The sequence below is a fragment of the Melospiza melodia genome, chromosome 16, assembly GCF_035770615.1.
Source record: "Melospiza melodia melodia isolate bMelMel2 chromosome 16, bMelMel2.pri, whole genome shotgun sequence".
NCBI lineage: Eukaryota > Metazoa > Chordata > Aves > Passeriformes > Passerellidae > Melospiza > Melospiza melodia.
Window position 1 is genome coordinate 8,631,560 of NC_086209.1, and position 121,896 is coordinate 8,753,455.

Below are 121,896 nucleotides of genomic sequence, written 5' to 3' on the forward strand. Positions count from 1 at the left end.
GTCACAGGCATGGCTGTTTTACAAAGTCAGGGTTTTTTCCTGGAAGGTGGAAGGTAGGCATTGCTGCCCCTAGCACATTATAGGGATACTTCTGCAGCCTGGCTTTGTCCTGCTCACTTACCTGTGAGCTCTCACTGGGCTCTACCAGAGGGCATTTCTGCAGTTCTGACCATCTGACATCCTCCATGTCAGGCTAAAGCTATTACGTTTATTTGTGGGGGTTTTGTTTGGTTGGTTTTGGGGAGGAGATCTGGGGTGGGTTTGATCTTTTTGAGCTGGACACTGGGGTTTAAGGCTTCTTCTTAAAGGTGCTAACCAAGGGAACTGAGCCATGTTAGAAATAACACAGGTACCATTTGCGGTCTTGCTTCTGGTGAGGGATGAATACTGGAACACAAAACCTGTGATTGAATTTTTCAGTTGTGCAGCAGCACTTTGTTGAAGAGGGATGAACCTAAGCATGAATTTAGTTTCAGCACTTGCTGAATAAGGGTCCAAGCTAATAAAATCAAGTAATAGCTGGTGCCAGAACTGCCTTCAGCTATGTAGGAAGTCCAAGGCTATATTTCTCAAAGACACAAGCCCAGTGCACTGCAATGCCAAGAGGAAAAACCAAAGCTGAAATCTGGTGGTTGTGATGGATCTGCTTTGCAGTAACAATGCACTGGGTGGCAGTGCTGTTGGAACAGAAGCTACCATTGGTGTTTGGAAACAGCTCTTGTATGGAAGGAAAAAATATGCTATTAAGATATTCTTCTGTGAAATAGCTTTAGACAAAGCACTGAGCACACAGCAGTGTGTAGGAGAAGAAAAATGTGCATTAAGTCTTCTTTATCTGTTGCATGAGTAATCAAAACTTATGTAAATATGCCTTCTTATGAATTTATTCTTATAGAGGAAGCAATGGTAATGCCTCTGTCTTTCAGATGTAGGTATGGAGTGTAGATAAGTAGCATTACATGTCCATTATCCCTGTGGATATGGAAGAAAAGAAACCAACTAAAAGCAATTCCCCATGACCGTTCCCTGGAAACTTGAACAGAGTCCCAGACCCTCTAATCCAGGATGGTAATGCTATCAAATCTGTATTTGAAAGACAGCTATGAGAGTGTGAATAACCTGTCAGTTAAAGATGATCTTCCTTTTTTTCTTTTTTTTTTTTTTTTTACTGGTACATTCTGCATGTGCTTCAGCAGGGAGACAATGTGAAGGTTAAGAGGCTTTGCTAGTATAGCTGCAATTTTCTTGAAATGTATCTGAACTGGCCAGTGAGAAAAGGATTTCAGATTATGTTGATTCAAACTCAGAAAAGTGCTGTGACAGCCTGCCAGCATGAGTCATGTCTTTTGGGAGTGTTTGTACTTCATAGGCTGCTCCCCAGCAGAAGACACTTCTCTTTTGGACAATTTTCAGCCTTGTGCAATCAGTCCATCTGCTCTAAAGATAAATATATATTAATAATGAGAAGGGTCCTAACAGATCGACATTTCATGGGATTTTAGGGATGAACCTCTGTCTGCTAAAGTCAGAGGCAGCTTTGCCATTAACAAGTGTTTGGTCACTGTCTAGTCTAACAGTGCAGTTGCCTTTATAGACTGGAGTTATCCAAAGGCATTCTGTAAATGTCATACAGCGTTTGACTGGGAGTTCCTTGTGCTTTATTTTGTGAGTTATTAGGGTTTGGAAACTAGATTTTAGAAATCTATCCATGTGTGGAATACTTTAGAAATTCACCTAAAGATAAATGAGTAACAGACCTGATATTCCTTGGTTTCTGGTGCCTGGATTTTGACAGCTGCAGTCTGTTAAAGGGCTGGCATCTCCAAATAAAAGAGGATTTTTTGCTCTGATGTACATTGAGTTTTGGAGATGGTTTTGTGTTTGAACCATCCTTTCAACCACTGACATAGCCCTGTTCTATAACCCATAAATCACCCAGCGAAAAGCATGAGGTGTTTGATGTTGTACCAAAGTTCTCTGGTGCTGCAGAGCTGCCCTCAGACCTGTGGGTTTTATCCCAGCTCTTTCCTTCCTGGTGCGTTTGCCTGGTGTTTGAACTCTGTGTAAGTTGACTCGGAGGGTCCTGGAGTTTCAGCTCTGGAGTCCAGGAGGGCAGAAAGGATGCTCCTGGCTCTGGTGCCCTAACTGGCTTGTCCTTTGTCTAGGATAGTGCAAATTATTCTTTCCAAGCAAATATTTACTGAGTAAACAGCGGGGGAGAGTTCCTATACAATTTGTTGCCATTACGTCAATAAAAATTTGTTCTGTTGTGTGTTTTAGAGGTTTAATTAACGTGAGCTTTGCAATATGTGCTGGAAAGTAAATAACAGACACATTTACTTGGCAGATGAGTACTGCTTCTTGAGAGAAATTTATGAAAGCTTTTCCTAGTGCCTGCAACTCTGTTCACTGGTGCCATGCAGGCCATTCCTCAGGGCACACGCTTGTTAAATCCCGTGTACCAGATCTAGGGGGGACTAAAGTGCTGCACACATCTCACAGTGAGCCTTTGCACAGGGGATGAGTTTTATCCCACTATCTGGACACCATGCAAACAAGCAGTGAGACCTGAGACTGAAGATGATCAACTTCATCAGTTTGGCTGTTTTGCAGAGCTGTTCATAAAAAACATATCAGATGCACAGGCTGATGCTACTTTGTGGATTTTATCATGTTAGTGATCAAAAATATCCAACATGAGCAGAGTCCCCACAACTGAGCTGTTTTCATTGGGAAGGATTCTTGGCTGTCCACTGAATTATAAATCCCAGCCAGCAACATTTTACAATAGAGTCCTGATGTAACCTTTAGCAGAGAACCACAGATGGCAACCATGCGAGGAGGTTACTGTGTCCAAGCCCATAAGTGATACATCATTCTCTGATGTTTTCTCATCCATTGCCTGTTCTGGGGCCTTGCAGATTATTTAAATGTGAGGTTTCCATTGGGGATTCCAAGGCTGATCAGTGGTGAGAAGTCACTGCCAGCAATGGGAGCTCTAGTTAGAGGTAAGGAATCACACCTCACTGTGGCTGTCAGCCCTGTGAACCCTGCTCTGTGAACTTTTGGCTGTCTGACCCAGGAACCCTCATTGGATTCCCTGGAATTGCCTGCGTGCTCAGGGCCAGTTATAGGTGTACATGACTTCAGCACTTGTACAGGGCTCATCTGGAAAGGAGAAAAGTCCTGTCCTGGAGAGCTGTCTCCAGCATGATCATATCCTGGGCTCACAGGCAAGCTCTCTTCTTACCAGACTGCATCCCCCAGTCCACTGGAAATGCTCTCATGCTTCTTCTGGTCCTTTTGATGTGACATCTCACATCTGGGATAGTGATGTCTTTGAGCTCCCGTTTTTCCAAGACAGCTTTCGTCATTTCCTAAGCAGCTAAAATGTGCATGGGCACTAACTTCACCATTAACACAACCTTTACAACAGGCCTGACAAGGAACAGATTTCTTGTTCATGGTCAGCCCTGTTTGGCTGAACTGAACACAGCAGTCAAACTTCTCTTACTTTTCTCAATACTTCTATTAGTGTGTAACTGACCTTTCCCCCTGCTTCATTTCTATTCCTCTTCCTGTTTTGTTCTTCAAATATCATTTAAATGATGTTTGATGCAAGTTAAATTCTACAGAAATGCTGTTGACTGCTCTTCTGTTCAGATTTGTCCACCCTGTTATTCTAAGGCATCAGATTGATAAACAGCTTTACAATACCCTGAGGCAATGGTTATTTTTCCAGGTTGACACTGTAGAAGAGTAGAGTAGAAATATATTTTTTCCAAGGTTGTGCAAGAATGTGTTTGTTAATTGTCTTTCACCTCCCCATACATCTTCATTGCTCTGCTGCTGTGACTGGGCTGTTACTGCTTGGTTTGTTTGTAAGCCCCCCCTGCACTTTGACAGAGAAATTGCACTGGGTGATAGTTTTTTCTCTGGACCTCTTTAAAACTCTTCTTTCATCTGCCTCCTGATTTTGCTCTGCCTATTGAAATTTCATGTATTCTGGGAGGCTGGCAGTCCAGATGTTTTCATGACAATGGTGTCTTTATCATCAGGATTTCATAATTAAGCAATTATTTTTTTTACAATACAGTCATTCTGAGGTTTTTGTGTAATAAGCAGTTAGATACTATAATTTGCTAGAAATGCCTTTTTTGTGTAAGTATGGGTTAGAATAGATTTTAATTTTACAATTTCAGAGATCTAAATTAGACATTGTAGTAAAGAAAAATTACTTCTTATGTCTATTAGAACATTTACGTTTGTGTTGTGCTTATGCCAGCCAGAGTAAAATAGTTCCGTGTTTTTAATCTTAGTTTAAGATAAAACTGCTGGTAGAAGAGATGGTTGGAAAATGGATTGTGATGATGCAAGGAAATGTAGCTAGAATCTAGAATTTTTAAGATACTGCAGTGCCCTGTCCCCTCTGGCTCTGCAATGGGAAGTCCAAGTGTCAATAGAAATGAAATCATGGTCTTTTTGAACCAGCTGGAAGGAGGAATAACTTCAAGGCACTTTGTTCTGTTTACTTCATCCACTTCTTTTTGCATGCAGCTGAATATCCAACCAAAAGTAATTTCATTTCTACCTCTTCCTATTTTTTGTGTGTGTGTTTCAGCTGAGATGCAGTGGAAGCACTTGCCTGCAAAAATGGGTGTATTTTGGTACAGAATAATTTCCCATCATTTCCCTAAAGAGCTCCCTTTATAATGTCTCTCATTCTGTTTTACCACACTTATTTCTTTTCCCTGATGTGCAGTAAAGTATTAATCCTTCCAAGTGTTAAGCCTGAGTTTAGTCTTAGTTTATATTTTACTTCCTAATGGCAAGTGTTAAATCCTGATTTCTAAGGACGTTCACAGTGGCAGATGGAGTTGCAAGGAACACTGGATGAGTGTGATTTCAGGTTTTTTTTGTAGTAGAAAACTGCCTGAAAACTTTATACCTAGTCTGTCTCCATTTGTGTTTTGATGGGAAGACTCCTGATGGCTTTAGGCAAACGAAATGCTTTGAAGATGTAGATCTTTTGCTGAACTTAAGAGTTAAGCTTAACTGTTGCTTAAGCTTAACCATTTCTTAAGTAGGGACTGTCTGAGGAAGACAAGTACCACAGGTTTCTTCTCTGCAGGCTGGAAATGCTGTCTAGGTGAATGTCAATCAGTGATGCCACTCCTGTCACTAAAAAAGAAAGAAGGTAAACTATGTATAAACTGCTTTATACATAGTTTATACATAGAAAATCCCTAGTAGCCCATGAATTGTCTTGGAGAAAAGGGATGCTGCACATCCTTAAGAACATATTTTTTCCTGCCATATTTAGCATTCCCCAAAATCCTTTACTAACCTCATCAGAGGTGAAAAAGTATGTGAGGATGGGGTCAGCTTTGCTAATTGAAGGAAGGACTGTGGTGGGGGAGAATTCTGGGAAGGAGAAGACAGAGGCCATCCCAGAGGTGGTGGGTTTTGATTGCTGTTGTTGTTGCCCTGTTGAAGGCAGAGCAGGGATAGAAAGCAGTTTTGGCTATTATATCTTTGGCTATATCTTAAGTCTTTTCTGCCTTTAGAAACTAAGCTGTGTGCTCTCTGTGCTCTCAACAGCCAAACTGAGGGAGTTGGAATGAAAACAGCTAGAGCAGCACTGCAGAGGTAAAACAGGGGTCCTTGAGGAAGGGTTCCCTGGGGCAGTTTCTTTGCCTGTGAAGCTGATGGTGGCACTAGTGCTGTAGACAGAATTTCAGGTTGCTCCGTGTGTCAGCACGATGGACTCCAGTGTCCAAACTGTGCATGGAACTTGTGTGCTCAGGTGGTGGCTGTGAATCACTTGAGGTTGGAAACCCCTCACTCTGTGCCTTCCTGTCTAAACTAAGCAGATCCTTGTGGTCAGCATGAAGTAAATGGTGACCACGTCCTGTCTCACTCTTTCCAACCAGCCCCACTGTTTGCCTCTGAGAAGTTAAGTAAGAGGTGACGTCGCAGTCTGAGCCAGAGATGGCTTTCGTGTTACGTGGTGCTCTAAAGTAGGTTACTGGGTCAGGAACAGCAAGTTCTGACTGTTTGCCAGCTCGGCCCTTTTTTTTTTTTTTCCTGTGATGTTTATACTGCTGTGACCTGCCACGCTGAAATGAGTCTAAAATGAGCAGGAGCAGAGCTCCAGAGCAGCGAGATGGGCTTGATTGAACTTGTGCCTCTGTACCTGCATCCCATTATCAGCCTGCAGGATGCTTGCTGTACGGGGCTCCCTTTTTGAAGAGAAAAGTAAAGCTAATTGGAATCCAGTGGCTAGGAAAAAAGACATTTTTAAATTATTAGCTTGAAGCCAAAAATCTTTCAAAACTCATTGAAGAGTGAAGAGATGCAGGCTCATAAATTCAGTACTTGAGAATTTACTCCCAAATCCAGGATTATGTTAGAGAAGATCCCTTGGGACATCTGGAAAATTTCAATCTAGCTCACAAAAGTGAATCTTGGGATAACTGAGTTTTGATTCCAGCTGTGATCAGTTTGAAATACCTCTGGCTGTTTGCTCTGCTTTGTCCAAATTTGGTCACTCCCTCCCTCACCCTCCCCTCCCTACCTCCACCCCCTCTCCGTGTTCTGTCCCTTTGAGCCTCCACAAAGGCAGAGCTCAACATTTGCTGCAGGGCACGGGGACAGAGGGCAGCTGCTGCCAGGAGTCCCTGCAAGGGAGGGGAGTGCCAGGCTGAGGGTGGGACACCTGACAGAGAATTCAGCCTCCTGACCAGACAGAGGCAGGAGATCATGGTGGGACTCAGATCTTAGAGGTCTGCAGCAGCATCCTAAGCACTGCTGTGATTGTGTATTTCTGTGATTGCCAAGGGGAAGCTGCCTCAGGCTGCATGGGGGTGTGTACCTGTCCCAAGCATGGGACCCCAGAGCCCATCCTGTGCTGGGTGCTGGGAACCTGGAGCAGATCTCTCATCCACTGCTGCCATGAGCTCCATCACCCCATGAGTGCAGCATGAAGGCAGCAGCAGTGGTTCCTTCCTTGGCAGGGCTGGCAGGAGCCCTTTCTGGTCCCGGTGACACCCAGCTGCCCTTCACACCAGCTGCACACAGCTGCACTCCCCCAGCCTTGCAGCTGGACATACAGTGTTGTATCCAAAGGGAAATTCCTTTGGGTTGGAGGCAAGCTTTCCTCTTGCTCAATGCCTTTGTGCCCAGATTTCTAGAGCATGATACTCCAGCTCTCCTCCCCCCGGTTAAGTGCAAAGAGTGGGGTACACAAGCAATGGGTGGCCTGGCTTCAAATATTTGAATAATCTCACCAATTAAAATATTCCTCCAAGCAAAGCCTCAAGATGTGTTTAGTGGCTCATTACCAAAGCTGACTTAAGAGCAAACTATGTGGGCCATTCAGTCAAGTGATTTGTCAAGCTTTCAGTGCTTCTGAAAACTCTTCTAGAAGGAATTAAAGTTAAGGGAAAAAAAAAAAAAAGCAGGATTCAGAGAGATTGCACCTCACAAAATCTCTGTCTTGAATCACAGAGAGCTTTCTGCTGCTAGAGCAGATGTAGCAGGGCAGAGAAAGAACAGCATCGATTAATGCTCATTGCTGAGTTAAAATGGCACCTAATCACTCTGCATCAGCAGCATTCCCAGAAAATGGTCCATGCAGCCTGCACTTGTTTGCAGAGGTTTGCACATACCTCTTCGTGTTCCTTGTCCATGACTTGAAAATGTCTGCAACTGGAGGAAAACTTGCTCTAAGACAGGCACGGTGGGCAATGCAGCCAATAAACACACAAATCTCCATATTTTAAAGCAAGGATCAGCTCATCTCCTTCCTTTTTAATGAAATGCACTGAGAGTGCAGTATCTCATGGAAGACCTGTTATTTATGAGACTATCAACCTCTCAGAGCTGCAGAGGTTCCCCACTGGTGATGGCTCAGCAGGGCCCTGGTTATCACTGCTGGCTTACAGTTCCCTCTCTGCTGGCAACCAGTGCAGCCACTGCCAGGGAATAGATGTTCAGCTCACCCCAAAGACCCCAGTCCTGCACGGGGCCAAGTGTTTGGTGTGGGGGGCAGCATTAAAGAGGCAGGAAAGCTCACCCCCTGTGTGTCCCCTCTTCTGAGAAGGCTGGATCAGATTCTTAGCTGATAAAAATAAATGTGGTTTTGTTGCCTAGAAGCTACAGGTTTAAGGAGAGGTGTGCAGTTAAAACACAGATTAAGCCCTTGCTGGCCTTGTTTCTTAGGGGATTGTGTTGATATTAAATTGTCCTGGAAGTTGACCTGTATAAAAATCCACATCTTTGTGTGGTGTGCCATCCTTGGTGGGTTTGCAGGCCCTGCACAGCTCCATCCTGCCTTTCCCTCCCTGGTTAGCAGAGGAGGTGATGGTGTTTTGGTTAGAGAGAGCTGCACATCACATGTGCTCACTTCTGCTTCTGCCCTTGCACTGCTTTGGGGTGTGATCTGGTGCAAAGCCTGTAGCTGTGCCTGGCCTTGATTTCTCTCTCTGAAAAACAATGACAACAGCACTATCTGAATGCTTTTACCTATGGTTTTTTTTTTTATTTTTTGGGGGTGTAATGTGACACAAAAGACCAGAAATCTGTGTCTGCTCTTCATTCCCTGCTGCACAAATGGCTTTTCAGCCCAGCTTTGTCACCTCAACAGCTGAAGCATTAAAGCAAAAATAAAGCCTGATATTGGGATTCTGCTTTGGAACTCACAAACCATTATTGCAGCAATGGAATGCCCTGGTAATAGTCTGCTTCCAGTCAAAGATCTGATGGAACTAGATGATCTTTAAGGTTCCTTCCAACCCAAATTATTCTATGGTACCACGATACTCTCCATGTATGGGATTCTGATCCGTGAATATATAGTTACACTTAATGAGATGTAGCAGTTGCTCAGGAGACTGATAATAGGATACAGAGTCCTTTATCTCTGATTCATGTGTTGAAATCCAGACCAGGCCATTAGCAATTAAAAGGTCTTACCATCTGATATCTGTCCAGTGACCTGTGCAAGAGGAGCCTCAGCTCAGCAGTCAGTGCATAAACTCTTCAGGTTTTAGATTGCTGGAGTTTCTTATCTCTTTTCTTTTTTTCTTTTGAAGGAGGAAAGTGTCTTTTTCAGTCCCATCCCTGCCTTCTTTAGCACCATGACCAGCTGTTTGTAGGCAGGCAAGCAGCCAGGCAGACATGGGGCTGTGGTGTTTCCCCTCCCTAAAGATGGTTTTCCAAACCAAAGCTGAAGTGTCTTAGACCAAGACCCTTGGGAAAGCAGCCAGCACTGGCTCTGCTCATACTGAGTTTGTTTTGGGACTGAATACACAGTTGCTTTTTTTTTTACATCTTAATGCAGCAGCTATTTAGACATATAAAAATAATAGCTCATAAAGTAAGATTAATGGGTTTCCTCTCTTTCTGTCTATATGAAAAATACACCAAATATTTATTTTCAAGAGTATTTGAAAAATGGAAAAGAAAGATGAAAACATTTACTTATTGCTGCATTTTCATTCAGACACAGACATGCTTGTATTCCATTAATTTATGGTGAGACTTTATATTACATATTTATATCTTTCCCATTTATTTATACCTGCTAAGATTTATTTTTCCATCTGAAAACCGACAACAAGTGTGAAAGATTCCATAGTTACCATTCATTGTAACAAGTGTTGTGGGAAAGGAGGTATTTTCTTATTTTGTCCTCCAAACAAGGCCGTGCTAATGTTAACACACTGGTGTTTGTGTTTGAGAGAGTTTCATAGCAGGAAAGACCATTGTTACAATGGCTGGCCAAGCACAGAATTCAAATTCTCTGTGATTTCCAGCTGGGGTTTGAGCAGTCCCCTCTAGGGGATGGGAGCTGGGGCTCAGGGGCTGGGCAGCCCCATCGTGGTGCCCCTGTGGGACCAGTGAGAGTGGCTGGTTCCTCTGCCACCCTCCTTCACCCTGCTGGGAGCACCAGGGAGGATCCTTCTGCCCTTCCCTGCAGGACTCAGACCTGGCTCTGACCTCCCCAGCCACAGCCAGCCTCTGCCGTGGTCCCCACCAGCTCCAGAGGAAGGTTCCCACCAATCCCCCACCTTCAGGCTCTTGTGGAACATCACCACTTTTGGAGGAGAATGGAAAGCAGAGGAGAGGACACAACTGAACCCTGATTGCCTGGAATATTTTAGCAAAGACTGCCACTCCAAGCTGCTCTTGAGCCATGTCTTGATGGAGATCTAAGTCCTGGAAGATTCCCTCCAATGGGAAATACTGCAGTGACAGGACATTGCTCCTCTTTCCTCTGATCTGAAAAGTGCCCCTACTCCCAAACAGGTCCTAAGGAACACTTGCCAAATGGCCTGCCAGAACAGCAGGGGCAGGAATCTCCCACTTCCCTTTTCTCAGTATCTCTGAGAGCTTTGAATTCTTTCCTCAGAGTTTGCCCTTCTTGGACAGCCACTGCCATATCCATCAGCACATCCTTTATTTCGTGGGAGGGAAATGCACACTCAGTGAGCTGGTGTGCATTGCTGTTGGTCTGCTGCTGGTGCTTCACACTAATCATGGCACAGCAGGCCCTGCAGCAGTCCAGAAAGCTCCACAATTATTTAGGTGTTACCTTTTAGTCATCATTTAGGATGACAAAAATCTAAAATTTTGGCCCAGAACCTTTAGTTTCATGAAAACCAAGCAGGAGAACTGGGGATTTCTCCCATTCCCATGCATTTATAACACAACGTGATGTTCCAAAAATAGGCAAGTGTTTTCTGTTTTAGCAAGGAGGACCCCTGTTATACCAGGAGAAGGCTGGCAGTACAATCTCACTAAGCTTGTAGAAGGCAGTTTGTTACAAATTCCTTCAGGTCATCTCTTTATGTAAGTTCTGACCTGGTGCACCTGCCTGATCCAGGTGGAAAGATTAGCTCATGTGCAGAGCACAGTGGCACTGGAGTTATGTGAGCTGTTCTCATGTGAAGAAGCCCTGCCCTACATTAGAATCCCAGAAGGAATCCTGGGCTCACTTGGAAACTTTTGCAGAAATCAAGGTTGGATCCAGCCTTGCTTATCAAGCTCAGTGGTGGCCACACAAAATCTGTGCTGTTTCTATGCCCAGTACCTCCCTTACCTCTGCACTGCCCCCACTCACTGGTCCTGTTCCACCTCTCCAGGACTCGGCATTTGGTGTAGATAAACTCTTTAAAGAAGCTAAGTTGAACCTGATCCAGATTCCCCAGGCAGACCCCAGTTATGTTGCCTCCATCACCATGGCACGGCTAATGGCAGACCTGGGGTGATGCTGAGTGGAGCTCCTGGAGACAGGGATGGTGCTGAGCGATGCCCCTGGAGACAGGGATGGTGCTGATGGAGCTCCTGGAGACAGGGATGGTGCTGATGGAGCTCCTGGAGACAGGGATGGTGCTGATGGAGCTCCTGGAGACAGGGATGGTGCTGATGGAGCTCCTGGAGACAGGGATGGTGCTGATGGAGCTCCTGGAGACAGGGATGGTGCTGATGGAGCTCCTGGAGACAGGGCTGGTGCTGAGTGATGCTCCTGGAGACAGGGCTGGTGCTGAGTGATGCTCCTGGAGACAGGGCTGGTGCTGAGTGATGCTCCTGGAGACAGGGCTGGTGCTGAGTGATGCTCCTGGAGACAGGGCTGGTGCTGAGTGATGCTCCTGGAGACAGGGATGGTGCTGATGGAGCTCCTGGAGACAGGGATGGTGCTCAGTGATGCTCCTGGAGACAGGGCTGGTGCTCAGTGATGCTCCTGGAGACAGGGATGGTGCTGATGGAGCTCCTTACTCAGAGCCCAGGGCTGTCAGTAGTCCCACTATGTCCATTCCCTCTCTGGTGTCTGAAATGAAGTCAGCTAACACCTGGAATACCTGTCTGTGGTATGGGAGGTGGTTTGCAGAGTTTACATCAGGATATGATCAGTGTATCTTCAGGGAGAATTCCTCACTGAATATTTTTGTTTCAGATTTTGCAACTTGCCAAAGGTGAGGAAAAGGAGAATCTCCACTTGAACGAACTAGAGATTTGAATTTTCTTCCTTTGTGGGTTTGCTATCCACCCATCTATACAGATGGATCCATACTCTTCTTAGCCTGTTCTTGTGTTTTTCCCTTTTTGTGTTGAGCAGCCTGAGCTGCTGCTGGACAGAGATGCCATTAAGATAAGCACATGTACTGCACACAGCAGGATCACAAGCATCCTCTTGAACGCCCCTAATGAAATGTTCAGCTCTTCTGAAGGTCAGAGAAGGCTGTGATACAGATCAAATCCTCAGATCAGCTCTTGACATGCTCTCTTCTCAGCAGCTTCCCACATGCTCAGTGCTGCTACTCCAGGTGAATTAAGTGGGCAAAATCAAGCTTGAGCATTAGCCACGTTTTCTTAATTGCAGCAAAATATGGTGGGGTTGTGGTTTTGGTTTTTGTTATGAATAGGAGCTGATCAAGGCAAATTAATGCTAGAGTAGGCCTTTTTTTTTTTTTTCCATTTTTTTGGCCACCACAGGGAGTAATTAACCTTGTAAATACTAGACTCATAGAAAATCTTAAGAGCTCACAGCAGGCTGTCTTCATGCCTGTTGCTTCTGGCTATTTAATTGTCCCCCATGAAGCACCATGATAGGCAGGTCATCTGGAAATTGGGAAAACCAACCATTTTCAGGGAGAGTTTGAGCATGGTTGCAGCATTTAGTCACCTATCCCCAAGATTTGCCAAAGACCACAGTGAAGGAGTAGTGGACAAGTGAACATAGTGAGCCGTGAGCAGCCTCTTCCCTGGGCTGTGTGGCAAGAAAAATTGGTTTTATCTGTATTTCACCTGAGATTACAGAAATTATTTTTATTTCTACTCCTTGTTCTCATGCCTTTCAACTTTTTGTTACCTGACAGCAAGGTCTGAGATGGGGCTTGGCATTGCAGGGGCTGTGTCCAAGGGGGCTGCCCAGCTCAGGGCTCTCTGCCTGCCTGTGGGGTTTGATGCCTGAGGGAGGGGCACTCATTCCAGCTCCACGGCTGAATCCCAGTAGGAATAACTGCACAATACCCACCTGTAGAGCCCCCTGTGGTTTTGGTGGGCTCTCCTGCACCTCCTGCCCTGGGTCAGTCTGTCCTGCTACTTCCCTGCTGCCTTTTCCCCCCGGACTGGCTGGGCTTGCCCTAGGGATGTGTGGTTCTCTATCCATCTGGATTTGTCATTGCCCTCTGGGTCTCCCTTAGACGAAAGGCTCTGCTTCACTCCTTTAGGACTTTATTTCATTCCCTCTGTGGCTTGGGGCTTTTTGCAGGCAGGGCACTTGCCACTTGTGCTCTGACACAAGCAGGCAGGGGTTACTTAACTACCCACATCCTCTCAAAATAGCGATTCTCAGCCCTGCAGTACTTAGGCACATTTTCATTAGTGTATACAGAGAGCTTTCTTCCAGCTATCCCAGTCTATTAATAACAGCTCCAAAGCTTTGGTTTGCCCAGGCATTTAGGAAATTTCACTTTTTCCAGACAGGGTATTTCTGTACCCTGAGATCAGAGGAGCCATCCTGTTCAAATGCTTGGTGATGGAGAGAGGGTACATGGCTCACTCACCCAGCTCTTTCTTTCCTCTGATCTGCTCTTTCCCAAGGAGTATAAAAATACATGTCTTGTACTTATCCTGTAACTAAAAGCTGACCACAGAGAAGGGGACAGAGAGGAAAATTTGGATATACATTAAAGTGTAGGAAATGGCAGGGAGATAGACAAAATAGCAGAGAGACTAAAAAGTGGAAAGGAGGTGCCTTTTTGTTGTGAAGGGATTAGCTGAGAGTCAGCTTTTCAGATGCTTTTTGAATAAGGCATTCTCCTGGAAAATACAGATCCTGATCGATTCCAAAAGCCTCAGGGATTTTTGAGGTCAGAGCTCCCCTGGGAAAGGGGACAAATTAAACTGAGCAGCAGTGCCTTTTGCAAATGAACTTGTTACTTTTCAGTGAGAAATGCAACCTAAAGGTTTCATAGAGTTCAATCTGAAGTTTCAAGTAAAATGTTCTTTTGTTACTTGCCCCACGAATAAGGAGAGGTTCTTCAAGGGTGGATAAAGAGGCTTGCCTTGAGTGGTTCATACAGGGAGAAATGCATGGATGGTGCAGGGGGAACCAGCTCTGCAGGGGTGAGATCCACATGGACCCTTCTGCTCCACTGGTGAGGGCTGTTCTGAGCATCCTGCAGCCCCACAGTGCCACTGTGCCCCTGCTTCCAAATACAGCTGCTAAGGTGTGCCCTTGGTTGTGCTGACGAAGGGATGGAGCTCCTTCTCTGTTGTGGAAATCACCTCAGGCTGCTGGGCTGATCTCAGCTGGTTCCCATGAGGATTATTTCAGGAGATCCTCAGAAAGTCCTTTGTCCTTGGCACTTGTTTAAACAGCCTTCATGCCACCAGAGATGAACTTCAGCACCTGCCACAGATGTTGTGTTTCAGTCTTTTAGTGTCCAGTCAGTGGAGACACTTTGGGTACCCGTGATCTGTAAGTGAACACTTAAATTAGCATATAGACCATGTGCTTTGGGGGGATTTCATGTCTTTGTTGCTGAGCAGGGAGGTAAGGGGATGCAGCCCTGGGCTGATGATCCCCTCAGGCTTGGCACAGCAGATGCCCAAAGCCTCTCCTCTCTCTGGGTCTGGGCCAGTGCCCAGGGAGGGTCCCTTTGCAGGCTCCCCTGCCAGCTGACCACGGACAAAGGAGGAGACAACCCAGGCACTCAAACCTTCCCACTGAGGGATGGATTGTCTCCCCTATTTCAAACACAAGACATGCCCTGGCCACATGCTGCTCACCAGCTGGGGCAGCCTCAGAGGCAGACCCAGGTTTGGGAATGCTCTGGAACTCCTTGTGACAACTTACAGAACAGGGCTTTAATTTCCTCAGGCACTTTGTCACTGCAGGTTCCACCCTGTGGTGGGTGAGGCAGTGCTGTGGCAGTGATGTTCTTGCAGGGGGCAGCTGCTCAGGGCTGTTCTTGGCAGTGCTCTGGTGTGGCACTCCCAGCCCTGCTCACTGAGCTGCCACTGGCAATTGGGACTGCTGCATTACATTTTAAAAAGCTGGTTAGAGGCCTGATTTATAAAACACAAATCTGTCACACTGGCAATGTCGATTTTTAATATGCCCAAGCTTTGAAATCGTCTGTTATGAGTTTTTCCAAAGTTTTCTTTTTGGCAGCTTAATTGCAGTGCTCCCTACTGGGGCTGACTTATGGGGAAGTAAGGACATAATGTACTCACAAGTGTAAATGGTGTATGTTTATACCCCTGAATAGAATAAGTGGCAAACCCAGAGGTTGAATAAGATAAGTTCATCAGCTATGTACTTGTAGCTTTCTTTACACCAATTATGAGCAAGTTTTGTACTTTTGTATCAGTTTTGACATATAATAATAGTGGGTAGTCATGTAGCTTTTATACTAACTGCAGAGAGTGAGGGCACTTATCCCAGCTCTGAAATACAGAGCTCATTTAAATGGAATTGAAGGTATTTAATATCAGTTGTTGTATTTTCTATTTGTATTCAAAATGGCCAGCTTCATTATATGGGGAAAATTCAAAATAGCTCTGCTGAAGTCACAAAGCCCAAATTTACACCCTCAGAAACACAAAATCAGTCTCTCCTAAGTGTTCTCGGAAAACTTGAGTTTCTTGTTTCTAGATGAGGTTATTTACATTATTTCAGAAGAATTTTTTTACAAATACAGAAAAAGAGAGGGAAGGAGAGTTCCTCTTTCCTACCTCATAACCCCGAGAGACTGAGCAAGTAAGGGCCCAGGGTCGGACACAGCCCACAGTGCATGGGATGGGTCAGGATGCACAGAGATTTGGGGACTGGACTCTAGCATGGCCCAAGGTGCCAGTGCTGCTTTGATCAGTCCCTCAGTGCTGCTCATCCATCCACCTAAGCCAGCACAGTGTCCTGCCCACTGCTGCCATCTCCAGCTCTGCAGGGAGCTCTCATGACCAACCAGCTGTGGTTTGGCCACTGCAGGGCAGCTCTGCCTCCATCCCATCTTCCATTCATCCTGCTGCTCATCTCTGCTGTTGTGGCATCATTTCTGTCAGCTTGAACTCTGCTTGTACCCTTTCCCTTCAGAGCTTAGAGATGCATCTTTTGGCACATCCTCTTGAACAGCTTTGCCCAAGCATGAAGGGAGGCATGGTGCTGCTCTGCAGGGCTGCTGTGCCAAGGGATTGGTGGCAGCAGCTCTGACCCTGCAGCTTCCCACACAGCTGGTTTGCATCAGCTGCTCAAGACCCCTTTTGCTCAGCACTGGAGTCCATCTGCTGGGGGATGCTGACTGTGTGTAGTACAGGCTGGCCTGGGGCATGATTAACTTCTGTCCTTCTCAGTTGGTTTGTAACTGGTCACCGAGATCTGCACTCCCTTCTGGCAGTTTGCAGGAGGTTGTTTTTTCACTTAGTGACCAGCTTGTTGTTTGGTTTTGGTTTCAGTGCTGAAGGTTTCACATTGGTCCCTGGTTATAAGGTTAATGTCATCAGGCTCAGGGCTGTATTTTCACCACACAGAAAATGTGCTGCTGTAGCACAGAGAACACTGAATGCACAAAGTGCATCCTCCTCCCATTCCCTGACCTGTCCCAGCTACTCTGTGCAAGAGCAGAACAGGATTTGCTGGGTGCAAGTGGCTGACAGAAGGAACTGGATCCATGAGGCACAGGGGAATATTCCTCTGAATTTCCCAGCATGAGATTTAACCCTAAGCCCAGCAGTGCTATAACTCCAGTCCTTACAGCTCTCCCACTGCCAGAAGAAGTCAGAGTTATGGTTATAATTGAAAGGCTCCTGACCTTGGAGTCAATGCTGGCAGAGTTTGGGTGTCCCTCCAAAGGCTGCTCTCGGGGCTGCCACTCCTCCAGCCCTCACACAGATTAATCACCAAAAATAATAATAGAAAAGGCTTCTAGAGCCTTCACAGGTGCAGTCCCAAGGGTGCTGCAGGTGGCACAGGGATGCTCAGGAATGGCTTCTGCTCCCATTTCCAACTCCACGGGACATTTGTGTTGGTTGTTACTATCAGCAGCTGAGAAAAATCTGCTGAATCTCACTTGAGACTTCTTTCATCTTCATAGTCGCAGCTCATATGCACTTTTGTCCCTGTATAACTCACTGAGAATTTGATTAAGGGAAGACATATTTTGCTGCCAGACCATTAGAGGGAAATAAGAATTAAAATGCTACCAGTGTACTCATTTCTTGTCTCTATGACAGTGAGTACTGGGCTACGCTGAAGCCCACACACTGCTTAATTCTTTTACCTACCTGCCTGAAGACCTGTTTCCACTCTGAAAAGACAGCTCAGAAGAGGGACACAAATTGTCCTTCTGCAACTGAAGCCCAGCAACAGTCTTGCCCTCTTTGTACCTTTGAGAAGTACAAAGGTCTGCATGCAAACTCCTTTGAAATTACTGGGCTTAAAAGTTCATGAAAAGGAATTCAGTTCTTTCCTCACTTTGTTATTTATGTTATATTTTCCTCGCTTCATAATTTATGTGAACATAGAGAATTGTGGTTAAGAACATATCTTAAACAGCAAAAATCAAATAAATGTAACCCAAGAAGGAAAGATCACAGCTTTCAGCTGGGGCTCAATCGTGTCCCCTTTCCCAGTTGCATTTTTAAGTCACCAACAAATTACTAGGCTATTCATTAGTCAGATGCCTTCTCTTTTTCTAGGAAGGCAATGCAGGAAAATAAGATGTTTCTTCCTTTTCCAAATTACAGAAGAAAAAAATGCTGTCTTTATACAAGCTGACTAGTAAAGTTTTGCAAGGCTGCTACTGCTCAAAAAGGATACTCCCACCTTTGGGAGTACCCTTTTTATATACATATGATATATATGTAGATGTATAATATATATATATGTGTGTGTATCTATATATACACACATATGTATTATATATATGTTTTAAGTTCCTTACCATTTAAACTCACAAGTGCAATACGCATTTCAAAACAAATTCCACTGTCAAAGAACAATTTCCTGCCCATTGTGGAGGGTCTGTGAAGATAATGAAATAAACCCAGTTGCAATTGTTGTTTTGCAGCAAGTGCTGGTACATTTTTTAAGCTACTGACAAGCCTGTTAAATAACTGGCCATCTTTTAAGCTCAGGCACCCTGGAGTGTAGGAGGCAAATAATTCTCAGGGGGGATTTAACACAGTTATGTAAAATAATCTGAAGCAACCTGGTTGCTCCAGAAAGATTATAATTAAGCATGGGGTTGTTTTTTAAATGCCTGCTATCGTCAGTTGATTTTCCTTTGCAGCAAAGCAAAACAAAGCAAAAGTCCTTTTCTCATTTGTTTGAGAAGCGGTTTCTGTTCCTCTCCTGAAGAGGAAAATGATTCGGACATGTTGCTGAGTGCTCTGCTGTCAGTCTGGGTATTTATGTCACAGAATATCTTTTGAATAGTAATTTTTAACATCTGATTAATTTTCCATTCTGTTTGAGCAGAGAAGCACCGTCATGCTGGGCTAGATGCAGAAGGGTTTCAGCTCTCACCAACCAGTGCTGTCCTCTGTAAGGGGTTGCAAGCAAAATCCCAGGGCTTGTGTTCAGCCTTGCCAGTCAGGAGCCTGGCAGCTGCTTAGCTCAAAGTTGGGAAAACAGATGTTTTTTTTCCCATAGGAGCCTATGGCAAGTAGATTTTACAGCAATCCTCTGGTATCCTAACACATACCTGGGATACACATAGAGAGCAATCCATGTGCCCTCACGTGCTGTGTCCCTGTGTGGGGTGAGGAGGGGACCCCTGGACCAAGCTGTGCCTTGTGCATTTTGTTACCTTCTGGTTTAACCCATTTCTCTCCTGTGTCCTGTCACTATGTGTCTTCTGCTTCCTTCCCTTCCACATTACAAGTTTTTTTACATCCTGGATAAAATAGCTTTTGAATTAACCTGGGCATATAATGATTTAAAGAGAAAATCCATCTCCGCGCCAGCTGGTTGGGCTGGGAGTTTGACTATCTATGCCATTGCATCAGCTGCCACCTGTGCCACACATCTGAGAAGGAAACCCTCAGCCTGTGTTTGATAAGCTCCCAGCCAAGGCAGATAAGCCACTGTGCTGCTGACAGTCTCCCACAGCTGCATGGTTTAACCACAGTGGCCAGAGTGCAGGGAAAATCGTGGAAGTTATTAGCTGGTCCCCAGTTTTTTTTTAATGATGCTGTCATTTTTTTATTTCACTATAACTAAAGCAGAACTTCCCATAGATGACTGTATTTAGGGTCATTTGGGTGCCCTGCAATATGTTCACATATTTTCCATTGCTGAATGAAAAGGAGAAAACGAATGTGATACTTGTTGTGGGTGTCTGTCTTGCTTGCAGATTTCTGCACAGCTCCTTTTCTGTTACATGGGGCTTTCAGATTGCACTATTGATTAGAGTGGTTGCTTTCCTAATTAAAAGAATTCCCAAGTCTAACTATCGACTCGGACAGTAAATGTGGTGGGTTATTAAAGATAAGAGGCTTTAGTCAGAAAATATCGTACCCTCCCTCACAAAAGAGGTCAGTGTAACTCAAGCAAAAGAGTGTCCTAAAAATCAGAGAACAAGCAAAGGAAACGGGAAAGTAGGAGCCAGGCAAATGCTGCTTATGTAATGAGAGCAAAGCAAGTAGGACAGAGGAGAGAGCGGGGAGCCAAGCTCAGCCTCCTCCTGCCTGCTGCTCAGCGCAAGGCAGCCCTGCCTGTGTGGCTGCTGCTCCTGCTGCAGGGCTCCTTCTCTCTTCCCCAGACACAGAGTGCATGGACCTGCCCCGGATGAAGGGACAGGGATAGCAAAGTGTCTCTTTTTGGGATGAACTTTCACAGCTGCTCCTGGTAGTAGGTTCAAGGGGGTTTGAAGGTACATTTCAACCCCTTCTGTAAAATATTCCTTCTCAGCTCTTGACACACCTCCCCAAAATATTACAACAGCACAACCATTTCCAGAAAACAGAATTTCCTGCAATGGGGTTGAAGTCAGTGGGCAGCCTCCCATGCCTTGCCCAACAAGCTGCTATGGCAAGAGAAGTTGCGAGCAATGCTCGTGCCTCTGAGTCAAAGCCTTTGAAAGGAACCTTTCTCTCTCCACTGTTTCTAGAAACAAGTCAGCACAATTAACTGGGAGGAAGCATTGAGTTCTTAAATAATTCAGTTTGGTTGAGATGAATCCTGCCCTGGGGAGCCTGAATTCCTTGAGGTAATGCATGATTACCCTTGCTGGAAGTTATTCACACCTCTGGGCACAGGTCCTGTATGAGGTTCTCAGTGCGTTGTGACAGTTACAGGACTTGCAACATTTTATTTGTATACTCACATCCATCACCTGGGGACCTGAAATTCCTGCTTATAAGGGCCAATAGACAGGTATTTGCTGCTGGGCAAACAGAAATGTGTGCAGTCAGCAGTGATGGTTCTAAGACCCATCCTTGGCACTGGGGGTGTGATTTGTAGCTTTGCTTGGTCTCAGGCTCATGGAGGCACTGGGTCCTTTTGGTGCTGAGCACACAGAGGTCTCAGGCTCATGGAGGCACTGGATCCTTTGGATGGTGAGCACACAGAGGTCTCAGGCTCATGGAGGCACTGGATCCTTTGGATGCTGAGCGCACAGAGATCTCAGGCTCATGGAGACACTGGATCCTTTGGATGGTGAGCACACAGAGATCTCAGGCTCATGGAGACACTGGGCTCTGTTTGTGCTGAGCACACAGAGATCTCAGGCTCATGGAGACACTGGATCCTTTGGATGGTGAGCACACAGAGATCTCAGGCTCATGGAGGCACTGGATCCTTTGGATGCTGAGCACACAGATATCTCAGGCTCATGGAGACACTGGGCTCTGTTTGTGCTGAGCACACAGAGATCTCAGGCTCGTGGAGGCACTGGATCCTTTGGATGCTGAGCACACAGAGATCTCAGGCTCATGGAGGCACTGGGCTCTGTTGCTGCTGAGCACAGAGGGCAGCAGGCAGGACCCTCAGCAGGGGAGTGCAGGATGGTGCTGGGGCAGGGGTGCAGCCAGCAGTGGGAGTGAGCAGGATGACCAGGAGGTGTTGCCAGGGTGGCTCTGAAGGGTGTCTGTGATTTTGTGATGCACTCTTTCACAGGGACAGCAGGGTTGTGAACGGTAAGGTTTTAGTGAACACACACCCATATATGTAAGAATCAAACGTGGTTTTGGTCCTGCTCTCTTCACATCATTAACTGGTCTTTCTTTCCATTTGCCACCTCAAATTTTTCAGTTTCCCTGTGCTTTTCAAGAGCTTTACCTTACATCAGATGATTTTTTCCACTTTCTTGTATAAATTTTACCCTTGTCTCCAGTCCTGAAGTATTTATAGCTCAATGGCACACATAACCATTTGGTATACAGTAATTTCTCTTTGAATACTTTCCATATTTCTCCTGTGTGCTTTTCCACCCACACATGTTCCATTGCCTTATCCCAAAGGATGTCTTTATTCCTCCTTTATGCTTCTGGTATCTATTGTTTTTTTCATGTCTTTCTTCTTGATGGGTTGAGTGTTTTTGCACATCATACAGCTTGAAAAAAATTTTCCCTTCAGACACTTTCATTGAACCAAATCTTACTCATCTGATATGCACACAGACTGAAATTCAATCCTGAGTAAAAGAGCAGCCTAGCTGCTGCTGAGAAGCTGTTTTTGAAGAATTTTTGTGACAAAGGCTTCAGATTGGCCTCTGCACAGAGAGTAACTTCACCCACAAGAGTCCCACTGGCCATAGTACTGTTGTGACCTTGAGGGTTGTAATTGTACCTCAATTTTCTTGTTGGCATTTTCTTTCCCTTGGTATTTTTGCACCAAAGCAGAAATTTTTTTTTTTTTTTCAATGTTGACAATTTTTTTTCTGGTGGGAAAGCAAGTGTAATGGTGATTCAAATTGTGCAGTTATTTTTTTCCAGTTTTTATTTAGCCCTGCAAGGTAATACATAGGGAATAGCTGCCTGTGAGTGAGGGCTGATAGAGAATCAGGCATCAAAATACACAGATGGGAAGGGAAACTCACAGGATTGAAAGTAATGGCTCTGGATGAGACTTTAGGAGTCACAGTTAAATAGTCACAGTGCATTAGTTAGAAGGACTACAGTCAGGGATATTAGGTGATATTACTTCTGCTCATACAAGCCTTTAGTTCAAGAAGGATGATGAAAGTCTGAAGAGGAGGAGCAAGAGTGACAGAAGGATTGGAAAATGCATGGGTTGGTAAAGTGTCCACAACTTCCACCAGCTGTGCTTGCCAAAGAAGAGGCTTAGGGCTGATTTGACTGCAGAAAGGGCTGATAGTCCCTACAAGGAACATTTCTGAGCAGGGAATCCTCCTGTTTAGCACATAAAGGCATTATGAGAGTCAGTGTCCAGAAGCTGAAGTTCTCAATTCAATTTGCACAGATCCTTGTGGCTCATCAGAGATCAGACCCTCCTGTGCAGGGCAGTTCCAAGTTTCAGACTTTATCGTGGTGGTGGCCAGCCCAGATGTGCCCCAGGCAGTGGCACTGGCAGCCCCTCCTTGGGTACCCACACAGGGACAATGGGGTGGCAGCAGTGACAGGACACACAGGCACATCTCATGCTCTGTATGCTCCAGCCCCAGCTCAGGGGCAGTCACTGCAGACACTGTATGGGCTGCATCACTGCCCAGAGCCCTGATGAGATGGCCAAGGTACATTTAGCTTGTAAGGGCAATAGTCTCTTTTTATAAAGAACTGCTGCAAAAAATATAACACTCTTTGGCCTTACTTTTGAAAGATAAAGAGTGCCAAGAATGAGTTGAAATTTCTGGAAATCAAGCCATAACTAATTAACCCCTGCATTATTTTTTTCCACTTGATTTAGAAGAGGAAAAGAGAAACTTTGGACTTCCCAAAACTTTGCAGCAAGTTTGTGGTAAGAACTTGATAGATTCTGAATTAGCACCCCATCACTACTTTTTCCCCCCTTTCTAATTGAATTAGCTTTTACCATGACCAGTGCAACCTATTGTATAGCATAGACCATGCAAGCTACAGGACAAACTGCAGGAATACCCTTGACTGCATTCCCATTCAGGGCTGGGATATGCCAGCCAGGAGCACATCCTGCCTTTAATTACACTGAAGAGGTCTTGGTGATTTGGTGTCCTACATCAGTATTAGGAAGCTTGGGCATTGAATTGCTATAAATCAGGAGCTTTGCTGCTCTCACAACAAGCCCAGTGGGAGCCTGACTTTCTCAAAGAGCTTAATTAAAGAGTGCTTATTGTCAGCTCACCCCTGCAGCCCATTAGAGCTCCACAGAGATTTCTGGTCTCCAACATCACTGTGAAAAGTGGGACAGTCCTTGCTTCTGAGGAAGCTCTGTGTTCATAATCACTTCCTAGCATGTCAATACAGTCCTGGTGATCTGATAGTCATGTTGCAATTAGTTGGTGATAGTTGTGAACAGGGCATATCTGAATAACTCTTTATGGAGATCTTATTGGCCAGACAGTTATCCAACAGAGCCATAATTTTCCTTGTAGCTAGTACTTTCTCTGGCTGTATCTCAGTGTGCTTGAAAAGGTGAAAGTAATGTGTGACATTTCCAAAAGACAACAATTTTCTTTCTTCAGAAGCACGTACAACCCTGCCCTCTGAAGGATGCAGCCCCTTGTGATTTACAGACAGAACCCAAGCTCCCCTGTCATTAAGGCCCTTCAAAACATTACTTACTTTTGGCTTGAAATCCATGTCAAGGTAGAGTTGCGCTGTAGTTACATGAATTATTCAGTCTGTGACCTCTGCTGCTTGGCAGAACCAGCTTCAGTTTTTTCTGTGCATAGGGCTCGTGTACTTGGGCCCCTGTTACTCCCATCCACCTTCAGCAGGCTACTGTGTGCACTTTATTACTGAAGCAAGAGCTGCTCTCAGGCACCAGGAGCACAGCTGCACAGTCAGGGGGTGGGTGAGAGCAGAGGGGTTGTTTTACCCCAGCCATGCTGCAGGGCCTCCTGTGGGCCAGCTCCTTCCTGGGCTCGTCCCCCCCAGGCTGAAGCCAGCAGGCACAGTCATCACCATGTGTGCCCCAGGAGTGCTGAGAAAGAGCTTTTAGATTTGATTCAGACTGGGCACTGCCCCCATTGCACAGGCACAAACAGGCACCTCCAGGCGTGCTGGATGGGGCAGTGCTGCAGCCAGGCAAGCAGGGATTGTGCAACTCCTGCCTCGGCTGGCTCGCCCATCCCAAAGGAGCTGAGAGGACACATTGATTCAGGCTTGTCCACTGCTCAGTATGATTTCCCAATGCGTTTAGGGAGCCATCCTACCTCCAAGCTTCAGCCTGGAGAGGTCAGAGATGTTTGAAGGCTCCAAAAGAAATTTTGGACAGCAAAAAATGAGAGGAAATCTTATGGATCTAGACTTTGCAAGTCATTCTTAGAACTTTCACATCCTTCATGATTGCAGCTATAAATAGATCTAGTATTAATCAAAACCATGCCAACTAAATGTGTCAGTAAAATTAAGGAGCAAAGCGTAGGCTGTCGTCCTGCCAGTGGCTATTCCTAGTGCAAAACTGACTTCAACAGAGCCATCTGAGAGATGGGAAGCTTTTATGCAGTAATACCACAAGGGAAAAGCTCCTCTGACTTGTGTTCTTTGTTTTTGCAGTAGTGTTTAAAACTTGCTGAGCTCTTGTGTTCTTCTCTCTGTGCTAAGCAATCCCTGAATTGTTTTCATTATATTGTGTCATCATTGTCCTCCTGATGGCTGCTTCCCCACCCAGGAAGTGTTTACAGAATCCTCATGGAGGGCAGTAGTTTATCCTAGAGAATAAACAAGTGGCCCTGAGAGGGAAGTTTTGCCTGTCAGTAAGTGATATATTGTGATGTGTAAAGCTGGCAGCCATTTGCTGATGGCTCATGGCGCGTGTGCTGGTTTGTCCACAGTCCCTCACCCTGCTGTTTCATCATGATGTCTTCTGTGCAGATATAGATCTGTCCAAACACAAACTCTCTAAATGCCTTGTGGCACAGGTGAAGCACTGCAAACCCCGCCTGCACACCATGCCTCAACTGCCTGCAAAAACAAGTGGTTTTCTGGCAGGAAGCAAACCCTTTCCTCCTTGGCTCTCTGCACACAGCAGATCCTGTGCCACAGGCTCAGGGGGCAGCTCAGAGAGCCAGGTTTGGGAACCAGCCCAGGGTATGGAGCAAGGGAAGTGCCACCCCTATGGCAGGGACAGAGCCTGAGCAGGGATACCAGGGAAGAAGGATTTCCCCATGCTGCACATCACTTTGCTCAGTGGAACTGGGGAGCAAGTTTGACTCATCAGGCACACGGGGAGAGCCCAGAGCCCCAGGAAGGAGAAAGGAACTCAGCTCCACTCCCCCTGGCATGAAAGTGGTCTGGGTTTGCAGGTGGGCTCCTGGCTTTGGAGAAGGCATGTTTAGCAGCAGAAGTTCCCCAGCCCTCTGAAGCCCTCTGAAGTTTTGTGTATCACCTTCCACTGAACATTAGCACCTGATAATTTTCACTGAAAATTCTATCTGATTAATTAACTGAAGAAGTTTCAAACTCCTGGAGTTTAGTTGTTCCTTTCCCTCAAAAAAGATTAACACTGAAAGCTCTGCTCAATTGATTAACCATAGAACCAGGAATTAAGATCTAAAAGTTAGGCTACACTACATGTCACAGTACTTCCTATGAATGCACACTCACAGCTACACCTTCATCCCCACTTTAACCAGATTATCTATGACAGTAAGTAGGATAATATTTTCTTCCTTATTTACTAAAATAATACTGGCAAGGAAAATGTATTTTGCATGATCACTTCTCAGTCTGAAACACTTCTAGGCGTAATATATTCATCTATGATATGTGCTTTGGGCATCTGTTTTCAGGCTGCATTCTCCCTGCAAGCAGCACAGAAGATGCTGTTCTTTGCCATCCCTGTGTGCAGCATGGGTAGATGTAAGAAGAGAATTCTGCCTGAAGGTTTCTGTTCTCTTTTTGTTCAGTCAGAGGATATAGCTCTACTTACTCCCATTTTAAATTGCGCATAAGATGCAGTCATACACTTACCTGGCTGAAAACCTTGGTTGTACCTTCCAAGTTAATCTTAAAATACAGCTCAGGCCCTGCAGTCCCAAAAAGTAAAATCCAGTGCTCCAACATGCAGGGGAGCATAAGAGAGAGACTGTCCTTCACAGCACACAGTTATCTCTCCCAGAAGAGAATTGATAGTCACAAATGCTTATTTCCCTTTAAAATTTTGCCCATCATATGTTTTATGAGGATACAGAAGCAAAGGTCCCTCCTATTACCATTCTGAGAGGATTTTAAGAAAATGTGATTAAGTTTTCTCCCCACCAAATTTCATGAATGAAGAGACACCTCACCCTCTGGGAAGTGTAAGCAATACAATTTTTGCAGTAAAAATACTGCCTGCTTGTTCAGCTTTATCTTTACCAGTGTCAGACTTATGCAAAGTTCATCTTTACTGGGCCACAGTGCATATCACTCCAAAACACTCTCCAAGGCAGCTCTTTTCAGCTTTAGAGGTTGTGTTGAAATGAGCTGCCATGAAGAGGCTGCGTCCCACCCTGGCAGTTTTGTTCTGTGAAAAATTCCACATTTGTTTCTAGCATTTGTGTCTGGGCTGTTGTTTGTTAGGTTGAGCAAAATGCTCGTTTGCTTACACTCATCTGAGTGAGGAAAGCTCATGATACAGTCGTTAAGTCACAGGATCATTGAATCATGGAATAGTTTGGGTTGGAGAAGACTTTTAAATGTCATCTGGCCCAACTCCCCTGTACTGAGCAGGGACATCTCCAAGTAGATCAGTTTGGTCAGAGCCCAACTTAACCTTGAATGCTCCTGGGGGCCGGGCATCTACCACCTCTCTGGGAAACCTGGCAGTGCTTCACCATCCTTTTGGTAAAAAATTGTAGTCTAAATGAACATTTTTTTCATTTAAAGCCTTGTTCCATCACAAGAGGCCCTGCTAAAAGGGCCATCCCTTTGTAGCTTTGTAGAACAGCAGAAAAGCTACACAAAGGAGGAAATTATTCTTCCAAGGATGACAAATAGGCACTATCTGGGATGCCTTGGCTCTGCCAACCAGTCTTAGGATGAGGAATCTGTCCTGTGGGTACCCACATTTCCAGCACTCCAATACCCACTTTACATCTTCTTTCTGTGACTGTGCAGGGTGTCAATGCCCAGCCACTGTGGGCAGGGGAAGCTGCACACCAAACCCAGCTTTGGCCTGGCCAGGGGAAAACTTCATTGCTCCTGGTAAAGCTTCTGAAATCCAGTCTCTGGATGACTTGGAAAGACCCATGTTCAAAAGAATGGGCTCCACCTTCTGGTCCAGAAAAGCAGCCCAACAAAAAGCAAACAGACCATCTTTCATTCTTCTTATAATTAATTGATGGGCAGAAGTCGTGGGTGTGGAAATCTGAACAGGAAAAAGCAAGCTATTGTCACAGAGAGCAGAAGTTCTCCCAGCTCCCCCTCTTCCCCAGGCTGTCAGCACAACCTCAGGCTTATCTGGGCTGGGTCACAGCCAGCTTGCCCTCATTCAGGCCCTGATCCTGGCAAGACAGCAGGTAAGCTGATCAACTGCTCCAGCCAGCTCCAGCAGCTGAGACCCAAAATAGAAACACTCAGCTGAATGTTGGCCATGCACAGGGACATCTCCAGGCCTTCATGGAGGGAGGAGGAGGAGATGTTCCTCAGAGATCACTGCACTGCTCCCTGGCCCCTGTGTGTTTTGATTAGGGATAGGAAAGCACCTGATTTTCATGTGGGCAATGGGTTTTGCCTGTGCCTAGCAGAAAATTGGTTCAGCACCTCAATGTAAGTGCTTCTTTTAGAGGAAACCTGTTGAAAAGTTGAGGTTTGCCCATCTTCACCAGCAGTTGTAGCCCTAACCAGTACTGACTATGAAGATTTAAAAACCCTATCCAGAGCTGTAGTCTCACAGTGACTAATCTGTGATGAAAGCTGCTTTTCAGAAAGGACTGATCTGACTTCTGTGAAATGAAGAAATGCTCTCCCAGCTCTTGGGGGTTGTGATGAAACCCTGAGCCATGTGCTGAGAGGTTCAGGAGCTGCATGAGACCATGTGCTGCATCCTCCCACCAGGAGGGCAGGAGCTGCAGGCCTGGGTGAATCGGGAGAGATTTTGCTCCCATCCAGGCAGCAGCACTGAGTCCCAGGCATACACAGGCAGGAACTAAAAATCTTAGGCTGTGATAAACTCCTTGTTCCCTCCTAGCATAAAGGTCATGTTTTTATTCTCTCTTCTCCTTTAGTCCCATCACTGAGGCCCCTGAGCTCTCAGCACTATCAATGCATTGAGCAGTGCCTCTGCAGCACCCACCTGGAGCAGCCAGGATCTGCAGGGTGGTGAGACACAGAGTGTGCTTGTTAAGGTTTTATGAAAGGCACATGCAACAGGAACAGCCTGTTCCTTTCTCACCTTTATAGATGAAAGTGTAATCTGGCCCCCCTAGAATGAAATACTGATTTTTAGTGAAAAAAATCTTTGGGGCTCCTTAGCACTTTTAAGTATTTCAGCTTGTCTGCAGCTTTTTTTGTACTAGTTCTCATACCTCAACCATTCTTAAGAGGCTTCTTCAATCTGATAAGACTTTGTTCACAAGAAGCTACATATTTATTTACTGAGGAGAAGACAGCCAGAAGGGTTTCTGAGCAGATACAAATAGGCAGAGACTCTGAGAACAGCTTGTGTGACAGCATGACTGATGGACAGGTAACATTGGCAGCCACTGCACGGGGAGCTGGGATGGAGAACACTTCACTCAGCACTTCTGAGGCATGGAAATCACACAGGCTGCTCCTGCCAGGGTTTGTGGGTGCCCAAAAGTACTTCTCCTGTCATCTTTCCTCTTTAGTGCAAAGCTGTTTTGTCCAGCGATTACAAATTGCAGAAAATACACAGAGCTAGTGGCAGCCATTCTGTAAAATGGAAAAAACCCAACCCTTCAATCTGAGTAAGGGCCTGAATTCACTGTTAATTCTTTGCAAAATCTACCTCTCATGTGAGCAGGGAGGGTTAAAGACACCAATCAGGCAAAACTTTCCTGGCCATCAAGGCCACCATAACCAGCTGAAATACCCAGGTGATTTATATGGTGCTGCCACTCATTCAGGGCTGCACATGAGCAGTGGTGCCTGAGATGCCATTAAAGGATATGCTGGCTCCTTGCAGTACGTATTGGAGTCCATATCTTAAGAAACAATTTTAAGTAAAATTAAAAAAAAAAATTTTGGAAAGGAAGCTATTGCCTCCATATGCGAATGGAAATTAATTTAATTATGAAACATAACTTCTATGCAGCACTGCCAAAAGGGCACACAACTGAGAACTTAACTAAAAGGAGAAAATTGACAGTCTTTCAGCACATAACCATTTTGATCTGAACAGCAATAATTATGAAAATGGGCAGAAGACTGTTTGATGATAAATCTGCAACATGCCAAGCAATATTTGAAGATTCATATTTAATTACTGTGACTACACAAATTAAACGGTGGAAAAAAGTTGTCAGGGCTGTTTTTGAAAGCAGGCAAATGGATCCAAAGCGAAAAGCAACATCATTAACGTCAGGAACTCAAAGAGAGAGTTTCCCTCTAGGCTAAATCTTGTGATAAAGGAGAGATGTCACTTATTATGCACTTTTGAACGTGTCTGGCAAGGTTAAGAGGTAAATAGCCAGAATAATTATGGTCTGGGTTGGTAATAGTTTTCTCAGTCACATACTTACTCCAAGCACATCCTTGGTGTTCCAGGTTACTCATAACTCTTGATCACAATTTGTTTTCTCTTTCTTCTTTTTCCTATCCAGAAATTACTTTAGGGTAAATACTTTTAGAAAGCTCCATGCTCCACTAGAGGACCAGGCATGGCAGGGCCTCAGTGAGCTCTCAGGATGCAGCGAGTGCAGCCTGGCCACCCAGGCTGGCGGTGTTTGCTCGCCCTGTGTCACCGGCTGTGCCTGTTGGGGAGCAGCACCAGCTCTGGCATGGGGAAACCCAGCTGCCAAAGGGCACTGCAGGTTTGCAGGGTGACCAGGGTGGACTCAGCAAAGACACTGTGTGCTTTGTTTTAGTGTGTGCTTTGTTTTAGTGTGCAACACCTTTCCCCATTCACAGCTCTGATCAGCAGCAGCAGCATGCACAGCTCCACTGTGTGGATGGGGAAAGATGTTTTCAGGAGCATCTTGTGGGACAAAATGCTGCAGGGAGCACAGTCCTTTCTCTGCAGTGCTCTGGCTGGCACAGGGAGTGCCCTCCATGCCCAAACTGCCCACAGTGTCCAGCAGTCATGCAGCCCAAACCAGGGCTCAGGGAGATCACTGTGGCATGTAGTTCCTGTCTGATCAGAGGCACAGATGCCCTGGGCTCACTGAATTTTCCCCCAGCAGCTGTTCTGTCCTGATGGTGCAGATTTTGGCTGCAGAGTTCATCCCAGCTTCTTGCGATGTTCCTGTCCCTGGCCTAAGTGATGTGGGTACAAACACCAGTCCTGATCCCGCTCTTCTCTGGGGACTCATGTGATTTTTATTTTATTTTTTTGCCTGGATTGCTCTGTAAGATAAACAGAGAAGTTTTTGTAGAGATTACCTTTGCAAAGAGCTTTCAGATGTATTACTGAAAGGGATAGGTAAGAACCAAGTATTAAATAGTATTAGACACAAAGAAATATGCCACAGTAAAGTGCAGATTAACTAACCACTGTGCCTGAAAAACACACACTGAATTGCTCTCAAGGACACAGAATTTTGTAGGATGTATGAATGGGAGCGGTTGCTTTGGAAGATGCTCTGTGTGAAGTGGATTATGTGCCACATTCTGCTGCAGTTGTCATGGCAAGTATTCCTATTTCCCATGGCAACAGAACCTTCAACTTTTTATGCAGTAAATAACTGCATAAACAGCTACATTTAGTGACCAGGGCACAAGTTCATTCTCTCACCAGCTTCCTTAACGTCAGCCCTTGTGTGGAGATGAAACACTCCACTGAAATCAAGTGTTTCCTTGGGCTTGTGACAGGTTTCCTCTTCATGGTTTCATTATGATTCAGCCACCAGTTGCTGTGCTAGTGACACTATCTGTGCTGGGTATGTGGTGCTGCATGGTGTCTGAATTCACTGAAGGAGATGATGACAAGGCAGCAAACCCACAGGGAGTGCTGCTTTTGTAGTGCTCTGTGCCAGTGCTGGCTAATGCAGGTCACCCAAAGTGCTGCCACTGAAAGGACTGAAGCTCCAGAGAAACAATGCACTTTTAAACATTTATTTTTGGGTTCTCTTGATTGTGTTTTTCCTTAGCTGAAATTATTTATTCTGCAAACTAGCACCACCACCAGGGTTAAGGGCAGGCATATGTGTTAAATGGACATGGGAAGGATGAAAATTCAGGGAAACTAGATGTTACAATGACACAATGATGGTCCGAAGAAAGACAGCATTTTGCTTTATTGAAATGAAGTTTGTTGTAAGCTAGAATTTTCCTAAAAATGGTTTCCAGTGCTCTGAGAGCCCTCAGGCTGTGTTCTGCAGAACTATATGTTTTGCATTCTGTGCTGAAATTTAAAAAAGCCAAACCCACCAAAAAAAAAAAAAAAACCAAAACCAACCAAGAAACAAACAAAAAACGACCAAAACCAAAAAAAAAAAAGAAAAAAAAAAAAAAACCAACAAACAAACAAAAAGAAAAACCACCACTAAAACGAACAAAATCTGAAAAAAACAGATCCACACCACAAACCTCATCAGACTCATCTGGCTGCCTGCAATGTGCTGAGAAGGTGCTGCTTGCTTGCCAGACAAGGAGCACCAGGAGATGCTCTCCTGGAATAAGAAGTGAGAGAGGGTTTCTTAATGAAGAGAGAACCTGAAGCTGTTTCTAAGAGAGTCAGGGGAGCAGTGGAGGTTTGGGGTCAGGGTGAGAAGTGTGGCAGTCCATAACTGCCCTCATGATCACCTCCAGATCTGGGCCAAGTAAGGAGCCAAGTCCTAAGACCAGAAATGCAATCCGTTTTTCACGGGTCTTACTTCTGCAAAACACTTCCTGACTTTCATGAAAACATGCTCACTAGATAGCTCCTCTCTTCATTCACAAGCCCTTACCAAAACTGATCTTGATATTCCCATTTAGATGAGGAAATTCCAACTGTCTCCTATACTCATTTTCTATAGACACACAAAAATGTCATTGCTTAGAGCTGCATAATAAACATGATTTCCCCAGGGAAAATCAGAGCCAGAGGTTCATTTCCTGTTATTAGGGATGACTTTTTGCAACACTGCTTGTAGACAAAATCTGTCACATAATACTAGTTTCCAGTACCATGATAATTCACTGATGGTGCTCAGCACCTCCCCTGTGCCCAGAAAAACCATGTGCTTTTCTGTGAGTAGAGAGTGCAGTAACATCCCACGCAGCTCTGAATATCTTTTGGCACATTTCAGTATCATTTTGTGGTAAAACAGTGATAAAATCTCATAGACTTGCAATTTAACTTGCTTTTGTTTAGGTATGAGCAGAGTGGCACAGCCTCAGCAACACACGAGGCTTTCAGCTCACCCTGCTCCCTGGGCAAAATCTCTGTTGGATATCAGTCCACCTGTTTTATGCATTCAGGAAATTATTTAGAACATTTCAGTGTTTTTAAAGAAAGGCAGAAGGAAAACAGTGGAAATTACCCAAGAACCCTGTTGACTTTGGTGCAGGGATGAAGGACACGGTTTTTGTTTTTCTGTGTATCCTAACAGACCATTAAGGAAGGTGTTTGGGGAGCTCTGTCCTGAGGCTTGTTCTTCAGGCTTCTGTCCTTCCCAGTGTCTGGGCTGTGTTGTCAGTGGTCCCTTGAGACCCTCAGGCTGCTTAGTTCTTCTAAAGAACCACTGGCACAACTTATGCCTAAAAATCCACTGCTTGGCATGTATAATCTGAGTGTCAAACTATGCCTGGCCTTTCCACAGTGGTTGTTTGAGGTGGGTATCAGCTACGTACACAGATATATTTGTATAGTTTTTTCAGTGTTTTCCAATCAGGGTGTAGTAGAATTGTCAACCCTACTGTCTTCTCCACACAAATGCCCTGTCTGCTTTCTGCTGCATCCTTATCCATCTTAAATAATCTTGATTTAAGTGTCTTCTTGTACAGAGCTGGGAAAGGGCCAGTCAGGTCTCTTGGTCATGAAAAGGAAGATTTTGCTTTCCTTACCAAGTGAAATCAGCAGTAGCTTCTCTCAGCACCCCATTGCAGGTGGGTCTGCAGGGGGAAGGCTGCAAAGGGGCCTCTGGAGCTGCCTGCAGGGCACAGCCCACCCTAATGCCACTTTCTGACCCAGTTACCCAGTTTGGGGAGGAGATTAGGATATATCTGAGATCCCTCTGGCCATAGCCCAGTCCAGACACAACAGAGGAGGAGAATGACAGCGAGAAAGATGGGGAGGTATGGACGGAGCAGCTCCTGTGCAGCAGAGCCTTCCCAACAAGGGTGTCCTCTGTCACCCACAGGCACAACCTGGGTGTCTGCTCAGACCCTGGGCTGGAGTAGGAAGTCCAGGTGACCAGGGGGAACTTTCCATCTGGCATTTTTGGCCAGAAGCCCATTGGGTTTTATCTTGGAGTCAGCAGCTGCTGCTCTAATCCAATATGTTGAAAACTCTAAGATTATAATGTTACCTTTGCATGTGCCCTGAGTAAAGGCCCAAGAGGGAAAGGGGAAACCTTCAGTGCAAGGAACATTTGACCTACACAATTCCAACTGCTGTGAATGGGATCAAGTAACTAAGAATGGACAAGTACCAGAGAGAAGCTTTAAAGTGTTACCACCTCGTATGAATAAATTTCAGCGAAGTATTAATAGGAAATATCAATGTTTATCAATGTGGATTATTTCATGTGCTAGCTAGTAACCACTGATTTATTAGGAAGGATGCACTTGCAGATGATGGACAGTAATTCTGCACTGACTTGTCTGTTCTTCCTCTGTGCTCCATCCAAGGGCAGTACTGCAGCTGCTGCTGCTGCCTGCTGCTCCCTCTGCTCATTTGTCCTCTGCCTGCTGAATTCAGTGGGATTTGTGCCTTTCACATAATTATTATTAAGTTTCTATTTTATGTCCCTGTTCAAGAGACTCTTTGGTAGCTGATTATACTAATCAGAGGTGACTTAACCCATATTTGAATGCAGCAGTCTGAATTTGTCTTGAGCGCAGTCTCCAGAAGATTTGAACCAAGCATCAAAGAAAATTAATTCATAGGTACATTATCCTGTGGGATCAAGCTAAAATGTGGTCAAAGAGCTTTAGCTTGTGTGCTCTCATGTAAGGATATGGGCAGGAGAAGGCAGACAGGCTCTTGTTTGTGCAAGTTTCCCCCCTCCCTTCTTTGAGTTAGGCAGAATAACAGATCACAAGAATACTTATCAGAGAATATTTTACTGCAGTTAAGTCAGAACACTTTATTCCTTTACAAAAATAATAATTATTTTTGGAAGTACGATCAGCCACATGAAAAGTATTCTTTAATCTTTTTCTGGGCCAAAATTATGACTTGGGCACTTCTCAGCTTTTCAAATAAATACATTAATTTATCTGGCCAAGGTATTACTCCAGCACAAGGCAATACCGGACCTTAAATACACACAAAATTTGGGTACTTCTGTTACTTCTAGAAGAACCATCTTAAACCATTTTCTACAAAAGAAGGTCCTGCATGATGGAAATGAAAAAATTCCAGTTGGTTCTCAGAAGCTTAGGCGGAAGTTTGTCCTAAATGGTGATTAACTCATTCATGTATGTTCATAATCCTTTAAAGCAGTTGCATAATATTCCAAGTGGCCCTCAAAGATGCTGTGTAGGACAGTGAGTAGCTCATTTCAGCCCACAGGAACGCAAGATCTTATGCTAGGGGGATACTGTTCACACTGGAGTAAATGTGTTTTTTGTTCTGCCTTTAATAGTGTTTCTGTTCCTTACTCTAAACTTAATTGAGAATGGGATTTTACCCATCTCCTCACATGATTCTGGCTCAAACCTGAATTCTAGCTTTGAGCATTTTTAAATGGGGAAAATTAAAGTGAAACTAAATAAACGCAGTGAATAGATCCATCTCCAGGAGCAGAAGGACTCTGACAACCTTCCTGCAGCAGAGATGTGCTCTGAGCAAACAGTCCCTCAGTGCTGCAGGTCCTGGGGAGCAGCTGTGCCACCTGCCCTGCTCCTGCAGGTGGGCAAAGGGCCCTTCCTCCTCCCACAGCAAACACAAAAGGGGATCTCTGAGGTGAGGAGAAGGTCAGAATGCCACAGAAGGGAAAATGCTGTATTTCCAGGAACTTTCAGTGAAACTTCAGACTTGACAAAGATAAGGCTAGATAAGGAATTTCAGGGACAGAGTTCACACGGGTAAACTCTCAGGCAGTATATTTTTATGTTGCAAGTGAGACTAAAATATTCCATAAACTTTCATTGTATTCTTTGCATCAAATCCAATAATTAGTTATTCATCTCCCTGCTTTGATTTTGTTAAGTAACCAATACCCTAATTCAGAGGGAAGAATTTAATCCATAGAAAATTCTGTCCTGGGAGAAGATCAAAGTGAGTCCCGTGGTGTTAAGCACACACCTACAGGACTTGATCCTGAAAAAAAATTAGGTGCATGTTTCAATCAGCCTATCCCTTCTTACTGGCTCCCATGCATTAACCTAAGCCTCTGCGGGAGCATTTTTGGGGTCAGGATCAAGAACCTGTGGAGAAGCCCACAATGAGAGAGCAGGGCTCTGAAAAGGTAGCAAGCAAACAGGTGAGAACCCAGTGGGCTGAGATGGCAATGCCTCCTCATTCCTCTGCACCTACCAACGCTACAGGAAGAGATTGAAAGTCTCTTGGGCGACATAAATACGCGCGATAAGCTCGAACAGAAAACACAAAGGTGAAATGGCCCTGCTTATCAGGCACAATTAAAATGAATAGAGGATGACTAATAAAGAGGCAGTTTAAACTCTTTACATGACACAGTGTCAAGGCAACAGCGTTGTGCAATAGCACTGACACAATTAGCGCTGTGTCCCTGCCTTGGCTCCCGCCCGCAGCCTCCGATGGCGAGCGCGGGGTGCGCGCTGCCGCTCTGCGCTCCGGGGCCGCCGCGGGACCGCGCACCAGCCGCGCTCCGGACCCAGGCAAGGCTGCTCTTCCCTTCTGCCGTCTCTATCCCCTCTTTGCTTCTCGCTTGCGCGATCCCAACCCCCGCGGTTACTGCTGTGTGAAAAGGGGAAAACATCTCGTTGGATTTCTGGGCGCACTCCGCAGGGAGACAAGGCTGAGGTGCCCGATCCTGACCCGGGGCTGGCTGTTGACTTAGCGCCGAGGAATGCAAGCGTTTCCTGCATAGGAATTTTTGCAGTGTGTAATTTACTAGTTTGGACAGCCCTTTGCTCGGGATGATGGATGGTGAATGGGAGTGTGATCTTCCAAAATACAGCTCAAGGTATCCTTCTAGTTCTTCATTTAATTATGTCGCTCCTTAGTGGTGCCTGTCAGGCTGCAGGATCTCCCAGTCCACCGAGTGAGTGCAGCAGGCTGGGTTTTATATACATATATGTAACATGAATATACATGTATGTACATACTTATATATATACATAGATTATATATATATATTAAACACTGTTCTAATATATCTATTATACACTGTTCTATTCACACACAAGAACATCTATAAAACCGTACGCAATAATATTTATAAGAACAACAAAGATAATTTTTTTTCTTTGATGTTCTTATTTTCTGGCCAAAACCAGCTCTCTCTTGGTTTTATTGCTGCTGGCATGTCTTTGCAATGCAGCACTGTCAAAAATTAACAACATAAATAAATTTGAGGCAATGCAAACCATCGCTGAGCACAGCCAAAGCTGCCCAATGCCACAACTTGCTGAACAATGTGTGAATTTTGCAGTGGCAGAAATGTCTGTTTCCCTGTTCTTTCTTAACTTTTGGAAAGATCCTGGTGAAAAGTGTGTTATTCTAAATGAGATAATTAAAGTAATTGATATGAAAACTCCTTCACCATTGTTGCAGGAGGAGGGGCCCCTGTACTTGCCCAGCCTGCTAGCTCTACCTGCCAGGGGCTGCAGGGGAGTTGATTGGAACACTTCAAATAAGACATGATTTCTGGTCAGCAAAGAATGGTTTTTTATGAGGTAAAGTGGTACTTCTGAACAGTTTGCTTTATTAGAAGGCAGTGTTGATGCTGTTTCCTGTGCCTGTCAGTCTTGTGGGATGGGGGCTGGCCAAGGAAGTGTCCCAGCAGTGCCAGCACCCCTGGCCAGCTGCTAGCACAGCTCAGGGCAATGGCTGCAGCACTTGTACCTTGAGGGGAAACCTACCACAGCCTCTTCAGGGCCACATCCTGCCTGCCTGTGCTTCCCACCCATCCGTCTGGGGGTGCTGAATCTTCGAGTGCCTCAGACACAGAGTTTGATGTTCTCATCATTCCCCATATACTTCCCCAAATGTGTATCTGCATGTCCATGTAGGGAGGCAGTGACTTCCATCCGTCCCATTGGTGATGGTCCCACCTGAACTCAGGTAAAAGTGGAGAGAAATGCTGCATTTGACATCTGTTGTGTCTTGTCTGAAAGCGAGCAGGAAGGATTTTTACCACATGAATGAGGGAAGGGTTGCCGTGTTTCACACGACGAGGCCGCGTGCCTCAAAAACCCACTGTAAGTGAGAAAAAGAGATTTGCCACTTGTGGCAGGCAGCACAACCAAGCTATTTTCTTTGCCTTATTTACTTTGATAGCAAAGTAAATAAGAAATATTAACTGTGTGCAAAGGTGCCCTTTTACTTGTGCTCATCAATAACAGCTGATGTTCCTCAGGGTTATTGCTGTAACGTCACTTTCCTCACTGGCATCAGGTTCATATTAGAAACCTCATGGCCTCATAGGAAAGTCTCTTGTCCCCTGCCCTGTTTGTGGGTTCTGCTTTTGTCCCCCGTGCTGTGCTTTGGGGCACTGGCACGTGGGGACGGGGCTGTGCAGGCTGCCTGGGCGCCTGCCCCTTTCCTCCTGCAGAATGAGGGCTGGGAGAGGAACAGGAATTATGGCTGAGCAAAGAAAGCCAGCAGTGAGAATGCCAGCTGTGGGAAAGGGCTGCTAGGCTGTAACATACTCCCAGAGGGAGCAGATCCCCCAGCATTGCATAGGTGAAGGAACAGTTTCCAAGAGGAAGCTGCTTGGAGTGGAGAGGGGGCGAAAAGGACCCTAAAAAATTAACTTGCTGGTAAGGGAGTGCACTCAGTTTTGGAAGCTGCTTGGGGTAGCCCGGGGCCGGAGTCAGGGACCCAGCGATATTCTCCCAAGCCGTCCCAGCTGTGGCGTCAACCAGTGGTGTCCCAGCGCAGCGCTGGTCCCCAGCCGGCGGTGCCTTGAGAAGAGAGAGGAAGAGACTCCAGAACAGCCTTAGCCTCAGCTTTGGTACCTGCGGCTTCCAGATACAAGAGGAGCATAAAGCAAACTCTGGCGATGGGCAGGACCGCATGGCACCACTGAGCAGCGGCCCCGGCCCGACTGTCCGGCCGCACCGTGGCAGCGCAGGCGGGACCCCGGGGCTCCTGCACCGGCTGCGGCTCCGCAGGCACGGGCAGGGAAAGGAGCTGCCCGCTGTCCTTGGAGAGGAGGGTAAACAGTTACACTGGAGAAAGGGAATTCAAAAACCCCCGAAAAACCTATGAGGAAGGAAGCGGCAAATGTTAAATGGGTGACTCACGATGCGGGATGACTAATCCCGTCAGGGCACAGCTCGTGCTGCGCAGGGAGCCGGTGCCGCGCTCCGGGCGGGGAGCGCAGAGCGGCTGCGGCTCCGTCGGGGCAGCCGGGCCGGGCCTCGCTCCGCACGGACGGAGAACGGGCCGGTTCCGGCGGGACTCCGCGGCCGGTACCCGCGCATCGGCGGCGTGACCCACTTTCCACTTTCCGCCGCTTCCTCCCGGCGCCCGACACCGCCGCTGCCGCGCCACCTGCCCGGCCCCGTCCGGGCCCCGCGCCCGCCGAGGTGCGCGGCTCCTCCCGTGCGCGGCTCCTCCCGCGTGGGGCTCCTCCCGTGCGGGGCGCTCCGCTCCGCTCCGCCCCGCGCTCTGCCCGCGGCTGCCGGTGGCGGTGCCGGTGGCGGCGGGGCGGGGAAGCAGCGCGCCTGTGCAGTGCCGGGGGCCGGGCCCAGCCCGCCGCGTTACACAACCGGCCGCCGCCACAGCCGAGTTTCACAAGTCCCGCAGCCCGCGCCCCCCGTGCGCCCACCGCCGCACCGCGCACCGCCGGCACTGCCCCCGGCCCGCCGCGCTCATGCCATGTCCCCGCCGGGCAGCGGGACCCCGCGGGCAGCGGTAACCCCTGCGGCCGGGGGGGCACCGCGCCGGGGCTGGGCATGGCACTGAGAGCGGCTCCGGGACGCGCATCTTCCTAGGCGGTACGTACGGCCGGGACCGCCAACCCTGCCGGCTCGGGAGGGAAGGAGGGGACCCGCACCTGCAGCCCCTGGGAAAAGCCCCCGCTGCAGGGCTGGGACGCGGCACTCGCCGCTCCGCCCGACCTTCTTCGGACACTGCCAGGACGGTCCCAGGTAAGTTCTGAAAAGGAAAAACTGACAGCTGCAAGTCCTCTGTTTTTTTTCCTTTAAAAATCTGTGTATCGTCAAGACGGGCAGAGGACGCAGCGCACGGTGTCCGGAGAGCTCTGGCTGTAGAGGGCAGGCGGGAAGGGGACCCCGGGACCGGGATGCAGGAGCGCATCCCGAAGCCGGCACCGGCATCCCCGTCCCGCAGCGCCCGCGGACCGCGGCGCTCGGAGCCGCCACGGGCTGAGCGCGGCTGAGAGTGCGGTGATTTGGGATTGAGGGAAGCTGATTTTCAGGAGACTGAAATGGGTCTGATCGCAGGCTTCTCGTTCTGTCTTAAAGTTCGTCGTTCGTGGAATGTATTTGACTGAAACAGGTTGGAGAAAAACCTCTGAAATGAGTCTTGCACCTAAAAAGATAGCATCTAAAATCCAGGTTGAAAAGTCATTCTTCCCACCAGGGTTGTTGTGTCGTTTGATTTTACAGAATGTTTACATTATGAGTGGGGAAATAAGAAGGCTTTGAAAGTCCCTCACATGTTTCAGCCACGGATTTGTGAATGGTAACTCCACGCCTTGGTCCTTAGTGGCAGAAATTGTGAAGTGATTGCTCTGGGTAGCTCGCACTGGAAGCGCAGGTCGGAGCTGAGCCCTGTGTGATTCATCAGTGAGGTGTCGCACGCGGTTTGCTGTAGTCCTTTGTGAAGTGCCACAGTCCCCGGGGGCAGGAGGCCGGTCCCTGCTCAGTGGATTTTGGAGAAGTCCAGCACAGCAGTCCCTTTGCGGAGACAGAACTGGCACCCGAGTGCCAAGCCGGGGCACTTGATCCTGATCCGTGGATGAAGTTGTCCCCTTCAGCAGGGGGGTGGCTCCGGAAATAATGCCCCGAAATCAAAGCTGTTGAGCTGCCCCACGCCTTACCTGCCTGGGGAGGGTAGGGTGATTTATTAGCTGAAGTTTATTTTGCTGCGTGCAGTGAAAGCTGTGGTGCTGATTTCACTAGAGGGGTTAGACTTTCTGGTGTATACCTGAGAAAATCTTAGGAGTCACTGCCTTCATTTTTGAGCAGAATGCCAGTGCTCCCTCTCCTTATTTTGCTGGATCACTGCTGGCTAATCCCTAGCTCTGGAAATGTGAATTTGGCTTAAAGAGACAGCTAGCTCTTCATGGGTTTGATGTGTAGGCTTCACAGTCCTCCGAGATGTAAGGGATGTTGAAGCTGCAGACACTTTCAAGAGTGCGCAGTGTGCAGCCCTGGTACTGAGTGTCTGACAATGTGGTGTTTTGGTTGGGAATTTGTCATTTTTATAAATTTCCTAGGCTGTAGTCCCTCGCCATAGTTATTCAGTCAGAATAATACATTCTGACTGAATTTCATGTATTTCAGAAAAATACATTGGATTTTGGGTTTTTAGAAACTGTATTTAAAAAAAAAAAAGTAGATCATTCTCCTGAAATATGCTAATCAGAGTAAGCCAGCATGTCAGTGTTGCACCAGGGAGGACCAGAACAAGTGCACTTGGGACTCTGTGGCTGATGGAGCCCTGACAAACACAGTAGGCACTAATGAGGACAGGAAGCTCCAGGAGAAGCCAAAAGTTGAAATTTGTGTGGAAAGGAGGAGTTCTTATCTCTTGGGTCAAACATGTGTAGTACCAAATCTTTAGAATTTTTCTGGAGGAGGTAATAGGAAAAATGAACATGGCTTTAGGAGTGGTTGCTTGCTGCTCACTTATCCTGATTGTTCCATGTTGTGGATTACAATTAATTGATTTAAAGGAAAAAGTTAAATTGGCTTGAAATGTGTTTATAAACGGCAGACTTCAGTAGGATATGTGATGGTTCTTGGGTTTTAGCCACTGAGACTATATCTGTATTAAATTATTTTTCTGGTTTAAGACATACATCAAGTACACAAAAATAGCTCAGAGTTAAAGATTAAAATTAGCAAATGAGTAGTTCATAATTAAAGTCTCATGATAGAGGAAGTGGCATTACATTGCAGAGATACTGATGTCAAATCCAACTTCTGCTCATTAGTAGTATCAAAATATTGGTAGGATGTCTTTACAGTTTGGAGCCAGGGCTTGTCTGTGAACAGAAGTTGCTTTGTTTTGTCCTAAATTACTCAACCTCCCAAGATTCACATGTAATGGTACGAAGGTTTTAGTGCCAACATAGATCATTCTTTCAAGACTGAAATAAGCTGTGTGCCTACATCAGAGCGACTGAATTCAGGCTTGTACTGGAACACTTAGAGATCCTAGTGAAATAATATGGCATTAAACAGAGCAGTAAAAACTTACAAACACCAAAATATATGAACCAATGCTTTCTGGTATTATTGAAATGATAGACCTCTTTACCGCTTCAGTTACAAATCTCTGTCAGGGAAGTCAAACAGCTGTATTTATTTGTTGGTACCTGGATGACCCCCTTCTTTGAGTGAGTCCTGGCTCAGCTGGGGCCGTGCTCTGCTGCAGCAGCAGCTCTGTGCCCACCACAATGGCCCTGGGGATCTGCTTTCCTACCTGTAGCACCACCAGCTCTGTCCCATCCTCTGCCCAGGCTGAGGCCATTCTGGTTTTTTTGCCTTGTTTCACTGCTACTTTGGTGTGACCAAAAGTATATGGCCAATATGCCCTGTGACCATAAGCTGAAGGAGCAATGTCCCTGTAGAAAAGTCCTGCAAGACCCGACTTGTTGTTACTCCAGTCTCCCTTAAACCCAGATTTAAGGGGGCTGAGGTGGTGGGAGACACCAACAAGAGCTCTGTGCACAGCTGGGCGTGCTGGCTGCACATCTGGCCAGCCTCAGAACCACCAGATTCAGTCAAACCACAAAGGTGTGTGCGATTAATGAGAGACTTTGACCTATTTCATATTCCTTTATTGTCTTTGGCCTTGTCTACATGGGGAAATTACACCAATTTAGTTTAAGTCTGTTTTTAAAGTGATTTGATTAACCTGATGTGACCTTGTGTACGGACATTCTTATTTAGGTTCAAATGAGCTTATTTGGGTTCAACCAAAACCTGCACTTAGTCAATTTGCACAGAACTGAAATTAGACATGCCTAAACTGGAAGGGGAACTGATGTCTCTAAATAATGACACAACTTTCTCATGAAAGCAGAACCTTCTGTAGAATCTGGAACAGAGTGTAATTACTGACAAATCTGCAGGCAAGTGAAAGCTATTCATAGCAAAGGTTTCAAAAAAACCCAGGGAAAACAGGCAAAACTTAAATATCTTGGTGAGACAAATGAAGAAGTGCCAATAATCCCAGTCCTGGAATACTGAAAGCAGAGCCACAAGGCTTGCATAGCTGGCAGCAAGGCTCTCCCATGGCTCTTCAGATGCAGAAGAGGGCAAGCATTTGTGTCCTTTACATGGAGTCCCTAGAGACTCAGAAAATAAAAAAGCAATGCAGGAAATGTTAGGCCAGCTGGTTTGAACACAACAGTACCCAGCGTCTCATGACGTATTTTGTAAGAAAGAATAATTAGGAGTGGGAATAATGAGGAAGCAGGGTAAATTACAACGAGATTTTATCAAAGATGGATTGTGCTAGACTAATCTAACATCTTTTTCATATAACAGATTATTTAGATGGGGTAGGGTAGGAATGCCATTTATCTAAAGCCAAGTATTTGATACCATGCCCCACAGGATGTTACAGCTTAAAATGAGGATGGTGGTTCAAGACAAGAACTGAAGGGTAGAAAATAATCTGGCCAAAGAGAAGATACAACCATTGCATGCAAATAAAGTTCTCTGAATGGAAAGAGGTACTGAGAGAAAGTCACCAGGATGGAGGGAGGTTGGTGGTGCTGCTCCCTTGGGACCAGACTTGGGCCTGTTGGATGGATCCACTCTGACCTGTGTGCAGGGTGTGGGTATGTGCCCAGGAGCTGTGTGGGATGACAAAAACTTGGGAGGAATTGTCAGTGCAGAGGAGGGTCACATTATCACATGAAAGGTATTTAGATGACTTTGTTGATTGGGAGTGATAGACATAAAATGGCATTTAATAGTGCTGAGTGCAAGGTCGAGTAAAGTCGTAAGCATGGAGAGCAGTAACAAGAATTTCCAGTGTGAAATAGGAGCTCATCGGTTGTCCATGACACAAGGGAGAAATGTGGATGCACTGGCTGTTCAGAAGATACCTGGGAGCAAGCACTGAGATGCATCTGGGAAGGAGACCACTGATGTCTTGGATACCAAAGGAAAATAATGTGAGAAATTCAAGGAAATGTGATAACAATCATTGTACAGATCATTGTACAGGGTGTCAATACAAGAGCTCCAGGATGTTTTTGGAGTGGTTTACTGATATTTTGCATAGTTCCAGACACCCCTGCCAAGAAAATGTTGAATTCCAGCAGTAGGAGGGTGAGAGATGTGGTTACACAAACACATCTGTTGTGCAGTGTGACGTTAAAGAGCATCATCTCTTTAGCTCTGGCCAGGTGAACCAGTGAAGGAACAGGCTACATTGGGGTACTTGACACACAATTGGCACTATATAGCGAGAGGGCAGGAAAAAAATAAGCTAATAGATAGCATCTGCACTAGGTCAAATTTTCTAAATTGGTCATGAATAAATTTGGGTGGAGAATTAGAAGAAAGCTTGTATCTACCCAAGGATTGAAGTTGCATAAGAGTCTTTCAATTAGGGTAGTTTTGAGATAGATCTTGATAATCTTATGAAAGAGGTTATACAATTAAATTAGAGAGTTCCTGGAGATAGGAAATTACATTTGCAGAATTAGTTCTTTGCTCTGCAGTGTAGCCATATTTTTAATGTATGCTTGAAGGAGAATGGATCTTGTTTGTTTACACTTTTAACCCCATGTCTCAAGTCTTCTTCTGTTTTCTTGGGAGACAAGGCAAAAAATATTATTCTCTGTTGCTGCAGGTTTGAATCTTTTTTCTCCCACATCTGAGTTCCTCTCAACACTAGACATTGAAAATGTACAGTGCAGGTTCCTTGTAGCATTAGACAGGCACAATTGCCTTCAGATTTTTCTGGCGTGCTCCCTGGTTCAACCTGTTCATCTGATTTTGAGCCAGAGATGTTTTTCCTTCAGCCTGTGTTGCCAGTGACCGTATTACACTCCATGGTGTATTTTCTGGGATCTGTTGTTGGCATAAATGAACTCTGTGTGGCTCCATGGGCTGCAATACTGGCAGGGATCTTCACTTGCCCTTTGCTGTGTCACAGAACAGTTTAATCTTACCTGCTTCTTATGTGAATCATAAGTTTACTGCATGACATGAGGATGTGTTCTTGGGCTTTTGGTGCCCCTTGGCAGGTTGAAGAGTTGTTGTTTTCCAGCATTGGCTTCCAAGACAATGAGTGCTGGGTTGGGGTTCCCTTTTAACCTGATATTCCTAAAGTAACCTGGACTTAGTATCAGCTCTGCTCTGGTGCTGATCAGAGCAAAATTCTCTAAATCATGCAAGATAAAATCTAGAAGAAAGAAGTGACTGCTGACCACTAGTGATGAATTAGTCACTTTAAAAACACAGTGTGGTTAGTGTGAAGTTGAATGTATGATGTCTATCTTATTGCAAGAAGGAGAGAAGGAAGTAGATAAAACAAGACAGAAATGAAGCAGGCAAGGAAGAAGGAAAACAGCTCAACTTAGCCTGCAGCAGAGATCACCTACCTGCCAATGTGTCTGTAAAGGGAAATTGAAATATTGAAAAATGTCAGCACCAATGAGGGTAACACCGAGGTGGTAGAAGAGGAAGTACATAAACCAAACTCCATGGAGCTGTTGAAATGCATTGAATCATCTGACTGACTTGTATTCTTAGGCAAACACAATCATACAATTGATTAATTTGTCGACATTCCTTTAGTGCATAACGCCATGGTAACCGGGAGGCTCGCTAAACATTGCTGTGGAGAGAGCTGCAAAACATCTTTGTTTGGGGGAGAGGGAGGGGGCAGAGCCAGGCCTTGGAGCCCGGGCTGTGGAGGACTGCTGCAGACACACAGACACACACAAACACACACACAAGCACACACACAAGCACACACAGCTGTGCCCTGGAGCTGGGCTCCTGTTGCAGGTGGTGGAAGGTGACCATCAGGTGACTTGTAGGTCACACACGTGTTCTGGGATGATCAGAGAGGTGGCCCTGGCTAACAACTGCCTTCGACACATTTGCTACCTGATGTTTGCAGAGCTGACAGGCTGTACCACCCTCCTGCCGGGTCCCTGTGACAGCAGGCAGGGACAGCAAAGGGTTTGGTGTTTCCTGCACCACTGTCCCATGGCACGCAGGGCTCTGCCACCCTGCACATCGCCTTCCAGCAGTTCCTGGCACCTCAGTTCTTCAGGGCTGCTCTGCAGGGGCCTGTTGTGTGAAATAGAAATGTGTTTTCAGTTTTACACCGAGTTCCCAGGTTTTGGCTGGCTGCTGTGTGGTACCTGCTTGTACCTGCCTGTTCTCTGTGTCCTGGCTCTGGGCAGAGGCTTCACCCCTCTTTATCCATTATGGCTCAGCAGAGACCTGCACTGGGCCTCTGCCTTCCCACGATTGTGGAATATTCTGAGTTGGAAGGATCATCCAGGTGTTCCCCCTCACCTATAAGTAAATGTGAGGTGGTTTGCTGAGTGTCAGTTATAAGGAGATTGGCTGATGGACTAATAGATAAATGCAAAGATATTTGTAGATGTGTTTATTCTTGTTTACAAAGTGCCAAAGCCTAGGCAAGATTTTCAAGTATGTAGCAATGGCAGGAATCATATCTATAAAAATGCTAATCTCCTCTCTTGCTTCATCTGTTCAGCCCACAAACACATGCATACACACATGCTTAAAGGAAACTAATAAAAGGTTTGTTGGTTCTTTTCTGGGCTCAGCCTACTTTAATCTTGGTTTAATGCAGAGCACAATGCAGTGCATTGCTTCCGCACAATAAAGTTTTGATCATAAACAACCAACTAAGTAAACCATTTTTTGGGGTAATTAATGAGCAATGGATGAGCTGATAAGGGCTCCCATTGCTGATAGGTATTTTGCATAGATATGGCAGCATTATAGGAAGATTTTCAAGCCACTGCAGAGACTTTATCTGAAAGGGATGAGATAAACCCTGGCCCTGATGAAGACAAAGGTTGAACTTCCACCAGCTTCTTTGTGGGGACCTCTCCCAAAGTATCAGCTGAAGAGAAAAATAGGAGTTGGTCCTTGTTTTTAGGCTGTTCAAAGCTCTGCTGCACAAACTGCACATAGATGTTTGTGTATAGAGGAGGATGCTGTGTGTTTGGTCCACTGTTGGCTGTCACAGCCAAGGCAGCAATTAGGGAGGCTCTAATGGCTGGGGAGGGTTACACCCCTTGCTGAGGAAGTTTGACCATAAACCTGTTTGTCCTGTCTCTGAGTGCAATGTACACTGGCTCAATTTACAGTAACTTAAAAACATTCACTCTGATCAAACTGCTTCCAATCAAATTTTATTAAGTGATGTGTTAAGTGTGTGTGTTAAATGACTCACACGAGACAAAAAGGTGGGACTTGGGTTGACTCTGCTACTGATATATATATTAAAGATGAGTATTAATAGTGTGCTTTTACTCTTGAATAATTCTAATGGCTTCCTTTTGGGCAGGCTTTTTGTCCAAAGGGCACAGCAGGAAGTATTAATAAAACAAACTCTTTGTGCTAATCTTGACACCTACATTTTCTGTTTAATTTTGCTTATGCAGAGGGCTGAGCCTTCTCATTAGTGGAGACAATGTGTCAACAGAGGAAAAGTGAGTTACTGTATTTTCTTTCCGTCATAAACGCTGGGGCTAACCTCCCACACTCAGCAGTGTAATTGCGTAGGGAGCTTGCCCTGGCCTTGGTGCCAGTCCTGGGGCTGGCAATTCTCATTGCTCATCCTGCTGCAGCATGGGCTTCTGAGAAAGCACTTTCTTATCTGAGCCATCTGCACATCTCATGGGACTTGGCCTTTCAATGGACTTCAGCTCTGCTGCGGTGTTCGCAGGGGAATGAGGGAAGAGATGAGGATCTGACTCCGTGTTTCAGAAGGCTGATTTATTATTTTATCATTTATATTACATTAAAACTATACTAAAAGAATAGAAGAAAGTTTTCATCAGAAGGCTGGCTAAGAATAGAATAAGAAAGAATGATAACAAAGGTTTGTGGCTTGGCTCTCTGTCCGAGACAGCTGGGCTGTGATTGGCCATTAATTACAAACATCCAACATGGGCTGATCAAAGATCCACTTGTTGTATTCCACAGCAGCAGATAACCATTGTTTACATTTTGTTCCTGAGGCCTCTCAGCTTCTCTGGAGGAAAAATCCTAAGGAAAGGATTTTCCATAAAAGATGTCTGTGACACAGCTCCGGTCCAGTGAGACCTCCAGGTATCTGTGTCTCACTGGGCTGGAGCTGAAGTCCATTATTTGGGGAAGGTTGCACCTCTCAGGAAGCCTTGCTGAAAATTATTTGGCATGGGAAAATTGTCTGCAATTCTGTTTTTCAACTTTCTGGAAATAATTCAGAATATGGAAGAAGAGGCTCCCAGAAGAAGGTGGTTAGAAGGAAAGTGTATATGGTTCTGAAATAATCCTGGTGTATTGTCTAGAAAGGGCAAAAATCCATTGCCTAAAATGGGAGAAGAATGATTGCAAAAAAATGGACTAAAATTGCCACTAAGCCATTTGTAAACCTGAAATGGGGCTGAGTCAGAGTTTTGTCTTATCCAGGGTACATGTTTTGAATCTGGAGCTGAATTCCTTATATTGGGTATATTCATAGTTAAAAGGGCATGAGTGTTCAAATGGAGTCTGAAGTGTTAGAATGATGAGTTTGTTGGTAGTACACTGTTGTGACTGGAGCAGAATTTCTGTTTTCACTTGGGGGATGAAAAAAGACTAATGCCGACAAGAACAGCTTCTGTGTTGTGATTTTTTTTGAAGGAAAGCATGTGAATATTAATAAATGATCCAGCTGGGATAGCGTCTTTCTTTAAAATTGTCCTTAGAGATAGTGTATTATATTAACAAACATGAATTTAGTTGTACAGTAAGTAAAATTTTATAAATATAAATCATCAACTTATTTCAAAAGTTGCAGTGCTGAGGAAATTTTTCTGGGATTTTCTAATATAGGCTGGTTTGAATTGTTTGAATAAGAAGAGATATTGGTGAATAAATCAGATAATGGGCTGCTTTACATAGAAGGCATAATGCCTATTTATGATGTATAGAAGTCCTAAGAGAGATGAATTGCCAGTTTAATCTTCTTTGGATTGTGTTTGAAATCTACTTTTATGCAGCATTTCTGACTGCTTTAGAGATTACTCTTCAGACACTTACAAAGACTTCATCTCTATTTGAATTACAGCTCTACAAGGTCACTGGCAGGCCAAGGTTCATTTATTTCACTTGGTTTTTAGTCCCTTGACCTTCAGGTAATACTTGATAAGTATTGCCAAAATTTTTATTCTGTTCTAGTTGCTCTGGCCAGAAATTAGGAAGCTGAGTTATCACTCTTACCAGGAGTAATAGAGACCAACTCTTCTGCCTTTGGAGTCTTTGCTTTTATTTGAGAAAAAATTTGGAATTAATATTTGTCTTTTCTGACGTGAACATCATGCTTTGTGAGGGTAAAATGTCAACCAGCTTTATTAGCAGCTGATTTTTCTCACAACCTTGCAACACTTGCAGCAGCTTCCATCAAAGGGCCCTGATGGGGAAACATTGGTGAAAGGATGACATGCAGTGCTGGAGAGGGGAGGAGCAGGATTGCTACTCTGCATAAAGGCAGCAAGCATCTGGGAGATATTAAAAACTTCTGACAGGGATAGGAAGATAATTCTCAAGATAATTCTGCATTGAGCTCTGCTCTAGCTTCTGTCTCCTGCCAAGCTCCCCCAGGCTCCCCAAGCCTGGGTCACATTCATGGCACCAGGGCAAATTCTGATAAAACTGGGCTGGTTGTGTCACCCTTCAGCTGCAGATGCAGCAGAGCTCCCCCACTGCAGTGCAGCACCAGCAGACCCAGTCTGTTATCACCCTCCTATTGAGGATGATGGTTTCTAAAGCATTAACATTCATGTCAGGTCTAGATAGGGATCAGCAGAGGCTTAAATCATTGTCAGGAACAGATGTGAGACACCTAATCAGTTATTTCCTAAGGAAAATGAGTTTGATTGCATGAATAGTTGTAAATATTTCATTCAGCAGCTCAGCTACTACAGCAATGGTAAACAAGCCTCTGAGGCTGAAGAGAAGCATTTTGTGGCACTGTACTTGATTTCTTATTCATTTTAACTTCAGTGTAGAAGAAATAAGTTTAGGTACTTTGGATTACATTTTGTGACAGCACTGATCGTAGCCAGGGGCTCACTTTGAAAGATAAAGCAAAGAGAAGCATTGAAAGGTTTGGGTTGGAAGGGACCTTAAAGATCATCTGATTCCAGATGGCAGGGACACCTTCCACCAGACCTGGTTGCTCAGAGTCACATCCAGCCTGGCCTTGAACACTTCCAGGGGTGGGTATCCACAGCCTCTCTGGGCAACCTGTGCCAGGGCTTCCCCACCCTCACTGTGAAGGATTCCCTCCTCACATCTAATATAAATCTAATCTCATTTAGTTAAAACCATTCCCCCTTTTCCTATAAATATCCACATATGTAAAAAGTGTCTCTCCCTCTGTTTTAGAAGTTCCCTTTAGTCTTTGAATGTCACAATGAGGTCTCCCCAGAGGCATCTCAAGAACCCCAGCTCTCTCAGCCTGTCTCCACAACAGAGGTGCCCCAGCCCTCTCATGTTTTTGTGGTCCCTTCTCTGGACTTCCTGCAGCAGGTCCACATCTTTCTTGTGCTGAAGACCCCAGACACGGATGCAGAACTCCAGATGGGCTCTCATGAGGGCAGAGCAGAGGGGGAGAAGCACAATCCTTAACATCCCTAACCTGCTAACCATGCAGCGCTCGTCCTCGGGATGAGCGCAGAGCTGGAGATCCTGCCCCTGGTAGGTGTTCATGGCACCAGGGTGAATTCTGGCTTTGAGAGGAAGATGACAGCCTGAGCACCCATCCCCTGCCTCAGCTTTTGCAGTTGGTGCCAGGCTGTGGGGGGAGCACAGCCACTGTGGTGGCTGGGCCAGGATCAGGTGCTCTGTGCCCCTTCGGCCAGTGCGGCCTCAAATCTCTGCTGGCTCTCTGGAGAGCTTGCTCTACGTAAGCAATAATTCGGGACACAGATTGAATTCCTTGTTTGTTTTGCACTTCTCACTTGTTAAAACCAAATTAAATTGGAAGAAAGTTTGATATTAAATCGGGGCGGGTGTAAAGCCAGTTTCAAAGTAGATAAGAGTGTCAGTAGTGATCTCTTGCAGAAAGGCTGCTGAGAGGAAGGAGAGGAAGGAGGAAGTTAGCTTTTCTCTCTACCTAATTGAATGTTTTCCCTGTTTGAGTTTCAGTTAAACTCCTGCGTATTTTGCTTGTGATTTTCAGCAGATGTGCACGTAAGCAGTGCACTAAAGGAGCCTGGCAGTACAGATGATGTTTACCTCTCAAACGTGGTGTGGAATTCTGAGGAAACTGGGACTGCCAGCTAAAGGTCATGGGCATTTTTAACTTCTGCTGCTGGCTTCATGCTCCTGTGTAGATGTTGGTCAGGAATCTTGCTGGTCTTGGTGGTCTTCTGTAGTCAGATTATCACAGAAATAAGCTCCATGTGCTTTTTATGCACGTACATTAAAATATGATTCCTTTCATCAGCTGTTTTTAATGTGGATTTTCTCAGCCAGCCTAATTTTGTTCTGTTAAATACAGTAACAGACATTATTAGTATATGGTTACTCAATTTAAGGTGCTTTAGTCAGGAAAGCCCTAGGTAAAAAACTCATGTTTACCCTCATTCTGGAAAACACAAATATATCCTGCTTCTTTCACCCAAGAATTACACAGGTGGTTAAAAATAGAGACATGTGCCAATGGATCTGGCTGAATGGAGGGCCAGGCTCTGAATGCTATTTTCACTCTGTCCCAGGTGAAATATGCTCTCACACTGCAGCCTTTTCTGCTGGGCTAGTCTCTAACTTGAAAACCAGGGACCAGAGGTGTCAAACATTCAGATTCACCATCTTTGTCAGTCACATTCATGCAGCCAGGATTGCTCAGCAGGGTGGCAGGGCCCACTGCTACTGCCATTAACTTGCTTAAGTAGAGGAGAGTTATCCTTTGGGAGAGAGGGACCCACGTATTTCATTTAATGGTCATGCTGGAGTGTTGATTTAGACTGATACTAGGAGGATTCTTGGTACTGGACTGTTGCAGATCTGAAATAAATAATATTTTAAAATATTCTGTGTGCTTGCACAATTGTAATAACCCACAGACAGAATTTAGATGTCCAGAAAAGCACATATGTCCCTAATATCAAGGATGCCCATCCTTGAGGAACGTGGCCAGTTCTCTGTCCTGCATCTTCCACCCTGAGAAGGGGATTTTGGGACAAATCCCCCTGTCCATGCTGCAGTGGGGGACAAGGGACCCTGCAGCATGGTCAGAGCCTCTTTGAGGACAGGGCAGTAGAAATGTTGCTGTTTGATCCACTCCCCTTCCCCTGACCTCTGTGTTTAATCAAATCTTTTTTACATTAACATTATCTGGGAGGGACACATGTTTTCTGGTCTTCAATAGTTTAAAAAAAAAAAAAACTCCAAGAAAATCCCCAAAGTGAATTGGACATTCAGCCATGCTGAGTCATATTTTGTTATTATGAGTGATTATCCAGCCAGCCATGCAAATAAACTGTAAGGGGAAAAAAGGATGTGTGTGAATAGCTTATCTATGACAGAATGAGGCCTTGGGTCTTTGTGCATAATATGTGTAACAATAATGACCTAGTATGAAAGTGTTCCAGTGACTGACATATTTGCAGTCTAAAAAAGATAAGAAAGTAATGAGAGAGAGATCTGTGGATGTTTATCTTCTCTTTTCTTCTTCTTGAAGGAAAGTTTTACTTACTCATTATATTTCTAGTGCATATCCATGGTACCATGCTGGATGATGAATATGATTGCAGTTAATTGTTTAAATATTCCTTTATTCCTGAAGCTTTCAAAACAAGTATCCATCTTTTGAGGAGCTAGTTGAGAAGTGATGTGGGCAAGATAGCGCAAAAAGAGAATATTGGATGTGAAGTTAAAAGTGCCTCAGAGAAGAGAAGCATGTGGGGGTGTTTTACAAAAGGGAGAAAATACCCCAGATACATTATTACCAAGATCAGTTATATTATTAGCAATACCAGCATAAGTGGCAACAATTCTTCTTGAAAATAACTTGTAAACTTCAGTAGTTCATCCTTGGTGTACCAGAAAAGGAATTACAGTTGGGCCAACATCTTTTCTGCTGCATAAGTCTTCTAGTGTTACTTAATGCAAATACTACAGATGAGTACAACTTTGTCCAAAATACATTTGCTGACTATATTTATCATCTGCCTTCTTCATAGTAAACAAGAAGAGACATCTGTGGAGAAGGTCTGGTGGCCACAGAAAATATTTTGCATCACAGTCTCTAAGTGGTGCCATTGTGAGCTATTCTCAGCTCAAAGAGCTGCTCTCCAGGGCAGCTGAAACACAGATGGATATTTGGTGTTTGTGCCCCTTGGTGACTGTATTATATATTTGTAATGCAAGGAGTAAAACACTGGGTGGAAAGTGCCACTTCAAGACACCTGAGAGTGTGATTTTGGGAATTGCAATAATGTAGTAGGTTTTCTCACAGTAATGCTCAAGTCTAGCCCTTAATCATGCACTTGAAAGAAGTGGGCTCAGGCCTTATGAAAGGTGTTTACTTACTCAGCTTTAAGGCACAGGCCAAGAAATAACTTGATCGGATTAGCCGAGTTTGAATAGGAGCAGCAGCAAATGGAATCAGATGAGTGTGAACCATGTTGCTGTGCTCTCTGTTAGAAAAATATCTGCCAGCTGCCATTGCAGAGAGTAATCCTGCAAGGTGCTGACACCTCCAGTCCACATTGCCCAGGGGAGCTGGGCCAGGGCACTTCAGGCGTGCAGCTCCCATTGCTCACCTTAGCTGAACAGTGTTTTTCCTGTGAAATCCTACTTTTCCCTGTTATATAAAGGCTGGCTCTTCTCTGCCTCCTCCTCCTTGAAAGGCTCTTGATGCTCACAGGGACTGAGTGCATTGCTGGTTATTATTGCAAGATTACAGAGATGGCAGTGCTCAGGTCAGTGGGGCATGAACGTGGCTCAGCTGGAGCACAGATGTGAGCAGATCATGTAAGGAAAGCAGCTGAAATTCCTGGAGCCAAATGAGGATAAGGCAAATTTTGAAATCTAAGGGCTTTGTTTGAAAGCCTTTTGACTTAGGTGCAGATTATACCTGAAATGCTCTAGAATTAAACACACCAAGAGGGTAAGGATGTTTCTTATGCTTGAACTTGAATGCATGAAGGCAAAGATGGAAAATGAGGTCACCTAGCTCAGCTGCAATGAATCCTTTGATATTCATTTAATGGATAAGTAGATATAACTGAGCTTGCAGTGAAGACTTTGAATTTTAACTACTAAAGCTCCTTATAATTTTCTCACAAGTCTTTTACATAAACTGGACATTGGGAAGCATTTCTCTAAGGAGAGGATGGTCAAAAACTGAAACAGGCTTCCTCGAGAGGAATTGTCAATTTCCCAAGCCTGACAGCGTTTAGGAGGCATTTGGACAGTGTCCATAATACCATTCTTTAACTTCTGGTCAGCTCTGGTCAGGCAGATGGACTGGTCATTCTAGGTCCCTTCCAACTGAAATATTCTGTTTTATTCTCTTCTGCCAAACAGTTAAACTGTACAGACAGGTAGTGCTGTTCCATTTCTGCTGCAATACTACACTGGTCTCCTCAACTTGTTCCCCCTTTTCTTCTGCTCCTGCACCAGAGGTGAGAGGTGGTCTGGTTCTGGGAGATCCATTGTTTTTGCAGTGTTTGGTTTGAGATACTGGTCAAAATTGAAAAGTTGAACTCTGGATGAGGAACTGGATTCTTCTCTGATAGAGGGAGTCTTTCAATCTGAGTCAGATCTATCTCTAATCCTTTTGTCCTAGTATTTCCTTTTATTGAATAGCTTCCTTATGTATTGAGTTCCAGAAATTCCAGGTTGCTGATACACATGGGAAACAGATTGCAACAGAGAGCAGATTTAATTATTCAGGTCTAGAATTAATGAGGCAGAACATTTTTTCTTCATGCTGTTTGAAAAGGGAGAAGAATCTTCCCTTTTTTATTTATAGGAAGAAGTTTGAGATCAAATGACTCTGAGCTGCCCTTTGATTGGTCATTCAGTGATCACTTGAGGAAAGAATAATGAACTGGGTTTTTCCCCCCCTTCTTCATTTGAAAATCAGGTCTTACCAGTGCTGGGTGTTCAGGGGAGTTCTAAGACCATAGTCTTAAATGCTTCAGGAAGCTTATTTTAGGAGGGAAGACTTGACTGAATGCCAGTAGACAGAGCTAATCATGGGGACATCTGGATTCACTTCTTAACTCTGCTGCATGACCTTGGGTCAATGATTTAGGTCGAGTCTTTCCAAAATGTTCAGTGTTTGTAGGTGCTTATGCTAGATTTCAGCATTACTGAAAATTAGGCTGTAACTACATTCACTGTTTCAAATTCAGCTTTCCAAAACTGGGACACTTGTAAAAAGGAGACAGAAGTAAAATGTGTGCCCCTGTTTCCTCATTTGTACAGTAAGGATGGATAACTTTGTTTGTAGAGTGTGCTGAGACTTCCTGAGGTAAAAGCACTAGACAGGAGAAAGGATGGCAGCAAGCTGCTTGCAAAGAGTCAGAAAAGCAGACATTGTTCAGCAGAAATCAAAGGATGCTGAACAAGAACCAACCTTGCCAGAGTTCACCAGCTGAAGGGCTCCCCAGAGTGTCAGAGGACCAAGCAGATCTAAGGAAGGGCAGAAATGCTGGGGCCAAAGGTTGCTGGCTGTCTGCAGACCGAGTGTGCAGCCTCCAGCCCATCCAGCTGCCTCCCACCTGCTCCCACAGCAGCAGAGCAGCAGCTGAATCGTCCTTCCTGGGAAGGGGCATCCAGAGCCACGGGGCTGATCACAGGCAGGGTGGTGCAGGTGGAGCAGGCTGTGTGCTGCTAACAGACTCTGGTCTGTGTCACACACAGTCACTCCAGACGGGGCACCCCTGATGTGCAGGTGTGGAGCAGCTGTGCTGAACATCTGCTCAGACAGTGAAGAGCCCTGGCAGTGCCCAGCTCCTCTCCTGGGCAGGGCTGGGGCTGCTGGGCTCTGCCTGCTGTCAGGGCTGTGAGTGCATCACTTCCATGGTGCATCCTGGCTCCTGTCAGCCTTTAAACTGAGCTGGGGCACACTTGCAGAGCAATGGCCAGGGAGCAATGCTTGTAGACAGAGGACATTTATGAAGGAAAATCCTCCAGTCCACCAACAGCTCCTACCCTCTGCTGGTCCTGCAGGCTGGGAGTAGATCACCATGGAGCCAAGTCACACACAGTGGTTTTGCCCCACTTCTGCAGGGTGGTCCTGAAACCACCTGGGACCCAACTCTGACCCAGTTGAAGGTCCCTGCTTCCACTGTGCAGAGCAAGCAGCCCCTCAGGCCTTACATTTTATTTTTGCAATATGAGTTCAACCTCCAGCACAAGCAAACACAAAGCACAAGTGCTCATCTCCTTATCTGTACCATCCTCGAGCATCTGAAATGCATTTTATATACAAGATAGAGAAAGGCAAAGAAAAACAGCACAAAAATGTATTTTTTGAGGAGAAAAAGAGAACAGCTGAGGACAGGAATGCTATTATTGCCTCTTTCAATGAATTGGTAGTTGCTAGGAGTGTTCTCTTACTCAGAAAAGTAGAGAAGGTATTCAGTTTAATTAGATCACTGATTTTCTTTGCTGTCTAATGATTGCATTTATTCTGTGGACAGGGAGAGCTCAAAGTGTAAAGGTAGGCAGTTTAATGGCACATAGACTCCATGTAGCTCTCTGCTTAGGATGAGTTTCACCCATAGTAAATAGAAGAGGAATTACAAGAGGATTTCAGGGTGATGCATCCAAACAGGCAGCTTTGACATGTTTGTCCTTGTTCCTACCTTGTTGCCAAAACAAAATCCTAGACCAAAAAAGGACCCAACGAGCTCAGTGAATGCCCCCAGTGCAGGTGATGTGAGCTGTGCCCTCTGGGTGGGAGCAATGCACAGCAGCACCTCCAGGGAGCCTGGTGATCCCTGCTCCAGCTGGCACTCCCTGAAAGTGGAGCAGGAGGGGTCAGGGTGCCCAGCAGCAGCGTGGCAGGCAGATAACCCTGCAGAAGATAACCCTGCCAGCAGAGCAGAGTGCTGGCTTCTTTAAAACTGACCTTTGCTGGCTGGCTCTGATAGTGTTAGAACTCTTCTGAATGAAGCCCTGAAATGAGCCAGAATTTCAACACCAGGTTTGTGATCAGATGGTGTAATTTTTTTTTAAGCTGGAGAATCAATAGCTTTGGGAGGAATGGTTTTAGCTTGTTAAGTCACTGTTTTCATTGCTGAAATTTATTGGGTTAACCTCCCCACACCCCCCACGCCTTTGTGATTTGCCAGAAAAGTGAATGTGATAGGGAGTGACCTGAGGCAGAGAAAGGGCTCTGTGCTCACCTCCCCTCCCATGCACCCAGCAGCAATGGTTACTAAACTCCCAAAATCAGGAGGTGAGCACTGCAGGAGTCACCTGAATGTCACCCCTGCTTTTCTGGGCAGAAATGGCTCTCGGTATTTTTTGCAAATTGCTCTGAAGTAAAATGTGTGTTTATGCACTCACCCCCACACACATGCATTTGCATCATTTGGATCAGCCAGAAACAGAAACGGAGCTTTAAGAGCTACAGGTTTTGGAGACCATTCTGTTCAAAAGACTTCTGACCATTCACTTTCAATATTCTTTCCCTGAAAACACACAATCTCAACTTTGCTGAAGGATTGACTGTGAACAACTACCTTTGCTCTCATCCCACATGAGGGAGAGTCATGTTATTATTTGAGGATTATTTGGCTCTTTGTCTGAGGAGGTATGGTAAAGGGTTGTTTATAGTTTGGATATCATCATTTCATATCACAACACACATTTATTTACCTTTCCTGTAGTAATTGAATGGCAACAAATGAACACAGGTATCCACCCAAGACTGCAGAAGAAATATTGTTTTGCTTGTGCTAAAAGTACAGTTTTGTATTTCCTAGGGTTGTGAATCAGCATTCTGCTTTTTGCCATGTTTTGGGAATTTTAAGGGGCCATTAGACAAATTGGTAGAATTAATTAGATGCATGTTGTTCTTGTTACAGAAACCCCAGAGACATTTTGAATAATATTCTACAATGTTGTATCTTTACCCTGCAAGGTTCAGCAATTTGCTAGAACAGAGCAAACTTGGACAGCTATTTTCTCCAGGATTTGACAGAAATCCTAGAGAACAAAATGTTCCAGTAGTCATCTTTTCTTTTTAAGTATCTGCTAGTTTTTAATCCTTTTCCGCCTTTCATTTTGCAGAAGCAGCGTGTATTGGTTGAAAACCAATCCAAACCAAAAAAACAGAAAAAAACCCAAACAAAACAAAACAAAACAAACAAACAAACAAACAAACAAAAAAAAAAAAAAAAAGAAAACCAACATACACCATTGTTCCTGCCTGTATCTTTCAAGTCACTTCTGTGCTGAATCACAGTGTTCCATTACAGCCTTTTTTATGGTGTAATTGTTTTGTGTAATCCATTTTCTTTGGACACTTTTTAGCTTCTGTCTGAAGCTGTTCCTGCTGTAATGAATGTTGTCATAAATCTGTCACAGGTAACCAGCTAAATTTAGGGCTCAGTAAACCAGGGGAGAGTGTGCTGTAGATAAGAGCATTGGGATGCAAAAGTCACAGTAGTGGCACAAAAAGTCCACTTGTGGCAGGCGACAAAGGGGAAGCACAGAACATTTGGTTCCCGCTGAGCACCATCACCCACGTTGTGGCAAACAAAGATGCTGTGAGGGTTCAGGTGCAGGCACAGCAGCCCCAGAGAGATGCAGGGTGTGCTGCTGCTGCTGCTGCTGCTGCTGCTGCTGCTGCTGCTGCTGCTGCTGCTGAGGAGGGCTGGGCTGTGCTGGGGCACTTCCCTGGGCATGCAGGGTGGTGTTTGTGTCAAGCTTGGAGCTGCACAGCTCTGGGACAGGGAGCTGTGAGACAGGACAGGACCCAGAGCTCCTGGAGCTGGACATTGGAGCCAAACCCCATCAACCCATCAGATCCCCAGCCTGATTCCTCAAGCAGTGTGTCCCTAAAGAGGAGAACCTGTCAGGCATGGGGGGCTCAGACCTGGGAAGCCAAGTTCCCACAGTGGAATGGCTGGGTGATTGTCAAAACTGAGATCATTGTACATTTTCTGTCTTTTGAGAAGAAGAAAGTGAAGAACGTGGAGGAGAAAATTAATGGAAAGATGAAGGCAGGTGGTATAAGAAACAGCAAGATGGAGAGAAACCATTTTCAAAGGAGATCCAGTTCTCTGAGTTGTGATCCAATGGATGTTAAGTACAGGGATAAGTGAGGGAAGGGCAGAAAAGAGTGAAGAACAGCAGGAGGCAAGGCATGGCAAGGAAAGGAGAGGGTGAAGTGGAGGCAGAAAAACTTAAGCAAGCAGATCAAATAACACAGATATGCAACTCCTTTGGCACACGTGGTTTAGTGTCTGTGTTTCTGTGTGATGCTCCGTGCTGGGCTGTGGCACAGCAGAGGTGAGGCCGTACCCATGGGGTGCTCTGGCAGATGGGGATGGCACAGCTGAGCTGAGCTGCTGTCACCCAGTCACTGTGACACTGGGGCAAGCATCTGTCCCTGTGTGACAGAGGATGGAGCACGGGGTGGGTGGCACAGCAGGGCCAGGGCTTCAGCAGAGCTGCTGATCCTTCCTGTGCTAAACAACCACAGGGACCCAGCCACGCTGCTTCGTTTTTCAATTGCCATCTACATAAACATCAACTATGAACAGCACTTTACTGATGAGGTTAAATTCTGCCTTTTAAAAGTGAAATCAGCTGTTTTGCTGCCAGGGAGTTGTGCCCTCCTGTTGTCTCAAGAATAATGGAACATTGGCATACTGACAGGTAAATCATATTGCTGGAGAATGTGTTATCTCTCTTATTTGTGACTGCATCGTGCCACAAAGTGCTGCATCTTGTAATTTGGGGCTCTCTGGTGAATTCATTGCATGCAAAGTCTGTGAAAATTATTAGCACAGCACATTTCCATAATTAAAGTGTTTCTTATGGTATAGATTTGAAGACTCCTTAACTGCTGCATGTTACTTTAGTGCAAAATTCTATGAAAACTCAAATACAAGCAGAACAAAGCTTCTATGCATAATGTTTTTCATTAGACCAGTTGTTGTAGCTAGGAAAAGCAGTCAAATCATCCTGGTTCAGGGACACTTTTAGGTGATGGATGAAAGCTTTATTCATCGCTGATCACAAAGAAATGGACAGCATCTCTCACAGAAATATCTTTGCCCTGCCATGAGTGACATAACCAAATAACTAAAATTTAACCTATAATGAAACATTCATAGGAATTGCTGGTTTCAGGACACAAGTCTGACTGTTCCATTAAGAATTATCCTAAGGTAATGTTAATATTTTGATGGTTTGCAGCAAGTCAATAAATAAACATTTTCTTTACTCACAGGTTTGCAGTTTTAGATAGCTCCTGGAGTCAGATAGTTCTGTGAAACAGAAAATTCCTTCTGCTGTTCTCTCTTCAGTAAAAAATGTGCCAGAATATAGCAGATAGCTTGGAATAATACTTTAACTATTAGTTGTTGACTGCAAAGTCCATTTGTCTTGTTGAGGCTGTCATTTGGCTACATTACCCTTTCTGTAACCCTGGAAACAACTTCAAATACTGTGATACTTGAAAAGTCTGAAATATAATGTACCTTAAAATGCTGTGAGTGGTTTTTGAGACTCCCTGTACAAAGGAAGCAAAAAATAATTTTCCTTTACAGGGGGCATTAAGCAGTGATGGATGTGCATTGCTTTGTGAGAAAGCTGATCCTCACCTGTTGTAGGTGGGGTGAGAAACGATGCCAGCAGCACTGACAAGTTTCCTCTTTACCTGCCCACAGAGTTCAGGAATCCCTCTCTCAAAGTGTTACAGAAGGGGATTTTCAGGAGGCAATAAATAAATTTTGATCCCTCTGGTTAATGCAGTTAAGGTCAAAGAGATTCTATCTGGATCTATTTAAAACACTCTTAACCTGCAGACATACTGCTGTCAGTAGTGCTAAGTGTCTTAGCTGGCTGAGCAATGTATACAACCCTTATGAAACTATTCTTAAGTATTCTGGTTACTATATTTAGCTCTGTCTTAGAACAAGACAAAAAGCACTTAGCTAAATGCAGTCCTGAAGTGCTTAATCCAGTTAAGATTATTTTGTCCTTAGGTGTCTTCTGCTAAGACTTTTTCTTGCTCACCGTCCTGCTGCATCATGCAGAAAGCTGCTCTGGGTGGCTGGGCCTGCGAATTCTTTTATGGGTATTTATTCTGTGAGCTCCCCCAGGTCTGCTGCTGGCTGAGGGCATTGCTCACTTTCATTAGGAAGCCTCATTCCTCTGGCAGCCCAGATCTGCTGCCCTGCAGCAGCGACAGCTCCTCCTGGGCACTGGGGAACCCAGTTTGGGCTTCATTTCCCAGTTTGGGCTCAGTGAGCATCAGCTGGGCTGTTGGCACTCTTGGTGACCAGGACTTCTCTCAGCTTCCCAACAGTTGTTCAGTCCCAGAAGTCAGAGAAGTCTGACTCCTCAACAGACTTCTTCTGTTCTGGCTGGGTGGGAGGGAGGCCAACCATTCTAATGAGGCAGGAAACCCACCCGGCTTCCTGGGAGCTTTCAGTTGTTAGACAACCTGTGGGCAAAGTTTCCATAAAATAATTCTTTGCACTCCTAGCTTGGGAAAAATCCTTTTCTTTAGCTGAATTTTTGCATGGTCAAGTCTGCACACAAAGAACAATTTTTCCCTGATAAATTTTGATAGAACTTTCTGTATATCCACAAGAATTTTTTCATAATTTAACCCATTGCTTTAAAAAGACTTTCCTTTATACCTGTGTATCTCTGAACTTATCCCCAGTCACCAAATCTTCTGTAGGGGGCATTCTTCCATAGAAGAAACAACTGAGTGATTTTGACAGAACAGCACTGAGGGATGAGCAGTGGGGATAAGAGCCTCAGCTCAATAGGGTAACAAATAAAATCACACACTCCTTTTGAACTGGAATAAAGTGGAGTAGCACTGCTGTGAGAGCAGAGACACAGCAGATCCACTGAGTTTAAGTTTGCTGTGCAGGTGTTGTTTCCAGTTACAGCACCACTGGGGTGTCAGGAGTTACATGATATTTTCCCTACATTTTGTGTGTCCCATCAGTAGCAAGTATTAAGGGGAGACCTTGAGTCCATTCACAGCTGGGTGCTTGTGACTTGTGCTGACTTTGCTGCTGATGTTTGTCTTGAAGGAGGTTTTGGTTGCAAGATTTGATAGATGAGGTTTTCACAGCACACCAGGTAAACTGTCATATTTGGAAGAGCTCCAGCTGCTTCTCAGTGGCTCCTGGCCAATGGAGCCATTCTCCCACCCTGCTGGGTCACACAGCTTTTTGGGCATGAGAGCTCACATTAGCCTTCCCAGGCTGCTTCTGTGGCAGTAGGTGGTGCCCACAGAGCCAGGAGCCCAAGAACTTGGTTTAACTCCCATTGCTCTGCTGAGCTTTCATTAGTCATACTTGAACATGGTTCTAATTTGTGGTGGTAGATTTTTCTCAGCTTGAAGTGATTGCAGCTGTCCAGGCTGTCTTACCTGCAACTGTGTTTTAACTGGACTTGCTTTTCCTTGCAGGATTAATTTTTCTCCGTCTCTATTTACATGGTGATAAGAAGTGCTAATCCCACTCTGTCAGTCTGGACTGATGAATCTGAGGAATAGAACAGGTAATTTCTAATTTGGCTTGTAGCTTTTGGTGACTCAGACAATGAGAACCACTCCCTCTATTTGGAGTGCATTCATAACAAAAGAATTCATACAGTATCTCCTGCCCAGGTCGTCTGCAGGGAGGGAGATCCTTGCCCTGGAGCAGGGCAGGAAGGATAAAATTTTGTGGCTGTTGCTGTGAGCAGCATCCTTGACTTCCTGTCAGTTGTGGGTGGTTCTGGTTTGTGTTACTTTTATAGCTACCAGCATGTTTGAGTTTGGAGTAGTCTATAAACAGAGAAAATCTTTTGGGTGTACCTATTGAAAAATGCCCCTAGAGTTCTGGGCAGCATGGGGTGTTTTGCAGGGCAAGTGCTCAGTGGAGACGGGGGGCAGATTGGTTCTGAGAGTGGGGATGGGTGTGATTTCCTCTTTGGAGGTGTCTGAAGGGCAATCCAGCAGGGCTGAACTGGGCAACGTGGTGTGGAGTGACAACAGCTGCCTCACCTGCACCTCCCTGGCTCCTGTCCCTCAGACTCAGCCCATCTGAGTCACAGAAAGTCACCAGTGAAGAAGTTACCTTTGATTTGAATTTTCCATCATTTAATGGAGCTTTAGAGTACTGTGTCCTTACGGGAGTTGTTGCCACTTTTCTCCTTCCCTGGTTAGTGCCAGATGAGGAGGACATTTTAAACTGAAGCCTTGGGTATGAATCCCAGGACACAGCTCAGATGATGTGGGAGCAGTCCAGCAGGGCAAGCAGCAGTCACTGGCTGCAGGATGCTCTGGATGGACCTGTCTATCACATCATCTCTTAGATATCCTGAAAACATGCTGCCTCTGTTGCCTAATGCCAGTCCTTTAGGGGATTAGCACAGTTTCTTTCTCCTCTGTCTTTCCACTGGAAATCTCAGATATGTTTCAAGCAGGGTGGGCAGTGACTGAAATCAAGCAGTAACCTCTGTGATTTCCCAGAACAGGACCAGCTGTGGTGCTGCCTGCTGCAGACACCAGGGCAGATTTCTCTCTTTTTGGCTCTTGCATTTGGCAGGAAGATGCTGATTCCTGTGCAGAGATGGGTGCTTCAGCAGGATTCCCTATCCTCAGAGGGCAGGACAAAGGCAGGCTGAGGGGCTGCCAGCTTTTAATCTTTCCCTTTAAGGTCCTTGTAGGTGGATGTTTGGGCATGTAGCAGCAGTCCCACTTCTCATGCCTCAGTAGCTGACTGAACAAGCAAGGAAAGACATACCAAGAGTGGAATTTGGGAAAGGGAAGACTGAAACATCCAGGAAGTACATCTTTAAGTACAAACCACTACACTCCATGTTTTGACATTCTGAGCAAGATAGGGAGTGTGTCTCAGTAACTGCTTCTGTCTTTCCCTTGCAGAGCCCTGTGTTGTGTAAACGAACTGATGGATGAAGATGAGAAGGACAGGGCAAAGAGGTATGACAGCATGCACTCCTGGGGGAGAACTGTAAATGCTGTGTTGTCCGGTGCTTGACAATGAACTTGACCCCACTGATGTCAGAGGCAAAGCTTCCACACAGTTTACAGGCTGTGTATAGCTGACCACAAGCAGCACAATTTAAGTTCAGGCTTCTTACAGAGTTTGGCCACCCCTACAATGGGTTATCTGGCTGGGTGGTCTTTAAATTCCACTGCTGTGCCCTCAGGATCTCATGCTATCCCATGGCTATTTATTATCTTGAAGCAGGATTCCTGACCTGTGATTTTATTGGCACCAAGCAGTGCTGCCCACCTGGGGCAGAGCTCCCTTTGCAGTCCTGCTTTAGCCCAGGCCTGAGTTAATCTCTGTCAGAGAAGCTCTTGGCTCAGTTCTGTTCAGTCATTGATCACTAGTGCCAAAACAGAGATGGCTGTGAATGCTGGATCTGAGAACATCCAAATGCCAACCTGAGTATGAATGGAAATGCTTTCTGCATACCACCCTCAGTCTGGATCACAGCAAGTATGCATCATCGTGAATACACTTGTAAAGCAAATTAATTACTACTGGAAGAGGTTGTATGAAAAGTGTTATCTCAGATATGAGCACTGGAAAGAAAACTTTGGAAGGAACTAAATGGGTTTGCTTTCTCCTCTACTGTTTTTAATGGAGGGGGAAAGCCTAATAAATATTCTTGATTTGTCAACTGAAAACTAATTGTAATTCTGCAGCCAGACCTGTAACATTCCCAGTTTCATACATCACAGCAGTAGTTTTTCAAGACCACATACAAGATTTTATTCTGCAGTTCAGTTGCCTTGCACAGTGCTGTCATTGATAAGCTCCTTTTGTAAGTGCAAATCAGAGAAATCCTTCACATTTTGACGTTTATATGTTTGTGTACTAACTGCAAAACAAAAGTTCATAAAAATTAAGTGAGCACAACATGAATATGCATGAACACACTTTTCTCTTACTGGAGGAATTTGTCCCATAACACCTTCACTATCACTGCTTTTGAAACAGTGGGAAATGAAATGTATGAAATGTATATCATAATATGATCTTTCCCAAATGAGCCCAAATATGTGTTACCTCCAGATGTTCCTTGCTGCTGGTGAGTTCAGTCTTGCTACCAGCAAAGTCTTTGTGTGCAAGCCCAATTTTAAACAAATAAACATTCCCAGCAGAGTTTAGATTCCTGTATCTAGTGTGTTTTTGTGGGGCAGGATAGATACCTCACCCTGGTTTGTGCTGTAGCTCCTTCATTCTGCTGAGTGGCATTTGTGCTCTTGTCCCCAGGGCATCACGCAACAAATCTGAGAAGAAGAGGAGAGACCAGTTCAATGTCCTCATTAAGGAGCTTTGCACCATGCTGCAGGGCCATGGCCACCCTCTCAAGATGGACAAGTCCACAATCCTGCAGAGGACCATCGACTTCCTACAGAAACAGAAAGGTACTGGGGGTGCTGCCCTGCAGCAGCCAGGAAATGTAAATCCCAAGCATCTCAGGTGCCACCCAGAGAGGACAGGAGCCTGACTGAGGGGCAGAATAAGGGACAGTTGGCCTCAGGAGGTGGCTAGGGCTGAATACATTGCTGACCAGTTAAACACAGATTTGAAAAGATGCAGTGCTGTGTGCCTTTTACTGTAGATACATCATTACCCTCACTGGCCTCCACATCCCCTGGCCTGCTTTGTGCTCTCTCAAACAGAAAAGCTGAGGAACAGCACCCATGACAAAAGTCAGGGGAAAGAGTATTCTATACCATCTTCCCAGGTCTCTTGGATTAGGAGATGATAAGCCTGTCCTGCTGCCTGGGCACTCAAAACAGCAGCTTGTGAAACAGCTCCAGAGTTGAAGGGCACAGCTCCAGAATTTCAGATGCCCTTTGCTGACAGGAATGCTCTACTACTCTAAAATTAGCCCATTGATCTTAATTTTTAAGGTTATCTTCAGGCCACCTAAAATGTCTCCATTTCCCTTTCTTGATTTCTAATGCATTTGTATTATGATAGCATGAAAAATGACTGTTGCATGCAAGAAGGCTTTGTGTGAAGAATGATATAAGGATTATTCCTCTAACAGCCTCTTTAAAGAAATCTTACTTGAAAATGAAAAAAAAATCCAAGTAGCATGAGTCATGTTGCTTTTTTGATATTTTCTCTTTAAGAAATCACAGCACAGACAGAAGCCTGTCAGATTAGACAAGACTGGAAGCCTTCATTTCTTAGCAACGAGGAGTTCACCCAGTTGATGTTAGAGGTAAGAAGAAATTAAATAGATTAGTGAGAAATAATCAGTTCAGTGGAGTAGATCAGGGATATATAGTTCTTTTTCACCTGTAGGTCCCAGTGTTAATGATTTCTACTCTGCTGGCACACACAATGCAGACCTGACAGAAACCAATGTTGTACTAAATCCTTTGCAGACACAGAAGTAAAAATAAGATTGCTTCCCCTTGAAGATAAATGGCTTTTGGTTTGGGAATCAAGGCTGATTTGGCCTGGTGAGAGAGGGAAAAGAGAATTTCCTTTACTCAGAAGAGCCGCTAGAGCTGGCGGTTTTAGGAAAAACTTGAAAGGGCCTGAAAGAAGCAGAGCAGCTCTGTTCCTCCCACATGCCATTAGGCAGCAGCACTGCCTGTGCTGCCTCTGCAGCTGCTGTCCTCTCTCTGGGAGTGCTGCCTCTTCTGCTCGAATTGCCTTCAAGTGCATTCAGGAAAACAGCTCTTACACTCCCACCTCTGAAATGCTGCGCTGATCTAGAAACGTCCCCCAAACCCACATTTCTGCCCTGGCTCCTGTGGCAGGGACACCTCCTGCCCTGCGTGGGCAGTGCTGCTCTTTGCCCCACCAAAAGCAGGGTGGATGCTGGGCTGAGCTGGGAGGTGCTGCTGTGTCTCAGCTACTCCTTTTCATCAGGATGTCATGACTCACCTCTCTGGAAAAGTCTGTTCATTCTTTCTGGGAATCTCTCTTGCCAAACAAGCCAGCTTGTTCCAGCTGAATCCAAACAAGTTTCCCCCTTAGGCTGGAAGTGATGGGGGAGAGCAAGCCCTCTAATAACTGCTGGCTGGACTCTGGCAGACCAGTGAACAGTTTGCTTAAAATCAGTGGGATTTTCCCAGAGAGGACCCAATTTGAGCAAAGGCAGAGTGTGGCAGTGAGGTGAGGAGATGGGGAATGCTGCATTTTTGGTCCCTGTAGCTGAGCTGCAGAGCAGCCTAACAGTGTCTTTAGAAGAGCTGGCTTTGTGCACAGTGCTGACCAGCTATTAAACCTCCCAGATCTTGATGTTAGGGAAGAATAGGGACAGACACTGCATAAATGGTACAAGGAGATACTGTGAAGAATAGGGAGAACACAACATCCAAGGGGAAGAGCGCAGGCAGTGACTTAAAAGGGACAGAGAGGTTTAACTCTGGGACAGAAACCACTGTGAATGAGAAAGGGGAAACAGAACAAGCCTAAAAATTGTTTTGTCACTAACCTTACAAATCAGTGCTTTAAGCAAACTAAATAAGGCTTTAGATCCTTTTCATATTGTCCATAAACTGTTCAAAATACATAATTGTATCGTTTTTCTGTCTCTGCTTATCCATCCACAAAGCTGGATTTGCCATGATGATATCTGACATCTCCTTACGCACTGAGTTTGTTAACTATTGTGTAATTCAGAACACATAATGAAGTGACTGAAGTCAGCAGGATTGTGTGGGTGTTGAAATTCTAAGCATCACTGTCTCACTTCATGTTAAATAAATACTCACTGGGTGAAAAATACAAGTCAATTTAATAATAATGAGAATGAGAAAATAAGAATATAAAAAGAATGTTGAATTAGATGGCATGTGTAATTTTTATTTTTCCACATTGAACTGTCATTTCTTTGATTAATTTCTGCTAGGTTTAAGCTGTTAGAAGCATCATTAAATAATCAATGAATCTAAAATATTTTAAGTTTTTCCATTGTATAATTCTGTTTTGTTCTTTTTTTTCTTTTTTTTTTTCCTGTCTATTATCATTAGGCACTGGATGGCTTTCTCATTGCTCTTACCACTGATGGCATTATTATTTATGTGTCTGACAGTGTTTCATCTCTGCTGGGACACTTACCGGTAAGTTCTGACCATGCAATTCCCTGAGGTTCATTCCCTCCTCAGTGCAAATCAGTCAGTGCAGGGCTGGGGATTGGTTTTGTCCAGCCAAAGAGGGAACTGACTGTGTGAGGGACGTCAACCAACAAACTCTTGTGGAGTTTCTCAAGTTCCTGTGAATAACAGATTCTCTCCCAGGGTCTGTGAATTAGCTTAAAAAAACCCCAACTATGCAAAATCTCTGTGCTCATAGCTCATCACTTGGCTGTCCATCTGAAGGTCTGGGAGGTGTTTGACCCACCAGGTTAATGGAAAATCTTATGATTGTGAAATGAGTGCTGGAGCTCCTCTTAGATAATGTAAATATTATTTCAAAACTGAATCTATGCTTTTTGAATGACATTGGGTTTTTCTACTTTGAGCCCATAGTCTTCAGTAACAAATGTGTGGCCTCAGAGTTTTCTGGGAAAACTTCTAGAAACTAGTTAGTTGTCAGGTGCAGAAATTTCAGTTTGGCCCCTCAAAAACATTTTTTCTTTATCTGGTGGCAAGCATGAAGCACCAAGGATGTCCTAAATGAGGGAAAATTGGAGCACCCAGTTACCTGAATGTCATGTGTGCAAAGAACAAATCTGTGCTGACATTTTGGTAGAACCCCTTTAATCAGGATGTGTGGGTTGATGAGCACTGAATCACTTGCAGGTCAAGCTGATTTTGCCAGATGTTCAGCCTAGAAGACAAATGGAGGATGTAGGGAGGAGCTCTCCTTCTGTGTCATGCTTTCAAAGAAAAATGTTACACTTCTCATCATGTTATATTCCTGTGGTACCAGGGTTTCTTCTCCTGCCTGTATCTGCCTGAACTGAAGGGAAACCTCTGGGACTTATTTAACCTTTTGCAAATAGACAGTAATCCTGGGGTAAAATAGTCTAAGGGTTGCATTCTGCCCCAGATGCATCTGCAGATTGACTGGGCTTCCTTGTCTTGGGCATCTGCACCAGACCAGCAGTGTCTGTGCTCTGCTGAGGGTGAAAAGGCATGTGGTTGTGTCAGGCTGTACTGCTGAACATGACAAAGCATTCTTTTGTATCAGTCAGATTTGGTGGACCAAAATATATTGAACTTTCTGCCTGAGGGGGAGCAGAGCGAGGTGTACAAGCTGCTTTCTCCACATGTGCTCATGACAGATCCTGTTGCAGCTGATTTTCTCAATGGTAAGCTCTGCTCTTGTCTGTTGGTCAGAGAAGTTTGCCAGAGGTGAACAGCTCCCAGGGAAGTCTGCACAGAGCTCTCCAGCTGTTTAATGCTCTTGTCTGCCACTTCTGTCTTGCTGCATTTGTGGGTTTTAGTGGATCACATCTCTAATGTTCCTATGTGCTTCCTGTACTTGCTTTTTGATTAAGACAGTCTTTGTTTTGCCATCTGCTTTGCCCCTTGGGTGGCAGATGCTTTCCCCAGATGGGATGCTGGACTAACCCTGAGAAAGGAGTGAAGGCTCAAGGGAAAAAAAAATTGGAGAAATCCCAAACAGTTTTGGCAGAGCCACTATTCCTTAGGAAGCTTGCATGTCTCAGGACACAAGAGGAGCCCTAGTGTAACTTAAGCAACTTCCTATCTGAACAGTCCATCAGGATCTGTACTGCTGGCTGCTGTCCCATGTCCCTTCCCTCAGAAAATGTCCCCAGGACCAGAGCAGGCAGGAGCATCTTCCCAACACCTGTTCCATTAATGAATGTTTCAGCCAGTGCTGAGCCCCCACCCCTTTCCCAGTGGGTTTGGAAAAGCCACCGAGCAGCACTGGGCTCCCCTCCTGCTGCCCCACGAGCACCAGTGGGAGCTGAGCAGCCTGAGGATGCTCTGAGCATCCTGATGGTCCTCTAAGCAGCCTGGTGATGCTCTGAGCACCCTGATGGTCCTCTAAGCAGCCTGGTGATGCTCTGAGCACCCTGATGGTCCTCTAAGCAGCCTGGTGATGCTATGAGCAGCCTCTTGGTGCTCTGAGCAGCCTGGTGATGCTCTAAGCAGCCTCTTGGTGCTCTGAGCAACCTCTTGATGCTCTGAACAGCCCTGGTGATGCTCTGAGCACCCTGATGGTGCTCTGAGCAGCCTGGTGATGCTCTGAGCAGCCTGGTGATGCTCTAAGCAGCCTGGTGATGCTCTGAGCACCCTGATGGTGCTCTGAGGACCCTGATAGTGCTCTAAGCAGCCTGGTGATGCTCTAAGCAGCCTGGTGATGCTCTGAGCAGCCTGATGATGCTCTGCCTGGGGGTGGTTTCCCTCAGGCTGAAGGCCATATGGTCTAATCCATAGAGTTCAGACTTGGGGCAATAAACTGGATTAGAGCTTGGCCCAGTGCCCTCCAGTGTTAATGGAAGGGCTCAGGGTGAGTTCAGTGCCCTTTGGTCCCACTGAGCAGTGCCAGAGCACAGTGCTGCAATACCCTGTACCTGCCCTGCATGAAATCCTGCATCCATCCATGGAGTCAGGGGAAAATCCTGCTGGCCAGTGGAGCCAGGGCTTCCTGCTCAGCTCACTGGGGTGACTGCAAAGACGGGAAAAAAGGGTGAGAATGCATTTCCTTAAGCAGAAACAGATGATAATTGCTCCTAGTAGTTATATATTTACTTCTGGGTATCAGAATCTTCCCAGCAGGGTGTGCTCAGATAGCACTTGGTAGATAAATTAAATATGTGAGTGAGCTAAAGTGCAGACTTCTAATAGCATTGTCTGTGTCTCCCTCTCTTTCTCTCATTTCAGCAGAAAAACAAATAGAGTTTTGTTGCCATTTAGCAAGAGGCAGCTTAGATCCAAATGAACCCCTGATGTATGAATATGTGAAATTTGTAGTGGATTTTAAATATTTTACTCATGGTAAGTTACTGTTCCAGCCTACCTTTGTCTCTCCCCCTCTCTCCTTTAAGTTTTCTTGACCTGTAGCATATCAAAGGCTCCGTTTCTGCTGAAAATGTCCCACAATTGTCAGGGATGGAATGAGCTGTGCATACATTGGATATATTTTTCATACAAAAGTGGTGGGCAGTCTGTTGATCAGAAGAGTGCACTCTCCTGCATGTTGTGCCTAAAGCTGATACCAGACTGAAAATGCCTCTGTTGGACCCACTGCCAATTGTAAAGCAGCCTCCTTATTCAAATAGCCAGTAAAATATGGTATTCTGTTTCACTTGTGGCAGTGGAATGACACTTTACAGAGATTAAATACTTTGTGGTGCCTGTAAAATCCTGAATGTTGCAAATGTTGGCCTGGAGAAAGACTGACAAGGAGACTGCAGCTGCACACTGTGAGCTGCTCTGAGCTTACAAAGCTGCCCTGGGTGGGGGTTACAGCTGTGTGCCTTGGAGCCTACAGGGTCGTGCTTTAAATATCACCAGCGTGGATCAGGGTGGCATCACCCTGTGGTTGCTGGGTTTCTCCACTCACTGTGCCCGTCTTAACACGGGGAGAAACCTCTCCTTCCTCTTCTTGAATAAACTGTCTGGTTGCTCCTAGTGCCTACGCCCTCCTGTAATGGCTTTGAGTCAGCTATTGCACGGGCTTTCAGGTCAGCCCCGGAGGAGCAGATCTGCCTGGTGGCCACCGTGCGCCTGGTCACGCCACAGTTCCTCAAGGTGAGCCCTGAGCACCCACAGCAGCACGGGGCTGCTGGAGGAGGGGAGGGGATGTGGCTGGGGCTGGGTATTGGAATACAAGATGCGTGCCAGGTTTTGATAGCAGGCTGCTTTTGTCATTTCACAGAATTAAATGTCTGAATGTACCCACTCTTTCGCAGGAGCTCTGCAACGTTGAAGAGCCGTGTGAAGAATTTACATCGAGGCATAGTTTAGAATGGAAGTTTTTATTCTTGGACCACAGGTAAGAGATTTGGGTTTAGTCACTGAAAAATAAATAAGCTGTAGCTTAAAAATAGAAAAATTTGTATACCTGTTGCCTGAGATCCCAAATGGAATAGTTCTAATTACATGCAACTTAGTGAGTAGCAGTACTCTGAGCTTACCTATTAGGCATCCTTAAATGCTTCACTATTTTCCATATTTTAGGCAAGTAAGAAACCATGGAAAATGTCTAGAATGTCTAGAAAAATCCTAACCAAGATAATGTTATTGAAAGTGAGAGTGTGGGTCCCATTATGTTCCCCATATTGGTTTAGCTCCTCTGTTCTACAATTACAGCTTCCAGGAATCCTTCTAAATCTTTTGCTGTGTCAATAAGCTTTTGACTTTTCAGCTTGAGAAAGGATAGAATTTCTAAAACCAAAATAAAAAACAGTGGATTTTATTATTTAATTGTAGATTAGTTTTTGACAATGCAATATGGTGGGCTAGAATTCAGCTTGGTGAATGAAACAGACTGGAACCAGTTTATTAAGCTGCTTAATTTAGGATTAATTTTCTTCAAAAGAAGCTGGTGGGTTTTATTCACTCTCTCACTTCTCTGTATTTGACATATGTACATAAGCACATTGTAAAATCCTACCCTCTTCATTATCCCTCCCCTTGTGAGCTGTGCAAAGTAAAAACAGAAGACTAGTAAATAAGGCTGTAAGGGAAAAAATATTGGTGAGGAAAAAAATCTAAATACCATCTCCATATTTAGAGCAAGAAAGAGAAAGAGCAAATAAAAATGAGTAATAACTTTCATTTCTATAGAACAGAAGGTGTGTGCCTCACATCATACCTTGATGCATGGAGGAACTGACCCTGTGACACCCCTACAGCTGGTTTGGGACAGCCAGATAATTATTAATTCAGAGGAGATCTTGCTGGGGTGGCTTTGTTAGACTTTCATTGGCCTGTCTGATAATGCACATTTTTAGAATCAGCTGATTGATGTTAAGATTTGTAAAGGAGCCCTAAGCCCCTCACGTCACTGATGAAGTGAGCTGCTTCTCCTCAGGGCTGTGTCCCTGCAGCTCCTGTGAAAGAGCTGAGTAGGAGCTGCTTTGAAACTTGTCAAAGAGCCTTTTGATGAATGTGGGTTATGACTCAGAGAGGAATCTCTGTGCTGGGTGCTTGCAGACACTCCAGTCCCTCTGATATCCCCAGAGAGGAGGCCATTGCTACTGAGAGGAAATTAGGATGATGCAGATGCTGAGGCAGAGTTTGTGACAGATCCAGATGCAAGCAGTGAGCTCAGACCCAAGAATGAGAGGAGATCGTGGGAGTTGTCTCATTTAATCACTGATTCCAAGCTCTCTCCAGTACAATCTGCAGGACACTGAAATGTTGGTGTTTCTTGCTATTTGCATCAGCACAGGCTGCCTGGCACTGAGGTGTGCCATCAGCAGGGCAGAGGGTACCCAGCAGCAGCTGGAATCAGGACCTTTACTGTCATGATCACAATTCAAATCAAAGATAGATACAATAAAAACATTCCACAGATGTGGATAAACATGAGAAAGATAGGAAAAACCTGTATTCTGGGTCTCTATGTAAATATGTGTAGAGGAAGAGAAACCCATCAACTTTGATAATGATTTGTTTCTCTCCTGCACTGTGGTACTGTTGTTATTTTCCCTTCATTTATTAAAAGACTGCACCCAAAAGACTCTCTAAAGACTGTGCATTCCCATTGCACAGCAAGCTGCAGATCTCAGGACTGGAACTTGAGCTAACAAGACACTTTTAAATTGCTCCACAAGGCATCTCCCTGTTAAATGACAGATGAGGAGCATTTTGTGGTTTCTTTCTTTTATGAAGAGCTCTGGTGATATTCAGGAAAGCATAATAATTTCCTGATCAGCTTAAATGTTTATCTGATGTGCATCTGAAAGACACTATTGTCTTGAATATAAGCAGTAGGAGAAACAGTGATGCATTCTGCCAAAGAGATAGCAAGGACACTTTAATAAATACACATATTGTCATCATTAACAGAAATCTGGGTCGCATGAGGAAAAGGAACAGAGTGCTGTGAAAAGTTACTTAAATAAATGAAGCTGTATTGTGGCAGAGACCACATGTGTGCTCAGCACATTCCGTTCCAGGGGATTTGCTGTCAAGGGGAGGCCTGGCTCTCCCAGCCAAGCCCTTGTGCTGGGATCAGGAGCTCCTGCTCACACCTTGCTCCTCCTGGCACTGCTGTCAGGCACATTGTCCTTCTCCCCCATTCCTTGGTGCCAGGCTGCCACAGCTGTGGGGAGGAGGGAGGTTATGGACCTGCCTGGGCTCTCTGTGGCTGAATAACCAATGCCCACTGTGCCTCTCAAGGGGAGAAATGTGGCACAGCCAAGAGAGAATTTCACAGACTGATAACCAAGAAACTCAGGACTGATCCATCCAAACACACCTGTAATACACTGAAATGGCTTTTTCCTTGTAGTCTTGGCCACTTTATGGCCTTCTTCCTTAAGAGCACAGCTGAGCAGGACAGGGGCAGCAGGAGAGGCAGGTTTGATAGGCACCATCACCTCCAGCCTGCCCCATTTTGAGTTGTTTACTATTTTGCCCAAACTGAACTTGGCAGGTGAGCACTGCCAGCACATCCTGCAGCCACATCAGCACAGGTCCTGCCCCACTGAGTGCTTGAGTTGATGCAGACAGGGTTGGACCTGAGCTCTGGGAGATGGAGAGTGACAGGCTGGTACAGGGAGCAGAGACAAAACCAGTGGTTTTCTCCCCACATTTCAGTGTTGTTTCATAATCATAAGCTGTCAGGCTGTGTTAGGATGCCTGCTTTAAAAAAAAAAAAAAATCTCATGTTTTGCCTAGAAAAAGGAAAATCTAGAATTGATAGCAGAATAGTGAGGTCAGTCATTGCAATGTGCCTGTCTAAATACTTCATCAATTCAACCAAAGCACAAACAGCCCTCAATCAGCCCCATGCCCATGGCTATCTGCACTACCAGCACAGAGAGTTTTTTGGCTGTAGTTTCCCAAGCTTTTCCAGGGGAGCAATTACTTTTTCCCAGCTGCAGCTTCCCACTTATTCTCTCTTCTCCAGTTACTGCCCAAATGACACTTACATCCAACTACTGGATAATTTTACTCTGGCTCCAAGTTGTTGTGTGCAGGATCAGCCATAGCATTTCTCAAACTGTGTCTCACAAGCATCCTTAATGAATTGAGTCACTCACATATGTACATGCCTTTCTGTACACCCACATAATGAATAGGCTGTGGAACAGTAAACACACACCTTTTCATTTTCTCAATTTGTACCTCTCCCTGTCAGTTTTTGGTTTGTATATGAAAATGCATCACTGCCTAGATGAAAACCCACTCCAGGTTTGCCTGCCAAGTGAATGATGGTGTTTGTTGCTGCATCACAGCTTATCTGCCAGGATTTCAGAGTCAAGTTTTGTGCTCACTCCCTGCCCTTTGCTTCCTTTCTAGGGCTCCACCTATTATAGGATATTTGCCCTTTGAGGTTCTGGGAACGTCAGGGTATGATTACTACCACGCAGATGACCTGGAGCTTCTTGCTAGGTGCCATGAACACTGTAAGTTGCCCTGCCTCTGCAATGTGTCTCTGATCTCCTTTGTCACTTGTGCAAAACCTTTTACTGTCATTGCAAAAGGCTTCTTCAGGAACATGTAGGAACTCTCCCTGTCCATGTCAGACTGTCACAGCTGACGCTTACCTGGGAGGTTGGAATCTGCAGAATTCCCTCAGATCAGGAGCTGTTAGTGCAGGTTTCCTAAATTAGCAGATACCTTGTTTGAGCACAGGCTGTCTCAGAGTGAAATGAGATTAGAAGTTGGGAGTCAGAGCTATCCCCCCTCTGCCCTGTGAGTTTTGTTGATTTCTCACGGTTCATGGTCTTGCCATCCCCCTGGGCTCTGGAGTTAACCAGGAGGCTCAGCTCACCAAAACACCTTTTGAGAGCATCATTTGGATCACCTCCCTGTGCAATTAGGTGCTGTGAACCTCACTTACTCATTAGCAAAATGCTTCTGGAGGTTCAGAATTATTTTACATAAAAGCACTGAACACAGTTTCCCTGTGGGTGAATATGGCTCATGTTTGGTCAATCTGAAAGGAAAACAACAAAGCACAAAAGTCAAGTTCAGTGAACACCAGAGAAGGTCCATGAAGAAATATTACTTACAGGTTTCTTGTGGGGGACACTTACAGGTTTCTTGTGTCTGTCTCTCTGCTATCTCCACTTGAGAGGAGAATGTTTTGTTCAAAGGAAACAAGGGCACCCCAGAGAGGGGAGCAAGCAGGATGCTGTAATTGCTCTGAGATGCAGAGCAGCACGAGGCTGGGACCAAGAAACTCCACCAAGAAGCCCCACAGCCCACTGGAGAAAAGCTGAAAACCACCCTCATCTCTACCACAGACCCTCTGAGGGATCCAGAAGAGAATGGGGAAGAATACTTGTCTGCATGTCAGGTTTCCCTGCTCCCCTTCCCTGCTGGCTGCCCTGCCCTGCCCAGGTGCCAGGGTTGCCTGGCTGAGCACAGAGAGGAAGCTGTGACAGGAGAACACAAAATTGTGTCAAATGCAGCAAAGTGAATACTAACAGAGTATTTTAGCTGCTCTCAAGCACAGTACTTCTTAGTGCTGTTTCTTAAAAGACAATTCAGATTCAAGTGAGAGCCTTTTGGTAATGCATGTGCAGTTTGGTGTAGACACAAACTGTACTGCGAGTGGGTCAGATCATTCAGCAGAGAATCAGTTTGATGATTTAAATTTTACATCTCTATCATCCAGGCATTCCTCTTACCTATTAGAAGAATATTTTCACAACACACCTTTTCTTGTTTTAGTGCACAGGGAAACAAAGTAAAGTGCTGGCAAAGTGACTTAGAGAAGTGCTTCAGGACATGTCTGCCAGGACTAGGAACTGAGGGATCCCCAGCATGTCATGTTAGCCAGAAAATCTCTGCTAAGTGCTTCATCTAAAGCCCATCACTGTTAATGGGCTCGATTAAGAAATCAGTCCTTATATTTTAACAAAATAGAGAGGTGTGCAGGTGAGTAAAAAACCACTTGGGTTAGTTTGGCTTGCTAGGTTCCGTTTGTCACATTGACACTTTGGGCAGACACCTTGCCTACAGTCGAGTGAAATGGGTTTGTTTAAACCATGTTTGTATTTTACTTTGCATTAATTGTGTACTTAAATGAGCATGTTACAGTTTGTACTCCCAGCAGTCTGGAACAATTTGTGTGATTATTTAATGTGGTTCCCCTCACTATTCTCCAGTTGTATTACAGCACCTGAGATTCTTCTGGACATGGCCTGATAATACATACCAGGTTGGAGTAAGCCAGGTCTTAGAAGAAAACTCTCAGTTAAAACTCCACAATCTTATTGTTTTGTGTCATTATTAGTATTCTTACTTCACATCTTCAGTCTTTGAAATGCATTCTCATGTACTTATGAAAGGCAAATAATTTGTTTATTTATGCTTATTTCAGGGAACCCATAAGTTATAAAAATATAGCTAGTTATATAGTTATACCAGTTATAAGAGAAATCTCAAAATAGCAAAGGGCACTCTTGAAAGTCAGCAGGAATGACCCCAGACAAGAGCTGAGTACATGGTTATGTATCATCTGTCTTGCTTATAAAGCTCAAGAACCATTTTAGCACTGCCCCAGTCTGGGAGAGGGGTGTGGGACATTTGCACCATAAAATCCCCTTTTGCTATAAATTGTTTTCTCTTTCTGTTCAACAGTGATGCAGTTTGGAAAAGGCAAATCCTGTTACTATAGGTTCCTGACCAAAGGGCAGCAGTGGATATGGCTGCAGACTCACTACTACATCACCTACCACCAGTGGAACTCCAAGCCTGAGTTCATTGTTTGCACTCATCTGGTAGTTAGGTAAGCACCAAACTCCTCACAGAGTGTTGTGTCTTAGTGTTCAGCCACTGCTCTTTCTAGCTCTGTTTCATGTTAACCAACATGCTTAGTGTGTTCATGCTTCTGACACATAAAATGATGTGTAATTCCATGAAACTATTCTGACAAGGAAATTGTGTTCTATTTACTATTTTTTTCTTTTTTTTTTTTTTTTCTTTTCCCAAATGAGTCAAAAGCCTGGAAGCCAGCTTTGGCCAAATTTATCAGTGTGTTACATTCCCCTTTTGTCCCTAGTGATGACATGGCCATAGAAAGAATTAAAGCTGTTGGGAATCAGACATATCTTTCTGGGCGTGAATGAGATCATATAACTCCTGCAAAACCTTTTGATCAGAGCTTTAAATATTTATGACTTGAAGTTAGCTGGTGGCTTGCTGGCCTTATTCCTCACCCAAATCCAGCCCTGGATCCCCCCCTAGTGGGAAGCTGCTGGTGCTGAGCTCCAGCCCGCGCTGGAAGGCAGTGCATGTGTAGGATGCTCTGTGAATGCACCTTCTGGAGGGGAATCTGCTGGATTACCACCACCATCTCAAAAAAGACTATGTGAAGAGTAAGAATATATTTTCCGAAGGGCTTGAAAAAGTAGTGACACACTGGTTTGCTCTATTAACTTGAATAAACTTATTGCTCGCTGTGTTTTTGTAGTGTCAAGAATCAACTTTTTTTCTCGTCCCCCTCTTTTCCTGTCAAACGTCTGGGAGAGCAAACACCAGTAAATGTGAAAAATATGGGTGTGTTGCAGTGAGCCAGAGGAGTCCATGAAGATGCTCAGAGGGCTGGAGCACCTCTCCTGTTAGGACAGGAAGAGAGAGCTGGGGTTGTTCAGCCCGGAGAGGAAAAGGCTCCAGAGAGACCTTAGAGCCTCTTCCAGTGCCTAAGTGAGCTCCAGGAGAGCTGGAGAAGGAGTGATGGAGTTGTAGAACAAGGGGGAATGGCTTTGAACTGTCAGGGATAGGTTTAGATTAGATCTTAGGCAGAAATCCTTCCCTGTGGGAATGGTGAGGCACTGGAAGCCCAGAGAAGCTGTGGCTGCCCCATCCCTGGAAGCATTCAAGGCCAGGTTGGCTGGGCCCTGAACAGCCTGGGCTAGTGGAAGGTGCTCTGCCCACAGTTGAGGGCTTGGAACAGATAATTTTTAAGGTCCCTTTCAACCCAAATTCTTTTGATTCTGATTCTGTGATCTGTGGTATAAACTACATATGAAGAGCTAACATAAGCAAATATTACACAGAGAGATTACTTCTCAGTTGTCTTACTTCTGCCATCCTTCAGGGAATTCAGCTTCACTTTAAGGGCTGAATTTATTGTGCATGAACTTGTTTCTTCTTTCTGCTTCCAGTGCCTCTTAAACCTAATGATGTAGTCCTAAATAGGTTTTGAAGTTCAATTCTGTCTCAGATAGTTAAGGCTTAAAATATGTTACTGAAGCACACAAGTTAAAATGTTCTTTCAGGAAAATTCATTACCACAATGATATAAGTGAGGTCGGTTCAGCAGCTTCTCTTGCCTCCCACAAAGGTTGCAGCTCATTAATATTTCATCACCCTAAAGTCTGGCACCTCTCAGTGCCCACGATGCATGAGCACTCAGAGAGTCTTTGAAACATCCTCTCCAATTTATCCCAGTGGTGAATCATGGGGCATTTGTTACTGTAAATATTTCATTATTTCAGAGGGAAAAAAGTAAGGAAAGAAAATATACAGTTCCAGAGGCACCTTGTAGGGGTTCCTGCAATTCACATTGCACTTGTGTAGCTGCCTGTTTGTATTTGGAGCTTCCACTGGAGTGCAGGATGTTGACTCTGATGCATGCACAGTTCTGTGCACCCTGAGAAGGAGGAACCTGCCCAAGGCACTGTCATAGGGATCACTGAACTACCATACAAAAAAAAAAGGATGCTTGTTCATCATCATCAGGTTAGAAAATGAATGTACACTTGTTGGGGTAGGATACCTGCGCAGAAGCTGTAAAATAATTTTTTGTTGTTTTTTGGGGGGGTTTGTTTTTTGTTTTTTTTGGTTTTTTATTTTCGGTTTTCTTTTAGTTACGCAGAGGTTCGGGCTGAGAGAAGACGAGATCTTGGCCTTGAAGAGTCATCAATTGAACTGGCATCCTCTTCTCTAAAGGTACCTCGTTCCTTCACAGCTGAGCGAGCAGATGTTTAAACCAAACTGAGTCATAGCTTACCAGTCTGAGGGAAATATCTGTTCCTCTCCATTTTCTTTGCTCCCATCTCATTCCAAGCCTTGAACTGGGTCATGATTCAGGCAGGCCCTAAGAAGCTTTCTGGTGCCTGGCTCCAAATTGTCCATGTTGGTTTAGGACAGGCTGGATGAGCTTTGAACTGCCTGATCTAGTGGAAGATGTCCCTGCCCACGGCAGGGGGATTGGAACTAGATGGTCTGTAACACCAAGCATTCTCTGATTCCACAATGGCTGTGAATTCAGCAGTTGCATTCTCTGTTCTGGTCCCTGCAATCTTTCTGAGACCAGGACACAAACCTCAGCTCAGAAGCAGAGAAGTAGAGCTGGAGCTGGAGGCCAGATTGCTGTACCTGTCACCCTTAGCAAGGCACAGAGGATCCCAGGGTAGGGCAGTACCACAGGGTACCTGTATTGCTTGTGCCAGCTCATCACTGATACTCAGATTAAGATGGGAAGGCAAGGGAAAACACTTACCTAGATTTCAGTTCAGTTGCTGGATCACCTCGAGTGATTGTGACCTATAACTTCCATGAGCAATAATTTCCATGGCTTGAGTCAGGGTCATTTTAACTACTTTCAAGTTTCTCCTCTTGGTAGTTTACAAATAAGACCAGCAAAGTAATTTCAAGTGAGCTGTTGTGCAGCTGTTCATTCCATCAGCCTCAGACATTACTTTATGGGAGCTCAGGCTGTTCCCTTCTGCTGCCCAGGGAGCAGTGAGTGGGACTGCAGCTCTCAGCACTGCCCAGTGTCTGTCCCCCTCAGGAGACATTTGCTGTAGGTCCCCCTGGGGCTCTAGCTGTTCCCTGTCCCTTTCCAGTTATCTCTCTCCATCTCTTCCATGGACAAAACCATTCCCCAGGTAGCACCTCCTGCCAGCATTGTTCATTCCCCCTGCCAGCACCCCCAGTGCACCGCAGCCAGCCAGCTGTGACATCCCTGAAGAGATCGGGGAGAAAGAGGCTGACAAAAGCAATTTCCCGTTGCCCAGGGCTCTGTGGGCAGGGTTGAAAGAGCTGGCACAGCAGAGTTCGGGCCATGGGCAGCAATGACAGCGTGCAGCAATCCTCCAGTGCTGCTGGCTGCCATCGGGTGGGTGCCCGCGGGCTTTGGGGTGAGCGCAGCGGGGCAGGGGAGCAGGGTTTGCTGATGTGTGTACCCAGGTGCTGGGTTTGTCTGCAGACAAGGGCTCCAGGAGGCAGAGGTCCCTGCCAGGGCCATTCCCTGCTGCTGAGGGTCTCACCGTTGTGCTTCGCTCCCGCAGAGCCACAGCAGCTACCTGGAGGTGGGGCAGTGCGGCAGCAGCCAGGACGCCAGCCGGGAGGGAGTGTCGCTGTCCTCGCACAGCTCCCGGCGCTCCTCGCACACCACCCTGTCCGACTCCACCTGTACGTGCCGGGGCAGCCCCGCTGGGGGGCGTGGAGGGAGGAGCAGCCTCCCAAATATTCGGGTTGGGCTGGGAGTGACCAGGTGGCGGTGGGAAGGGGATGCTCAGCGCTGGGAATGACATAGCGAGTCATGGCAGGTCACAGAGCAGCAGCAGAGCCGAGTGTCACAAGTCACAGAGCATCAACAGAGCCACAGCCACCTGCCCTGCCACCTCCTCCCCCTTACCCACCCCCTGTGTGAGAGCCATTTCCCCGGGCTTGTCACCAGCCGAGGGTCACGGCTTTTGCTGTGCTTCTGGGGACAAGAGGGGACTCGCTGGCTTGATTGAACCAAGCTCACTGACAAAAATTTTATGTCGGGATAGTATCATTTTATTATGGAGTCTCTCCTCTGAAATCCCTGCAGAAGGAGCACAGAAGGATGCCTGCCTTGCTGGCAGCTTCATCCCAGCTCCCATCAGTGCCCTCCTTGCCCTGGGCGAGGCTGCAAGATTACTGCAGTGCTCTGTGTGGGGGAGGAATCTCAGGGGACTTTTCTTGCTGTGGGGAGGGGGATCTCATCTGGATACGCCGTGGAGGGAAGGCTGAATAGGGGGTTAGCATCAAGAGAGGAGCCAGAGGGACCGCAGAGGGCAGAGAATAGGGGGAATCAGGAGGGAACCCAGCAAGTGAGGTGGGGAGCCAGAGGGACCAGAGAGGGGCGGGTTGAGGACCCACTCGGGCGCTGTTTGGGCCAGTGCCCATCTGCACAGGTGGATCTCGGGCTCAGCCGGGTGCCCAGGCCGGCCGTGCCGTGTCTCAGCGAGTGTCTCTCCCGCAGCCACATCGTCCATGCGGCGCACGGACACCAGCACGCCCACGCGGCCCGGGGCTCCGGGGGACAAGGCCGCGCTGCGGCTGGCAGCGCCCGGCGGCGCCCAGGTCAGTGCTGAGCCCGCTGGGGCTGCAGGGAGTGGGCACAGCCGGCACTGATCCCACCCTCAGAGAGGCTGCGTCCCTCACTCTGGGTGTTCCTGGGGAGTGCCACTGGCTGGCAGAGCCATGGAGAGACACCAGAGGCTCCTCTGCTGCCTTCTGTCAGCATTCGGTTTGCTCCTCCAGGCTAAATCCCTTTTCGCACCACCAACACTCCTCTCTTGGGGTTTGTACACGTGAGGTGGCCTTTATCCAAAATGGGTCCTGACACCAAGGACTTGAAATTATCAGGGGCATGCAGGAACCTAAATTCTCCCTTTAGACTTATCCTCAGATCTCCAACCTCAGTTGTCCCGTTCCCTGCACTCGCTCATCCCTGGTATGAGCTGTTAAAGCACCAGCTCTGCACTAGAGGTGCTATGGGCCTACAGTAAGGCACAGTTTTCATTTCCAGGCCATAGCCCCTCCTCAGCCCCCCGTAGCTCAGCTGGCAGTGCCCTCCCAGCACCCTGTGATGTGCTTTGGCTTTGTTCAGAGCACTGCTGTGTCCTGTCAGCAGGGCAGCCCAGGTGCCTTTGGTTCACTGCCCTCACGTCCTTGCTGGTCATCCCAGAGTGGGGACAAGGTTTCTCTGCCCTTTCTGTTGCTGAGATTTGCCTGCAACAACCTTATGGCAACCACTTATTTCAGAGAGCAGATGGGACACCCAAGGAAATAGCATAGGAGAAGGTTTACACTTGTAAAAGGTGTTGTGGGCTGCTGAAGGCTTCTCCCTAAGTCTCTACCAGCTACCTACAGGCTGATACAATGCTGAAGAGGGGATGCCATGGAAGGTTTGAGTTAGGCCAGGAAAAGAAAAGAAAACAAAAACTCCAAGAAAAATGAGTCATAAACCATCATGACAAGGTCTGTCCTTACAGGGCTTTGATATCAGTGCAGTAAATGTCCAAACTATAAAACAGACTGAAAATGGCCACTGTAGGTGTGAAGGATAGATCCCTAGGTGGGATTGCAGCCCATCTCGGGCCTGGCATCTGCCAAATATCATTATCAGCACAACTGAAAGCCCAGCCAGGAGATGTGGCAAGGGTCTGGGTGCAGTGTCTGCCCCAAAACACAGCTGGGCCCAAACCAGCAGGATGTTATCCTGAGGGGACGGGAGAGTCCCATGTATAGACACTTCATCTATGCAGAAATTATAGAGACCAACCCCTGCAGGAGGCACTGTAAGCCAGATGTGCTGCTGCTCTGGAACTACAGTGGCACTTTGGTTAAATGTGCAATTGCCAGTTTTTGTCAGCATCATATTTTTTATGGCTAAAGCTGAAAAGCAGTCATTTTTCTGAATCCAGCATTGCAATGGATGTGAGTAGCAGAGCTGGTCCTACCATGTGGTCCCTTTTCTCTGTTCTCTGCAGCCAGTGTACCATTTCCCCACCCAGCTGGGGATGATGCACCAGCTGAAGGAGCAGCTGGAGGAGAGGACTCGCATCCTGCAGGCTGACATCAAAACACAGCAAGAGGAGCTCCATGTCATCAAGGAGCAGCTCCAGCTCGTGCAGGACTCCAACCTGCAGGTACCTGCTGCCCCTGGCGCCCCCAAACTCACCAAACATTTGCTTTTCCTTTGAGCACACACAGCAGTAACAAAATTGTCTGTGGCAAAATCTTTTGGGAATGAACTCTTGACAAATTGGTAATTTGGATTTGGATGTGGGAGTGATGTTTCCTGAGAGATGAGTGATGTCAATATCTGGCTGAGTATTGAATCAGTAATTTCTGTGATTTAGAAAAAGGCAATCCCAAATTAATCCGAAGTCTCCCATGCACAAAAAAGCTTGGTGGTTCCATGTCTGGTTAGTGCTGCTGGATCCCACCGCCACTCCTGCAAAACACAGCAGGCACAATGGAGCTGGAACATTCCTGGCTCTGAATAAATACTTGACACAAGCTAACATTTGATTTTCTGTTACTCATTTTGCCCCTGGATTTAGAGACAGTGCTGCTGCTGCAGTGCTGTTCCTGCCGGGCAGCACAGCCAGCAGCTCCTGTGCCTCTCTCCCCGCAGATGCTGATGCAGCAGCCGATCCCCGTCATCCTCAACGCCGCCGTGCAGCAGCCGGGCCCCCGGCGGCCCCAGGGCACGCCCCGGCACAGCGCGGCCAAGAAGGCGCAGCAGCCAGCCCTGCCCGGGACAAAGCAGCACTGCAGCCCCCAGCTGCTGTCGCCGCAGCCATTCCTCAGGGACCCCTGTGGCACTGCCCCCCAGGTCACCGCCTGCCCCATCCTCCTCATCTGCTTCTCCGGCTCCTGAATGCTTGTCTGCCGTGGCCCCGTGGTCCCTGCCATGGTGCATCCCCTCTGTGCTGGCTGTACTGAGGAGTTTGTGTCAGCAGTCACTTGTGAACGCTTGTGAACGAGTGTCTCCTGACACAAATGGCATTCAACTATAAAAATAAAAACCAGGTAGCCAAAAAGCATTTAAACCCCAGAGAGTGCTGGAGCTCTGCTGGTGCCCGGGGAGGATGTGAATGGGAGGTCTGGGCTCTCATCAACACCGTGCTTGTTATTCATGGCCAGTGAGAGTTGTGGTTTCATAGCACAGGAGTAGGTGTCATCTTAAGAGATTACTTTTGCTCTGCCTGAGGAGTCTTGGAAGGCAGCTTTGAAAGAACAATTTTGTCACCACTAGACCTAAATCCACTATTAAGATGAGAAAAACTTGAGTTGTTCAAAAACAAAAAAGCCAACACTGGTGCTTTAAAGGACCCACAAGATACTTTCCTTGCAGACTTCAGATTTGCACTTCCCCTCTTAAGCTGTTCTCTTCCTCCTCAAGCCTTTTGTGCCCTTACCCTTGGACTCTAATTTCTGAAAAGACTGTCTGGGGATGCCAGGGACAATAAATGCTAAGGGGTTGGTGGTCTTGAATAGATATACTGTTCCTACTACAGTTCAGGGACAATATCCTATTGTTCCTTCTCCTTTTCCCACCTGCCCACTGTGAGCGGTTATTTTATCCTTCCATTAGGGAGCTTTAAAACTTACAAGGGTACCTCTGTCTTCATTCCAGGTACAGCAGCAGAAGCAGCAGCACCCCATGAGAGGAAGCCAAGGCCAGCAAACGTGTGTGCCAGGGCAGGGCAGCATCCCAGTGCCCTTCTACAACAGCCCCATGGTGTTCTCCCAGGCTCACCCCATCGCCGTGGCTGCACAGGTGCCCACTGACAGCACTGAGAGGCAAACACCAGCTGAGTACAGCCAGGACAGGAGCCTCAGGTACCAGAGCCCTGCTGGACCATCCTGGGGCAGTGACAGGAGCAGCAGCAAGGAGGGCAGGCGTGGCTGGGCTCAGGGCTTGGTTTGCCACAGCCAGAGAGAGGATGTTCCCTCTGTGGGATGAACCCCACAGAGAGTGCAGGCAGGCAGGGTGCTGTGCACATCCTGCTGTATCATCAGGGCTTTAAATCTTCTTCTCACCATATTTCCATAAATTATTGTAACCCTGCCTCTGTCAGTTTAAAGTCAGTCCCACATGCCCTTGCCAAAGGTCCCTCTCCTGCCTTTTTTAGCCCCTTTACTGGAAGGTGCTGTAAGATGTCCCTGGAGCCTTCTCTTCTCCAGTCTCAACAATCCAAATCTTCTCAGCAAGTACTCACAGGAGAAGTGTGAGGTGATAAGGAGCATCCTATTTCATTAGTTTGTTTTCTGGGTAGTGGTTTCATGGAGGTAGTGGTTTCTAGCCTGCTTTCATGGAGGATTTTCAAGGAGTTGTTTCTAGAGACTGACAGGACCTTGGACCCTGGACCTCTCCCTTCCCTGACCATCCTGTTTTCCTTCCACCCCAGGATGCTGTTGGATCAGTCCATCCAAGCCATGATGCCCACAGCCAACAGCAGCTGCCAGCCCGTGCAGAGCAGTGCCAGCAGGCAGCAAGGAAAGTGAGTCTCTGTGGCCCCTGTTTTCCTGCAGTGTCTTAGCAGGACACTTTATGACATTGAAAAAGACATGAAAAAACTTGTACAAACAGTCTCAGTCTGAAGTGAAACAAAAGTTTAGCCAGTTAGGAAAAAATGAGAATATTTTTTAATTACAAAGACCTTTATGATAAATGAAAAATTAAGTATTTTAATTAATTAATTAGTTAATTAAAATGAACTATTTTCTGGCCTTTGCAAAGCATAAAATGCTTGACCAAGACGTAGAGAAAATGTACAACCTTAAAAACCTTAATTTTCAGTCCATGCTTTGTGGGCAGAGGGGAATCAGGGATCAGGGGCTGCAAGGTTTGGCCAGCCCTGCTCCAGGCAGGTTCTGCAGCAGCTGGGCCCCCCAGTGCCCGTTCTGAGGGAGGGTCTGGCTGTGTGTTCTCATGCCTGGTTTCCCCCTGTGGCAGGTTTGTTGCAGAGCAGCAGGGCCTGGCTCCCCCAGCAGCACAGGTGCCGCCAGCCACCTGCAGCCCCGCCCGGCCTGCAGCCCCGCCGCCCATCTTCTCCCCGTCCCTCCTTGTCCCACACTCCAGCTTCGCCTCCCACCAGCCCAGCACACCCCTGCACCTGCACCAGTGGCCACAGCAGCAGGTTCAGCAGCACCGCCTCTACCTTCAGGTACTGGAGCAGGAGCAGCTTTCTGAGGGATGGGTCGGGATGGGTTGGGGGTTTTGGAAGGAATGGGGCTTATCTGGCTCATCCAACCTGGTCAGGGCCTTTGCACATCCTCTGTTCCCGTTGTATCTCCACAGAGCCAGGTGCTCAGCCTTTCCAGGCTGACTCTGCACCTGCTCAAGGCCATATTTTCCAACAAACTCTGTTATCACATAGTGCACAGAAGAAATACTCAGGTTTTCAAACACAGCTTTTCATGCAGAGGAACTCTGGTAAGAAGCTTGCTGTAGTCATGAAAAATGATAGGAGAGAAGGTCTTTTGGAAACATACCTCCTGCTGTTACATCTCATCAGAGCAAGGTTTTTATCAGCTGCCATCACAGCTTTCTTTAAAAAAAAAAGAGCATGTCACAACACACATCTCTGGACTCGGTGATTTTGGGTTTTCAGCACACAGTTTACATCAGTACATGCTGAACTAGTGACACCACCAAGGAAAGGGGTTGTTGGAACTAATAATTCATCAGTAACACACTCTCCAAGCCTTGCCTGGATGGCAGAGGTTAAGTTACAGTCCTCCAGGCAAAGATAGAAAAGAAAGCAAGAGGAGGAGGTTCAGCTGAAAGCAGCCACACAACAGGACTGGATTTAAAGAGAGAAATGAATCGCTGTTATCAGGAAATGTGGGCAGGAGCCGTCCCTGCTTTGGGTGAGTCCTCATGGGCTGCATTGCTGTCCTGAGGACCAGCAGTGTGCACAGCAGAATGATGATGCTGGAACAGATAAACAGCTCCAGGGCCACAGTAAACCAGAGTTTGATGACACAGTGCCTTTAACAGGGGTGAAACAGCAAGTCCAGGTCTTTGAGGTACCAGCCATGGGTGGGTGCATGGTTACTCTAGGACCTCTTCCTCGGTTGTCTGAAGATCTTTCCAGTGAAAGATTAAAGTTGCATATCCTTCAGATTGTACCTCCAAGTAGCTTCTGGAGGTCTCCATTCCTGCTGAGCTCCCCAAAATCTGTTAGGACAGATGGGTCTGAGCTCTCCAGGCATTGTTGGTTTTGCTGACAGAAGCAGCGTCCTGAGGAGCACAGCTCACACCCTCAGGTTCAGGACTTGGTGCACACTCTGGGGCATGAGTCTCAGCATCAGCCCTGCAGCAGAGAGGGACAGCTGGGTGCTGGGGCAGGTCTGACTTCTCAGGTTTGTGTCTCCCAACAGATGCAGGGTCCCGAGCTGGTGCCTGGGGCTCCGACGCAGCGCATTTTCCAGCCGCCCCACGCCCCGCAGCAGAACCCCCTGAGCTACTTCCTGCACCCACAGCAGCAGAGCCACCACACACAGGGCCAGCCCTGCAACCTGCCTGACCTGCCCGAGATGCAGCTGCCCTGAGGTCACTTGTGGGGACAAGGAGCACACAGTGCAGCCGCCGCGCCCGGCGCACTCGGGAGAGCACGGAGCTGTCAGAGCACAGCACCGGAGAGGTCGGGCTCATGGGGAGGTGTGCCTGCAGGGATGGATGGTCTCTGACAGGGGTGCATGGCTGCAGGGGCCTGCTTTGGGGGGATTGCCATGCAGCCAGATGCATGGGATGTATTCCATGATGCTGTTCCAGCAGCAGGGTGTGCCCTGGCCCAGCACCATGGTGCCACTGGGAGTGGTGCCTATTGCTGCAGGGAGGGCAGGTATCGGCATCAGGCCGTCATGGAGCTCGGTTTGCAATGGAAAAAAACCTTTTTCCATTCAGGACTTCAATGCTGAAAGTCACTGTGAATTTAAGCCCAGCATTTGGAGCACATAGACTGTACCAGTCCACAGGACACCATTGGATTTCCATGTACATAACTTCTTTTGCTGTAGTAGGTCCATTGTGAATTCTTTTTCCTTTTTCTATACCTCAGTCCCGCAGATTTTTTTCCAGGAGTTTGGATAATGCTGCTAATTTATGTAACACCACTTTTGCCTGAATTTCTTACTGTTGTTATACCAGCTCACATCGCAGCTAGTTCAATATTTGTCATGTTTTATTTTTGGTTAACAAGTGAAGATAAATTTGTATGGTTTTTACTCCCTGTAGCCAAATATTTTTCAGGTTACAGACAAAGAATCTTTACTCCTTTTTTTTTTTGTTGTTGTTTCAAGTGATGTAGTTGTAAATGTTTCTATTCGTAAAAACAAACAAACAAACTTGCATAGAACAGCATATGACAGCAAACTTTGTGGTTTTGCTAGGTCATATTTCAATTTGGCAAACCCAAAATGTATAATCACAACACACGATGTTACAAGCCCATAGGGTCAGCAATAAATTGTATTTTTGTAAATTGTCACTTTTTAACTGTAAGTTTATATTTATGAATTGAAAAGCCAGTTTATTCCTCAGTGGGTGTATAGTCAAGTGTCCCTACTGTTTGTGTCTTTCCAAAGGAAAACTTTAAAAGTACATTTTTGGAGTGTTAGTAGCTGAGTACTAACTTTGGGCATTGTTAGAGCCCAAATGTAGATGGGTTTGGCCATTACTATAAACTTTGCAAGGCAGTGAAGGCAGTGGTTAGTTAGGACCAGGGAGCAGAGGACCATTAGGACCAGAGCAGTAAAGCTCTAGCTGGCAGACAGAGCAAGGTTTAGAGAGGAGTTATTAGTTCCTAATGTCTGTTGAAACCAAGTGAAGAATGCTTGGGTTTGCCTTTTTTTTTTTTTTTTTTTTAATATGGTGTTTTGGGGTTTTTTTTTTTTGTTTCCTTCTTTTCCTTCTGCACGCCTGTTTCTGGGCCCTTGCAGCACTGCAGCAGTTCCTGGTGTTCCTGGTGGGGCAGCTTTTGGCACAAGCAGCTGCCAGTAGCCCTGTGTTTTAGAAAAGGGCACAGCAGGGCTCCAGGGGCTGTTCCAGCAGCTCCTCCCGGGCAGGGGATGGGGTTTTGCTGTGCCACATTGCCTGGGGCAGTGGCAGGACAGGCTGCTGGAGCTGGGGTCAGCCAGGAGCTTTCAGGGACTGGTGCAGGGCCCTGGGGTGCTTTGGTGTTTGGTCAGGGCAGAGGTGGATTTGTGAAAAAGCTGTGCCAACCCCTGGCTATTCATGGGTCCCCTCCCTTGGGCAAAAGCAGCTGCATGATTGGCTTTGACTGGGACACTGAATGCACAGCTCCCAGACACGATGGATCCTGGGTTCAGAGCAGCATAATGACATTTTTCCCCACATGCAGCGTGCTGGGGAATGTGGCTGCCCACAGGATGGAGGCAATGAGGTGCCCAACAGCCTGTGTCCAATACCAGGGCTCAGCACAGACCCTGCCCACACAGCACATGCAGCCTCTGGGTGCTTGGACACTGAGCCAGCCCCTCCGTTTCAAACCAGGACAGGAAATCGTGGCTACAGCAGAGCCATGGGCCAGGGCCACCTGACTGCTGGTACTGGGATTTGGAACACCTGCCTTTGGGGGGCAATCTGGGGCTGAAATATCATCACCTGGGGCTTCCCTGCTCTGCAGGTTTGTTCTGCACGAAGGGCCAGCACAGAGCCTTCAGGGTAGGAAACACTTGTTTTTAAAGCACTCTTAGATTTAGGGTCTCCTTTCCCCATTGTAAGGCAGCGGGGTTGCTCATGAGGATGCAGTAGGAGGGGGTTGTATTTTTGGGAGTTGTTTGTGGGATTTTTTTTCCACCATAGCCTTGGCACATAAAACATTAGAGGGGAGGCAAACCTATATCTGTGTTAGGGCTCCAGCACTGCACAGCCTGTGGCTGGCTGGAGGGAAAGGCTGTGGTTTCCCTGGCTTCCCCATTAAACCTGCATCACCCCAGCATCCCCATGGCTGCTCTGCAGTGTCCCAGCACCACACAGCCCAGCCATGGCAGGTGGCACTCACAGACATCTCAGAGGTGGTGGTGGATGGGGTCAGGGCCTTGAGGGATGTATTTTTTAACAGGGCTTGGTAGGGAGGAAGCTGAGGCAGAGCAGTTTTCTGGCATTGCTGTGGCATTGACAGCGAGTCCTAAAAATAAATAAGGTTGGGAAGGGGTTCTGGGGGAGTGGGGGTGGTGGGTGTGCCAGATGGGGCACAGCCCTGCTGATGGCTGCCCTGGGCTGCAGGGACACGGGGCTGGGCCACAGCCCCTGCTCACAGCTCCCAGCCAGGAGCACAGGAGCTTGGTGAGGATGTTTACATGTTAGACCAGCCTTGCTAAAAGCAGAGACCTAAAAATGCACTTTATCACGTGCCCCCTTATTCTCAAAGCCCCCCCAGCCACTGGCCTCGCTGCTGGTGGGTGGGGGCTGCACAGTCCCAGGCACTGCCTCAAAGCAGGGCCTTGTTTTCTCAACATGTTCCAAAGGACAAAATCCCACCGACCCTTTCTGGGGCTTGCTTGGTCTTTGCTCAGTCTGCCTCCAGCCAAGGGCAAGGCTGAGTCGGGGCCAGGGGGGTTTTGCCTTATATTGTCACTCTCAAAAAAACAGATGGATAAAAGATGTCTTTATTCAGGTTGATTTGTATTTGTTTACCTCGGTGTTAGCTATGACCTGTGCTTTTATGACTCATTTGGAATTGAGGGTTGCTGGTAGGTTTGGTTCATGCCCCCCCAGCCTCCTAGAAGAAAACAAAAGTGTGACTTGTTGGTGATGAGCAGAGGGCAGGGACGTGACTGAAGGCAGCAGGGTTGGCCTCCAGTGTCGGTGTTGACCTATCAGTCATAAATGTTCTGAGGTTTTCTAGTACACAAATACCTATATACCATAACTATATATAGATATACGTGTTTTTAATGTACATTTATATGTATGCAGATGTATATCTATATATAAATATATATAGGCCACACAATTCCAGACCTCTGAAAACACAGGCAGCTTTAAATAATAAAGTCTTGCACTTTTAGCATATTTGTACATATAAGCTAAAGCCTGGTGGGTATAATCAGGCTGATTTGACAAACACAATGAGGAGTTACTGTATATATTGTATATAGTCCACGCAAGGAAAAAAAAAAAAGAAAATAAGAAAAACTCTAGAATTGAGTATAAATCTTGGTTTATTTTATATGATGTTGAATATAAATACATTTATAAATGTTATTATTCTTAAAAGTATTTTGTAATGGGAAAAAGTAAGTGTCTTATGAAGATGAACAGTAAAGATTTTATTCTTGTTTTGAATCTATGTCCCTGCACAGCTCCATTGAATTGGAGCCCATGCATTTTGACAAGCTTTAAACAGATTGTACATAGTATTTAAAAAAAATTAAGAAGAAATAAAATAATACTTGTAGGACCTCTTACACACTATGTATGTTGTTATTCCCTGGGTGGTGTGGGTCTGTTAGGGGATCTGATCCCTGCTCTCCAGGAGAGACAAGAGCAGCAGCTATTGTGTCCATGTGCATGGACAGCTGCAGGGATGGGGCTCAGGACAAGGACTGGGATTGCTGTGACGAGTGCCAGAGGCAGTAGGAGCAACACATAAATTAGAAAGAACAAGGCATCAGGGTCTGCACACTTTGTTTGAATTTGGATGGGAAAAGCAAGTGCCAGTACTCAGCAGCCCAGCACTGAAGCCAACTCAGTGGGTCTCCATTTTTCCTCCTCCTCTGGGAGGCTGCTGTCCCAGCAGGGGCTTTGGCTTGCTCCTTGTTTTGCAAAGCACTGACTAAATGTGGCTTTAACATGACCCACACTCTTGAAGGAACTTCCACAGCAGGCCATCACAGGAAATAATAATGCCTCAAACACAGAGGTTCTTTACTGAAGGGAAACAATATTTTATTTAACACCCCATTTGTCTTACAGTACCTCTGCATACAACACATTGTATAAAAGCCAATCTGTCAACACAAACATGTGCTGCCGTCTTGGTAAAGTGACAAAGCTATAGCAAAAATGACAAAATAGCCTGTTTTTCTGGAAACAAATCAGAGTTATTTCCTTCTGTTTTAGTCCAGAGAACAACAGCAATCACAATCAAGAACCCTGTATGGTACAATTGGATGAGAAAATTCTGATAAAATCAACACACAGCAATTTCTTAGTCACTACGGTAGCAAACTCTTCTAAAATTACATTATTATTTAGCCATTAGAGTGATGAACAAGTGGCTTGTTTTAGGAATGGATGGAAACAGAAAGTGATTTTTCTGTATCACATGGCAGCAGCCACTTCCACGTCCTGGAAAATGCTGCTGGTTTAGTTACCATCAGTTGTCCCCCACGGTGGAAAGAGCTGGTATTTTTATTATTTGAGCTATTCCCTCCCCTGAGCTGGGCACACAGAGGCCAAGCAGGCAGTTCCTTGTGGAGGTCAGGGCTGTCACTGGTCACCCAGAGCACAGGGAGCAGCCAGGCTCCAGAGCAGCACATTCCACATGGCAACACCAGGAACATCCCAGCTCTGCTGGCTGTGTCCCCAGGCTACTGGTTAGCTCTGACAAAAGGCATCTTAGCACACAGCAACAACTGCCCAGCCACAAGCAGGAACTGTGCAGTGTCCCCCACAGCAGGGGTGACCATGGCACAGCTGCCAAGTCCCACTGCAGCAGGCACTGCAATTGTCAAGCTGGACAAACAGCATCAGTGGCTATAGCAATCTACAGCTGTCTTATTTGTACTGAATGATGCACATTCATTTATTTCCTATGACTGAACCTGAAAATAAAGGTGGAAAACTTCATGGAAACTTACAGAAAAAAGTAACACAGGTGAGTGAAATGACAGAACAGAATTCACTTAACCAAGCTGCCTCCTGTTCATGTGCACACCCAGCACCCTCAGGGGATGTGATGGGAGTCTGGGGCCATCTCTGTATCACCAACTTCACCTGGCCAAGAAGCAACACAGCACAGGGATCTCTGTCTCTGACTGGGCAGGGCTGTGAAGCCAAGGCATCACTCTCCAGGAGTGGAGGAAGGGAATGAGCTGCTGTTGCTCTAGCTCCACCAGTCCCAGCTAAACCTGCACCTATTTGTCAGCCTGTCTGGAGTAGGGATGGAAGGAGCTGGAATAGGAAAGGGAAGGAAAGAACATAGCCACTAACTCCAGAGTTCCTATGTCACAAGCAGAGCTCAGCTTATGGTGCACTGAGGAAGCAGCTCAGCAAATAAAACCTCTGGGTTACACTCCTTGGAAATCATTGGCACTTGCTGCAGCCACATCTCCCCAAACAACCCCCCCATGATCCAGAGCTTCCAAAAGGAAGAACCTGCCAGCTGAGCCATTGCCTGAATGCTGCCAGCCTCCATCCTGCTGACACTGGATGCCTGGTCACTGTGACTACTCTACCTGGATCAGCCTGCAGCTGTATTACAGGAACAATTTAAAGACACCACCCCTTTTGGGAAAAAATATAAATAAAATTAACAAAAAAAATCCATGCAGTTAATTAAAGTTAGTGTTCCCCCCTACATCATCACCTTAAATCTATTTTGATATATATGCTCTTCATACATGGATATGACATCTGACAAGAGCTACTGCCCAGCTGGCAAAGGCTCTGCAGTCTCTTGGGTGGGCACTAATAGAAAAGGGCATTGTACAGACTGAGCACCTTTTTACAACCAGGTAACAACAGAAGGCTGCTGTACTTTGCAAGTTCCTTCACCTTCTTCTGCACTTAGATCTTCACATCTTGGCTCTCAATCAAAAAATTCCTTGAGTTTTAAGGAATTTGAAAATATTCCTTTACTTTCATTAGCAAATAGCTTACAGCCTTGACTACTTGTTGACATAAACAAAATCTCTCATAAACCTACAAAAGCTTTTGGTAGGGGCAGCTGTATCTATTCTCATAAGGCTCCATTAATTTCATCATGGCTATTTGCAGAATTATTCACTGATCAAACCTTATCTGGGTAAATCCTGGACTAGAAAAACATCATCTGCTTTGTATTTCTGAACAACTTTGTGAAAACATTTTTAAAAAGTAATACAGAGTGGCCCTATCCATATCCACATAAATGGATAAATTCAGATTTTTTTATTTTATACATAAAAATACAAATCAGCAGTATATTGTATCAGCTGCAATTACTTTGTGAAGGCTTCTGAAAAAAGCTTCCTCATTCTCCACATATATGATACAGCTTTTGGACTTTTTCAGTCAAATTTTATTTTACATTAATACCTGAGAGTGTTGAGGAGAGTGTAAGACATAATTCATAAATTTAACACCAACTGCAATGATGGCATTTCACAAAGTGCCTGTAACACAAGTCAGAAATTTGTTTTATTCTTCATTCACACTAGTATTGCACAAAAAGCCTCTGAAAACCATCATCCCCATTCTGCTTCTTTAAAAAACATGCACATATAAAAATAATGCTGCTCTGCAGAGAAAGATTGTCATACAGGCTTTGGAAACAGATGTTTTAAACTAGTTTAGCAAGACTCCCCACTTACTTTGCTGTTGTTGTTAAAACACAAGCTCTTACCCTCCTTCTCTAAATTCCTTCTAGCATCAGCTACCAAAGATTCAAGGTCAACATTTCTCAGCTTTTACACTGGCAGAGCTTTCCTCCACAGGATCTCTACCATACCATATTTTATATATTAAAAATTTCAAGTCAGATTCAAGGGGATTTTCTTGTTGCCTTGAATCCTGACAGAGGGAAAATATTACAGCAGCAACAATCCACAGTGCTATAGAAAAGAAATAGCAATTACTGGGTTGAGATATGAACTCAGGGTAGGCAAAGAAGCAACTGCAATCTGTCCCTAAGCAGCTCAATAGTCAACAGTCAGCTACAGATGGCCTGTGCTTGGGCTTTCCAAACACCAGCAAAACTCCACATTTCATCAACATGCTCCTAAGAAGCCAACAATGGCTCCTCTTGCCAGACAAACTACAACCACCATGTGGTCAGACAGATTTAGCCACTGCTTTCCCTTGATTTTAAACAATCAGTATTAGTTTCTGCATCCTTGTGTAGTCTGGATGACCAAATAAACTTCCATCCTTTTCACCTTTTCTTTGTAGGAGGATTGGTATGAAAATGGGAAAGAGGGGCTGGAATCTACTAGAGTCCAGACCCATGGGTAACATCAAAGCAGAGGAATTGTGAGCAGAGCAACTTCCTTTTCTAATCTCATGGTCCTGTCATGCTACCACAGCCTCCGTTCTTAGTCTTCACCCTGCTTTGGCCCCAGTCCACAAGCAATGTGGAAATAACTAATTAATGTGGAAGACAACCTCCAAGCAGTTGACACTCCTTTAAAGTGAAAAATGGGAAAAAGTCATTCCTTTTATCACAGTAATAGAAAAGAACCTGGAGAACACCTGGTGTAACAGTGATTCAGACAGGTTTGCAACAGGTACACATCCAGTATCTCCAAGCAATGCTGCATGTTTTAATAACATGGTAAAGGCAGTTCATTATTCAGTCCCTATTTTGGAGTGAAACTCATGAACAATGCAAGAAAGTGACTGTGCTTCAAACTATTTTTATTTACATTACATACCAGTAATCTGATACTTGAAGCTAATTCTTCAAACTTAATTTCCTATGTCAACACCAGACTTGATTTCCATAGTTACAGCCTTCATTTGTAAGCACTTTATGTGATTAATTCAGGATCAAATGTACAGAAAATTACACTCTGGTTCTTGCTTTAAGTTGTAAATTTTTAGCACTCTCTATTTTAGCTTTTATGTCATGAGGTTTTTCAAAAAATCTCACAAAGGCTGGCTCATTTAATAAGGATGCCAGAATCTGTTCAAAGGCAAAAGACCATTCATGGTTCCCTTCCAAACTCTGTGCTCTACTGCCTTCAGTCTGCTCAGAGCTGCTTTCCTCCTGCCTCTCTCTGGGCACTTCAGCAGCCACTTCTGTAACAGCAACTGGACTTGTGACAGGTGACATGGGACTCTGCAGCCTTCTGCCAACTTCTTCCATTTTCAGCAGGAGGCTGGTCACCACCGCGATGGCGCGGTACAGGAGCTCCTCCTCAGGATCCCCATGGAACAGATTGTAGAGAGTTTTTGAGAACTGGATGAACTGAGACTACAGAGAGATACAGAGGAGACTGCTCAGAGAAGAGCAACACAACTGTTCTGTTTCACTGCTGCTGCCTGGCACCTGGTGCAGCAGCTCTAACAACAGCATGGACTAGCCCTGAGAAAACTATGTGTGTCATTACAGCAGTTTTAAAAGGCCACAGTCTAATGACTGATGTGAAGATTTGAAATTAAAGGGATCCTACAAATCCTTCAGAAATATTGTAATAGGACTTAAAGAGTCGTAAAATAGATTTAAATAAGACTCAAACAGTTTACCTGATTCATTCTTGGCAAATCCTTGACATTTTCTTCTTTTTTAAGAAGTTCATCTTGCCATTGCTTCAGATATGCCTGAATGTCAACCTTCCCCTTACCTTTTTGAAGTGGAAGAAGGGCAAAAAAAAAAGTGAACAAACAAGAACAGAGACCTTCCCATGAGGGATGATAAGCAAAAGAACCGGCATCTTCAATGTCACTCCTTCTCAACAGAGTGGTGGGGCCAAGGACCTACAGAGGACCAGAGTTTACTTTTGCCCTTTTGCTCCCATGACTACCCTTACATAACAGGACAGAACGTTAGCAGCACTCTAAGGTTGATGTTACTTAATATACTCTGCTACCACACACTTTCCCAGCTCTACTCCCCCAAAAGACACAGTTACCAAATGTGCCACCAGGATTCTTTTACCTTTTTCTGGGCTGCTCTTCAAAGAACCACTTTCAAGGCTGTCCCCAACAGATGAAACTACAATTTAGGGGAAAAAAAAAAGTTTCTTATTTCAGAAAAAAGGACCAGTGTTTCATTTCCCTTATCAAAAATTCCTTCCTTAAGGCACAAGACCCTCAATGTTCTCAGCACAGATTAGGTCAAGAAGAAACCACATGGCAAAATGTGCATACTTTCTATAAAAATAGAAGCCACTGTGAAGATACCAAATGAAACTTCTACCAATTAAATAATCTTTATAATGTTCACGGTGCACAACTTGAAGAGCAGCACGAACATTATCTATATATTGTCTACTTTAGGCAGATTATAAAAACAAAAAGGGATCTGTCTTCCCTGTAAAAATTCCACAGGTTTCAAGAGTATTTCAAACATATTATTTTATCAAGTCCACAAATTTACTAAAGCTTTTTCAGCTCACTTGGTCTAAAATAAAAGCAAAGAATTTTGAAACGCTTAGCACCTCAAAGTAAGTATGGATTTGGTATTTTAATTCTTTTATGCTCAGGATGCAGAAATGAAACAGCCATCACTTCAACACTGCAACAGGCTGCCCACAATGCTGACAAAGCCAACCAAATACACTCCCCTATTTCCATGTAAACACCCAAAGGCCTTTGAAATCAACAATCATAAGAGCTATCCACAACTTGTGCATAAGTTTATTAAACTGTAACTATCTACAGAAGATCTTCACAAGGGATTCTGTTAACGGGGATATGATTTACTGGATTTACTCATTTTCAGAAGAAAGCTCCCCATTTTTCACAGGATAATTAATAGATTCCTTCTAGTATTCTGCAGGCAAAACCTCACACTCTGGAGCTTACCATTGAGCTGGCTGAAGTGCATCAGTTCTTCCTTTGAAAGATCATCCCCTTTGGAAGGGCTTAGAGATTCTACTTCAGTAAAAGCTGCAATAAATGATTAAATAAAGTGGGTTCATGGTGCCCAGGCATTACCAAAGCAGTGATAACAATGACAAAAACCAAATGCCACTGTTTCTTACTTACCTGGAGGGATGTGCAACTTAAAAAGAAACTTGAGTTTGTCAGTGAAGCTTCCATTATACATCGTATCTGTTAGGGGAAAGGACAGTCTGTTCAACTGGACCAAACTTTAAAACAGCCTCTTAACTTAAATAAATACAATCCAGAGAGGTTGGAACTGGACATGTGCCCTACCTTACAGGGAGTATAATTAGATATGAAGTTTAAAGAAAGCTCTATCACCTGTGGCTGAGCCTGGGGTTAGCCTACACTGATGAAAGAACACTAATAATATCTATGACTTACTAAAACAAAACCACAGCACCAAAAGAAATAAAGCACTAATGTCTCAGCATTTCCTTTAAATTTTTGTTCCTGACCATACCACTTTGAAAACAAGATGAAAGAGAGCAGTGAGCCAAGAAAACTTTCAGTTTCCCAGAGGAATAAAGCATTGGTCATCCTGCACAATCAGTGTAAAAGATGACTTAGTATGAAGAATTATCATAAACCAAACAGGCTGGGCAATGAGATCAGGCCATTCTTCATTTGTGGATATATTGATGGCCAAGCCATATTAAATTTAATCTCCAAGAGGAAATTATTCTGCTGGTAATAAAAATCACATTACTTGACCCTGTGTTAAGAGACTCAATCTCCTCATCTTTTTGTACAGAGTATGGAAGGTGATACACCCCAGGACTACTCCCAGGAGCCTTGTGAATGTGCTCATGTGTGTTTTGCTGCCATACCAAGCACACAGGCAAATTGTTTGAAGTTTATAAGGCAGTTGGAAGTCTCATCCATCAGTCGGAATGTCCAGAGAGCCAGGGAGTCTCTGTTGGCACAGTGGGACCAGGGGCTCAGGAGGTGGCACAGAACCCTGAACTGCTGGCAATCAACCCGGTACTGCTCAAGGTAGGGCAGGCTGGCATCATGGTGCTGCAGCACAGGACTATTTACACTCCAGTAACAGGAGAGGAAATGTTCCTTCTGCAAAGCAAAGATAAAACATGAGGTTTCCTCTGGGGGAAAGATGTGAGGAGTTAACTACATACAGCATATATTGAGTCCAGCCTTTATTTACTAAAACCATTTCAAAGTCTACTGTTAAGATGGCTGTTTGGTAAGTGAGGAAAATGGCACATTACCTTGAATAATTCATAAAGCTCTTCAAGATCACTAGGACTGAATTTTACTTCTTGAGACACAACACGTAGCTGAAACAAAATCAAGAAAAAAATAATTAATGTGTCTTCCCTCTTTGGAATAACATTATGGGAGACTTAACATTACATTAAGAGACACTGCTTGCATGTTCCAGGTTTTGGCATGTGTTACAATTAGGAGTAAGAACAGCACTTCTTTTTAAAAGTAATCAGAAGATTATAAATTAAAATAAATGATTTCTAAAAAAAAAAAAAGCTTACGGCTAGTCATGTTACTAACATACATGGAGCCAACACTATGAAACCCAGGAGACAAAACTCAATTATTTATAATGACATAATGTATAGCTTCCTTTAAATGGGCAAATGCATGTTCAGCTCTCAACAGTGAAGCTGAATCCTCATTCTTAAAAAAAAAATTTAAAAAAAATGTTCACAGCTTTTAAAAAACAAAGTTTGCTGTAAGACCAGCTTCTAACTCCACACTATATATGTTTTGTAAACTTAAATACAGCAATACCATCTTAGCATAACCACCAGCATTTAGTTTCAGTTGCTACAAGCCACATTTACTACAGAAAGAAGCACGAGGTCGTGGACAGACTAGTATTATCACCAGGTATTGGAAATGAGCCACTGCAGAAAACAGCCAACAAAGGAAGCTCCTCACAACCTCCATCTTCACTGAGCAGTCTGAATTGAAAGGATGAGATAGGCAGATAGAGAGCTGCCACATCACCAGACATTCACACACAACACAGACAAAAAGCAACCCCTATTGAATCCACCACAATAACCTCTTCAGTGCTGCTTCCTGGAGTAAAAATGCAGGTGCTTAATTGTTTTACTGTATGGTGCTCTATGCCTCTAAGAGAACAGTATTAACATCAGCAGATAGAAATATAGGTCAGCCTGTTCCAATCCACACAAAGTGTGAGAGATGCACCAGCCTTTTGAAGTGGTTGGCAATGGTGCTGCTTGTAAGGAGACCAGAAGGTCATGCTGTGATTTACAGCCTGAAAACATCACAGGCCAAGCCTCAGTTAACAGACACCCTGCAGACATGAGGGGGTTCAGTATAAAATCATATATTTGGCCTGGAAACTGCAGCTCTTCTCAGAATCTTCCAAAATGGAATGGATTTTATCAGGGAGAAGGCTGAAACTCTTGCCTGTCACTCACCACATTCTGCTTGGTCGTAGCTTCCAAGGTCTGGATCACATAAAGGCGGTTCCGGCAGCGCAAGCTCTCCACGTCCTCATAGCGAATGTCACCGTACCTCTGAGGAGAAAGGCACCAGTCCATGCAATCAACTACTGGGAGACACATCTAAACAAGCACCTTTGTCTCTCTTGCCTCTAATAGGCACATTACAGGCATGGACACATGCAGGAAGATCAAAGAAACTGAGGAAGAAATAATTTATTAGAGCACTAACATTCCCCTTAACCAGCGTAACTCTTAAAAGGGTGTTTGAAAGGGTGTTTCAGAGAGATGGAGAAAGAAGAAGCTGGAATAGTTCCCTGTGTGGGAAGAAAAAGGAAGGGATTTTACTGTGTGTTGGCTCTATACCCAACTCTGTTATCACATGGTGACTATTTCTGCAAGGCAGCAAAGTCTAAGATGTGCATGTTTTCAGGGACTGAAGTTCACTCTAGTGAAATTAAGAAATCAGCTAAGTAATTTCTGAATCATTTCTGGCTACCTCTGTAATTTCTGAAGGACATGAAAGGCATCTGAGCACTGGAGTGAATAAATGCATTTATCTTTAAGGAAAAGTGGGATAGGAGGCAAGAACTAGAAACAAATTACCAGGGAAATCAGGGAACAAATTATTAAACAATTAAAAGCTAAACAGAAACCAGTTGATCAAAACAGGACAACATTCTTTATCAAGACCACGTAAAATCAATTAAATTTCCTTTTATGAGGAAATTCAATAGATTTAACTTCTCTTCTGTAAGTTTTTTGACACTTTTCAGCAGCACAGGCAATTAGGAAGACATGGCCTAACCATGACCACCATGCACCATGGGCAAAACTGCTTCTAATAACAAACTTTGAGAACAAATGAGTGATAAACAACCAAATTAGCAGGACTTCCAGAAGCTCTTCTGCAGTGTGTTTGTCCCCTTATCAGCAATGCCCTTTAAACAAGATATGAAAAACTGCAACACAGACAAAAGACTCTGAGCACATTAACTTTGATGAAAGGTTAAAGGAACTGGTTGTATTAAACCTAGCAAAAGAACAGATCTGGCAACTCCCTTTTAGGAGAGCAATCTGTTAAAATTCATTCTTCTCTCTTAGAGTTATGATGAGGCTGGACTCCAGCTGAGCAGCCTGATCTAGTTGTCCCTGCTCACTGCAGGGGATTGGATTAGATGGTCTTTAAAAGCCCCTGTCAACCCAAACTATTCTATAACTGATTCTATGACCAGACTTGAAAGGATAGATGATGAACAACCACATAACAGCAACAAGGAGCTATGGATAAAACCACAGCCAACTCTCCTCAATAATGCTTTATGAACATGTGAGAGAAATTAACTCCATATTATCCCACATGGGCAGACAAACCCTATGATGGACTAGAGTTTCTGCAGGTTTTCTGTTGTGGAACTGTTTTAACAACACTAGACTTTTTAGAGCATGATCTGGGGGGATGCTGGACAGGAAACTGAACTGGATAAGCTGTTGAGTTTTCTTCCAGAACTGTCTTTCTGTGTTCCTGTGGAGACTGCTACCAGCATCCCTCTGGTTTGAAACAAAGTGGAAGCAGAGAGAACTGCATCTCTGAATTGTAACCCATTCACTGAGTCTGGCTACTGAGCACTGGTAATGGGCAATGGCCTTAGTAAAAATATACATACAATATATAATGAAAATCTGAATTAATTTAATGTGATAAAATGATGTACAGTCTTCCATTCTCTAGGTAAACATGACTTCTTCATGCCTGATTAGACTGCCAAAGAATCTGCATTTGTGCATGAGTTAAAGGAATGAAACTGAACTACATTTTAAAATTCAACAAAGAGCCAAATTTCTACCAATCCAGACAGATTTTCTACCCTAGTTTGTACACTGTAACTGTTTCAAAGTAGCCCATGAAACATTAACCCTGCACAGGATGCAAAAACATGCCCACAGAACACATACTTCGTTTGACTCCCGTATCAGATCAGTGATGTCCACTTTTGGATGGTCACTCTTTGTATCACTGAGGTTGGAGCCCTGCTGCACAGCTGGAGGTAAAGGACTGTCTTTGTTAGTGACACTGTCAAAAAATCTGCACAAAGCAAACACATGAGAAATCAGCAGGAACCAGTTTATCACAATAAAACAATAACATTGGCATCTACTGAAGAAAAAGTGAGCAGAGAATAGGAAAAAATGAAGAATATCAGAGTCAGTAGCACAAATGTGCTATAATAGCAACAAAGATACACAAACATTGGAACTGCCCACCCAGAGAAGGCTGTAGAACTTCTAGACTTGGGAGTTTTTAGGACTATGTGATCTAGTGCTAGCAGCAATCCCCTTTTGAGTGGGAAGTCAAACTAGACTTTTTCCAAAGTCTGCTCCACTTGGCAATGCCCTGGTTTTCTAATACATATAGCAAGGTTGTGCTAACTGGGACAGAGAAAAAGGCTTGTCCTGAACTGTGAACAAGACAATCTTAATTCCTCCAGATGTACAAGACAAAGACATGCCTGATCTGTACCTGCTTATCTCATCCACATAACCAGCCTAAATATATCCATTGGGGAAGCCGGATTATACAATAAACACCAGACTGCATGGTCTCATAACAAAAACTACATTTTCTTCAATAATTCTGTAGCTCCTACCCCATTCAAACATGCAACATGTAAAAACCTCATTAAACAGAAATTCTTATTATCAGTTCATTACAGTCATAACTCATTAACTGCTATAGAACAGTAATTTTGCTGTTCTAATACTCCATGATACACAACCACAGCATCAACAAGAGAATTTAGTTAGTGAAGAAAAAACAGTACAAGTTTTGTTTGCAGTACGTCAGTTAAAAGCACACTTCGATGTCGCTAACACAGAATAAACTTATCATCACTGATGAGGTCATCACATTTTTTAGTCTAATTTCTGTTTTAAACCAACAACATCAGAGGATTCAGCAGACTAAACTACAAGAACTAAGCTGAAGAACTTGCTGCTGTAAGTTGATGCCTGAACTGATGTCTGGAACAGTCATAATGGGCTTTAGATATTCTCATCAAGGCAATCTGCCTTCTATACATGATATAAGTTCAAGGTTAAAAGCACATAGAAGCTTTTTTGTTTTTAATTCACAAAACAGTTATGGTTTTAGTAGAACTTTAGGATGGGATGTTCAGAGGATCCAGGCCCACTTTCCAGCCACCTCTTCCAGAATTTGAGCCTGAGATGAGCACTAATTCCTTTGAAGCCTTTGGAAGTCTTGGCTAGATGTCTTCTCAGCTACCTCAGAATGACTTATCTACGTGCAATTATAGCAGCTGCTATGTAGCCTGAGAGATTAACAGTTACACTGATACCTGTTGAGAACAGTGACTGCTTCTGCATCATCCTTACAAGTGAGCAACTTCTCCATGTTGTATTCCAGCACTGCAAGGCCAAGCTGCAAGATTGCCTTTATTCCATCATAGAAGAAACAGTCCACCACATTGACTGCACATTCAATTGGCAGCACGCTGATAAAAAGGGTAAGGAACCAGGAGAGAGAGACCGAGGAGAAAAAAGTCATGTCCGTCATGTGGTCTGTCAGCTGAGGCAGGTGAACCCTGATGAGCTCCTCAAACACTGCCTGATCAACCAAGGCACCTGCAGGGAAAGGAAAACAAAACCACCACCCAAATCTTAATACACAGAAGCACACCTCTCAGAGCACCAGCCAGAAACAAAGTTCCTGTCCTAGTGCAGCTTTGTTGCACCAGCACACCCAGGCCCAGCTGCAGGGAGCCCCTGGCTCCTTCTCCCATGCTGGAAGCTGTGCTCTCCATGCCTGGGGACAGAGCCTTGGGCATGCTCCAAGTGTGCTGGCACTTTGGTGAGCACACGGCTGCTTCCAGTGACTCTCCTGACAGTCAGTACAATTCCTCTGCAACAAAAAAATTCACACCATTTTCTTCTAACATATACACCTGTAAGAACTGCATATGAGATCAAAGTCCAAGTCTGGACCTGAAGTAACTCCTTTTTCTTTATCTAAACTGGCTAAGTTTCAAATAAATAGTATGAACTGCACTTATAATTCCAAAAGAACAGTATAATAGTCTAACTATTTCCTGAATAGCTATGCCCAGAATACTGACAATATCTGAAAATCACATCCATGCCTATTTAAGGAGAAGTCATGGGATGTTCTCCATTTTCTACCCCACAATACTGAAACAAATGCAATGGTTTCTCTCCACTTGTCAGTTTTCAGCTTACATTTGTTCTTAATGACTAACCATTAACACTCAATATAGGCAGACATTCAGTTCAAGATGGATAAAAGCAGATGGATTTTACCAATGATTCGGCGATTGAAATAATCAGGGAGCATCCTTTCACACACAGCAACCAAAAGCCAGAATGCTTCCTCCTCTTTAGCATACAGCAGAAGCACTGATGTCAGAATATTCATTGCCTGCAACATTCAAACAAGAAAGGAAACATTTAAGAGAAAAGACAGAGAAAACACAATTGGTATTATTTCTTAGAATTTATATTTCTGAAAGCACTTTACAGCACATTTTTAAAGTGCTGGGATAACCTACAGCCATATCCAGGACAAGAGTTTTACTTCTATGTTATTAAATACAGAAAAGAGTATCTAAAGCACATAAAAATATTTTTAAGTGCTGTATGTCTTGTTAGAATGCAAATGCATATATGAAGCGACATGACAGCATTTATAAACTAATCCAAGTACAATGTAAAAACTCATTTTATACAATGGCATGAAATAAGCAAAGTAAGTGAGCCACTAAGCAAAAAACTATTCCACATTTCTGTGACAGATTTTATGAGGTGCTACCATACTGCCATCATGAGCTAATATTTCAACAACCAACACTAAGACTCTCAAAACTGCTATACCTGACAATATCCAATTTGTGGATTCCTGAATGCATAAGCTGTAAGAACTCTCCTGAGGGCAGAAATTCCTGTGTCACTTTGAAAAGCAGGATGCTCAGGCAAGGAGCGACGTAAATCTCGTTCAATTTCATCAGTAGCCAAAGTGCACGTTCCTAAGGACTTCTCCACCAGCTCAGTGTAATAACCAGGGTTGGATGCCATGTCATTTACAGCACCTGCCAATATATTGCATGGCACAGTATTAGAGGACAACAGTAACACAGCAATTTGATTGTTTGCAATTTGTACACAAATTTTGGTGACTACTGAGGTACCTCATGAATCTCCAGATATTACTGAAGTAATGTGTCAGAGTAATTCTACTGGAATTAATGGAAACACTCAGCAATGAAAATTGCCAATGATGCCTCCCAAAATGAACCAATTACACTTGTAATGCAATACCTGAGAAGAGCAGCCAGAGTTCTCCTCTTAATGCCTCTGGGATGCCTCTCACAACCAGGTCTCGAGTCTTCTTTGTACGAAACATACTGACCCCATGGCCCCGTTCTGCAAACAGGATGTTCCATGACTGCTCCTTCATCTTTTCTTTCAACTACCAAAAGCAGAAGATAACAAGCATTAAATATACTGGTAGATTCTCCTCAAGTGTCAGAGAACAGAAGTCAATTTTGCTCCCAGTTATATTCATATAAACTGGAAACTGCAGCATTGGCATCCGTACTGATGTGTGAAATGAGCACTGAAGCAAATCAGAGCAAAATCCAGCCCATGCAGAGCACAAATTTAGCATGAAATGCCATCTCATACATGACCTACTACTCTTTAAAGTATGTTTATACAAGATGAAACAGAAGGTAGATCTAATTCAGTATCCCATCTGACAGAAACCAACAAGTGCCACACAGACATTTCTCTGAAGCAAAGCAATTGTTGATCAGGTGCTCCAGCTCATGTGAGGCTCCAGAGCTGAGACAGGGTGAATGTCATCACTACAATTTCTGTGCATGCAGAACTAAGATTTAACATTGTTAAAGCAATCAAAGGTACTGAAAGGAAAAGTAGATTTTGTTCACTTTTGTTCACCATACTACAAAAAGCAGCATTTAAAAGTCTGGACTCCCTTTTGTCCTGCCCAAAGGGTATTTGTTTTATGGTATTTCTAATATAAAAATTTTCATATCCTAATTTACTTCATTCTGCTGAAATAGTTCTTTTGAAATAAAACCTGTCTTCTTTCACATACTATGGAGAAGCAAAAATTGCATGATCTGTTACAAAAACAACTACATAAATATTCTCCAGAGCGTAACTCTGTTAGACAGTGGTGCAGAAGAGAGAAATAAGAAAGAAGTTAAATCAATTTCTTAGAACATTCTCCTTGCTCCCACAGTTTGTAGTGACTTTGTATCTTGAAAATTCAGACAGAAATGCAACATGTTCACTATCATAACACAAACAGCCAACTCTTCCCTGAGGGGTAGAAGACCAGGAGAATCTAACTCCATAAAGATAAGGCATATCAAACAAGATGAGCAGAAAATTGAATGGAGCTATGAAGAAGCACCCTGTGGACTCCAAATACAGAAAATGCAGATGAAAGAATACTGGCAAAGCCTCTGAGGAAATCAGCAGCCTGGCTGGAATTCATTTTGATATAATCCACTCCTTTTCAATTCAATTTCAAATCCTGTTGGCCGTTTTATCCCTTACCATTTTAGAGTCCAGGTTCTCAGCATCCTGAGGATGGTAGACAGTCATAAGGGCTTCTGTACTGACAGTTTTGCTGTTATCTCTCTGGCCCATCTTTGACTGTCCTGCACCAAAATCCTTTGGACTGTCAGTGGCAGAACCAGCTGCAACCTTGAAAAAAATTTAACAGTGGTACTTGTAAATAACAAACAATCCTCCAAGAAGCAGCACTGATATCAGACCATTTTTGCTCATTATATTAAGTTACAGGTGCCAGATACAGACTTCTAAAATAAATGATAAACAACAGTCCCTGCTCTGCACAGCTGGGCTTTCAGGAGGCTGCACTTAGAGGAAAAAAAGGCATCTCTCAAGCAAAAAAAAACCTAAATTATAAAAGGACAAATATTCATAATGAGAACTGAGAATAGGAGGATAAGGAGGCCTGACCATTCATCACCACCAAAAAAAAAACCCCATTCATACAGTGAACTATACAGAAAACCTGAGAGCACTTAAAAACCAGCATTACAGCTGGAGTTGTTTTTCAAAACCTGATGAAAAACAAGGCAAAAGAACCCAAAAAGGAATGCATTCACAGTAGCACCATTGCCCAACTCATTCTCTTTCACATGGGCAGAGTAATTTATTTTTCTAAACCTTAAAACCAGAGGTTCATTACTTATTCCTATGAGCAAATTTCAAGAAATTAGAATTGCCAGAGCAGTTACCTCAGTACTTATGATGTGTTGTGGACTTGCAGTTGCATTGCATTTCATCCTGAGCTTTGCCACAAGCAGTTCAAAATCTCTCACCTCTGTGAAACGAAAAGCTGTTTTCCCTTTGGTACTAATGCTGACTCCTCTGTTGGCTGGATCTCCTTTATCCACCCCTGTGACCTATGGAACCAAGGACACATAAATTAAGCAAGGAATTTTACCTGCTTACTTATAAAAGAGAAAACCTGTTAGGAATACATGTGTAAATGGAACAGTGGATGAAGCACACAAGCAGACCAGGCAACACAAGGCACAAGTTGAAAGCTCAACTGCCTGTAGCTATTTTAGCAAAAGGCACTAAGTATTATGCAACAGAATTTTGACAGAGTACCAGAAATCTTCAAAAAGGTTTTCCCAGCTGTGAGTGCTCAGCTTCTTTGAAAAACCTTGTCACCTTCTACCCACTGAAGCAGTTGCTTTTTTTTTTACCATCCAAAAGCAGAGAAAACATGACTTTTGTAAGTAATCAAATAAAACAAGTTTTAAAAGACTGAATTTCCACTGAGAATACCCTGTCAAAACAGCTGTCATAACACATGACAGCTAGAGCTGACTTTAATTGCCATGATGGAACAGTTACAGACTAGAGCAGTTAAAACAGTTTAATCATGCAAGTTCAAATGTGACAATCATGAGAATCTAGACTGGCTGGCATTGCTGATGTATTCATGTTGTTAAAGGCAAAGAATGGAAAACCACTGAGCACATTGTTGTAGGTAAAGAAGGAAAGACCACTGAAATGAGGTAACTGCAGTCCTGCAGAACAAAGAGTGAGGGTCTGACAGCCCACAAGAATAAATTTAGAGGCAGCTCCTTTAACACAGCCTCTTATGTTATGGAAGTCTGTATTGTTTGCAGCACTATTTGGAAGTAACCAAATAAATTGTTTTATGTAAGTGGGGAACACCAAGTGTACTGCTGAGATTAGTACAGCTCACCCCCTATTACAGAGCAATTATAGAACCTGGCTTATTTGTGTCTGGTGTTGATGAAAAGCTTTTAACACTGGACAACTGAAATGTGGCAATATCCCAGATCACACAAAGTCAAGACAGAAAAGAAGAGGGTTGGTTCTGCAGTGTACTGCAGAAATTGAAATTCCAAAGCTGTGCCCTTTGCTATATGGTCTTCATTCTGTCCTTATAGTTTGTTGAGATTATCAGCTGTAATGGCATTGCTACTTGCTCAACACCTGATTTTCCCAGACTTTTGAAAATCCAGCACTGCTCAACCACTGCAAAAAGCTGCACTACTGAGCTAAGAAACATAGCAGTATTACTGATCTTCAAAGTCCTCTACCCACTACAATTCTTTACTTCTTACCTTGAGAATGTCTCATTAACTCACCTACAAGTACTAAGAAAAAGCTTTTCCATTTAATAAAAAAAAGTATTAAAAAGTTTGGATTCTGTACTGAGCTACAGAAACAAGAGTAAATAGAAAAGGGAAAGAAGGCAGAGAAACAAGTCTGAAACATGAATGCAGTTCCAGAAACCTACAAACAGAATTCCTATATGGAGTATCCAAGGTAGGGGGAAATACATGACATCACATAAAATAAGGAGATTCTAATGAAAATCTGCTGAAGTGGCATTAAAGTACACAAGTGCAAAGCTGCTGGTAGAAGTGACTCTGATTTGTAGTTTGCATTACCTCTCTCAATGGAATGATCACACTGCACAGGCTGCCATCCTGGCTAGCAAAGCAGATGTAGTTTTCTGAAATGCACATTTTCCCATGGGTGTTATAATGACTGAAAGGAACCCATAAGAAGCACTCATGAACTTCCTTCAAGGACTCTTCTTTAGGTAACCTGAAGAATGCACTAAAATGCTTACTGTGGGCATAGCTCTCCAAGCCTCTGGATTAAAAACATAACACATGGGTAGGAAAGAGAAAAGAAAAATTAACTAAGTTTTAAATACCTTAACAAATACAAAAGACAGTAAAATATCATGCTCTCCTCTCCCATAATCTAGGGCACCAGTTTGAAGGGTTCAATGTTTTTCTTGAAGAGGCAACAAAGGGCAAGACCACACCTACTTGTACACTCACTTAACAAAATATTTAAATATGTCACTAAACAAGGCCAAATTCAATAATGTTCTTACACAGTAGAGCACTGCAGAGCTACAGGTAGTGCAGAAAAGATACTAATAGCATTATGTGCTCTATTTCCCCACACACGAGAATAATCCCTTTAAAACTAGAACAAATTTTGGCTTGATGGAGGGTTAATTAGCTAGAAAGGCAGCACATGTTGTAAACATCTGCCAGGGGCTAATTTTTCACAGGTAACTGCAGCCAGAAACAGTATTTTGGTTGTAGAGCAGCATCCCTCTCCAGCATTGCCACCAAACTGAGGAATCAAAGGAAAAGAAAGGACCTTAACCATTAAATTACTGGTATTCATCTCTTTCCCACCACCCAAAATAATGCTGTACCTCAGGAAAGCCATGCACCCATCAGTTAGCATTTATCATATAACTCATGCAGTTATCATTTACACATATCTATTAAATTATTTCTTCCCCACCTTATCCTTCCTCATCAGGTATCTCTGGAGACACCGTAGCTCTAATCTGAATTTTCTAATCCTAAATGCTGCAAGAACCCCTTTTCAAAATTCAAACTAATATAAACCTTTTAGTTAGAAGACCAGAATTGAAGATTTGATCACTTCTTGCCTTCATATACACACTTTGGATCCTGACAAGTAACAACAAATCACAATGCCTCACATGGCTTTGGTCCAACATTGTAATGATTCACTTGGTCAAGAAAATATCAGCTTTGCTAATATTTACAATCTCCTTGAGACAAGGATTCTCTTCCTCTTTTGCCTAAACAAATACTGAGCCCAGAACAGATGAACTATAAGCAATGCATTACCTCTTGGTGATCTGCAGAGGGTCATGAAGGACTGGATCATTCTCAAATGTCTCCTTGTCAAAAAGTCTCCTAACTGCATAGTTTGCCAGCTGCTCCATGAGCAGGAATGTTTCACTAATGTGCAAAAACATGGAAAAATAATGATCTTCCCCATGGGAGCACACATGAATGCTCTCTGTCAGAATCACATTGGAAGTTTTCTCAAGTTTTGATATTTCATCCCAGGAGATAATAAGTTTTACTGAAAATAAAAATGTAAGGACACATGAGTCAGTTCTCAATATCTGCCTGTATTAAAAAAGAAATGCAGTAGTAGCAGCTCTAACAGAGTATAATTAAACAACATAGTCAAATGATAACACACTTGGAAAGGACTACAAACTAATAAGCACAAAATGCCTTCTCTTCATATTTCCTAAAAATTAATTCCATTAGAAAGAATTTCATAGAAAAGCATTAAAACACAGACCATGTATGTTTAGACAAGTTTACATCTTCTTTTCCTTGCTCTTATGTGAAACTGCAAACAGCAAATAAATACCATCATACAAGTCAACCCCCTTCAACAGCTCACCAATAGGGCTTCTTAAATTAAATCCATCATGTGTTGGCATGTAGAGGAACTGTGCCCCTTAGCTATAGCATTTCTCAATACAGATCAAAATCAGCCTTGAAAGGATCCTATTTTCTATATGTTTTCCATTTTTCACATAAATACAGTTACACTACACACTATTATAAGCATTTGTTTGGGCATTTCAAACTAATGTTACACACAGAAAAAAAGAGTTATGTGCAATTATCACCAGTGTGTAGTGCAGCCATGTGAAATATTAAGCCTGTGTGTGAAGAAATAACTGTAATCCTCATAGAGTTAATATTGTAGCATGAACTAAAGGTGATGGACAACTTTTAGCTACAGTCATCTTCTGGAAGTCTGCCTTCTCTCTGAAGCTTGAATTAAGGAAGAGTAATAATGGATATTGAGTAGTATGTTACACAAATGTATGCATTTCCATAAATTATGTTGGCAGTTCCTGCTCATCTCTACAGACATCTGCTCACATGCCAAAACAGCTCCCTTAGCACAGAGGAAGAATTCCTACTAATCTGAAAGATGAGCAGCGCAGCATGGAGGGACACAGCTCAGCATCAAGGCTTACTTACCTTCTGCTCCAAGCAAAAAGGAATAAAAGCTCAGGAAGTTGGTACTAAGGTACAGCCATCCTTGGCAGGGCACTCTGCCCTTCCAGTAACTGCATGAGTAGTAGGTAATCAACTTCTCCTGCTCTGGTAACCCAAAGCACTTCTCAAACTTCATGAGACCTTCACGAAACTTCTCAGGATCATCTTCTCTTACAAAAGAATATTTTCCCTCTTCAGCAATCAAACCCTACAACAAAAAAATCACATTACTTAATGCATGTGTCCATGTGGGTAGTTGTCATATATGCACCTGCATGCACACAGCACACTTCCTGTTCTCCCAATAGGAGAGCAAGTTTTAGAAGGGGAAGAAGAGTCTGAGGATCAAATCATAGGTCACAAATAAAATATGCTATTTCAGACTCATCCACCAAGTCTCCAACACAGCTTAAGCAAGACACACATTCCTGTGTCTCCTCCTCTGAAACAGATATATTTTCCTCACTTAATCCCAAGAGTTCCTGGGCTAAATATTTAGCATATATGGAGCAAAATAAAAAGAGAACCATATGCTTCCCAGGCACTGTTAAAACTACTGTGAAATAATTTATCAGCAGTTTTAGATCACTATCTAAAGGCTTTTGATGTGTCATTTACTAAGTGGAGTTTATGTCCAACGATCTTACTAAGTTGTGGGGCAGAGACACAGGAACAATGGCACATGTTAAAGTGAACAGTCACACACTACTCAATCAGAATAGGCAGCACTACAATGCTGTCCTTGAATATTCTATAGAGCACATATTATTTGTGTACAGTTAAAGGAAAAAGAATACTTAGCCTTTCCCAATCATGCCTGTTACTTACTCTTATCATGCCTGTTACTTACTCTTATCTTTCCCTGGACAAAGCTCGTAATGTCTTCATTTGAATCAAACACTGATAAAGTCTTCATAACATTGTGTTCTAACCACTCCCAATGTTCTGTTATTTCTTCTCTGCTGGATCCTATTGAAAAAGAAAGTATTGCTTTAAATTAGGACAGACTTAATCATTTCACCAAAACTATTCATCAAGAGAATATTTAGCAAATTCCTGAGTCACAGAGCAATTTAGATACACAAGTCAAAATCACAAGTTTTAAATTTCTTGTTACCCCTTGTGAACACTGAAAATGTATTCAGTGTACATGAAACATATGCACTGCTGTGTTTTTATCTTTCAAGTCCCTTATGCAGCTCTATTTCTGGCCATTAAATCCAAAAGCATCTCAGCTTTGTCAACATTATGTGGCTCAGTGCTGAAGCCTGAGTTGGACTGAGAGTTCCTTCCTGTCAGCAGCACCTCCCCAACACAGACAGCACAGCAGCACTGCAACACTCCCAGTTTAACAGGCCAGAATGTGGGAAATGTGAGACCAAACCCATGAGGCTCAGCAGGAAATTAAATCTGTGCCTTTGATATCCTCAGCTTTGATCACTGGCCCACAACAGTTTCCAGAGCAGAACTTCAAGACCAGGCCCTGCTGTGCAAAATCCCTTACACGTGTGAGGATGTAAAGCAAACACCACTGGAACCAGGGAGGCAGCAAGGACTGAGATGCCACGAGTGAAACTGCAGGGTTTCAGCAATTTCAAAACAGTCAGTGCTTTAAAGACAGTGACTCCCAATCAGATGCTGGGGGACAGAGAGAGTGCAAGAACTTACGCAGGTTTGACTAAATTTATATTCTAGAATATAAATTAATTGGCAGCTTCATCCTCCACAAGAATGCTCACCAATCAAAGCAGGCAGTGTGATCACATACTGTTGATACCCTCAAGCAAGAACACACCTTGAACAATTGCATTTTTCTCAGCTTACTTTGTAAAGGGTAATTAACCAACTTTCAATGAACTCCATAGAATTAAAGTGGCCCTGTGAATGAATAAAAATTGGTCTAAATATAGTTAAATAGACTGTATTACACTGGGTGGATTTGCAGCTACACTTAACAAATTATATGAAGAGTAATTAACATAGCAATTACATCTCAAAAGTAATTCTTTTTCTCAGACTACACGTGTAGGCCAATTATTTGAGTCACAATGTGAATCAGAGGCACAGAGGCGACCTAGAAATAATGAAACTTTGTTGTAATTGTTTAAATGGTTTAAGAGCACGGTTTCAGACATTTAATATGTAATAGCAGGAACAAAGTGTCAACCCTTGAATTTCTTAACTGAAGAAACAATCTAACACAATTAGGACAATTATATTATGTAGCTTTCTGTTGTAAAGTGTATCTATGCCTCACAAAATCTATATAAACTCAGTCCTAAAATTAAGATTATGCTTTGTATTTTGCCAAAGGCTGACCTGATGGCAGTAGAATTCCCCAGAGTACACTTCCAACATACATATTAAAGTACTTTTTTGATAGCCTCTCACCAGGTCTGACTTCTTCTGAAATGGCCCTGAAATGTTATTTATTGTCAATTCACAAACTGTTCAAATTCTTTAGGGCTGCCCTTTTAAAGTGACATGCAATTACATTAAATTAAAGCTACAAGAACAAATCTGTATTTACTTTTCCATTCCCTGTTGGTTAGTAACACAAGAAAGAGATAGGACTTGTACTACAAGAGCAACAGATACAAGGAAGAATTCATCTCTGACCATGATTGTGAACCTGCATGTTTTAACATTAAGAGACAAAGCAAACAAAAATATTAGGATAAGCATCTATTGTTATTCCTGCCTACAGCACAGTTTAGAATAAGCAGAGATGAGCTGGGAGCTCATCCTGAACTGTGTCAAGTTATCCTTGCACCTTACAAAGAAAAAGATTGTGCCTCTATCACTGACACAGTGCCCAAAGGCTTTGGCACCTGAAGGGCTCCTGCAGAAAGCAGGCAATCAGAAGGTGTAACAGGAAGAGTCCATAGATCTACTCTGAAAAACCGGAACCACACTCTGCTGTCCAGCTCAGGCTTGCAAATGCTTTTAAACCATTTAGAGGTAATGAGAATGAGTGGCAGTGTGAGAGGATTAAGGCACAGATGGGCCCACCCTTTGCAGCCTCCCTGTGCCCTGCCAGGCTGGCCCCGGCGCTGTACGTACCGCAGGCGATGGACCAGTACACCTGCGAGTCGGGCGTCTGGTGCAGGATGCGGAACGGGGCCACCTTCGACGTGGAGTCCAGCACTGCATCCAGCGTTCCCACAAGGAGACCTGGGGTGGCCAAGAAAAGTACACAGCACAGTGAAACTCGAGTTCTGAAATGCACACTCCCCTCTGATTCCTTCCTTGGGGAGCAGGAACGCTGCCCAAGTAAGGACTAATGAACTCTGAGAAAATAAGAAGCACAACTGAGAAGAGCACAAAGTATTCCCAGAGGAACTTCTCTGAGATGTGATATTTTGATCCAGTAAAAGCCAGGAGGCACAAATGAGGGTGAAGAAGTTTTGAACCAGTAAAAGCCACAAGGCACAAATGAGGGTGAAGAAGTTTCTGGAGATGGCCCCTGTGGAAGTGACAGCCGTGCAGTCTGTGTGAAACCAGAGCACAACCAGGGCAGTCCCAGCCTTCAGTGAGCACAAGCAGTAATTGAACTACCTCTTAATTAGTCATTTACTGTTGTTCTGTTTTTCAGGCACAGGAAAGAGCCCTTCAAGACCATAATTGGCTGTCACCTCCCTGCCACTAAGTATTGAATTAGCTCCCATTAAATAGGGTTCAGATGAAAATATATTAATTTCACTAAAAAGACAAACTTCATCTCTCCAGAACCAGGACAAAAACATCGTCTGGGAAAATGAGGGTGCATTTCATAATGACTCAAAACCATTCTCTCTCACTGTGCAGTAATAAAGATATTAGCCTAGATATCTTAAGTGATCCTTTAAAATCTAAAATAAGAAAATTCTAAAAGAAGAAAAATCAATACTGAAGAAACAATTGAAACTTTTGGTTCCTGATGCACCATAAAATCTTTTCTTGTTACAAAAGAAACAAAAATACAATCAAAAGGATCTTATGCTTCTTTCCTGCATTTCCTATGTTTGCACTCTCCTAGCATGGCCATAGAAACAGAAAATTCAATTGAAGTAAAGTTACCAAAGCAGTCACACTGGGCTCTTAGTCTCCTACAGAAGAACAAAAAAATAAGAAATGAGATTACCCAAAAACTCATAACACAATTACTCAAGGAGCTGCTGTAAAGTCTGTTTCAGAAACCTCTTGAGATTATGGAGGGAAAGCATTCCCAATAAATGCCAGTAAAGAGGTGAAATACAGAGCTAACATAGCTCTTGTAGAACCTTTATGTCTTTAAATACCCTTCCCTGCTTAACAGAAAATGATTTTTTGATTATTAATATTTTGTAGAAGCACTAGATTTAGACAGCTTCAAATGCATCCCTCAAAAGTTATTTTGGAATTTTTTGGTTGGCTGCTTTGGCACTTTGGGTTTCACTTTCTTTCCATTAACCCCCTCCCAAATTATGAAAAATATAAATTGTGAAAGAAGACAAGGAAACAAAATAAAGCAGAATTTATAAGTCTAGACACTCATCCACAGAGCATGCTCTTCCTGAGAATACACTTTTAGCATAGAGCCGGTGGGACTACCTCACTGTGGCTATTCAAGTTTCAAATGGTTATGCTTCTCCTCAAAAACATGGAAGTAAATAATTACAACAAACCACAAAAGAACCCCCAAACCAACAAGAAAAACAAAACAAAACCACACTAAAAACCAAACAAAAAACCCACAACCAGAGCAATACATTACATCTCTAGTTTTGTCTGCAATTAACAGATTGTAAATTGCTGCTGGAAAGTAGAATTATTTTGTAGTTCCTGACTGAAGACAGACATTGAATAAGAAACAACATTTATGTCTGTTTAAGCAGCTTTTGCTTACTGAATGAGTCATGACACTGAGCTGATCTCAAAGATGGCTTTGCTTCAGCAAATATTGCATTATTTCATTCACAAATCTCCTAATAACATTTTCTGTTATACAGTACAAGGATATCATTCACCATTTATAAGGCTAACTCAGCTTGAGCCAATGGTTACCACAGCACACTAGAAAGGAGCACTCCTCAAAATGCCACCACAGCTCCTGTCTCCTTGGAAGGTCATCAGATTTCAGACACAATGAACTGTCCCAGGTGAGGATCCATCACCTGAGCATTGCCACAGGTCATGAATGGGATCAGGACTACAGGTTTGAGCCTAAGGCAATAAACAGCCCCTCAGTGCAATACACACTAATTCCATGGCTATGGACCCTGCCATAACTGTGGGGAACAAGCAGAGGCTCACTCATCTCATCCTAGTCCTGAAAGTCCTCCACGAGCTGCCAGTGTTTGGAATTCTGCATTACTGGGCAGGGTTGCTGTACCTTCCAGTTCTTGTGTGTTGCTGCCCAGGCATTCCCTTGGATTGCTATTTCCCAATGGGAACCAAGGGATAACTTACAGGGGGTCCCCACTTCCATCTCTGGTTAAAACTAGAGTTTTTCCTGGGGATTCCACCTAATCCTCTTGCTTTGCTCAGAGAATTACTTCAACTGCATCTATGAAAAGTGATGGACATTTACATGGGAAAAAGGCTCTGCTTTTAGAAACATTATCAGTTTCATAGCTGCCAGAGTAAAACTACTGGGAAATACCCTAGATGTTTAACTAAATAGGGTAAAATACTCTAGAAACCAAAATAAAGGGCAAGGATCCGGAACAGCTTTGAAATACAGATATGTCATTCCCAAGATGTCTCCAAAAGACTTGGTGAGAAAAATATCAACATTAGCACAGAGACATGCCCCAAAAAACCAGCACTGAAATTTCAGTGAAAGGGTGGAACTTTATGACACCAAATACTCATTTGCATCACTACTCCCAGCACACCCATCTCCTAATCAAGGTCCTTCCTAACCCAGAACCAAAGCTAGAGCTCTGTGACCAGCATGCTTCATCTCACCAGACCTTAGTTACAGCACACATATTCACAACTATGTTCTTATCCATCCACTCTGAAAACCTGATCAGCTCTCCCAGAGAAGCTCTGCAGGAGACAGAACAACCAGAGGACATGGTGTCACACAGACAGCACACTTTGGGAGAGCCCACTGCATGATGAATGAATTACCCAAGGGAGCACCACTCAGACAGGTTACAGCATCTGAATCCTTCAGGAGCTCTAAAGCAGAGAATGAAGAGTGGAGCTAAGCAGGGAGGGAGGCAAGGCTGAGCACAGGTTGCTGAACCTGTTCACAAGTGATCCACACAAGCAAACTCAGAAGGGTGGTGTGTGTGCACACAAGCCACAACACCTCCCTGTGTCACCTACAGACCACAAACTGGCCCTGCCCCTGGGTCATACAAACAAATCCAACTGCAGGCTGCATTCTATTCCTAGGACAGCAACAGAATTCCCAGCCTTCCTCCAGGTAAGCACCTCTGTTGGCATCTATCTTTCGCTCCTTCGTCTGTACCTTCCTCCAGGTACTGGCTGCTTCCTCAAAACTTCCCCCCTTAGAGCCTGTCTTACCAACTGTACTCCTGTATTTTTGGGAATCCTTTGTCCTGTCCCCATTAGTGCTATTCAAACCCGGCAGCACTGCCCATCTTTGTCTCCACTCCTGTCCTGAGGCATTGTGACTCTTCCCTTGTGACTCTTGCACTGCTGCCTCCCTCTTTTCACTCCTCAGTGCTGGCAGTCACCTCAGGCCTTGTCTCACCAGCTGTAAACGCTCTCCAGGAGAACAGGATTGCACATTTGGGATGATTTCATAACACAGCAGCTGTGCTTTGCTTTTTTCCTAAAGAAGTGCTAATTTTCTCAAGCAACATGCAGCAATATCAAATTAATGCTGGCTTATACCTAGGAGGTTTGAATATTTCCAAACCTCCTAACACAAATGTAATTGCAGTTTCATGCAATTGTCTTGTTAACCTTTCTTAATCACAATTTTAATTCAAGAACATCTCACTCCTTTTGTTTCTGTCCAGGGAAAAAGGTAACTTGCACACGAGAATCTGTAAGAATTTACAAGAAAAGTTACAGAAATAAAATGTGCAATGCCACACCAAAAAAAGCAACATACTACAGCAACTATCCCATCCAAGTGTTCTTCCCACACTGTCAACAAACACCAAGAGCAGGAGAGCAGTTACAGAAGCCTCACCTTCACCAAAACCCAAAGGGCACTTGCAGGGCCAGCTGTCCACCCAGCTGTAAGCCTATGAGGAGGTTTTCAGAAGAACAATTTATTCCAGTTCTCATTGTTCCACTTTAATCACAATCCTTCAATGAATTTTATCATGCAGAAAATCAACCTTCATAGCAACTTGGTTTCCTTGACTTCCATATAAATTAAGGTAGAGAATAGGCCATCAAATCTGATCCCCACAAGACTTCCAAGCTCACAATGTATCACCTTTAGTTCTAAGCCAAGGCCTGACATCACCTATCTGCTTTTAATACTATGAAATGCATAGCAACCTGGGATTTTGGGATGCTTTCTCTCACTCTTTCCATGTGTTCTGCCAGTGGTTCAGGTGCCAATGAAGAATGCCCCACATCCAGCTGCAAGGGCCATTTCTATACCTGAAATTCACCAGCCAGAAGTTTGAACCTTGTGGTTTTATTCAATAAAATAAATAATATGTTCCCACACGACAATTATGCCTTATGTTTAACACAGCTTGCTTTAGGATGACACGGATTAGAGAAAGCCTAGAAAAGCTACAGAAATACAAACACTCGAGAACCACATCTCACTTTATGCTGATTCCCTGTAGATTTCTCCTTGACAGGGTCAAAGACAGACGCCACCAGTCTCTGAAGGAGTCAGTCAGAATAGCTGCCACCATCACAGAGGTCTCAGCAGTACCTGGGGCCCCTGCAGTGCCTCATGATACAATCAGGCAAGAATTATAAATAGAAACTCAGCTCCATACCTTGAAGTTCTCATGGAATAAACTTTATTATACGATGGTCAATTTCCAGTCCCACCCCTCTGTCACTCTCCTGACCCACCACTGCTGACAAGCCCCACCAAATCATATGCTTGCTTTTAAAACCAGCAATCCGAAATGCCTAAGCAGAAGTTCATCTCAAGAAGCCCCCCAGAAAAAGGGATTTGGAAGCGAGCATCTTGCCAACAAGAAGGAGATCAGTCCTTCTTCAGACGCGTCCACTTCCACCGAGCTGCCCATGAGCCGTGCGGGCTCCGCCGGAGCCGGGCCGGGGCTGCGCTGCCCACGGTGCCCCGGGCATGCGGAGCGCCCGTCGCCCCCCTGCCCGCTGCCCGTGCCCGCCGGCCCCTGCTGCCCTGGCAAAGGAAGGCGGGAAGAGCCCCATGAGGAACCCAGGAAGGGCCGGGGCTCCAGAACCTGAGCGGGTCCCCGGGTCCCCTTCCCGCCCCTCTGGCTGGGAGTCCCGGGGCTGACAGACCCCCGTCCTCCCGCTCCAGCCCTGCCCGGCCCCACGGGGGCAGTACCTGCCAGCCCGCCTCCGCCCTCCTCGCCATAGCCCCGCCGCCTCTGCAGCACGAAGTACTGGTTGGAGCGCTCCTGCACCCACAGCTTGAGGGCATTTTTCAGCAGCACCTCCTCGGGCTTCAGCCACATCGCGCGGCCCCTCACGGCGCAGCGCTTCCAGCGCCGTGCCCGCTCCGCGCTCGCAGCCGCGGTGCCAGGCAGGGGAGGGCGGCTCTCCTGAAGCATGCTGGGAGCTGTAGTCCTTGCCGCCAGGGGGCCGCTCTGCACTGCAGCAATAAGACTGCAACTCCCGTCGGCTGTGCGCTCCCCTGCCTCGGAACTACAGCTCCCGTCGGGCCCTGCGCGCTCCGTGCCGCGTGGCGGGGCGGGGCTGCTCCGCCCCGTTAGCGCCGGCGGCCTGTTCCGGATCGGGCATTCCGGCTGTTTGTGCCCCGGAGCGGGGATCGGGGGTCCCTAGCTCCGGCTGTGTGTGCCCAGGGAAGGGATCGGGGGTCCCTAGCCCCGGCTGTGTGCCCCGGAGCAGGGATCGGGGGTCCCTAGCCCCGGCTGTGTGCCCCGGAGCAGGGGTCGGGGGTCCCTAGTCCCGGCTGTTTGTGCCCCGGAGCGGGGATCGGGGGTCCCTAGTCCCGGCTGTGTGTGCCCCGGAGCAGGGAGCGGGGCCAGGGTCCCTAGTCCCGGCTGTGTGCCCGGGGAGGGGATCGGGGGTCCCTAGCCCCGGCTGTGTGCCTTGGAGCGAGGTGCCCAGCCCCGGCTG

The 121,896-nt window shown here is 44.9% G+C and overlaps 2 protein-coding genes across 5 annotated transcripts; one reads left to right on the forward strand and one right to left on the reverse strand.

Annotated features, from left to right (window-relative positions):
- Nucleotides 1-39,418: 39,418 nt before the first annotated feature.
- On the forward strand, nt 39,419-92,437 carry PASD1 (PAS domain containing repressor 1). 4 transcript variants are annotated; one of them, XM_063170531.1, is made up of 21 exons: nt 39,419-39,663; nt 62,600-62,691; nt 64,061-64,117; nt 65,424-65,578; nt 66,296-66,387; nt 68,153-68,242; nt 69,315-69,435; nt 70,979-71,092; nt 71,730-71,848; nt 72,010-72,092; nt 75,572-75,678; nt 77,864-78,011; nt 80,095-80,176; nt 81,520-81,643; nt 82,464-82,564; nt 83,977-84,135; nt 84,627-84,827; nt 85,632-85,837; nt 86,407-86,499; nt 86,955-87,165; nt 88,385-92,437. In XM_063170531.1, the coding sequence occupies exons 3-21, from the start codon at nt 64,086-64,088 to the stop codon at nt 88,553-88,555; spliced, it is 2,409 nt and encodes an 802-aa protein (XP_063026601.1). In that variant the 5' UTR covers nt 39,419-39,663; nt 62,600-62,691; nt 64,061-64,085; the 3' UTR covers nt 88,556-92,437. The 4 variants fall into 4 exon arrangements, with proteins under 4 accessions (XP_063026601.1, XP_063026602.1, XP_063026603.1 ...); XM_063170532.1 differs by having other exon boundaries at nt 70,982-71,092; XM_063170533.1 differs by lacking the exons at nt 39,419-39,663; nt 62,600-62,691; nt 64,061-64,117; nt 65,424-65,578 and having other exon boundaries at nt 66,338-66,387; nt 69,319-69,435.
- A 4,133-nt stretch (nt 92,438-96,570) lies between these two features.
- On the reverse strand, nt 96,571-121,311 carry TBC1D8B (TBC1 domain family member 8B). Its single transcript, XM_063170529.1, has 21 exons — nt 121,142-121,311; nt 115,750-115,860; nt 113,537-113,655; nt 112,669-112,894; nt 111,502-111,742; nt 110,263-110,470; nt 108,562-108,729; nt 107,852-108,001; nt 106,583-106,733; nt 106,139-106,353; nt 105,569-105,686; nt 104,590-104,875; nt 103,190-103,319; nt 101,210-101,308; nt 100,010-100,078; nt 99,611-99,851; nt 98,883-98,948; nt 98,700-98,783; nt 97,831-97,887; nt 97,419-97,516; nt 96,571-97,146 (listed from the first exon to the last, which is right to left on the reverse strand). Exons 1-21 carry the CDS (start codon nt 121,269-121,271, stop codon nt 96,736-96,738), a joined length of 3,378 nt encoding a protein of 1,125 aa, XP_063026599.1. The 5' UTR covers nt 121,272-121,311; the 3' UTR covers nt 96,571-96,735.
- Between the last annotated feature and the right edge of the window lie 585 nt (nt 121,312-121,896).

Coding starts and splice junctions, on each gene's coding strand:
- PASD1 (XM_063170531.1), top strand. CDS start 64,086: ATGGATGAAGATGAGAAGGACAGGGCAAAGAG. Junction 80,177..81,519: donor TGGCATCCTCTTCTCTAAAG/GTACCTCGTTCC, acceptor TCGCTCCCGCAG/AGCCACAGCAGCTACCTGGA. Junction 84,828..85,631: donor CCTGTGGCACTGCCCCCCAG/GTCACCGCCTGC, acceptor TCTTCATTCCAG/GTACAGCAGCAGAAGCAGCA.
- TBC1D8B (XM_063170529.1), bottom strand. CDS start 121,271: ATGTGGCTGAAGCCCGAGGAGGTGCTGCTGAAAAATGCCCTCAAGCTG. Junction 112,895..113,536: donor TTGTCCAGGGAAAGATAAGA/GTAAGTAACAGG, acceptor TTTTTGTTGTAG/GGTTTGATTGCTGAAGAGGG. Junction 105,687..106,138: donor CACAAATTGGATATTGTCAG/GTATAGCAGTTT, acceptor TGAATGTTGCAG/GCAATGAATATTCTGACATC.